Genomic DNA, 144,179 nt, shown 5'->3' on the forward strand with positions numbered 1-144,179 from the left:
TTCTACCTCATAACCCTCCTGCAGGGAAACAGTAGTTATAGTCGTTTTAACTCATAACCCTCCTGCAGGTAACAGTGGTTATAGTTGTTTTACCTCATAGCCCTCCTGCAGGTAACAGTAGTTATAATCATTTTATCTCAATCCTACTGCAGGGAACAGGAGTCACAGTCATTTTACCTCATAACCTCCTGCAGGGAACAGTATTTATAGTCATTTAACCTCATAACCCTCCTGCAGGGAAACAATAGTTACAGTCGTTTTACCTCATAACCCTCCTGCAGGTAACAGTGGTTATAGTTGTTTTACCTCATAGCCCTCCTGCAGGGAAACAGTAGTTATTGTTGTTCTACCTCATAACCCTCCTGCAGGGAAACAGTAGTTATTGTCGTTTTACCTCAATATCCTCCTGCAGGGAACAGTCATTATAGTCATTTTACCTCATAACCCTCCTGCAGGTAACAGTGGTTAAAGTCATTTTACCTCATAGCCCTCCTGCAGGAAACAGTAGTCACAGTCGTTTTACCTCATAACCTCCTGCAGGGAACAGTAGTCACAGTCGTTTTACCTCATAACCTCCTGCGGGGAACAGTCGTTATAGTTGTTTTACCTCATAACCCTCCTGAAGGGAACAGTAGGTATAGTCGTTTTACCTCATAACCCTCCTGAAGGGAACAGTAGGTATAGTCATAATGTTACGTTCCATTTTAGTCAGTTAACTTCGACCCAACGTTCTATGGGATAATATAATCATGCCCCAAGTCGACCCCAACGGATACTAAATGAAATGGCAGACCACCCAGACCCCTTCAGGTACAGCAGACCACCCAGACCCCTTCAGGTACAGCAGACCACCCAGACCCCTTCAGGTACAGCAGACCACCCAGACCCCTCCAGGTACAGCAGACCACCCAGACCCCTCCAGGTACAGCAGACCACCCAGACCCCTCCAGGTACAGCAGACCACCCAGACCCCTCCAGGTACAGCAGACCACCCAGACCCCTTCAGGTACAGCAGACCACCCAGACCCCTCCAGGTACAGCAGACCACCCAGACCCCTCCAGGTACAGCAGACCACCCAGACCCCTCCAGGTACAGCAGAACACCCAGACCCCTCCAGGTACAGCAGACCACCCAGACCCCTTCAGGTACAGCAGACCACCCAGACCCCTCCAGGTACAGCAGACCACCCAGACACCTTTAGGTACAGCAGACCACCCAGACCCCTCCAGGTACAGCAGACCACCCAGAACCCTCCAGGTACAGCAGACCACCCAGACCCCTTCAGGTACAGCAGACCACCCAGACCCCTCCAGGTACAGCAGACCACCCAGACCCCTCCACGTACAGCAGACCACCCAGACGTGACTTGGCCAGATGCAGCAGTTCCCCTGTCCCATCAGTAAGCACCCTGTGGGCCATACTGGGAGCATTGAGATCCAAGAGATAAAAGAGAAGGTGTGTGGTGATACCCAACTCTTTGCACCACAAATATCTCCTATAGTCAACCCTTTAAACAACGCCCAAGACGCTGCCAGACCCCTGGTGGAGTGGGCGCATACACCACTAGCTAACCCTGGCCTCTTTCTCCTATATCCCAGGGATCCAGTGCTTAGAGAGATACCCTGCCGTAAACTGGATTAGTAAAACAGACAAAAAGTTGGTCAAAATACATTCAGAGGTAAACCTCTAGCCATCAGATTGGCCCTCTTAGGGGCCAGACCCAAAGGAACCAAATCTCTGACCTTGTTTGCCAAACCTGCCCGTGTGCCTGGGACAATAGGTTGCTGTGCAACGGGAGTTTCCAATGGTCCCCGCCAACGGTCCGCTAACCAAGGCTGCCTGGGCCAACGGTGAGCCACAAGAATCAATGGTAAAACAGCCCGTGCGCCTGGGACAACAAGCCCTCCTGGTGCACCCTCTCTAACGGGGGCTAAATCAGTACCGCTGGCGGAGACACGTAAAGGAGGTTCTGAGGTCACTGGTGCGTGAGAGCTTCCGTTCCCAACGGGTCACTCGGGTCCCTCATCGAGAAAAAAAGTCAACACTGCGCTTCTCGCGATGGGTAAAGATTTACTTTGGCACGGCCAAAAGTGTCCCATACCTAAAAGATCGGCCTTCACTCCTGAGAGAGAGAGTCCCACCTGGTTAAAAGATCAGCCTTCACTCCAGAGAGACAGAGTCCCACCTGGTTAAAAGATCAGCCTTCACTCCAGAGAGAGAGAATCCCACCTGGTTAAAAGATCAGCCTTCACTCCAGAGAGACAGAGTCCCACCTGGTTATAAGATCAGCCTTCACTCCAGAGAGACAGTCTCCCCCCATCTGTTGACGCATGCCACCTCTGACATATTGTTGATTCTAACCTGCACAAGCCGGTTCAACAAAAACAGGGGGTAGCGCCTGAGCGCCAGATACTCTGGGTAATTGATATATAGTGCAATCCACACCAGTGTCCGTACCCCTTCAGGGGGATATGCCTGTCGGGATCACCTTGCAGGATACAACTCAGCCCATACGGAAGCCCCCTGACAATAGCAGAAGGTTCCACCACTGGGACATGGCCCGTAGGCCTTGCAGAGACACCCGAAGCATGGCCCGTAGGCCTCACAGAGCCACCCGAAGCATGGCCCGTAGGCCTCACAGAGCCACCCGAAGCATGGCCCGTAGGCCTCACAGAGCCACCCGAAGCATGGCCCGTAGGCCTCACAGAGCCACCCGAAGCATGGCCCGTAGGCCTCACAGAGCCACCCGAAGCATGGCCCGTAGGCCTCACAGAGCCACCCGAAGCATGGCCCATAGGCCTCACAGATTCACCCAAAGCATGGCCCGTAGGCCTCACAGAGCCACCCGAAGCAACCGGCTTAGTCTGAGAGATGTGTCCAGGCGCATGCAGCGCTTAAAGGACCGTATCAACAGTAGCCCCTAGGGGAACAGCTTCATCCCAGAGTCCATCATCCCCAGTAGGCGTAGCCACTGGTGAAAACACACAATGAAATGTGGCTAAGCGGAGCCAGGAAACCCAGACACGCTCCATGGTGATAGAAAAGCATGATAATGCAGTGAGTCTAGCTTGAGCATCCCGAAATGTAATGCGTTGAGATGGAGTCTGACAGTTATTGTTCTGGTTTCCTAGAGACTGAATACAGGACGGTAGCGTATGGATGGATGTAACTCTGCTTGCCCGCCTTTCGCTCCTCCGCCACCAGCTAATTGCTTTAACAGCCAGTGGCTTTGTGAGCATTCTGAGTTTGTAGACTCTGAGGTGATTGTTGAGGGGTACGTAGGTCTAGAAAAGGACGCCAAGTACACCGTCCTTTTTCGTAACCAGGAATACCGTCTGTACCAGCAGTCCCAGATCTTCAACATAGGAACCGCTCGGATCGCCTGCTTCTGGAGACGCGAGGATCTATGTCCTCCCTCAAAATGGGCAGTGAGGCCTCGGGAACAGTCGACGTGATGACGCTGCAGAAGCATGGGGGGGAACACACACATCAAATTGTAGCCTGTACCCTAACGTCACGGTTCGCATGATCCAGGGTGACACTGCGCGCCATTGGTCGGAGCTGACAGTGAGAAGGGAACTATTGGTCGGAGCTGACAGTGAGAAGGGAGCCATTGATCGGCGCTGACAGTGAGAAGGGAGCCATTGGTCAGAGCTGGCAGTGAGAAGGGAGCCATTGATCGGCGCTGACAGTGAGAAGGGAGCCATTGGTCAGAGCTGACAGTGAGAAGGGAGCCATTGGTCGGAGCTGACAGTGAGAAGGGAGCCATTGGTCAGAGCTGACAGTGAGAAGGGAGCCATTGGTCAGAGCTGACAGTGAGAAGGGAGCCATTGGTCAGAGCTGACAGTGAGAAGGGAGCCATTGGTCAGAGCTGACAGTGAGAAGGGAGCCATTGGTCAGAGCTGACAGTGAGAAGGGAGCCATTGGTCAGAGCTGACAGTGAGAAGGGAGCCATTGGTCAGAGCTGACAGTGAGAAGGGAGCCATTGGTCAGAGATTGGTTCCTCTTCTTGACAACCGTGTGTCTGAACATGGAGAAAGAACACTTGTCACTGAACTCGCATACGAGAGACAACATTTTAAGACGCGTGAATACTGTTGAAAAAAAAATTGTTTACGGGTCACTATGGGTCACTATCAGTCACTCTGGGTCACTATGGGTCACTATGGGTCACTCTGGGTCACTATGGGTCACTATGGGTCACTCTGGGTCACTATGGGTCACTCTGGGTCACTATGGGTCACTATGGGTCACTCTGGGTCACTATGGGTCACTCTGGGTCACTATGGGTCACTATGGGTCACTATGGGTCACTATGGGTCACTCTGGGTCACTATGGGTCACTCTGGGTCACTATGGGTCACTATGGGTCACTCTGGGTCACTATGGGTCACTCTGGGTCACTATGGGTCACTCTGGGTCACTATGGGTCACTATGGGTCACTCTGGGTCACTATGGGTCACTATGGGTCACTTTGGGTCACTATGGGTCACTCTGGGTCACAAGGGGCCTCACTCGGCTTAGGCGGTAAGGTGAGGTCCGGCAGCCAATGCTGGATCGCGCACGCATTAAAAGTAGACGTTACCCTACCGACCAGTCATGTCAGGTACTGGAGACAATGCGCCTTGTAACCTAGCTGGGAAAGGGACAGACACCTTCTGTTGCAACTTTCGTACTTTAATTTAATTCCCAGGAATGAAAAGCTTTGAACTGGAGACACAGCTCATTTGGGGGCCCATATGAACCACAGAGACTGCGTGTGGGATAATAGCGTGGCCGTGTCCAACCCTACTAGTTCACTCGACTCCGCTACCAAAAACAAATCACTGATGGAGCCCAGAACCTGTATCACTAGACGCCTCATAGGGACTAGTGAGCTACAGGCAGGAATCAGCAATGAATCGCAGTAATGAGACACCTATGGGTGAGGGGCTCCCCCTTGTGGACAGTGAACCAACATGTCACTCTCACCCTGGGGAGATTGATATACCCCTTGATCCCTGTGAACACCATGGATTGTGGGGTAACAAAGAGGGCAGCATTAAATCGTTCCTGTTCACACCGAGTGTGAAGAGCGGAATAATTGAAAGAATGAATCCTGAGGTACAGATTTCATTGGCATTGTCAGGAGAGATTGTAGATCCTTCAACCGAGGTCGCGAGAATGTGACTCCCCGTAGTATGTTATACCAAAGTTGACTGACAGGAAGGGAACTTGAATCACATGCCCTAAAGCTGAAATGGCATCTTGATTCACATGCCCTAAAGCTGAAATGGCATCTTGATTCACATGCCCTAAAGCTGAAATGGCATCTTGTTTCACATGCCCTAAAGCTGAAATGGCATCTTGTTTCACATGCCCTAAAGCTGAAATGGCATCTTGATTCACATGCCCTAAAGCTGAAATGGCATCTTGATTCACATGCCCTAAAGCTGAAATGGCATCTTGATTCACATGCCCTAAAGCTGAAATGGCATCTTGATTCACATGCCCTAAAGCTGAAATGGCATCTTGATTCACATGCATCAAAGCTGAAATGGCATCTTGTTTCACATGCCCTAAAGCTGAAATAGCATCTTGATTCACATGCCCTAAAGCTGAAATGGCATCTTGATTCACATGCCCTAAAGCTGAAATGGCATCTTGATTCACATGCATCAAAGCTGAAATGGCATCTTGTTTCACATGCCCTAAAGCTGAAATGGCATCTGTAGAGCATCACTGTACTGCTGTAAATATTTCCTATATCACCTCTGTGTGCACATAATCCTCTGATATCACCTCTATTTACACAGGAACCTCTGACATAACACCTGTTTGCACAGGAACCTCTGACATCACCACTGCCCCTGAGGAGCCTCGTATGGATACCAGTCACCAGTCTGTCAATCAAGACTGTCAGCCAAAACGTCACATGCACACTATGATTGGTGTGGGGTTGGATGGGGAGTCGTTGGAGCACGGAGACACAACTATCATACCTATCACAGCTATTAGAGCAGTGGACTCAGGTGATGTTGCTGTTCAGCTGGACTCACACCCTGTGGTGGAAAGCACTCAGATTACAGGGTGTGCTGAGTTTGGAGCACCCACTGTTCAAATACTCCCCTCAGTACAGGGCCATGCAACAGAGGAGGACTTCTACTTACCCCAAAAATATCTGAATAACCACCACCCACAGTGTGAGGCTTCACACAGAGAATTCTCCCTGGAGGAGGAGGAGGAGGAGGAGGAGAAGGAGGAGAGAGAGAAAGTGGAGAAGATAGGGAAAGAGGATGTCAGAAAGAAAGATGGAGAGAGAGAGAAAGAGAAGGAGTTAGGTAAAGAGAAAGGGATAGATGAAGAGATAAAAAAAGACAGAGAAGAGAAAGAGAAAGAGACCGAGAAGGAGAGAGAGACAGAGACAGAGAAGGAGAGAGAGACCGAGAAGGACAGAGAGACAGGAAAGGTGAGAGAGACAGAGACAGAGAAGGAGAGAGAGACAGAGAAGGAGAGAGAGAAGGAGAGAGACACCGAGAAGGAGAGAGAGACAGAGACAGAGAAGGAGAGAGAGATCGAGAAGGAGAGAGAGACAGGAAAGGTGAGAGAGACAGAGAAGGAGAGAGAGACAGAGACAGAGAAGGAGAGAGAGACAGAGAAGGAGAGAGAGAAGGAGAGAGAGACCGAGAAGGAGAGAGAGACAGAGACAGAGAAGGAGAGAGAGACCGAGAAGGTGAGAGAGACAGGAAAGGTGAGAGAGACAGAGAAGGAGAGAGAGACAGAGACAGAGAAGGAGAGAGAGACTGAGAAGGAGAGAGAGACAGAGACAGAGAAGGAGAGAGAGACAGAGAGACACAGAGAGCACATGCAGACCCAGGTTAGTCTGGAGGTGGTTCAGTACCAGTCTGTAGCCACCAGTCCCATGACCCCACCCCAGGGGGCTGGCGCTGACGCCTTCCCCTTCCCAGCATCCTCTAGGAGTCTAAAGGTGGTTCTGTGCCAGTCTGTAGCCACCAGTCCCATGACCCCACCCCAGGGGGCTGGCGCTGACGCCTTCCCCTTCCCAGCATCCTCTAGGAGTCTAAAGGTGGTTCAGTGCCAGTGTGTAGCCACCAGTCCCATGCCCCCACCTCAGGGGGCTGGCGCCGACGCCTTCCCCTTCCCAGCATCCTCTAGGAGTCTAAAGGTGGATCAGCAGCACTCTGTAGCCACCAGTCCCATGACCCCACCTCAGGGGGCTGGCGCCGACGCCTTCCCCTTCCCAGCATCCTCTAGGAGTCTAAAGGTGGTTCAGCAGCACTCTGTAGCCACCAGTCCCATGACCCCACCCCAGGGGCTGGCGCCGACGCCTTCCCCTTCCCAGCATCCTCTAGGAGTCTAAAGGTGGTTCAGCAGCACTCTGTAGCCACCAGTCCCATGACCCCACCCCAGGGGGCTGGCGCCGACGCCTTCCCCTTCCCAGCATCCTCTAGGAGTCTAAAGGTGGTTCAGCAGCACTCTGTAGCCACCAGTCCCATGACCCCACCCCAGGGGGCTGGCGCCGACGCCTTCCCCTTCCCAGCAGCCTCTAGGAGTCTAAAGGTGGTACAACACCACTCTGTAGCCACCAGTCCCATGACCCCACCCCAGGGGGCTGGCGCCGACGCCTTCCCCTTCCCAGCAGCCTCTAGGCCGGGTGCGGAGACTAAGGACGCAGAGCTGCAGGTGGTGCACCAGGTGGAGTTCCGTTCTGTCGCCACTGCACCCATGACTCCAAAAAACAACAACAGCCCCAACATCCCCTCTGCCTTCCCAGAGCTCAGCAGGAGAGAAGGGGAGGAGAGGACGGAGGAGAGGAGAGAGAAAGAGGGGAGGGACGAGAGGGAAACGACATCGGACCCTGTTGTAGTTACTCCTCGTCTGATGTTAGCTCCGGTACTGAAATGTAGCGCTCCGAAAGAGGAGGTGGCTGAAGAGACAAAGTCTCAGTCCAACATCCCTCCAGATAGCTCGGTTTACTCAGATCCTCAGACTGATGGACTCTGTCACAACTACGCTGGTGATCCAGAACCAGTGGAGGTTAAAAGGAGAGGGCGACATGGGGCGACTGGGGACACTGTCGATCAAGAGATTACCATTCTGGTCACCCAGCATGACAGCATCGGAGTTGTGGAACAAGAGGAGGAGGAACAAGAGGAGGAGGAAGAAGAGGAGGAGGAGAGAAGGGAGGAGATGATGTCATTTATTCACTCCACTGAGCCTGAGGCGTCTGTGGAGGTAGACAACATTGAGGGGGTGAAGGTCGTTCCTCCGGTGCCCCAAAACAGCCTGGACGATGGGAGAAGTGACGACGTAGCTCAACCAGAAAGCGCAGAGACGGTCATGAACCCCCACTCACCCGGAAACAGACAGGAAGATTCTCTCCCTCCTTCCGGTGAAGACATCCAAACAGAAATGAAGCAGATGACATCACCACAATCTCTGACTAAAAACAAGCACCCTGAACAAATAGGAGAGGAATCGAAGCTCCGCTTTAGTGAGGAGCAACCCAACCAGACAGAACAGCACAGCCTAGTGGACAGGAGTGGAACTGCCCAACCCATCCAGACAGAACAGCACAGCCTAGTGGACAGGAGTGTAACTGCCCAACCCATCCAGACAGAACAACACAGCCTAGTGGACAGAAGTGGAACTGCCCAACCCATCCAGACAGAACAGCACAGCCTAGTGGACAGGAGTGTAACTGCCCAACCCATCCAGACAGAACAACACAGCCTAGTGGACAGGAGTGGAACTGCCCAACCCATCCAGACAGAACAGCACAGCCTAGTGGACAGGAGTGGAACTGCCCAACCCATCCAGACAGAACAGCACAGCCTAGTGGACAGGAGTGGAACTGCCCAGCGCAACCAGACAGAACAGCACAGCCTAGTGGACAGGAGTGGAACTGCCCAACCCAACCAGACAGAACAGCACCACTCTGTAGCCTCCAGCCCCATCACCCCAACCCAGGGGGTCGGCATCAACGCCTTCCCCTTCCCAGCATCCTCTAGGTGTCTGGAGGTGGTTCAGTACCAGTCTGTAGCCACCAGTCCCATGACCCCACCCCAGGGGGCTGGCGCCGACGCCTTCCTCTTCCCAGCATCCTCTAGGAGGACGGGTGCGGAGACTAAGGACGCTGAGCTGCAGGTGGGCCAGCAGGTGGAGTTCCGTTCTGTATCCACGGCACCCATGACACCAAAAACGGCCCCCGCCACCCCCACAGCCTTCGCAGAGCTCAGCGAGAGAGAGGGGGAGGAGAAGAAAGAGAAACGAGAGAGGGGGGAGAGTACAAAAGAGACGAAGGAGGACAGAAGGGAAGAGAAATCTGAAGTGAAAGTAAAAGAGGGTGAGGAGCAGACAAAGCAAGAGGAGAGGTCAGACGAGCCGGTGCAGGAGGTGAGGTGGGACGAGAGGGGGATGACGTGGGAGGTGTATGGAGCGGTGGTAGAGGTAGCCGTCCTGGGCTCAGCCATACAGAAACACCTGGAGAAGCAGGTTGAGAAGCTCAGAAAGCATCCCTCCCCTGCCCTGCCTCCTCCTCTCAACCCAGCCGCCATGCCCCTGCCCAGTACACCTCCTCCCCTAAACCCAGCCGCCATGCCCCTGCCCTCCACCCCTCCTCCCCTCAACCCAGCCGCCTTGCCCCTGCCCTCCACCCCTCCTCCCCTAAACCCAGCCGCCATGACCCTGCCCTGTACCCCTCCTCCCCTCAACCCAGCCACCATGCCCATGCCCCTAACCACCACCCCTCCTCCCCTAAACCCAGCCACCATGTCCCTGCCTTCCAACCCTCCACCAGCCTCTGGGACCACCCAGGGGTTGTTGGGTAAGGGCTTGGCCTGGAAGAGAGGGGAGCGGGAGGGGAAGAGAAGCAGGCGCCGGAGGAACCCTTTCCGTTTGCTGTTGAAGAACATGCAGCAGCCCAACTGTTGCTCCCGAGCTCATTCTACTGAGTGACACTGCAGGAGCATCATCCATTCCCTCCTTCCTCGCCCATTGGACTAAAGGCTAACTACATTACCACCCGTTCCCTCCTTCCTCTGCCATTGGACTAAAGGATAACTACATTACCACCCGTTCCCTCCTTCCTCTGCCATTGGACTAAAGGCTAACTACATTACCACCCGTTCCCTCCTTCCTCTGCCATTGGACTAAAGGCTAACTACATTACCACCCGTTCCCTCCTTCCTCTGCCATTGGACTAAAGGCTAACTACATTACCATTCATTCCCTCCTTCCTCGCCCATTGGACTAAAGGATAACTACATTACCACCCATTCCCTCCTTGCTAGTTCGTATCCCCTAGCTGACAAGGTGAAAATATCTGTCATTTATCCCTTTAGCAAGGCAGTTAACCCCCCACAATGCAGTTAAACCCCCACAAGGAGGTTAATCCCCCACAAGGTAGTTAAACCCCCACAAGGCAGTTAACCCCTCCCCCTAAACCCAGCCGCCATCCCCCACAAGACAGTTACACCCCCACAAGACAGTTACCCCCCCCACAAGGCAGTTAATCCCCCACAAGGCAGTTAATCCCCCACAAGGCAGTTAAACCCCCACAAGGCAGTTAATCCCCCACAAGGCAGTTAATCCCCCACAAGACAGTTACCCCCACAAGGCAGTTAAACCCCCACAAGGCAGTTAACCCCTCCACAAGACAGTTACCCCCCACACACAAGACAGTTAAACTTCCAACAAGGCAGTTAAACCCCCACAAGGCAGTTAATCCCCCACAAGGCAGTAAAACCCCCACAGGGCAGTTAACCTCCCACAAGACAGTTACCCCCCTCCACAAGACAGTTAACCCCCACAAGGCAGTTAACCCCCAGAAGGCAGCTAAACCCCCACAAGTCAGTTAAACCCCCACAGGGCAGTTAAACCCCAACAAGGCAGTTAAACCCCAACAAGGCAGTTAACCCACCCACTACACAGTTAAACCCCCACAAGGCAGTTAATCCCCCACAAGGCAGTTAAACCCCCACAAGGCAGTTAACCCCCCACAAGGCAGTTAACCCCTCCTCCCCTAAACCCAGCTGCCATCCCCACAAGACAGTTAATCCCCCACAAGACAGTTACCCCCAACAAGGCAGTTAATCCCTCACAAGACAGTTACCCCACCACAAGACTGTTACAGCCCCACAAGACAGTTACCCCCACAAGGCAGTTAAACCCCCACAGGGCAGTTAACCTCCCACAAGTCAGTTAAACCCCCACAAGGCAGTTAAACCCCCACAAGGCAGTTAATCTCCCACAATGCAGTTAACCCCACACAAGGCAGTTAACCCCCACAAGGCAGTTAAACCCCCACAAGACAGTTACCCCCCACACAAGACAGTTAAACTTTCAACAAAGCAGTTAAACCCCCACAAGGCAGTTAATCCCCACAAGGCAGTTAAACCCCCACAGGGCGGTTAAACCCCAACAAGGCAGTTAAACCCCAACAGGGCAGTTAACCCACCCACTAGACAGTTAACCCCCCCCACACAAGACAGTTAAACCCCAACAAGGCAGTTAACCCCCAACAAGGCAGTTGCGGGGGTTTAACTGTCTTGTTAACACCCCACAAGACAGTTAACCCCCCACAAGACAGTTAAACCCCCACAACAAGACAGTTAACCCCCCACAAGGCAGTTAATCTTCTAACTACATCCCAGCTAACACATAACGTTCTCAGAACCATATGTTTCTTAGAGCTTGGTGAGAACGTGGTTGTCCTATGGTTATTTTGCATACAACATTCCCACAACTTTCTGGGAATGTTGCAGGATAGTTGGTTGGTTTTGGAACATTCTCAGCACATTTAAAGAACTTGACCAAAAAAAACGTTATATTCTTGTTATTTCATTAGTTTAACAGAACCTTTCCTAAAAGTTCAAACATGGTTACATTTAATTTAAATTTTGGTAATGTTCTAGGAACGTCCTCAAACTGGTTTGACCTTGGCAATAGTTCAGAGAACGTTAAGGAACAACGTTCTTCTGTGGGAATATCAGTACTTCAGCGTAACGTTTCCTACAGATTTTCCTCGTGGTTTTATTTAAAATCATGTTCTCAAATTGTTCAGAGAACATTAAGAAAACGTTCTATAAAAAAAAAACACAAGCAAATATTAGTAACATTCAGAGAACATTCTAAGAATGTTATTTAAAAACATACCTTCCAAACTCAGGACGTTAAAGGCAAACTTCAAAATTGTTCAAATTCATATTCCTCATATCCAGCACCACCCCAACATCAACATACAGTATGTGAAAATGGTGGGTTTCTATGTTTTGTAGTAAAACAGATAGAGGACGATATGTGTTTCCAGTGACGTCTAACTACCTTATCTTGTCTACCACACGACTACTGCATGGCTAATTCTCTCAGTCAGTGGGCAACAGGATACCTACATTACCACAGTGACATAAGGACTGTAGGTTAACTAAAGTATCTCTAATCCTATGATTGATTGACTACATTACTTTGGTCATCTCTTAGTTCAACCCTCCATATAACAGTTACTATAAGCCAAATAACATCTTTGTAACGCGTTGTGTTTTGGTTATCCAACACATCGCTCGCCCCTTTCTTTTTCACTGTTTGTGAGATCCTGCAAGAGGAACTAAGTCATGAATGCCAGGGAGGCTTGTGTCAACAGATTATAATCTACATTGCATTCAAGAACGAAACATTACAACATGTCACTAACTTTTCAAGACTTTAAAAACTTTCTTCTTCGTTTTTTTTTTTTTTTTGTAAAATAAATAAATATTTACTTTTTTCTTTTTTTAAATGTGGTCTTTAATTTGTTTTCTTTATTTTTCCTAAATGATGGTTGTCATGTTGTGATTGTATCTTTGGTACAAAGTGCTAATTTAAAGTTATTGTGTTAATTGCATTATCTCTTCGTGTTATCGTGAAAATGTTACTTAAATTTTTTTTTTAAAATATGTTCAATCAGAGTCATTTTTAAAAGTAATAATTCCTACGGCTAAATGTATGCATTATCAGCTTCAGTGATAATCACATTTTGTGATAGTTATCTTGTTGATTGTGACGTGATACTATGTACATTTCCATGTGTTTAAGTTAACCCTCTAGATTGTTTTGTTATGTTTATTAGATTAGATAACAAACACAGGATTTTAAATACTTACTGCTTTTTAATTTCATAATAACGGAAAAACAGAATGAAATGAATATATAAACATACCATCACAAAGCAAAATGTTTTAAATATCAGATCTTTACATATTTAGAGAAATAATAAAGTGATTCACAATGAAAATTGTTTATTTTTTTTGCTTTTCATCCAAAAAGGTTAATGATTTCGATATCCTTTTTTTAGGTGTGATGTTGTTCAACTAATAACAAAACAATGGATTAATGAAGACATTTGGGAATCTTGTCAAAAGAAAACTTCTGGCTAACCGACTGATCTAAGATCACCGTATTATTGGTTGTTGTGAGAAATGGTTACATGGAAATATTCCCTCGATTAAAAAAAAACAAAAAGCATGCAAATGAGTGAATCAACACAACAACAACAACAACAACAATAAATATTTGATTGATTTCATCTCAAAAGACAGATTGTCTTTCTATCACAGAGTTTGACCAATCCTTTTCCAAGAGCGGAGGGAAGTCCATTTTATGACCCCGCAGTCGGTCTGAGATCCCAAGATGGCCGTCACAGCTTAGTGGTACTGCCCCCAAAAAGGTCAGTAACACTGCCCCAAAATGCCTGTCATGGGTCAGTGATATCCCCCCAAAAAAAAAAAACAGTTACATACTGTTGTTGTCTCTCTTCCTGCCACGCTGGGCCAAGGCTTCACCTAGAGGCTCGACGTAGGGGTTATCTGCTCTCCCCTCCTCTTCCTGGATCATCCACACAGGGAGACAGCAGGCATGACCATCCAGAATGATGATAATAACTTCGTAGTAAGAATAATAACTATAATGAACGAAAAACGTTACCATCGTATTCTTGTCAGACATGACCATGTCCAAGGAATCGAGGCTTGAATTTCAAAATTAATTCACTAAATTAAAATCATACAAGGGAGGCCATAATGATGACGTCTTAATTAACGTCACCACAAATATCTCCATCATGAAACAAAATGAAGGACATTATCCCAGAACATTATCCCAGAACATTATCCCAGAACATTATCCCAGAACATTATCCCAGAACATTATCCCAGAACATTATCCCAGAACATTATCCCAGAATATTAGCCCAGAACATTAGCCCAGAACATTATCCCAGGACATTATCCCAGAACATTATCCCAGGACATTATCCCAGAACATTATCCCAGGACATTATCCCAGAACATTATCCCAGAACATTACCAGTACAGACGTTTTGTAACACTGCTTCTGTTTGCATGATTGGAAAATCAGAGTACATGCTTTAACGGCGATGCGTAAATACACATGTTCACGTCAGATGTTACGGCCGTTGGCATTACTACCAGTCCACGGGGTCCGCATGTTGGTAACTTAATAAAATCATCGACGGGTGGTTTCCGCCCTGACTCTGTCAGCGTCAGATCCTTCCTCGTCGAAGCCCAGGTCTGCGGCTGTGTCGATGTTCAGGTTGAGCACAGGGTTAGACCTAAAACACAGATACAGGGACAGAGACAACACAGCTAGGCTGCCCTACTTCCCTACTTCCCTACTTCCCTTAGCAGATTTTAACATGTGAAAATACTTGATAACCTGTTTCCAACACATTTGAAATGTGCTAAAAAACATAACATGCACTAAAAAAGGCACGCCAAACTAGCTCTTTTCGGGTTTTTGTGAAAGCATAGATAGGATGGAATGCTTGTAAAACATTTGTATGTGTTACTATTACATTTGTGATACACCCAGTCAAAACTAGTGCACTACGGAAGGAATAGGGGGCCCTATGAGATGCCCCCTATGAGTGGAGGGACTCACCCCATCACGGATGCTGGTTCCAGACATGACAGGTCTTTCTGATCTCCACACGGTCATCACCATGACTTTAACTGCCTTCAGCTTCGTTCTGTAGCTGTGGAAATATTTACCGTCCATAAGTTAGTTACCCATACGAACTAACTCATGCTAGTTACCCATACGAACTAACTCATACTAGTTACCCATACGAACTAACTCATACTAGTTACCCATACCAGATAACCCCTTACTAACTAACCCATACTAGTTACCCATACCAGATAACGCCTACTAACTAACCCATACTAGTTACCCATACCAGATAATCCCTACTAATTAACCCATACTAGTTACCCATACTAACTAACTCATACTAGTTACCCATACAAACTAACTCATACTAGTTACCCATACGAACTAACTCAAACTAGTTACCCATACCAGATAACCCCTTACTAACTAACCCATACTAGTTACCCATACCAGATAATGCCTACTAACTAACCCATACTAGTTACCCATACCAGATAACCCCTACTAACTAACCCATACTAGTTACCCATACGAACTAACTCATACTAGTTACCCATACGAACTAACTCATACTAGTTACCCATACCAGATATCGCCTACTAACTAACCCCTACTAGTTACCCATACATGATAACCCCTACTAACTAACCCATACTAGTTACCCATACAAACTAACTCATACTAGTTACCCATACAAACTAACTCAAACTAGTTACCCATACCAGATAACCCCTTACTAACTAACCCATACTAGTTACCCATACCAGATAGCGCCTACTAACTAACCCATACTAGTTACCCATACAAGATAACCCCTACTAACTAACCCATACTAGTTACCCATACAAACTAACTCATACTGGTTACCCATACGAACTAACTCATACTAGTTACCCATACCAGATAACCCCTTACTAACTAACCCATACTAGTTACCCATACCAGATAACGCCTACTAACTAACCCATACTAGTTACCCATACAAGATAACCCCTACTAACTAACCCATACTAGTTACCCATACAAACTAACTCATACTGGTTACCCATACGAACTAACTCATACTAGTTACCCATACCAGATAACCCCTTACTAACTAACCCATACTAGTTACCCATACCAGATAACGTCTACTAACTAACCCGTACTAGTTACCCATACCAGATAATCCCTACTAACTAACCCATACTAGTTACCCATATGAACTAACTCATACTAGTTACCCATACAAACTAACTCATACTAGTTACCCATATGAACTAACTCATACTAGTTACCCATACCAGATAACCCCTTACTAACTAACCCATACTAGTTACCCATACCAGCTAACCCCTTACTAACTAACCCATACTAGTTACCCATACCAGATAACGCCTACTAACTAACCCATACTAGTTACCCATACCAGATAACCCCTACTAACTAACTAACCCATACTAGTTACCCATATGAACTAACTCATACTAGTTACCCATACGAACTAACTCATACTAGTTACCCATATGAACTAACTCATACTAGTTACCCATACCAGATAACCCCTTACTAACTAACTAACCCATACTAGTTACCCATACCAGATAACCCCTTACTAACTAACCCATACTAGTTACCCATACCAGATAACGCCTACTAACAAACCCATACTAGTTACCCATACCATATAACCCTTACTAACTAACTAACCCATACTAGTTACCCATACAAACTAACTCATACTAGTTACCCATACGAACTAACTCATACTAGTTACCCATACCAGATAACCCATTACTAACTAACCCATACTAGTTACACATACCAGATAACGCCTACTAACTAACCCATACTAGTTACCCATACCAGATAACCCCTACTAACTAACCCATACTAGTTACCCAAATGAACTAACTCATACTAGTTACCCATACCAGATAACCCCTTACTAACTAACCCATACTAGTTACCCATACCAGATAACGCCTACTAACTAACCCATACTAGTTACCCATACCAGATAATCCCTACTAACTAACCCATACTAGTTACCCATATGAACTAACTCATACTAGTTACCCATACAAACTAACTCATACTAGTTACCCATATGAACTAACTCATACTAGTTACCCATACCAGATAACCCCTTACTAACTAACCCATACTAGTTACCCATACCAGCTAACCCCTTACTAACTAACCCATACTAGTTACCCATACCAGATAACGCCTACTAACTAACCCATACTAGTTACCCATACCAGATAACCCCTACTAACTAACTAACCCATACTAGTTACCCATACGAACTAACTCATACTAGTTACCCATATGAACTAACTCATACTAGTTACCCATACCAGATAACCCCTTACTAACTAACCCATACTAGTTACCCATACCAGATAACCCCTTACTAACTAACCCATACTAGTTACCCATACCAGATAACGCCTACTAACTAACCCATACTAGTTACCCATACCAGATAACGCCTACTAACAAACCCATACTAGTTACCCATATGAACTAACTCATACTAGTTACCCATACGAACTAACTCATACTAGTTACCCATACAAACTAACTCATACTGGTTACCCATACCAGATAACCCCTACTAACTAACCCATACTAGTTACCCATACCAGATAACCCCTACTAACTAACCCACACTAGTTACCCATATCAGATAACCCCTTACTAACTAACCCATACTAGTTACAAATACTAGTTACCCATTTTAACTAACATATACTAGTTACACATACAAACCCATACAAATTAACACATACTAACTAACCCTTACCAGTTACCCATACTAACGAACACATACAGACTATCTCATACTAACTAAGCCATACTAGTTACCCATACTAATTAGCCACACTAAGAACCCATACTAACTGACCCATACTAGTTAACCATACTAACTAACCCCTACTAACTAACCCATACAAACTGACCCATCATCTCATATGTATACGTATATACTGTACTCTATATCATCTACTGCATCTTTATGTAATACATGTATCACTAGCCACTTTAACTATGCCACTTTGTTTACATACTCATCTCATATGTATATACTGTACTCGATACCATCTACTGTATCTTGCCTATGCCGCTCTGTACCATCACTCATTCATATATCTTTATGTACATATTCTTTATCCCCTTACACTTGTGTCTATAAGGTAGTAGTTTTGGAATTGTTAGCTAGATTACTTGTTGGTTATTACTGCATTGTCGGAACTAGAAGCACAAGCATTTCGCTACACTCGCATTAACATCTGCTAACCATGTGTATGTGACAAATAAAATTTGATTTGATTTGATTTACTAACTAACCCATGCTAGTTCCCCATACAAGTGATCCATACTTTCTAACCCCTACTAACTAACCCCTACTAACTAACCCATATTTGTTTCCTGCTATCCTTTACTCATTAAACACTTCGAAAGCATCATACCGTTGTGTGGATTTATACTTTCCTGACCACAGTTGCGTTCTGTTCACATTTTAGTAGCACAGCTATAGCTATTATAAACTGGGTGGTTCCAGCCCTGATTGCTGATTGGCTGACAGCTGTGGAAAATCAGACCATATACCACGGGTATGACAAAACTCAGATTTTTACTGCTCTAATTACTTTGGTAACCAGTTTATAATAGCAATAAGGCACCTTGGGGTTTGAGGTATATGGCCAATATACCACGGCTAAGAGCTGTGTCCAGGCACTCCACGTTGCGTCGTGCTTAAGAACAGCCCTTAGCCGTGGTATATTGGCCATATACCACACCCCCTCGGGCCGTATTGCTTAAATATACATTAAGTATATCAAACAAAAGGGACATCTTGCTAATATTGAGTTGTACCCCTTTTTGCCCTCAAAATAGCTTAAATTCTTCGGGGCATCGACTCTACAATGTGTCAAAAGTGTTCCACAGGGATGCTGGCCCGTGTTGACTCCAGTGCTTCCCACAGTTGTGTGAAGTTTGCAGGTCGTCCTTTGGGTGGTGGACCATTCTTGATACACACAGGAAACTGTTAAGCGTGAAAAAACCAGCAGCGTTGCAGTTCTTGACACAAACCGGTGTTTGGCACTTAAATATTTTGTTTTGCCCATTCGCCCTCTGAATGACACACAGACACAATCCATGTCTCAATTGTCTCAAGGCTTAATAATCCTTATTTAACCCTTATTTAACCTTATTTAACCCTTATTTAACCTTTTTTAACCCTTATTTAACCTTATTTAGCCCTTATTTGCCCCTTATTTAACCCTTATTTAACCCTTATTTAATCTTATTTAACCCTTATTTAACCCTTATTTGACCCTTATTTAACCCTTATTTAACCTTATTTAGCCCTTATTTGCCCCTTATTTAACCCTTATTTAACCCTTATTTAACCCTTATTTGACCCTTATTTGACCTTTATTTAACCCTTATTTAATCTTATTTAACCCTTATTTAACCTTATTTAACCCTTATTTAACCTTATTTAGCCCTTATTTAACCTTATTTGCCCCTTCTTTAACCATTTTTTGACCCTTATTTAACCCTTATTTAACCCTTATTTAACCTTATTTAGCCCTTATTTGCCCCTTATTTAACCCTTATTTAACCTTATTTAACCCTTATTTAACCCTTATTTAACCTTATTTAACCCTTATTTAACCTTATTTAACCCTTATTTAACCATTTTTTGACCCTTATTTAACCCTTATTTAACCCTTATTTAACCCTTATTTGACCATTATTTAACCCTTATTTAACCCTTATTTAATTTTATTTAACCCTTATTTAACCCTTATTTGACCCTTATTTGACCTTTATTTAACCCATATTTAACCTTATTTAACGCTTATTTGCCCCTTATTTAACACTTATTTGACCCTTATTTAACCTTATTTAACCCTTATTTGACCCTTGTTTAACCCTTATTTAACCCTTATTTGACCCTTATTTAACCTTATTTAACCCTTATTTATCATCTACACTGATCGAAGTGGACATCAATAAGGAACCATAGCATTGCCCTGGATTCACCTGATCAGTCTATCATGGAAAGAGCAGATTTTATTCATGTTTTGTACACTCAGTGTACAATGATATTATACTGAACAAAAATATAAACGCAACATGTAAAGTGTTGGTCCCATGTTTCATGAGCTGAAATAAAAGATCCCAGAAATGTTCCACGCACGAAAAGCTTATTTCTCTAATTCTGTGCACACATTTGTTTACATCCCTGTTAGTGAGCCTTTCTCCTTTGCCAAGATAATCCATCCACCTGACAGGTGTGGTATATCAAGAAGATGATTAAACAGAATGTTCATTCTAAAATGTGCAGTTTTGTCACACAACACAACCGATCTGGTTTCCAGACTGCCTGGATCAGTCCTAATCTACCTGGTTTCCAGACTGCCTGGATCAACCCTAATCTACCTGGTTTGCAGACTGCCTGGATCAGCCCTAATCTATCTGGTTTCCAGACTGCCTGGATCAGCCCTAATCTACCTGGTTTCCAGACTGCCTGGATCAGCCCTAATCTACCTGGTTTCCAGACTGCCTGGATCAGCCCTAATCTACCTGGTTTCCAGACTGCCTGGATCAGCCCTAACCTCCCTGGTTTCCAGACTGCCTGGATCAGCCCTAACCCACCTGGTTTCCAGACTGCCTGAATCAGCCCTAACCTCCCTGGTTTCCAGACTGCCTGGATCAGCCCTAACCTCCCTGGTTTCCAGACTGCCTGGATCAGCCCTAACCCACCTGGTTTCCAGACTGCCTGAATCAGCCCTAACCCACCTGGTTTCCAGACTGCCTGAATCAGCCCTAACCTCCCTGGTTTCCAGACTGCCTGGATCAGCCCTAACCTCACTGGCTTCCAGACTGCCTGGATCAGCCCTAACCCACCTGGTTTCCAGACTGCCTGAATCAGCCCTAACCTCCCTGGTTTCCAGACTGCCTGGATCAGCCCTAACCTCCCTGGTTTCCAGACTGCCTGAATCAGCCCTAACCTCCCTGGTTTCCAGACTGCCTGGATCAGCCCTAACCCACCTGGTTTCCAGACTGCCTGAATCAGCCCTAACCTCCCTGGTTTCCAGACTGCCTGGATCAGCCCTAACCCACCTGGTTTCCAGACTGCCTGGATCAGCCCTAACCTCCCTGGTTTCCAGACTGCCTGGATCAGCCCTAACCTCCCTGGTTTTCCAGACTGCCTGGATCAGCCCTAACCCACCTGGTTTCCAGACTGCCTGGATCAGCCCTAACCTCCCTGGTTTCCAGACTGCCTGGATCAGCCCTGGTTTCCAGAACCCAGCCCTGGAACCCTAACCTGGTTTCCAGACTGCCTGAATCAGCCCTAACCCCCTGGTTTCCAGACTGCCTGAATCAGCCCTAACCTCCCTGGTTTCCAGACTGCCTGGATCAGCCCTAACCTCCCTGGTTTCCAGACTGCCTGAATCAGCCCTAACCTCCCTGGTTTCCAGACTGCCTGGATCAGCCCTAACCCACCTGGTTTCCAGACTGCCTGGATCAGCCCTAACCTCCCTGGTTTCCAGACTGCCTGGATCAGCCCTAACCCACCTGGTTTCCAGACTGCCTGGATCAGCCCTAACCTCCCTGGTTTCCAGACTGCCTGGATCAGCCCTAACCTCCCTGGTTTCCAGACTGCCTGGATCAGCCCACCCTCCCTGGTTTCCAGACTGCCTGGATCAGCCCTAACCTCCCTGGTTTCCAGACTGCCTGGATCAGCCCTAACCTCCCTGGTTTCCAGACTGCCTGGATCAGCCCTACCCTCCCTGGTTTCCAGACTGCCTGGATCAGCCCTAACCTCCCTGGTCAGCCCTAACCTCCCTGGTTTCCAAACTGCCTGGATCAGCCCTACCCCACCTGGTTTCCAGACTGCCTGGATCAGCCCTAACCTCCCTGGTTTCCAGACTGCCTGGATCAGCCCTAACCCACCTGGTTTCCAGACTGCCTGAATCGGCCCTAACCTCCCTGGTTTCCAGACTGCCTGGATCAGCCCTAACCTCCCTGGTTTCCAGACTGCCTGGATCAGCCCTAACCCACCTGGTTTCCAGACTGCCTGAATCAGCCCTAACCCACCTGGTTTCCAGACTGCCTGGATCAGCCCTAACCTCCCTGGTTTCCAGACTGCCTGGATCAGCCCTAACCTCCCTGGTTTCCAGACTGCCTGGATCAGCCCTAACCCACCTGGTTTCCAGACTGCCTGGATCAGCCCTAACCTCCCTGGTTTCCAGACTGCCTGGATCAGCCCTAACCTCCCTGGTTTCCAGACTGCCTGGATCAGCCCTAACCCACCTGGTTTCCAGACTGCCTGAATCAGCCCTAACCCACCTGGTTTCCAGTTTCCAGACTGCCTGGATCAGCCCTAACCTCCCTGGTTTCCAGACTGCCTGAATCAGCCCTAACCTCCCTGGTTTCCAGACTGCCTGGATCAGCCCTAACCTCCCTGGTTTCCAGACTGCCTGGATCAGCCCTAACCTCCCTGGTTTCCAGACTGCCTGGATCAGCCCTAACCCACCTGGTTTCCAGACTGCCTGGATCAGCCCTAACCTCCCTGGTTTCCAGACTGCCTGGATCAGCCCTAACCCACCTGGTTTCCAGACTGCCTGGATCAGCCCTAACCTCCCTGGTTTCCAGACTGCCTGGATCAGCCCTAACCTCCCTGGTTTCCAGACTGCCTGGATCAGCCCTGGATCAGCCCTAACCTCCCTGGTTTCCAGACTGCCTGGATCAGCCCTAACCTCCCTGGTTTCCAGACTGCCTGGATCAGCCCTAACCTCCCTGGTTTCCAGACTGCCTGGATCAGCCCTAACCTCCCTGGTTTCCAGACTGCCTGGATCAGCCCTAACCTCCCTGGTTTCCAGACTGCCTGGATCAGCCCTAACCCACCTGGTTTCCAGACTGCCTGGATCAGCCCTAACCTCCCTGGTTTCCAGACTGCCTGGATCAGCCCTAACCTCCCTGGTTTCCAGACTGCCTGGATCAGCCCACCCTCCCTGGTTTCCAGACTGCCTGGATCAGCCCTAACCTCCCTGGTTTCCAGACTGCCTGGATCAGCCCTAACCTCCCTGGTTTCCAGACTGCCTGGATCAGCCCTAACCCTCCCTGGTTTCCAGACTGCCTGGATCAGCCCTAACCTCCCTGGTTTCCAGACTGCCTGGATCAGCCCTACCCCCCTGGTTTCCAGACTGCCTGGATCAGCCCTAACCTCCCTGGTTTCCAGACTGCCTGGATCAGCCCTAACCTCCCTGGTTTCCAGACTGCCTGGATCAGCCCTAACCCACCTGGTTTCCAGACTGCCTGGATCAGACCTGGTTTCCAGACTGCCTTGATCAGCCCTAACCCACCTGGTTTCCAGACTGCCTGGATCAGCCCTAACCTCCTCCCTGGTTTCCAGACTGCCTGGATCAGCCCTAACCCACCTGGTTTCCAGACTGCCTGGATCAGCCCTAACCTCCCTGGTTTCCAGACTGCCTGGATCAGCCCTAACCTCCCTGGTTTCCAGACTGCCTGGATAATCCCTACCCTCCCTGGTTTCCAGACTGCCTGGATCAGCCCTAACCTCCCTGGTTTCCAGACTGCCTGGATCAGCCCTAACCTCCCTGGTTTCCAGACTGCCTGGATCAGCCCTAACCTCCCTGGTTTCCAGACTGCCTGCATCAGCCCTACCCTCCCTGGTTTCCAGACTGCCTGGATCAGCCCTAACCTCCCTGGTTTCCAGACTGCCTGGATCAGCCCTAACCCCACCTGGTTTCCAGACTGCCTGGATCAGCCCTAACCTACCTGGTTTCCAGACTGCCTGGATCAGCCCTAACCTCCCTGGTTTCCAGACTGCCTGGATCAGCCCTAACCTCCCTGGTTTCCAGACTGCCTGGATCAGCCCTACCCTCCCTGGTTTCCAGACTGCCTGGATCAGCCCTAACCTCCCTGGTTTCCAGACTGCCTGGATCAGCCCTAACCTCCCTGGTTTCCAGACTGCCTGAATCAGCCCTAACCTCCCTGGTTTCCAGACTGCCTGGATCACCCCTAACCTCCCTGGTTTCCAGACTGCCTGGATCAGCCCTAACCTCCCTGGTTTCCAGACTGCCTGGATCAGCCCTAACCTCCCTGGTTTCCAGACTGCCTGGATCAGCCCTACCCTCCCTGGTTTCCAGACTGCCTGGATCAGCCCTAACCTCCCTGGTTTCCAAACTGCCTGGATCAGCCCTACCCCACCTGGTTTCCAGACTGCCTGTATCAGCCCTAACCCACCTGGTTTCCAGACTGCCTGGATCAGCCCTACCCTCCCTGGTTTCCAGACTGCCTGGATCAGCCCTAACCTCCCTGGTTTCCAGACTGCCTGGATCAGCCCTAACCTCCCTGGTTTCCAGACTTCCTGGATCAGCCCTAACCCACCTGGTTACCAGACTGCCTGGATTAGCCCTACCCTCCCTGGTTTCCAGACTGCCTGGATCAGCCCTACCCTCCCTGGTTTCCAGACTGCCTGGATCAGCCCTAACCTCCCTGGTTTCCAGACTGACTGGAACAGCCCTAATCTACCTGGTTTCCAGACTGACTGGAACAGCCTTAATCTACCTGGTTTCCAGACTTCCTGGATCAGCCCTACCCTTTCTATAGGGAATTCCACATGAATGGTTAAACATATAAATTAATAAACATAAATAAATAAATGTCGGTAGTTTATTATGCTACTACATTTTTATGCTACATTTGTAATATAGTGAATATACAGTACCAGTCAAAAGTTTGGACACACCTACTCATTCAAGGGTTTTTCTTTATTTGTACTATTTTCTACATTGTAGAATAATAGTGAAGACATCAAAACAATGAAGTAACACATATGGAATCATGTAGTAACCAAAAAAGTGTTTAACAAATAAAAAATACATTTTATCATTGAGATTCTTCAAAATAGCCACCCTTTGCCTTGATGACAACTTTGCACACTCTTGGCATTCTCTCAACCAGCTTCATGAGTTGGTCACCTGGAATGCATTTCAATTAACAGGTTTTCCTTGTTTGAATTTGTATTTGTATTTATTATGGATCCCCATGAACTCTTCCTGGGGTCCAGAAAAATTAGCTTAAAAGTTCATTTGTGGAATTTCTTTCCTTCTTAATGCATTTGAGCCAATCAGTTGTGCCGTGACAAGGTAGTGGAGGTATACAGAAGATGGCCCTATTTGGTAAAAGACCAAGTCCATATTATGGCAAGAACAGCTCAAATAAGCAAAGAAAAATGACAGTCCATCATTACTTTAAGACATGAAGGTCAGTCAATGCGGAACATTTCAAGAAATTTGAAATTTTCTTCAAGTGCAGTAGCAAAAACCAAGTGTTAGGATGAAACTGGCTCTCATGAGGACCGCCATAGGAAAGGAAGACCCACAGTTACCTCTGCTGCAGAGGTTAAAGTTCATTAGAGTTACCAGCCTCAGAAATAACAGCCCAAATAACTGCTTCACGGAGTTCAAGTAACAGACACAAATCAACTGTTCAGAGGAGACAGGACTTCATGGTCGAATTACTGCAAAGAAACCACTACTAAAGGACACCAATAATAAGAAGAGACTTGTTTGGGCCAAGAAACACGAGCAATGGACATTAGACCAGTGGAAAACCGTCCTTTGGTCTGAGTCCAAATTTTAGATTTTTGATTTGAACCGTCGTGTGTTTGTGAGACGCAGAGACGGTGAGCGGATGATGATGTGTGATTCCCACAGTGAAGCATGGAGGAGGAGGTGTGACGGTGCTTTGCTGGTGACACTGACAGTGATTTCAAATCAAATCCAAACAAATGTTATTTGTCACATACACATGGTTAGCAGATGTTAATGGTCACATACACATGGTTAGCAGATGTTAATGCGAGTGTAGCGAAATGCTTGTGCTTCTAGTTCCAACTATGCAATAATATCTAACAAGTGATCTAACAAATTCACAACAACTACACACACAAATGTAAAGGGATGAATAAGAATATGTACATATCAATATATGGATGAGCGATGGCTGTGCGGCATAGGCAAGAGGCAGTAGATGGTATAGAGTACAGTATATACATATGAGATGAGTAATGTAGGGTATATAAAGGAGTAATGTAAACATTATTAAAGTGGTGTTATTTAAAGTGACTAGTGAAACCTTTCTTAAGTCCATTTATTATGTGGCCAGAGATTTGAGTCTGTATGTTGACAGCAGCCACTCAATGTTAGTGGTGGCTGTTTAACAGTCTGATGGCCTTGAGATAGAAGCTGTTTTTCAGTCTCTCGGTCCCTTGCTTTGATGCACCTGTACTGATCTCGCCTTCTGGATGATAACGGGGTGAACAGGCAGTGGCTCGGGTGGTTGTTGTCCTTGATGATCTTTTCGGCCTTCCTGTGGGTGCTCGGGTGCTGTCCTGAAGGGCAGGTAGTTTGCCCACGGTGATGCGTTGTGCAGACCTCACTACCCTCTGGAGAGCCCTGCAGTTGAGGGTGGTGCAGTTGCCGTACCAGGCGGTGATACAGCCTGACAGGATGCTCTCGATTGTGTAAAGGTTTGTGAGGGTTTTAGATGACGGGCCAAATGTCTTCAGCCTCCTGAGGTTGAAGAGTCGCTGATGCGCCTTTTTCACCCCGCTGTCTGTGTGGGTGGATCATTTCAGTTTGTCCGTGATGTGTACTCCGAGGAACTGAAAACTTTCCACCTTCTCCACTCCTGTCCCGTGGATGTGGATAGGGGGGTGCTCCCTCTGCTGTTTCCTGAAGTCCACGATCATCTCCTTTGTTTTGTTGACGTTGAGTGAGAGGTTATTTTCCTGACACCACACTCTGAGGAGAGGGTTTAGGGTATCGGGTAGGGTGGAGGTGATGTGATCTTTGACTGGTGAGTGCTACGGGGAGATAGTCATTTAGTTCAGTTATCTTTTCCTTCTTTGATATAGGAACAATGGTGGACATCTTGAAGCATGTGGGGACAACAGACAGGATAAGGATGGGTTGAATATGTCCGTAAGGCATACTTAACCAGCATGGCTACCAGCAGCGATCCCATCTGGTTTTTGCTTAGTGGGACTATTATTTACAAGTACTCAGCATATGTGGGAACTCCTTCAAGACTGTTGGAAAAGCATTCCAGGTGAAGCTGGTTGAGAGAATGCCACGAGTGTGAAAAACTGTCATCAAGGCAAAGGTTGGCTACTTTGAAGATTCTAAAATATCACATATTGTATATTTTGATTTGTTTAATTATTTTTTGGTTATTTCATAATTTTGATGTCTTCACTATTATTCTACCATTTTTATTAAAAAAAATATTTTACCTTTATTTAACTAGGCAAGTCAGTTAAGAACAAATTCTTATTTTCAATGACGGCCTAGGAACAGTGGGTAGCCTTGAACTGCCTTGTTCAAGGGCAGAATGACAGATTTTTACCTTGTCAGCTCGGGGGATTCAATCTTGCAACCTTTTGGTTTACGAGTCCAACACTCTAACCACTAGGCTACCGGCCGCCCCAAATTTTCTACAATGTAGAAAATAGAGAAAATATGTAGAAAATAGTAAAATAAGTGCAGTTGAAGTCGGAAATGTACATTCACTTAGGTTGGGGTCATTAAAACTAGTTTTTCAACCACTCCATAAATTTCTTGTTAAAAAACGATAGTTTTGGCAAGTCGGTTAGGACATCTACTTTGTGCATGACACAAGTAATTTTTTCCAACAATTATTTACAGACAGATTATTTCACTTTTAATTCACTGTATCACAATTCCAGACACAGACAGAGAGAGAGAGAGAGAGAGAGAGAGAGAGAGAGAGAGAGAGAGAGAGAGAGAAATTATGATATGACATCAGTGATGAGCTCTAAGGAATGTGTCTCACAAGGTGGGATCTTAGATGGGCGCAGGCCACTTCTATAGTTAGCTGCTGTACATGATAAGATCCACGGTCCAATCAGTTTGTTTAATAAGAGTCCAGCTTGGTGATGTTACAGGTCGACTGAACTAGACAGTCATCCTATCGAGCTGACTTTAAACATTTCCATGGAATAACATCTGTTGTCGCGGTTTCAATATCATCAGTACACTGTGTTAGTATTTACCTAAAGACCAAATACATCTAAAAATGTAACCAATCACTTGGGGTTGTAAAAAAAACATTGTTGACCTACCTATTCATGTATTCATTCTATATAGAGCCTACAGTTATAACTATGTAATATAAGGCTTTATAAAGGCCTAGCTATTGATGTGATCTATAGCCTACAGTTATAACTATGTAATATAAGGCTGTATAAAGGCCTAGCTATTCATTCAGTTATAACTATGTAATATAAGGCTTTATAAAGGCCTAGTTCATTCTATATAGAGTAATATAAGGCTGTATAAAGGCCTAGCTATTCATGTGCTCTATAGCCTACAGTTATAACTATGGAATATAAGGCTGTATAAAGGCCTAGCTATTCATTCTATATAGAGCCTACAGTTATAACTATGTAATATAAGGCTTTATAAAGGCCTAGCTATTGATGTGATCTATAGCCTACAGTTATAACTATGTAATATAAGGCTGTATAAAGGCCTAGCTATTCATGTGATCTATAGCCTACAGTTATAACTATGGAATATAAGGCTGTATAAAGGCCTATCTATTCATGTGCTCTATAGCCTACAGTTATAACTATGTAATATAAGGCTTTATAAAGGCCTAGCTATTCATGTGCTCTATAGCCTACAGTTATAACTATGGAATATAAGGCTGTATAAAGGCCTATCTATTCATGTGACCTACAGCGTACAGTTATAACTATGGAATATAAGGCTGTATAAAGGCCTATCTATTCCTGTGACCTACAGCGTACAGTTATAACTATGGAATATAAGGCTGTATAAAGGCCTACCTATTCATGATCATGGGCCCTCTAGTCTTGACCAAATCCTATTGTAAAACATGTATTGTGACCTCAATGGGACTTCCTGGATAATAAGACCTATTTCAACTCATCTCACACACTCCCACATTGAGATGAGCGGATGAAAGACAAAGTTATTACCTACTTGTCCACTAGAGGGAGGTAGAGGTCAAAAACACACACTGTGTTACAAACCAGGGATGAACCATGAATCTCCTGTGTGCCCCCGCCCTCTGTGTATGCCCAATGAGCCAAAGCCAAAGCATTATGGGAATTCAAAGATAAATCTCAAACAAGACAGATCCTAATCCCAACTACCTCCATTGTGTGTGGTGTAGTACTATAGGGATGTGTGTAGTGTGGTGTAGTACTATAGGGATGTGTGTAGTGTAGTGTAGTACTATAGGGATGTGTGTAGTGTAGTACTGTAGGGATGTGTGTAGTGTAGTACTATAGGGATGCGTGTAGTGTAGTGCTATAGGGATGTGTGTAGTGTAGTACTATAGGGGTGTGTGTAGTGTAGTACTATAGGGATGTGTGTAGTGTAGTGTAGTACCATAGGGATGTGTGTAGTGTAGTACTATAGGGATGTGTGTAGTGTAGTGTAGTGTAGTACTATAGGGATGTGTGTAGTGTAGTACCATAGGGATGTGTGTAGTGTAGTGTAGTGTAGTACTATAGGGATGTGTGTAGTGTAGTACTATAGGGATGTGTATAGTGTAGTACTATAGGGATGTGTATAGTGTAGTACTATAGGGATGTGTGTAGTGTAGTGTAGTACTATAGGGATGTGTGTAGTGTAGTGTAGTACTATAGGGATGTGTGTAGTGTAGTACTATAGGGATGTGTGTAGTGTAGTGTAGTAACATAGGGATTGTGTAGTGTAGTGCTATAGGGCTGTGTGTATTGTATTGTAGTACTATAGGGATGTGTGTAGTGTAGTACTATAGAATCAAATGTATTTATTTTTATTTATATAGCCCTTCGTACATCAGCTGATATCTCAAAGTGCTGTACAGAAACCCAGCCTAAAACCCCAAACAGCAAGCAATGCAGGTGTAGAAGCACGGTGGCTAGGAAAAACTCCCTAGAAAGGCCAAAACCTAGGAAGAAACCTAGAGAGGAACCAGGCTATGTGGGGTGGCCAGTCCTCTTCTGGCTGTGCCGGGTGGAGATTATAACAGAACATGGCCAAGATGTTCAAATGTTCATAAATGACCAGCATGGTCGAATAATAATAAGGCAGAACAGCTGAAACTGGAGCAGCAGCATGGCCAGGTGGACTGGGGACAGCAAGGTGTCATCATGTCAGGTAGTCCTGGGGCATGGTCCTAGGGCTCAGGTCAGTTGAAACTGGAGCAGCAGCATGGCCAGGTGGACTGGGGACAGCAAGGAGTCATCATGTCAGGTAGTCCTGGGGCATGGTCCTAGGGCTCAGGTCCTCTGAGAGAGAGAAAGAAAGAGAGAAGGAGAGAATTAGAGAATGTTCACTTAGATTCACACAGGACCCCGAATAGGACAGGAGAAGTACTCCAGATATAACAAACTGACCCTAGCCCCCCGACACAAACTACTGCAGCATAAATACTGGAGGCTGAGACAGGAGGGGTCAGGAGACACTGTGGCCCCATCCGAGGACACCCCCGGACAGGGCCAAACAGGAAGGATATAACCCCACCCACTTTGCCAAAGCACAGCCCCCACACCACTAAAGGGATATCTTCAACCACTAACTTACCATCCTGAGACAAGGCTGAGTATAGCCCACAAAGATCTCCGCCACGGCACAACCCAAGGGGGGGGCGCCAACCCAGACAGGATGACCACAACAGTGAATCAACCCACTCAGGTGACGCACCCCTTCCAGGGACGGCATGAGAGAGCCCCAGTAAGCCAGTGACTCAGCCCCTGTAATAGGGTTAGAGACAGAGAATCCCAGTGGAAAGAGGGGAACCGGCCAGGCAGAGACAGCAAGGGCAGTTCGTTGCTTCAGAGCCTTTCCGTTCACCTTCCCACTCCTGGGCCAGACTACACTCAATCATATGACCCACTGAAGAGATGAGTCTTCAATAAAGACTTAAAGGATGAGACTGAGTTTGCGTCTCTGACATGGGTAGGCAGACCGTTCCATAAAAATGGAGCTCTATAGGAGAAAGCCCTGCCTCCAGCTGTTTGCTTAGAAATTCTAGGGACAATTTGGAGGCCTGCGTCTTGTGACCGTAGCATACGTGTAGGTATGTACGGCAGGACCAAATCAGAGAGATAGGTAGGAGCAAGCCCATGTAATGCTTTGTAGGTTAGCAGTAAAACCTTGAAATCAGCCCTTGCTTTGACAGGAAGCCAGTGTAGAGAGGCTAGCACTGGAGTAATATGATCAAATTTTTTGGTTCTAGTCAGGATTCTAGCAGCTGTATTTAGCACTAACTGAAGTTTATTTAGTGCTTTATCCGGGTAGCCAGAAAGTAGAGCATTGCAGTAGTCTAACCTAGAAGTGACAAAAGCATGGATTCATTTTTCTGCATCATTTTTGGACAGAAAGTTTCTGATTTTTGCAATGTTACGTAGATGGAAAAATGCTGTCCTTGAAATGGTCTTGATATGTTCTTCAAAAGAGAGATCAGGGTCCAGAGTAACGCCGAGGTCCTTCACAGTTTTATTTGAGACGACTGTACAACCATTAAGATTAATTGTCAGATTCAACAGAAGATCTCTTTGTTTCTTGGGACCTAGAACAAGCATCTCTGTTTTGTCTGAGTTTAATAGTAGAAAGTTTGCAGCCATCCACTTCCTTATGTCTGAAACACATGCTTCTAGCGAGGGCAATTTTGGGGCTTCACCATGTTTCATTGAAATATACAGCTGTGTGTCATCCGCATAGCAGTGAAAGTTAACATTATGTTTTCGAATAACATCCCCAAGAGGTAAAATATATAGTGAAAACAACAGTGGTCCTAAAACGGAACCTTGAGGAACACCGAAATTTACAGTTGATTTGTCAGAGGACAAACCATTCACAAAGACAAACTGATATCTTTCCGACAGATAAGATCTAAACCAGGCCAGAACTTGACTATAGGGAAGTGTGTAGTGTAGTGCTATAGGGATGTATGTAGTGTAGTACTATAGGGATGTGTGTAGTGTAGTGTAGTGTAGTACTATAGGGATGTGTGTAGTGTAGTGTAGTACTATAGGGATGTGTGTAGTGTAGTACTATAGGGATGTGTGTAGTGTAGTACTATAGGGATGTGTGTAGTGTAGTGTAGTGTAGTACTATAGGGATGTGTGTAGTGTAGTGTAGTACTATAGGGATGTGTGTAGTGTAGTACTATAGGGATGTGTGTAGTGTAGTACTATAGGGATGTGTGTAGTGTAGTGTAGTACTATAGGGATGTGTGTAGTGTAGTACTATAGGTATGTGTGTAGTGTAGTACTATAGGGATGTGTGTAGTGTAGTACTATAGGGATGTGTGTAGTGTAGTGTAGTACTATAGGGATGTGTGTAGTGTAGTACTATAGGGATGTGTGTAGTGTAGTGTAGTACTATAGGGATGTGTGTGTGTAGTGTAGTACTATAGGGATGTGTGTAGTGTAGTACTATAGGGATGTGTGTAGTGTAGTACTATAGGGATGTGTGTAGTGTGGTGTAGTACTATAGGGATGTGTGTAGTGTGGTGTAGTACTATAGGGATGTGTATAGTGTAGTACTATAGGGATGTATGTAGTGTAGTACTATAGGGATGTGTGTAGTGTAGTACTATAGGGATGTGTGTAGTGTAGTACTATAGGGATGTGTATAGTGTAGTACTTTTGGGGTGTGTGTTGTGTAGTTTAATACTATAGGGTTGTTCTACCACAGTCTTGGAAGGATACTAATGACCATCGTGTGCATGATAGTGATGTTGAATTGATACAAACTAAAACAAATGGGAATATAAAGTAAAAATCCCTTCGATTTTAGAGGCCAATGACCTACTTATATACAAGTGATCTTGACCGCCGACACATGACATTGGGGATGTTTTTTCTCGGTCACACTCATACTGTCATTACGGTAAAGCTGACAGGATGGAGTGCGCTCTCTCAAATGCGCCCAAATGGGGGTAAAACGTTTACTGCCAAACCCAAAACAAGTGTCGGGGTTTTCTACCGGCCATGTACAATCAACTGGAGTATATTGTGATTACAATTTAGCGGCGTCTAGTCAGAAATCCCGTGTAGGATGTTGGTTTCAGGGGTTTTGGAATACAAGGTATAATGTTTGTACCTTTCTTTATAATAGTGGTGAAATCCACGGAATATTCCACATTGGAACAGCTGACGATAATGCCGCACCGAAAATATGAACGAGATATGAAGAATTACAAGGAGAAATATAATTAAATCAAATGCTTGCTAATTGACAAATCAGGTAACGATGTTGGACTATATTTATCAAGTTGTCACTACAGTTTGCATAGGTGTTCTGTTTCTGTTTGCGTGCTAGCTGGCTTTGCAGTTATTCCAGGGGCTGCGTTGGGCTTCGCTGTTTGTCTTTCCCCTAGACTGCCTTGAGCCCCTCCTTGTTTTGTATCTCGCTAGGGGAGAGAGAGAGAGTCATGTTTACATTCTGCACAGGGTCTATAGCGCAAGGATAGAGACCGTTTCCTATCTCCCATTTTACGAACAGGTGTTATGTCTATTTAAAGATGATTAGAACATCCCAATAAGAATGCATTGGTCTCCTTCCTCTTTTTATAGTGATATTTCCGTCTGCAACATTGCAGTGTTTTTCTCTGCAGTGAAGCAATCGGACAGCCAGGGCTGACGTGCAGATAAGATGCTCAGACATAATACATGATGTAATGTTTCTAGGCAAAATATGTATGCTGGATCAATAGACTTCTGAAGACACCATTTCTTTCTTTGGTCTAAGGCAATTCGCACTGTCTGTCTCCCGTTACAGGCCCACTTCATTTTATTCCACAGATAACGATCCTGTGCAAGGACTTCTATCGTGAGTACCTTTACATGCATAGTAATACATCGATAGTGATTATGGCAGTAGGGAGATTATAAAATAGTAATGGAAACACCATACTATGTTTATCTTAATCCGCATAAGAGCAAAATCGAAGTTAGCATACCCCGATTAAAACACCAGATTTTCTAAATCTTTCGAATTATAAAGACACGTAAACACCCTAAACTGTGATCAAGCGGTGTGTTTGATCTGCGCATGTGCTAGAACCGAGCAAGCCTTTCAAGAGCAAGTGTTCCCAAACTTTTTCACTTGACCCTATTTCTATGGGCACAAGCACTGTTCATGACACAAACTGTTCACATCCATCTTGTTGGGGGGAATTTAGCAGGTTTAAAGGGTATTTCTTGGAATTCGACACATTTTTGTTCATGGGGTGCAAAGAACATTTTTGCAGTTTTAAAGCAAAATGAATGGTGGATAAACGATTGGAACTATTTCCCTGTTTGACCGCTAGGGTTTATGGGTATCATGACACCTCCACTATGGGGCTTTCTTTTTTTTCTTTTTTTCCACCTTTATTTAACCAGGTAGGCCAGTTGAGAACACCTTTATTTAACCAGGTAGGCTAGTAGAGAACACCTTTATTTAACCAGGTAGGCTAGTTGAGAACTCCTTTATTTAACCAGGTAGGCTAGTTGAGAACTCCTTTATTTAACCAGGTAGGCTAGTTGAGAACACCTTTATTTAACCAGGTAGGCTAGTTGAGAACACCTTTATTTAACCAGGTAGGCTAGTTGAGAACTCCTTTATTTAACCAGGTAGGCTAGTTGAGAACTCCTTTATTTAACCAGGTAGGCTAGTTGAGAACACCTTTATTTAACCAGGTAGGCTAGTTGAGAACACCTTTATTTAACCAGGTAGGCTAGTTGAGAACACCTTTATTTAACCAGGGAGGCTAGTTGAGATCACCTTTATTTAACCAGGTACACTAGTTGAGAACACCTTTATTTAACCAGGTAGGCTAGTAGAGAACACCTTTATTTAACCAGGTAGGCTAGTTGAGAACCTTTATTTAACCGGGTAGGCTAGTTGAGAACACCTTTATTTAACCAGGTAGGCTAGTAGAGAACACCTTTATTTAACCAGGTAGGCCGGTTGAGAACACCTTTATTTAACCAGGTAGGCCAGTTGAGAACACCTTTATTTAACCAGGTAGACCAGTTGAGAACACCTTTATTTAACCAGGTAGGCTAGTTGAGAACACCTTTATTTAACCAGGTAGGCTAGTTGAGAACACCTTTATTTAACCAGGTAGGCTAGTTGAGAACACCTTTATTTAACCAGGTAGGCTAGTTGAGAACACCTTTATTTAACCAGGTAGGCTAGTTGAGAACACCTTTATTTAACCAGGTAGGCTAGTTGAGAACACCTTTATTTAACCAGGTAGGCCAGTTGAGAACACCTTTATTTAACCAGGTAGGCTAGTAGAGAACACCTTTATTTAACCAGGTAGGCTAGTTGAGAACACCTTTATTTAACCAGGTAGGCTAGTTGAGAACACCTTTATTTAACCTGGTAGGCTAGTTGAGAACACCTTTATTTAACTAGTTTAACCAGGTAGGCTAGTTGAGAACACCTTTATTTAACCTGGTAGGCTAGTTGAGAACACCTTTATTTAACCTGGTAGGTAGAGCTTTATTTAACCTGGTAGAGAACACCTTTATTTAACCAGGTAGGCTAGTTGAGAACACCTTTATTTAACCAGGTAGGCTAGTTGAGAACACCTTTATTTAACCTGGTAGGCTAGTTGAGAACACCTTTATTTAACCAGGTAGGCTAGTTGAGAACACCTTTATTTAACCTGGTAGGCTAGTTGAGAACACCTTTATTTAACCAGGTAGGCTAGTTGAGAACACCTTTATTTAACCTGTTAGGCCAGTTGAGAACAAGTTCTCATTTGCAACTGCGACCTGGCCAAGATAAAGCATAGCAGTGTGAACAGACAACACAGAGTTACACATGGAGTAAACAATATTTTTAAAAAAATTAACAAGTCAATAACACAGTAGAAAACAAGAGCAATGGCACCGTGATAAACTGCATCCAGTTTGCTGAGTAGAGTGTTGGAAGCCATTTTGTAGATGACATCGCCGAAGTCGAGGATCGGAAGGATAGTCAGTTTTACTAGGGCAAGTTTGGCGGCGTGAGTGAAGGAGGCTTTGTTGCGGAATAGAAAGCCGACTCTAGATTTGATTTTAGATTGGAGATGTTTGATATGAGTCTGGAAGGAGAGTTTACAGTCTAGCCAGACACCTAGGTACTTATAGATGTCCACATATTCTAGGTCGGAAACATCCAGGGTGGTGATGCTAGTCGGGCGTGCGGGTGCAGGCAGCGAACGGTTGAAAAGCATGCATTTGAGAGCAGTTGGAGGCCACGGAAGAAGTGTTGTATGGCATTGAAGCTCGTTTGGAGGTTAGATAGCACAGTGTCCAAGGACGGGCCGGAAGTATATAGAATGGTGTCGTCTGCATAGAGGTGGATCAGAGACTCACCGGCAGCAAGAGCAACATCATTGATGTATACAGAGAAAAGAGTCGGTCCGAGAATTGAACCCTGTGGCACCCCCATAGAGACTGCCAGAGGACCGGACAGCATGCCCTCCGATTTGACACACTGAACTCTGTCTGCAAAGTAGTTGGTGAACCAGGCAAGGCAGTCATCAGAAAAACCAAGGCTACTGAGTCTGCCAATAAGAATATGGTGATTGACAGAGTCGAAAGCCTTGGCAAGGTCGATGAAGACGGCTGAGATGGTCGAGATGGTCAGTGACCTGTTTGTTGACTTGGCTTTCGAAGACCTTAGATAGGCAGGGCAGGATGGATATAGGTCTGTAACAGTTTGCGTCCAGGGTGTCTCCCCCTTTGAAGAGGGGGATGACTGCGGCAGCTTTCCAATCCTTGGGGATCTCAGACGATATGAGAGGTTGAACAGGCTGGTAATAGGGGTTGCGACAATGGCGGCGGATAGTTTCAGAAATAGAGGGTCCAGGTTGTCAAGCCCAGCTGATTTGTACGGGTCCAGGTTTTGCAGCTCTTTCAAAACATCTGCTATCTGGATTTGGGTGAAGGAGAACCTGGAGAGGCTTGGGCGAGTAGCTGCGGGAGCTGTTGGCCGAGGTTGGCGTAGCCAGGAGGAAGGCATGGCCAGCTGTTGAGAAATGCTTGTTGAAGTTTTCGATAATCATGGATATATCGGTGGTGACTGTGTTACCTAGCCTCAGTGCAGTGGGCAGCTGGGAGGAGGTGCTCTTGTTCTCCATGGACTTCACAGTGTCCCAGAACTTTTTGGAGTTAGAGCTACAGGATGCAAATTTCTGCCTGAAGAAGCTGGCCTTTCTTTCCTGACTGACTGCGTGTATTGGTTCCTGACTTCCCTGAACAGTTGCATATCGCGGGGACTATTCGATGCTATTGCAGTCCGCCACAGGATGTTTTTGTGCTGGTCGAGGGCAGTCCGGTCTGGAGTGAACCAAGGGCTATATCTGTTCTTAGTTCTGCATTTTTTGAACGGAACATGCGTATCTAAAATGGTGCGAGTGTCGTGATTTCGGAAAAACTGAATGTATAGAGCTAGTTTTCCACATACCAACTTAATATGTCCGAACTCAGAATCAAATATGGTTCACAAAATAACATGGTCGCTGTGGTAGAATGTTTATTTTGATTGGTGATTTTCTGCATTTATCAGAGTGCCATCAGGTAGCCTGATCTCAGATGTCTCCATGTAAACATCATTATTAGGGAAATCGCAAAGCGATTATTATATCAATCTGACTTTCTACAAATATATCATTATTGTGTGCATGTAACCATACTCAAGACTTTGAAACACTTTTTACATACCCACAGCAAGTCGTGTTATAACAAATCAAGGCCCCGTTCCTGACAATTAAGCCCTAATTTGGCCTTCCAGAGTTGCATGTGTTACCTAATTGGCTAAGAGGCCAGAGTCCTCTGTGGGGCCAGAGTCCTCTGTGGGGCCAGAGTCCTCTGTGGGGCCAGAGTCCTCTGTGGGGCCAGAGTCCTCTGTGGGGCCAGAGTCTTCTGTGGGGCCAGAGTCCTCTGTGGGGCCAGAGTCCTCTGTGGGGTCACATAGAATACTGTATGCTATCACTTGTGAGGAAACTACAGACTAGGCTACACATGGCCTACAGTGCTATCTGTTGGATAGGATAAACAGAGTTTAGTGTTGTCTCAGACTGGTCTCATGATAGACGTAACATAGTTCATTTAAATCCGGGACTCTCAAATTAGTATGATATGTTACGTTTTGGTATGATTACATAAGATATAAGGGAAACGTAAAAGAAGGCTGAATGGGCGGGCGTGTAACGCAAACGTTGAGCAACCCGAAGGTTGCATGTTGGAATCTCATCACGGATCATTTTTAGCTAATTAGCAACTACTTACTACTTTTTTTAAATTTTCTTGCAACTTTGCAAGTACTTATGTTAGTTAACTGTTCCCCTAACCTTAACCCTTTTAGTTACCCCTTGACTAACCCTAATCTTAACCATAATCTTAACTCCTAACCCCTAGTGCTAGCTAACGTTAGCCACCTAGCAAACATTAGCCACCTAGCAAACGTTAGCCACATATTATATGTTTTTGCAAATTCGTTCCTGTATATAAAAATATATACTTTTTACTAGGCCTAGGCTACATGTCAAGTCATTTTGGTTACGAGTCATAAACCAGCATACTGTCTCAGTTGTGCTGCATGCATGCACAAGTATATGTTGGAGAGAAAAAAAAAATACACATTGTGTATCAATGTTACTGTATGTGACTTCTTGTAGTCAGTGTTACGGGACAAGTACAAATCAAAATCAAATGTTATTTGTCACATGCTTTTATAAACAACAGGTGTTGACTAACAGTGAAATACTTCCTGATGGGTCCTTCCCAAACAGAGAGGAAAAGAGAAATAACACCAGGAATAAATGCACGAGTAGCAATAACATTGGCTAAATGAACGGGGTACCAGCACCGAGTCGACGTGCAGGGGTTAAGAGGTCATTGGAGGTAGATAAAGTGACTAGGTAACAGGACAGATTAATGAACCGTAACAGCTGCGGTATGTGACGAGTCAAAAGAGTGTAGAAAGGATCAATGCAGATAGTCCGGGTAGCTATTGGTTAACTATTTTAACTATTTAGCAATCTTAAGGCTTGGCGGTAGAAGCTGTTTTTAGGTTCCTGTTGGTTCCAGACTTGGTCCATCGGTACAGCTTGGCGTGCGGTAGCAGAGAGAACAGTCTATGACTTGGGTGGCTGGAGTCTTTGACCATTTTTAGGGCCTCTTCTGACAGTTTCTCTACTGTTCATGAAGGGAAATGACAGACTGGTTCCCTAAGGCTGTCTGGTTTAGAGGGAGAGAATGTAACTGGCTGAGATCCCATAGAGAGAGTTACTAGTAGAAAGTACATAGAATGACAGAGGGGCAATCTGAATTTAACTACTCTCATATAACTAGACAGAGCTATAGAGCCAAGCACTGGACATCCATATCACACATTTTAAAGTAAAAAAAAAAATCATAATAATGTATTAATCCTGGATTGCCCCTTTAACAAAATGTAGTGAACGTTGTCATCTGTCAGTAGAATTGTTGTCTGAAGCAGAATGTATGTGTACTCTCTCCCCCCCCTCCCATATGGTTTAGGTTCCATCTGCCTTGTTGTGACTAGTTTACACGTGAGACTATAAAATGTGGGACATGAAACAACAGGCAGAGTAGCCAGCAGTTGGCGGCAATTGCCAGTGTTTTATATATTTTTTAAATCTTTGTTTGCCTTCTGTCTGGGCAAAGGTGATAGACTTATAGTGATATTGCTCTAAGCTGTCTAAGCTACAGAGTGTTACACCAGATCATGGGATTTAACCAAATATTATTTTGGTATCCATTACTGGGAGTAACAGGATAGGTACTGTTTGGTGTAAAATGTTTGACCAACCTTAGCTTGGCTTCAGCGACACTACCGTCGTCCTCGATTCGTGGAAACAGGAGTCTCATAACATGTCTGTATCCAAGTACAGGGGGGTTTTAAAAAAAAAATGCTGTTAAAATAAATATTATTTTTTTGCTCCATGAAGTAATCCAACAACGTGTACGCCACCATCTTGTCTATTTCAAGTCTTCTGTCAAGTCTAGATCTATCTGTGATTGATTAGTTATGTGCAGCATCATAGCCTGATGTTAACTAGCAGGCTGTGCTAACATGAATAACCTACTAGCAGGCTGTGCTAACATGACTAACCCTAGCAGGCTGTGCTAACATGACTAACCCTAGCAGGCTGTGCCAACATGACTAACCTAGCAGGCTGTGCCAACATGACTAACCTAGCAGGCTGTGCCAACATGACTAACCTAGCAGGCTGTGCCAACATGACTAACCTAGCAGGCTGTGCCAACATGACTAACCTAGCAGGCTGTGCCAACATGACTAACCTAGCAGGCTGTGCCAACATGACTAACCTACTAGCAGGCTGTGCCAACATGAATAACCTACTAGCAGGCTGTGCCAACATGAATAACCTACTAGCAGGCTGTGCCAACATGAATAACCTACTAGCAGGCTGTGCTAACATGAATAACCTACTAGCAGGCTGTGCCAACATGAATAACCTACTAGCAGGCTGTGCTAACATGAATAACCTACTAGCAGGCTGTGCCATGAATAACCTACTAGCAGGCTGTGCCAACATGAATAAAGCAGGCTGTGCTAACATGACTAACCTAGCAGGCTGTGCCAACATGAATAACCTAGCAGGCTGTGCTAACATGAATAACCCTAGCAGGCTGTGCTAACATGACTAGCAGGCTGTGCCAACATGACTAACCTAGCAGGCTGTGCCAACATGACTAACCTAGCAGGCTGTGCCAACATGACTAACCTACTAGCAGGCTGTGCTAACATGACTAACCTAGCAGGCTGTGCTAACATGACTAACCCTAGCAGGCTGTGCTAACATGAATAACCTACTAGCAGGCTGTGCTAACATGAATAACCTACTAGCAGGCTGTGCCAACATGAATAACCTACTAGCAGGCTGTGCCAACATGAATAACCTACTAGCAGGCTGTGCCAACATGAATAACCTACTAGCAGGCTGTGCTAACATGAATAACCTACTAGCAGGCTGTGCTAACATGACTAACCTAGCAGGCTGTGCTAACATGACTAACCTAGCAGGCTGTGCTAACATGAATAACCTATTAGCAGGCTGTGCTAACATGAATAACCTACTAGCAGGCTGTGCTAACATGAATAAACCTAGCAGGCTGTGCCAACATAAATATCCTACTAGCAGGCTGTGATAACATGAATAACCTACTAGCAGGCTGTGATAACATGATAACCTACTAGCAGGCTGTGATAACATGAATAACCTACTAGCAGGCTGTGATAACATGAATAACCTACTAGCAGGCTGTGCCAACATGAATAACCTACTAGCAGGCTGTGCCAACATGAATAACCTACTAGCAGGCTGTGCCAACATGAATAACCTACTAGCAGGCTGTGCCAACATGAATAACCTACTAGCAGGCTGTGCCAACATGAATAACCTACTAGCAGGCTGTGCCAACATGAATAACCTACTAGCAGGCTGTGCCAACATGAATAACCTACTAGCAGGCTGTGCTAACATGACTAACCTAGCAGGCTGTGCTAACATGAATAACCTACTAGCAGGCTGTGCTAACATGAATAACCTACTAGCAGGCTGTGCTAACATGAATAACCTATTAGCAGGCTGTGCTAACATGACTAACCTAGCAGGCTGTGCCAACATGACTAACCTAGCAGGCTGTGCCAACATGACTAACCTACTAGCAGGCTGTGCTAACATGACTAACCCTAGCAGGCTGTGCTAACATGACTAACCCTAGCAGGCTGTGCTAACATGACTAACCCTAGCAGGCTGTGCTAACATGAATAACCCTAGCAGGCTGTGCCTAACATGAATAACCTACTAGCAGGCTGTGCCAACATGAATAACCTACTAGCAGGCTGTGCCAACATGAATAACCTACTAGCAGGCTGTGCCAACATGAATAACCTACTAGCAGGCAACATGAATAACCTACTAGCAGGCTGTGCCAACATGAATAACCTACTAGCAGGCTGTGCTAACATGACTAACCTAGCAGGCTGTGCTAACATGAATAACCCTAGCAGGCTGTGCTAACATGAATAACCTACTAGCAGGCTGTGCTAACATGAATAACCTACTAGCAGGCTGTGCCAACATGAATAACCTACTAGCAGGCTGTGCCAACATGTGAATAACCTACTAGCAGGCTGTGCCAACATGAATAACCTACTAGCAGGCTGTGCCAACATGAATAACCTACTAGCAGGCTGTGCTAACATGAATAACCATGAATAACTAGCAGGCTGTGCCAACATGAATAACCTACTAGCAGGCTGTGCCAACATGAATAACCTACTAGCAGGCTGTGCCAACATGAATAACCTACTAGCAGGCTGTGCTAACATGACTAACCTAGCAGGCTGTGCTAACATGAATAACCTACTAGCAGGCTGTGCTAACATGAATAACCTACTAGCAGGCTGTGCTGAATAACCTACTAGCAGGCTGTGCTAACATGAATAACCTACTAGCAGGCTGCTAGCAGGCTGTGCCAACATGAATAACCCAAGCATGAATAACCTACTAGCAGGCTGTGCCAACATGACTAACCTACTAGCAGGCTGTGCTAACATGACTAACCTAGCAGGCTGTGCTAACATGAATAACCTACTAGCAGGCTGTGCTAACATGAATAACCTACTAGCAGGCTGTGCTAACATGAATAACCTACTAGCAGGCTGTGCTAACATGAATAACCTACTAGCAGGCTGTGCTAACATGAATAACCTACTAGCAGGCTGTGATAACATGAATAACCTACTAGCAGGCTGTGCTAACATGAATAACCCTAGCAGGCTGTGCTAACATGAATAACCTACTAGCAGGCTGTGCTAACATGAATAACCTACTAGCAGGCTGTGCTAACATGTAGCAGGCTGTGCTAACATGTCTAACCTAGCAGGCTGTGCTAACATGAATAACCTACTAGCAGGCTGTGATAACATGAATAACCTACTAGCAGGCTGTGATAACCTAACCTACTAGCAGGCTGTGCTAACATGACTAACCCTAGCAGGCTGTGCTAACATGAATAACCTACTAGCAGGCTGATAACATGAATAACCTAACATGAATAACCTACTAGCAGGCTGTGCTAACATGAATAACCTACTAGCAGGCTGTGCTAACATGACTAACCTAGCAGGCTGTGCTAACATGACTAACCTAGCAGGCTGTGCTAACATGACTAACCTAGCAGGCTGTGCTAACATGACTAACCTAGCAGGCTGTGCTAACATGACTAACCTACAGGCAGGCTGTGCTAACATGACTAACCTAGCAGGCTGTGCTAACATGACTAACCCTAGCAGGCTGTGCTAACATGAATAACCTACTAGCAGGCTGTGCCAACATGAATAACCTACTAGCAGGCTGTGCCAACATGAATAACCTACTAGCAGGCTGTGCCAACATGAATAACCTACTAGCAGGCTGTGCCAACATGAATAACCTACTAGCAGGCTGTGCCAACATGAATAACCTACTAGCAGGCTGTGCCAACATGAATAACCTACTAGCAGGCTGTGCCAACATGAATAACCTACTAGCAGGCTGTGCCAACATGAATAACCTACTAGCAGGCTGTGCCAACATGAATAACCTACTAGCAGGCTGTGCCAACATGACTAACTAACTACCATGGGAAGGCAGGGGGGAGGCTATATTGGTCTGATTACTAAATACCCACTGCACTACTTTAAAAAAAAAAAAAGTGTTTATATTTAGGTTTTTCAAACTTCCTGTGGCTATAGTTACATGCTACCTCAAGACTATTGAGTGGTATTCATTAGGAACCAAACGGACACCTGACAGGTGTGGCATATCAAGAATCAGATTAAACAGTATGATCATTACACAGGTGCACCTTGTGCTGGGACAAAAGGCCACTAAAATGTGCAGTTTTGTCACACAACACAATGCCACAGATCAAATGTATTTATATAGCCCTTCGTACATCAGCTGATATCTTAAAGTGCTGTACAGAAACCCAGCCTAAAACCCCAAACGGCAAGCAATGCAGGTGTTGAAGCAAGTTGGCTAGGAAAAACTCCCTAGAAAGGCCAAAACCTAGGAAGAAACGTAGAGAGGAACCAGGCTATGAGGGGTGGCCAGTCCTCTTCTGGCTGTGCCGGGTGGAGATTATAACAGAACATGGCCAAGATGTTCAAATGTTCATAAATGACCAGCATGGTCAAATAGGTCTGGGACAGGTAGCACGTGAACAGGTCAGGATTCCATAGCCGTAGGCAGAACAGTTGAAACAAGGAGTCATCATGCCAAGTAGTCCTGAGGCATGGTCCTAGGACTCAGGTCCTCCAAGAGAGAGAAAAAAAGAGAGAATTAGAGAAAGCATACCTAATAAGGACACAGGACACCGGATAAGACAGGAGAAGAACTCCAGATGTAACAAACTGACCCTAGCCCCCCAACACAAACTACTGCAGCATAAATACTGGAGGCTGAGACAGGAGGGGTCAGGAGACACTGTGGCCCCATCCGATGATTCCCCCGGACAGGGCCAAACAGGAAGGATATAACCCCACCCACTTTGCCAAAGCACAGCCCCCACACCACTAGAGGGATATCTTCAACCACCAACTTACCATCCTGAGACAAGGCTGAGTATAGCCCACAAAGATCTCCGCCACGGCACAACCCAAGGGGGGGCGCCAACCCAGACAGGAAGATCACATCAGTGACTCAACCCACTCAAGTGATGCACCCCTCCTAGGGACCGCATGAAAGAGCACCAGTAAGCCAGTGACTCAGCCCCTGTAATAGGGTTAGAGGCAGAGAATCCCAGTGGAGAGAGGGGAACCATCCAGGTAGAGACAGCAAGGGCGGTTCGTTGCTCCAGAGTCTTTCCGTTCACCTTCCCACTCCTGGGCCAGACTACACTCAATCATATGACCCACTGAAGAGATGAGTCTTCAGTAAAGACTTAAAGGTTGAGACCGAGTTTGTGTCTCTCACATGGGTAGGCAGACCATTCCATAAAAACGGAGCTCTATAGGAGAAAGCCCTGCCTCCAGCTGTTTACTTAGAAATTCTAAGGACAATTAGGAGGCCTGTGTCTTGTGACCGTAGCGTACGTGTAGGTATGTACGGCAGGACCAAATCAGAGAGATGGGTAGGAGCAAGCCCATGTAATGCTTTGTAGGTTAGCAGTAAAACCTTGAAATCAGCCCTTGCCTTGACAGGAAGCCAGTGTAGGGAGGCTAGCACTGGAGAAATATGATCAAATCTTTTGGTTCTAGTCAGGATTCTAGTAGCCGTATTTAGCACTAACTGAAGTTTATTTAGTGCTTTATCCAGGTAGCCGGAAAGTAGAGCATTGCAGTAGTCTAACCTAGAAGTAACAAAAGCATGGATACATTTTTCTGTATCATTTTTGGACAGAATGTTTCTGATTTTTCAGATGTTTTGAGCGCGAGTGAAATTGGCATGCTGACTGCAGGAATGTCCACCAGAACTTTTGCCAGATAATTTAATTAATTTCTCTACCATAAGCCGCCTTCATCATTTTAGAGAACTTGGCAGTATGTCCAACCTGCTTCACAACCGCAGATCATGTGTATGGCGTCATGTGGGCGAGCGGTTTGCTGATGTCAATGTTGTGAACAGAATGCCCCATGGTGGCGGTGTGGTTATGTAATTGGCGGGCGGCAGGCATAAGCTACGGACAACGATCACTTGCATTTCATTGATGGCAATTTGAGTGCACAAAAATACCGTGACTCAATCCTGAGGCCCATTTTTTTTTAAGGTACCTGTGACCAACATATGCATATTTGTATTCCCAGTCATGTTAAATCCAAAGATTATGGTCTCGTGAATTTATTTCAATTGACTTATTTCCTCATATGAATTGTAACTCAGTCAAATAAATGAAATTGTTTCCTATTGCGTTTATATATTTGTTCAGTATATTTTAGATCTGTTTTTTTGGGGGGGGGGGACCAATCACTATACTTTCAAATCACTAAAACCAGATAGAAACGGTGGAGAAGTGAGAATCAACCTACATTTAGTGTTTCTTGTCCGGACCGAGTGGCGCTGTGCTACAGGCATCACTTACAGACTCGGGTTCGATCCCGGGCTGTATCACAACCAGCCGTGATCGGGAGTCCCATAGGGCGGTGCACAATTGGCCCAGAGTCGTCCGGGTTAGGGGAGGGTTCGGCCGTCATTGTAAATAAGAATTTGGTCTTCACTGACTTGCCTGGTTAAATAAATAACAATAATCACCTAAATGGAAGCTAGACAGTCAGGGAGCATGGTAAATTTCCAAAACAATGGATAGAGGACATTCAGTGCAGTCCTCCAGACCTCTAGAAGACCAAATGCACCACAGGGGCAAAATTAGTTTGACAACGCTGGTTCTAGTCCTTTTTACAAGCTGTGCTTGGTTGAGTTGCTTAATTTAATCTGTTCAGCATCAAAGCTGTATCTGTGTCGGGTCTGTATGGTTTCTTGAATTTATTGTATTTGTGATCACGGATTCACATCCTCACAGGATGTATGTAGATATAAATAATAATTGGTTTCAGGCACGTCTGTTGTTTGTGATTTGGTGTTTTTAACACTAGCGCAGGAGAGAGGTGTGGCTTCATCAACAACAACTAACTACAACCTTTTCTTATTGAATGTTACCAATACATTTATCGGAAATTAATCATTCTAAACTAAGTAGTTTTATTCTTGTTTATATGTATAAATAAAAAATGTTTTATTATTAAATGTTATATATATAACATTTGCTATTTTATATATATATAAACATTATTTTATATATTTTATTTCTTTAGAATGATGGATGGACTATGAAAATAGCCTATATCTACTAGCATAACAACACAGCCAACGTTAACCAGGAGGCAGCTCGCTAAGCTAAAGAGGTCTATCTGCCCTTTTGTCGTCGCAGCTGAAACGTCAGACACCAAGGGCACCTGTCAAACTTGAAAACGACTCTGCATTTGCACTCCCCATCTCATAGCTAACATAACCTCAGGTCGTGCATCCCTCGTCTTTCGATTTGAGACTAAAGCAAGTAAGCTAAAGATGTCTAGCTAGTTCTGCATGCTCAGTTAGCTAAAAGGAAAACATGATTAGCTAACCTGGCTACAGTTACCTAGCTCGCTAATCATGTGTTCCTTTTATGCATTTAGCTATTGATGATAGCTAGGATATTTTTGAAATATGAATTGAAAAGCTTGATATTATTTTGTGCATGTGTTGCACACTGTAAAACTGTGGCTGACGGTGGATGGCTACCTCCTTGGCTTATAACGGCTAGCTAGCTCCTGTGTCCATTGCAAGCCATGCCTTTTGTGCTTTTTGAGGCTAAATGCGTTAGCATCACGGAATATCAGCAATGCAACTTGAAACTAAAATAGAAGTGTAACGTTAGATGCTTTATCGATGCATGCCTGTCTTATTGAAGTGTGAAACAAATCTATTATTGCTACTTATTTAGCAAGCTAACTCCTCGTCCTTTGTTGTTGCTTTGTTTCTCTCTGAGCACATGGCTTTTCTTGTTTTTGTTTCAGTTAGATACAGCGCCCCCTATTTACAAGCTGATGATGTCAAATAGTCCCAACATTTCTTTGGCTGCGTTTTATACCGACAGTCCAATTTACTTTTTTTGTTACTAATTGGTCTTTTGACTAATCGTATCAGCTCTGAAAAAGATCTGGTGTGAAAAAATCGGTCTTGGCCAAAGGACCATTCAGTGGAAGAAATATCAGAATGGGCTGCCTGTGTCCATTAACATTTTTGGAAAAATTTTTTTACCTTTTATTTAACTAGGCAATTCAGTTAAGAACAAATTCTTATTTACCATGACGATAAATGCATTGCAACTTGCACATCTCGCTAGATAGCTATACGTTTGTATATAGCAGATGCTTTTATCCAGAGCGATTTAAGTTAGTACAGAATTATTTTTCAGTCGGATAGAAAGTTAATTACATCTTAAATTAAAGGCCTAGTGCAGTCAAAATCCATTTTTCCTCCGTGTTTTATCTCATATTGTACAACAGATGATGAAACTTAACACTGTAAAAGTGTGACAAGTGTTATATATCCAGATAGTTGCAGGTTTGGATGCGCGTGAGTTTCTGCTTTCCATGGTGACATCACCATGCGGTAAATGAGTTAATAGACCAATAACAAAGAGTTCCAAACCTCTCTGCCAATAACAGCTAGTGTTCAGTTTTACCCCTCCCCACTCAGACCACTCCCAGACAGTCCTAGCAAAAATCTTGTTGAGAAATAGTTGTTTGCTTAAACTATTTTTGCCCGTTTTTTAAAAATGGAAATGTATTACAGTAAGGTACTAAATTGTTACCCAGAAACGAGTTGATATAATGCAGTAAGATATGCAGTCGGTATAGAAAGTCACCACCCTCTTTCAATATGTTCACTTTCTGTTGCTTTACAGCCTGAAAGGATAACGCATACCATCTCACTTTTTTACAGCTTTATTTACACACAGTGACCCACAATATCCCAAGTGGGATTTTTAAAAAATCATTTTTTAATTTATTTTTTACTCTGAAAACTAAAAGCGAACACAAAGAATGCCACCCCTGCAGCGAAGGGCGCCACCCCTGAGCGCCACGCTTGCAGCGAAGGGCGCCACGCCTGAGCGCCACGCCTGCAGCGAAGGGCGCCACGCCTGAGCGCCACGCCTGCAGCGAAGGGCGCCACGCCTGAGCGCCACGCCTGCAGCGAAGGGCGCCACGCCTGTAGCGAAGGGTGCCACCCCTGAGCGCCACGCCTGCAGCGAAGGGCGCCACCCCTGTAGCGAAGGGCGCCACCCCTGTAGCGAAGGGCGCCACGCCTGCAGTAAAGCACGGCGGGGGCAGCATCCTGTTGTGAGGGTGTTTCTCTTCAACAGGGACTGGAACGCTTGTCAGGATATAAGGGAAAATGGACAGTTGAGAGAAAAAAAACAGATTCTTGAGGAGAACCTGCAGCCCTCGGCCAGGAAGTTGAAGATGGTTCACGTCTCAACATGACAATGACCTAAAGCATATACCTATAACATATTGAAAGGGGGGTGGTGACTTTCTATATCCACTGTTTATATTACAGTAAGGTACTTAATTGTTACCCAGAAATCATTTGATACAGTGGGGCAAAAAAGTATTTAGTCAGCCACCAATTGTGCAAGTTCTCCCACTTAAAAAAGATGAGAGGCCTGTAATTTTCATCATAGGTACACTTCAACTATGACAGACAAAATGAGGAAAAAAAATCCAGAAAATCACATTGTAGGATTTTTATGAATTTATTTGCAAATTATGGTGGAAAATAAGTATTTGTCATATATACGCTACATGACCAAAAGTATGTGGACACTTGCTCGTCGAACATCTCATTCTAAAATCATAGGCATTAATATAGATTTGGGCAACCCCCTTTTGTTGCGATAACAGCCTCCACTCTTCTGGGAAGGCTTTCCACTAGATGTTGGAATATTGCTGCTATAACAGCCTCCACTCTTCTGGGAAGGCTTTCCACTAGATGTTGGAACATTGCTGCTATAACAGCCTCTACTCTTCTGGGAAGGCTTTCCACTAGATGTTGGAACATTGCTGCTATAACAGCCTCCACTCTTCTGGGAAGGCTTTCCACTAGATGTTGGAACATTGCTGCTATAACAGCCTCCACTCTTCTGGGAAGGCTTTCCACTAGATGTTGGAACATTGCTGTGGGGACTTCCATTCAGCCACAAACATTAGTGAGGTCGACCACTGATGTTGGGCGATTAAGGCCTGGCTCGCAGTCAGCATTCCAATTAATCTCAAAGGTGTTCAGGGATCTGTGCAGTCCAGTCATGGTCTTCCACACTGATTTTGACAAACCATTTCTGTATGGACTTCGCTTTGTGCACGGAGGCATTGTTATGCTGAAACAGGAAAGGGCTTTCCCCAGACTGTTGCCACAAATTTGGAAGCACAGAATAATCTAGAATGTCATTGTATGCTGTAGCGTTAGGATTTCCTTTCACTGTAACTAAGGGGCCTAGCTCAAACCATGAAAAACAGCTCCAGACCGTTATCCCTCCACCAAACCTTACAGTTAGCACTACGCCAAACCCAGATTTGTCCGTCGGACTGCCAGATGGTGAAGCGTGATTCATCACTCCAGAGAAGGCGATTCCACTGTTCCAATGGTGGCGAGCTTTACACCACTCCAGCCGACGCTTGGCATTGCACATGGTGATCATAGGCTTGTGTGCGACCTGCTCAGCCATGGAAACCCATTTAAGGAAGCTCCCGACAAACAGTTATTGTGCTGACATTGCTTCCAGAGGCATTTTGGAGCTCGGTAGTGAGTGTTGCAACTGAGGATAGATGATTATTTGTGCTTCAGCACTCGGCGGTACTGTTCTGTTAGCTTGTGTGGCCTGCCACTTTGCCACAGAGCCGTTGTTGCTCCTATACGTTTCCACTTCACAACAACAGCACTTACAGTTGACCGGGCCGGTCTAGCAGGGGAGAAATTTGACGAACTGACTGTTGAATAGGTGGCAACCCATGACGGTGCCACGTTGAAAGTCACTGAGCTCTTCAGTAAGGCCATTCTACTGCCAATGTTTGTCTATGGAGATTGCGTGGTTGTGTGCTCAATTTTTATACACCTGTCAGCAATGGCTGATATAGCCAAATCCACTAATCCACTATTTTGAAGGTGTCCACATACTTTGGTGTATATCTTTTTATTTTATTTGACCTTTTTATTTAACTAGGCAAGTCAGTTAAGAACAAATTCTTATTTACAATGACGGCCTAGGAACAGTGGGTTAACTGCCTGTTCAGGGGCAGAACGACCAATTTTTACCTTGTCAGCTCGGGGATTCGATCTAGCAACCTTTCGGTTACTGGCCCAACTCTCTAACCACTCGGCTACCCGTATTCAGACCCCTTCCCTTTTTCCACATTTCGTTACATTACAGCTCTATTCTATAATGGATGAAATCAAAATTCCTTAGTCTACACACCCATTATGACAAAGTGAAAACAGGTTTTTAGATTTTTGTTGTTGTTGCAATTGTATTAAAAAAGAAACAGATTACTTATGTAAACAAGGTTTCAGACTCTTTGCTATGCGACTCAAAATGGTTCTCAGGTGCATCCTGTTTCCATTGATCATTCTTGATGTTTCTACAACTTGGAGTCAACCTGTGCTAAATTCAATTGATTGGTCATGACTTGGAAAGGCACACACCTGTCTTTATTAGTTCCCAAAGTCGTCAGAGCAAAAACCTAGCCGTGAAGTCGAAGGATTGTCCGTAGCGTTTCTTAGACAGGATTGTGTCGAGGCACAGATCTGGGGAAGGGTACCAAAACATTTCAGCATTGAAGGTCCCTAAGAACACAGTGGCCTCCATCATTCGTAAATGGAAGAAGTTTGGAACCACCAAGACTCTTCCTAGAGCTGGTCACCCGGCCAAAGCAATCGGGGGAGAAGGGCCTTGGTCAGGGAGGTGACTAAGAACCAAATGGTCACTCTGACAGAGCTCCAGAGTTCCTCTGTGGAGACGGTTGTCCTTCTGGAAGGTTCTCCCATCTCTTTAGCACTCCACCAATCAGTCCTTTTATGGTCGAGTGGCCAGACAGAAGCCACTCATCAGTAAAAGGCACATGACAGCCCGCTTGGAGTTTGCCAAAAGGCACCTAAAGGACTCTGACCATAAGAAACAAGATTCTCTGGTCTGATGAAACCAAGATTGAACTCTTTAGCCTGAATGCCAAGCGTCACGTCTGGAGGAAACCTGGCACCATCCCTACGGTGTAGAATGGTGGTAGCAGCATCATGCTGTGTGGATGTTTTTCAGCGGCAGGGACTGGGAGACCATTCATGGGAAAGATGACCAGAGCAAAGAACATCTCTGGAGAGACCTGAAAATAGCTGTGCAGCGACGCTCCCCATACATCCTGACTGCACTTGAGAGGATCTGTAGAGAAGAATGGGAGAAACTCCCCAAATACAGGTGTGCCAAGCTTGTGGCATCATACCCAAGAAGACTGGAGGCTGTTATCGCTGCCAAAGGTGCTTCAACAAAGTACTGAGTAAAGGGTCTGAATACTTATTTAAATGTGATATTTCAGTATATATATATATTTTTAATATACATTTGCAACAATGTTTGCTTTGTCATCATGGTGTATTTTGTGTATGAATAAATAAATTCAATCAATTTTAGAATAAGGCTGTAATGTAACAAAGTGTGAATAGTTTTCGAATGCACCGTATAGTGTAATACGTTAATACATTTCAAATCAACCTCAGTTTTGAATATCCAGGCTAGAATTTGTATTTATCATGGATCCTCATTAGTTCCTGACAAAGCAGCAGCTACTCTTCCTGAGGTTTATTATGGATCCCCATTAGTTCCTGCCAAGGCAGCAGCTACTCTTCCCGGGGTCCAGCAAAATTAAGGTAGTTTATACAATTTTAAAACATTTGTGTGCCCTCAGGCCCCTACTTCACCACTACCACATATCTACAGTACTAAATCCATGTGTATGTATAATGCGTGTGTTATCGTATGTTTGTGTGTGTGTGTACGCATGTGTCTGCCAATGTTTGTGTTGCTTCACAGTTCCTGCTGTTTCATAAGGTGTGTTTTTATCTGTTTTTTCAAATCTAATTTTACTGCTTGCATCAGTTACTTGATGTGGAATAGAGTTCCATGTAGTCATGGCTCTATATAGTACTGTGTGCCTCCACATAGTCTGTTCTGGACTTGGGGACTGTGAAGAGACCTCTGGTGGCATGTCTTGTGGGGTATGCATGGGTGTCCGAGCTGTGTGCCAGTAGTTTAAACAGACAGCTCGGTGCATTCATGTCAATACTTCTCACAAATACAAGTAGTGATGAAGTCAATCTCTCCTCCACGTTCAGCCAGGACAGATTGACATATGCATATTATGCATGCATATTATTAATATTAGCTCTCTGTGCAGATCCAGGGGCCAGCCGTGCTTTCCTGTTCTGAGCCAATTGCAATTTTCCTAAGTCCTCTTTTGTGGCACCTGACCACACGACTGAACAGTAGTCAAGGTGCAACAAAACTAGGGCCTGTAGGACCTGCCTTGTTGACAGTGTGTTAAGAGCATCTCTTTATTATAGACAGACTGCTCCCTATCTTAGGTACTACTGCATCAAAATGTTTTGACCATGACCGTTTACAATCCAGGGTTACTCCAAGCAGTTTAATCACCTCAACTTGCTCAATTTCCACATTATTTATTACAATATTTAGTTGAGGTTTAGTGAGTGTTTTGTTCCAAATACAATGCATTTAGTTTTAGAAATATTTAGGGCTAACTAATTCCTTGCCACCCACTCTGAAACTAACTGCAGCTCTTTGTTGAGTGTTGCAGTCATTTCAGTCGCTGTAGTAGCTGACGTGTATAGTGTTGAGTCATCCGCATACATAGACACACTGGCTTTACTTAGTCAGTGGCATGTCATGAGTAAAAAAAAAGAAGAAAAAAAAAGGAAGGGGCCTAAACAGCTACCCTGGGGAATTCCTGATTATAACTGGATTATAATTGATATGATTTAGCTAAAGAACACCCTCTGAGCTCTGTTACAGGTAACTCTTTATCCACATTATAGCAGGGGGTATAAAGCCATAAAACACAAGTTTTTCCAGCAGCAGACTATGATCAATAATATCAAAAGCTGCACTGAAGTCTTACAAAATATCCCCCACAATCATTTTATCATCAATTTCTCTCAGCCAATCATCAGTCATTTGTGTAAGTGCTGTGCTTGTTTCATGTCCTTCCCTATCAGCGTGCTGAAATTCTATTGTCAATTTGTTTACTGTGAAATAGCATTGTATCTGGTCAAACAATTTTTTCCCAGAGGTTTACTAAGGGTTGGTAACAGGCTGATTGGTCGGCTATTTGAGCCTGTAAAGAGGGCTTTACTATTCTTAGGTAGCAGAATGACTTTAGCTTCCCTCCAGGCCTGAGGGCACACACTTTCTAGTAGGCTTAAATGTAAGATGTGGCAAATAGGAGTGGGAATATTGTCACACACTTTCTAGTAAATAGGAGTGGCGATATCGTCTGCTATTATCCTCAGTAATATTCTAGATTGTCAGACCCGCCTGGCTTGTCATTGTTGATAGACAACAATAACTTTTGACCAGGGCCTGTAGGGTAGTGTACTATATAGGGAGAATGGTGCTAGTGAAGTGTGGTTAAGTTAGTTTTAATGATGTTTCATTTTCAGGGTAAAGACAGAGGTTAGACGCCACAAGTGCCTCCAGCACCCCTGCTCTCCTTTTCGTCGGTCCCCACGACGTCACCAATGCGACCATGGGAAATAGCAGTGACTAGGCGGCCACCGACAGCCCCCTTGAACCAGAGGAGGTTCCTAGGAGAGCCCTGCAACACCCCAGTGCACCTCAGGAGAAGGTGAATAGTACTCCCTTCAGTACTTGGATGTGTTCCAAATGGCACCCTATATAGTACACTACCCTATAGGCCCTGGTCAAAAGTAGTGCACTATAAAGGGAATAGGTTGCCATTTTGGGAAGCGGAGCCCTTTTTTTGTTTAATCAGCTGTCATCATGCGACGACGGGCCATCTATCCTGAGGTTTCCTGTATAGTGTGTTCTGGTCTACTACATACGGTTTTGGAATCATTTGTGCTGTATTCAAGAACCAAATGCCCAAACAGCACTTATTTGAATGTATTTGATTTTTTACATGAACTGAAGAATAGCAGAATTAATTTTTTAAGTATTTGTATCAAAAAAATAAAAATAAAAAATAATGACAATTGTCTTAAGTACAGTTGAAGTCAGAAGTTTACAGACACTTAGGTTGGAGTCATTAAAACAAGTTTTTCAACCACTCCACAAATTTCTTGTTAATCTTGATGCTACCCATCCCGGATCCGGGATCGTGACTACGGCTCAAGCTCATTAGCATAACGCAAAATGTGAAAAAATATTCTTAGACATATTTAACCTCCACACCTACACAAGTCCAATAGCTCAAATGAAAGATAAACACCTTGTTCATCTACCCAGCAAGTCAGATTTCTAAAATGTTTTACGGCGAAAACATAGCACACATTTATATTAGACCACCACCGAAACAAAATGCAAGCGGCGGCCATTTTGTCCCAGAAAATATAAAATTTAAAAGTAGGATTATTCACTAACCTTTTGAAAATCTTCATCAGATGACAGTAATATTACATGTTACACAGTACATTTTTTTTTTTCAATAATATGCCATTAATATCCATAAATCTCTGTTTACAATGACGACATTTCAAAAAATGCTACTCAAAATGTCCGGAGAAATTATGATAGCTCGGACAGATAACGTCAGATAACAAGCAATAAACATGACTAAATATACATGTTCTACATATAGTTACAAAGATACACTTCTTCTTAATACAACCGCTGTGTTACATTTATTTTTAACGTTACAGAATTTGTTCACTAGTCTATGCTATGAGTCGGCGCTCAGATATTAGCAGTGTCTCCTCTACGTTTGGAGTCCACAGAAACCCAAAATAACCACATAAATATTCCCTTACCTTTGATGTTCTTCGATCAGAAGACGTAGAAGGAGTCATACTTACCCAATACATCGTTTGGTTTCAAGTTGTGCGTCTTTGTATTAGCATATGCTAACAGCTTCAGCTGAAATGCACCCAAAATAACTTCTGCTCCTTCTGGTCCCGCACTCTTGCGCAATCAAACTTCAAAATTACATATTATATGTTGACTAAACTGGTCAAACTAAGTGCAGAATCGAGCAAAATGATGTTTTTATCATGTAAAACAATGATCATCGCGAACAAACGAACCGGCTTCAACTGGTGTCTATTGGAAAAGAACGTTCCCCAAATCGGCCGCGCGCAATAGAGTGCATGTATGTGAGAGTGAACCGGGCATTTTCGCCCGCCAAAGGATGAGGGAGCGCGAAATTCAAACAATGAACGTGCCAATTGAAAGCAGACATCGCGCTGAACAAATACATACTGTTCCCAGATCGGTAGCTGCCTGGGAAGGGTCAAAGTTGACCCAACTTTTCTCTTGACAAGAGAGAGTTTGGGAGAAAGGCTGCCCTGAGAGTTCTGCTTTACATACAGACATAATTTAAACGGTTTTAGAAACTTTAGAGTGTTTTCTATTCAATAATTATTATTATATGCATATATTAGCAATTTTGGAAAAAAATATTTTCAGTTTACTATGGGCACGCACTTCCTCCAACGGGGCAGTATTGAGCCATAAGCTCAAGAGGTTAACAAACTATAGTTTTGGCAAGTCGGTTAGGACATCTACTTTGTGCATGACACAAGTAATTTTTCCAACAATTGTTTACAGGCAGATTATTTAATTTATAATATCACAATTCCAGTGGGTCAAAGGTTTACATGCACTAAGTTGACTGTGCCTTTAAAGAGCTTGGAAAATTCCAGAAAATTATGTCATTGCTTTAGAAGCTTCTGATAGGCTCATTGACATCATTTGAGTCAATTGGAGGTGTACCTATGGATGTATTTCAAAGCCTACCTTCAAACTCAGTGCCTCTTTGCTTGACATCATGGGAAAATCAAAAGAAATCAACCAAGACCTCAGATAAACTGTAGACCTCCACAAGTCTGGTTCATCCTTGGAAGAAATTTCCAAACGCCTGAAGGTACCACGTTCATCTGTACAAACAATAGTATGCAAGTATAAACACCATGGGACCACGCAGCCGTCATACCGCTCAGGAAGGAAATGTGTTCTGTCTCCTAGAGATGAACGTACTTTGGTGCGGAAAGTGCAAATCAATCCCAGAACAACAGCAAAGGACCTTGTGAAGATGCTGGAAGAACCCGGTACAAAAGTATCTATATCCACAGTAAAAATGAGTCCTATATCGACATAACCTGAAAGGTCACTCAGCAAGGAAGAAGCCACTGCTCCAAAACCACCATTAAAAAGCCAGACTACGGTTTGCAACTGCACATGGGGACAAAGATCGTACTTTTTGGAGAAATGTCCTCTGGTCTGATGAAACAAAAATATAATTGTTTGGCCATAATGGCCATCGTTATGTTTGGAGGAAAAAGGGGGAGGCTTGCAGGCCGAGAACACCATCCCAACCGTGAAGCACGGGGGTGGAAGCATCATGTTGTGGGGGTGCTTTGCTGCAGGAGGGACCGGTGCAATTCACAAAATAGATGGCATCATGAGGCAGGAAAATTATGTGGATATATTGAAGCAACATCTCAAGACATCAGTCACAAAGTTAAAGCTTGGTCGCAAATGGGTCTTCCAAATGGACAATGGCCCCAAGCTTACTTTCAAAGTAGTAGCAAAATGCCTTAAGGACAACAAAGTCAAGGTATTGGAGTGGCCATCACAAAGCCCTGACCTCAATCTTATGGAAAATTTGAGGGCAGAACTGAAAAAGCATGTGCGAGCAAGGAGGCCTACAAACCTGACTCAGTTACACCAGCTGTGGGCCAAAATTCACCCAACTTATTGTGGGAAGTTTGTGGAAGGCTACCCAAAACGTTTTACCCGAGTCAAACAATTTAAAAAGGCAATGCTACCAAATACTAATTGAGTGTATGTAAACTTCTGACCCACTGGGAATGTGATGAAAGAAATAAAAGCTGAAATAAATCATTCTCTCTACTATTATTCTGACATTTCACATTCTTAAAATAAAGTGGTGATCCTAACTGACCTAAGACAGGGAATTGTTTCTTGGATGAATTGTGAAAAAAACCCTGATTTTTAAATATATTTGGCTCAGGTGTATGTAAAGTTCCAACTTCAACTGTACATCCTAAATGGATCGTGTTAATTGTCCACGCACGGTCTTCTTGATGTGTCATGCTTACTTGTGGTTCCGGAAACAAAGAAATACGAAAAGGAGACCACTATGTCCTTCGGATTCTAGCTGTTGTTTCGGAACCTGGTATGCCTGGTGTATCATGGATGTGCTCACTTGATGTTCCTGCAGCCCATCAGTGACACGACAGTGGGGGATTCGAGACCGACCGGTCGTACTGCACGACTCCTCGCTCCAGGATGAGAACTTCCACCACCCTCTCTTCTCCCAGCAACATCAGCAGGTTCTTTTAGATGAGGCCAGACAGTACAGCCACGCCAGTACCCCGCCCCGCATGCTCCACCCTGCCGCACACCCACCTCGGCATCAACAGACCCCCATCATGGTGGAGCTACACGACCAGGTGCGTAGGTACACACCACTGTAGTAGTGGGGGACTGAAGATTAAAAAGGTGATGTCCGGGATGGGCCTCAGGCGCCTTTTTCATTACTATCAAATCAAAATCAAATCAAATTTATTTATATAGCCCTTCGTACATCAGCTGATATCTCAAAGTGCTGTACAGAAACCCAGCCTAAAACCCCAAACAGCAAGCAATGCAGGTGTAGAAGCACGGTGGCTAGGAAAAACTCCCTAGTGTCTATTGTAGTCTAGCTAATTTGAAATTCACGCTGGGTTAAGATCAGGGCCGGTTGTGGGGGTATTTATGCCGTCCATTAGGTTTTATGGTACCGTGAGCTTTTTGGAGAAAGAACCGATGTGATACGCAGAACAGTCTTCACAATTAGACTTTAAAAAAAAAATGGTCTGAATTACTGTTTTCTCTCTTGTACCAAGATGCACCAGGAATCCGTTCCGATCTCTTACACTGTTACCACGGTGACGACGCACGGTTTCCCCATCCACACCGGGCAACCTCTCCCAGGGTGCAACAGTCAGCAGCTCCCAGCATGCTCGGTAATGTTCAGCGGACAGCTCTCTCTGCTCTGCTGCCTTCCTCCTCCTGTGAGTTTGAAAAGGAAGAGCTGGAATGTCAGTGACGTCCATGTCAGCAACGCACCATACCCACTGTTAACACACCACTTCCTACTGTTAACACACCATACCCACTGTTAACACACCACTTCCCACTGTTAACACACCACTTCCTACTGTTAACACACCTCTTCCTCCTACCCACTGTTAACACACCACTTCCTATGCACCATACCCACTGTTAACACACCTCTTCCTATGCACCATACCCACTGTTAACACACCTCTTCCTATGCACCTACCCACTGTTAACACACCACTTCCTACTGTTAACACACCTCTTCCTATGCACCATACCCACTGTTAACACACCTCTTCCTACTGTTAACACACTCTTCCTATGCACCATACCCACTGTTAACACACCATACCCACTGTTAACACACCTCTTCCTACGCACCATACCCACTGTTAACACACCTCTTCCACACCATACCCACTGTTAACACACCTCTTCCTACGCACCATACCCACTGTTAACACACCACTTTACGCACCTACCCACTGTTAACACACCATTCCCACTGTTAACACACCACTTCCTACTGTTAACACACCACTTCCTACTGTTAACACACCTCTTCCTATGCACCATACCCACTGTTAACACACCACTTCCTATGCACCATACCCACTGTTAACACACCTTCCTATGCACCATACCCACTGTTAACACACCTCTTCCTACGCACCATACCCACTGTTAACACACCATACCCACTGTTAACACACCACTTCCTATGCACCATACCCACTGTTAACACACCTCTTCCTACGCACCATACCCACTGTTAACACACCATACCCACTGTTAACACACCTCTTCCTATGCACCATACCCACTGTTAACACACCACTTCCTATGCACCATACCCACTGTTAACACACCTCTTCCTACGCACCATACCCACCCACCTCTTCCTATGCACCATACCCACTGTTAACACCTCTTCCTACGCACCATACCCACTGTTAACACACCCTTCCTATGCACCATACCCACTGTTAACACACCACTTCCTACGCACCTACCCACTGTTGAACACCTCTTCCTACGCACCATACCCACTGTTAACACACCTCTTCCTATGCACCATACCCACTGTTGATACACCTCTTCCTACGCACCATACCCACTGTTAACACACCTCTGTTAATACACCATACCCACTGTTAACACACCTCTTCCTACACACCATACCCACTGTTAACACACCACTTCCTACACACCATACCCACTGTTAACACACCACTTCCTACACACCATACCCACTGTTAACACACCTCTTCCTATGCACCATACCCACTGTTAACACACCTCTTCCTACGCACCATACCCACTGTTAACACACCATACCCACTGTTAACACACCTCTTCCTCCATACCCACTGCACCATACCCACTGTTAACACACCTCTTCCTATGCACCATACCCACTGTTAACGCACCATACCCACTGTTGACACACCTCTTCCTACGCACCATACCCACTGTTGATACACCACTTCCTACACACCATACCCACTGTTGATACACCACTTCCTACGCACCATACCCACTGTTGATACACCACTTCCTACACACCATACCCACTGTTGATACACCATACCCACCATACCCACTGTTGATACACCACTTCCTACGCACCATACCCACTGTTGATACACCTCTTCCTACGCACCATACCCACTGTTGACACACCTCTTCCTACGCACCATACCCACTGTTGATACACCACTTCCTACACACCATACCCACTGTTGATACACCACTTCCTACGCACCATACCCACTGTTGATACACCACTTCCTACACACCATACCCACTGTTGATACACCATACCACTTCAGTCGTGCTCACTGTCGATGTAGCACTCCTACCAACACTGCTTCTTTCTCATGCTGTTTAGCAGCACATCATTGCATCTGTGCTGTGGACATATTCACTCCTGCTCAGGTGTTTGTGTAGAGTAAGGATTGGCCATATTTGGCTGGTAATACTCATAGAACCGACAAGGTAAACATCTGTCGTTCTGCACCCTAAACTGACTTGCCTAGTTAAATAAAGGTTAAATAAGATAAAATAATAATAAAAAATATATTTTTTAAATTATATACAGGCGGGTAACCCACTGTTCTCCGGGAGGCCGTCATTGTAAATAAGAATTTGTTCTTAAACTGACTTGCCTAGTTAAATAAAGGTAAAATAAAATAAACAAATGTAATAAAAAATTCATAGATTGCTTATAATCCATAGATGATTATTTTCTTATTGGTTTGACTTATGTAGAATTGGTTTCTTGAATTGCCAGTCTTGTTCTGTTAAACACTTTTTTACTACCATTTTGTTTTTAACAGTGTGTTCTGTCTGTTTTTTCTCTCTCTCTATTTTTCTAGCTCATCCAAGCCTGTACAATGCAGCATTTGCCAGTGTCTTACCAAGCTTTCCCACCCCTGATCTCCAGCGAACATTTTATATTGCACCCCAACCCCCCGGGGCCCCCACCCCACCAGCCTCCTCACCTTACTCCTCTCAGCCAGTTCCTCCCTCTCCAGAGGCAGCACCCACGCATGGTGAGTACCCCTCCGTTTGAGTCCCAAATGGCTCCCTCCACCCTATTTAGTGCACTACTTTAGACCAGGACCCTATTCCCTATATAGTGCACTACTTTAGACCAGGACCCTATTCCCTATATAGTGCACTACTTTAGACCAGGGCCCTATTCCCTATATAGTGCACTACTTTAGACCAGGGCCCTATTCCCTATATAGTGCACTACTTTAGACCAGGGCCCTATTCCCTATATAGTGGACTACTTTAGACCAGGGCCCTATTCCCTATATAGTGCACTACTTTAGACCAGGACCCTATTCCCTATATAGTGCACTACTTTAGACCAGGACCCTATTCCCTATATAGTGCACTACTTTAGACCAGGGCCCTATTCCCTATATAGTGCACTACTTTAGACCAGGGCCCTATTCCCTATATAGTGCACTACTTTAGACCAGGGCCCTATTCCCTATATAGTGCACTACTTTAGACCAGGGCCCTATTCCCTATATAGTGCACTACTTTAGACCAGGACCCTATTCCCTATATAGTGCACTACTTTAGACCAGGGCCCTATTCCCTATATAGTGCACTACTTTAGACCAGGGACCTATTCCCTATATAGTGCACTACTTTAGACCAGGGCCCTATTCCCTATATAGTGGACTACTTTAGACCAGGGCCCTATTCCCTATATAGTGCACTACTTTAGACCAGGGCCCTATTCCCTATATAGTGCACTACTTTAGACCAGGGCCCTATTCCCTATATAGTGGACTACTTTAGACCAGGGCCCTATTCCCTATATAGTGGACTACTTTAGACCAGGGCCCTATTCCCTATATAGTGCACTACTTTAGACCAGGGCCCTATTCCCTATATAGTGCACTACTTTAGACCAGGGCCCTATTCCCTATATAGTGCACTACTTTAGACCAGGGCCCTATTCCCTATATAGTGCACTACTTTAGACCAGAGCCCTATTCCCTATATAGTGCACTACTGTAGACCAGGGCCCTATTCCCTATATAGTGCACTACTTTAGACCAGAGCCCTATTCCCTATATAGTGCACTACTTTAGACCAGGACCCTATTCCCTATATAGTGCACTACTTTAGACCAGGGCCCTATTCCCTATATAGTGCACTACTTTAGACCAGGACCCTATTCCCTATATAGTGCACTACTTTAGACCAGGGCCCTATATAGTGCACTACTTTAGACCAGGGACCTATTCCCTATATAGTGCACTACTTTAGACCAGGGCCCTATTCCCTATATAGTGGACTACTTTAGACCAGGGCCCTATTCCCTATATAGTGCACTACTTTAGACCAGGGCCCTATTCCCTATATAGTGCACTACTATAGACCAGGGCCCTATTCCCTATATAGTGCACTACTTTAGACCAGGGCCCTATTCCCTATATAGTGCACTACTTTAGACCAGGGCCCTATTCCCTATATAGTGCACTACTTTAGACCAGGGCCCTATTCCCTATATAGTGCACTACTTTAGACCAGGACCCTATTCCCTATATAGTGCACTACTTTAGACCAGGGCCCTATTCCCTATATAGTGCACTACTTTAGACCAGGGCCCTATTCCCTATATAGTGCACTACTTTAGACCAGGGCCCTATTCCCTATATAGTGCACTACTTTAGACCAGGGCCCTATTCCCTATATAGTGCACTACTTTAGACCAGGGCCCTATTCCCTATATAGTGCACTACTTTAGACCAGGGCCCTATTCCCTATATAGTGCACTACTTTAGACCAGGGCCCTATTCCCTATATAGTGCACTACTTTAGACCAGGGCCCTATGGGGCTCTGGTCAAAAGTAATAATCAATTATTACACTTTATTTTTTATAGCGCTATTCATTACATAAAAAAATCTCAAAGCGCTTTAAAGTAACAACACAATATATGTTATTTAGAAAACCCAACATGATGGACAGTCCATTAGAAAGATCATGGCTTGAGTGGTCGTCTGAGGGAGGTGGTGTCGTGGAAATTTCCTCTATTTACCAAATCATGAGAGCAAACCACAACACAAGTCAGAGTTAGTTATCAAAGTCCATCTTTAATTATATGAGCTCTATCACAACCCTGTGACTCTCAGATCAATTCAGTGTATATCAATGAATTCTCTGAGAGTCCCTTCCACATTGCAACTGAGATCCTTTAATAGCAAAAGACACACATAGCCAGACAGCATAGGCATAATTTATCGTTCAGCTTTGTCTCTTAAACTATACTCTTTTCTCAAACTCAGAACCATAAACCAATCCTCCATATCAACAGGCATATATCAAATCCATCCTATCTTGACAAGATCACAGAGACACACTGACTGGCACACAGACATTGTGGAGCCAAGAGATACACGCTTGACCTCTCCCCTCTCTCCGGCCCAAGCAACTTAGTCTTGACATAGAACAGATACTGCAACCCGGCCACAGTATTATACAAAAATAACATTCTGATGAGAAGTAACTTACAAACATATGATGAATATAAAACATCTTACCAACTAACTGCAGTTGAAACCAGGATTAATCCTTGAGGCGCTCACTTCTCCAGCGTGCCAGTGGCCATCGAAGGTGATAATTTTACCCACCGAAGTGGGTTACAACGTCGAACTGTAGTAAGGTCATGACCCTGGTGAGGACGACGAACACACAGATGAGCATCCCTGACACGGTTTCTGACAGTTATTGAAGAAATTCTTTCAGTTTTGCAAACCCACAGTTTCATCAGCTGTCCGGATGGCTCGTCTCAGACGATCCCGCAGGTGAAGAAGCCGGATGTGGAGGTCCTGGTGTAGCGTGGTTACACGTGGTCTGTGGCTGTGAGGCCAGTTGGATGTACCGCTAACTTCTCTAAAATGATGTTGGATGCGGCTTATGGTAGAGAAATTCACTTTAAATTCTCTGGCAACAGCTCTGGTGGACATTCCTTCAGTCAGCATGCCAATTGCACGCTCCCTCAACTTGAGACATCTGTGGCATTGTGTTGTGACAAAACTGCACATTTAAGTGGCCCCAACACAAGATGCATCTGTGTAATGATCATGCTGTTTAATCAGCTTCTTGATATGCCACACCTGTCAGGTGGATGGATTATCTTGACAAAGGAGAAAAGCTCACTAACAGGGATGTAAACAAATTTGTGCACAAAATGTGAGTGAATTAAGCTTTGTGTGTATGGAGCATTTCTGGGATTTAAAAAATTTAATCTCATGAAACATGAGACTAACACTTGTGTTGACATTAATGGAGGGTTGATGTATAAAAAAAAACAGATCAGGATTGACTGGGGGGTGACCTTTTAGGTTTGTTTGTCACCATTGGCCTCGTGGTGAAATTCCTGAGCGGTTTCCTTCCTCTCCGGCAACTGAGTTGGGGGGACGCCTGTATCTTTGTAGTGGCTTGGTGTATTGATACACCATCCAATGTGTAATATCTTCACCATGCTCAAAGGGATATTCAATGTCTGCTTTAAAAACATTTACATTTATTTATGCATATACCAATAAGTGCCACTCTTTACAAGGCATTGGTAAACCTCCCTGGTCTTTGTGGTTGAATCTGTGTTGGATATTCACTACATGATTGAAGGACCTTACAATTATCTCTATGTGTGTGGGGTACAGAGATAAGGTAGTCATTCAAAAAATATTAAACACTGTTATTGCACATAGTGAGTCCATGCAACTTATTTTGTGACTCGTTAAGCACATTTTTACTCCTGAACGTATTAAGGCTTGCTACAGCAAAGGGGTTGAATAATTATTGACTCAAGACATTTCATTTTATTTGTAATTAAGTTTCTAAAAGCACAATTCCACTTTGACATTGTGGGATATTAACGTAGGCCAGTGATACAACATCTCATTTTAATACATGTTAAATTGAGGCTACAGCACAACATTTGTTAAAGTCAAGGGGTGTGAATACTTTCCTGAAGGCACTGTGTAAATAAAATCTATTACAATTTCTACATACTTTCTATCAAGTTGGAGACGTTCAAGACCGTGGTTGTGTGTGGTTGTGTGTGTGTGTGTGTGTGTGTCCGCAGGCTGTAGTTTTGCCTGATGTAAGGAATAGGCTTTGTGACGGAACCCCTGTCCGTTACAAATAACATTTAGAAGTACGCCTCACGTCATCTAGTACACGTACACAGTAGTTGATTGGGGACAGCAAGGAAACCAGGTAGTCATGAGGCATGGTGCTAGGGCTGAGTGAGTGAGAGTTAAAAGAAATACTCCAGATATAACAGACTGACCCTAGCCCCCCGACGCATAAATACTGGAGGCTGAGGCAGGAGGGGTCGGGAGACACTGTGGCCCCGTCCGACGATACCCCCAGGCAGGGCCAACCAGGCAGGATATAACCCCACCCACTTTGCCAAAGCACAGCCCCCACACCACTAGAGGGATATCTTCAGCCACCAATTTACCATCCTGAGACAAGGCTGAGTATAGCCCACAAAGATCTCCGCCACGGCACAACCCAAGGGGGGGCGCCAACCCGGACAGGAAGATCATGTCAGTGACTCAAGTGACACACCCCTCCTAGGGACGGCATGGAAGAGCACCAGTAAGCCAGTGACTCAGCCCCTGTAATAGGGTTAGAGGCAGAGAATCCCAGTGGAGAGAGGGGAACCGGCCAGACAGAGACAGCAAGGGCGGTTCGTTGCTCCAGAGTCTTTCCGTTCACCTTCCCACTCCTGGGCCAGACTACACTCAATCATATGACCCACTGAAGAGATGAGTCTTCAGTAAAGACTTAAAGGTTGAGACCGAGTTTACGTCTCTGACATGGGTAGGCAGACCGTTCCATAAAAATGGAGCTCTATAGGAGAAAGCCCTGCCTCCAGCTGTTTGCTTAGAAATTCTAGGGACAATTAGGAGGCCTGCGTCTTGTGACCGTAGCGTACGTGTAGGTATGTACGGCAGGACCAAATCGGAAAGATAGGTAGGAGCAAGCCCATGTAATGCTTAGGATTCATTTAGAATGTATGATCCAAATACTTCTATTGCTTTCAGTGGTACTTTCTGAATGCACATTGATCCTCATTAAAAAGGAACGAGTTAGAATGTATGAAATGTATGAAACCTGACTGTTTTAGTTCCCTCACACTCATTCCCTCTCCCCTCAGCCTCTCCATAGGGTAGAGAATGAAGTGGATCTCAGGGGGGACCAGCATCCATTAGGAACGTTCTCTTACCCTGCCTCGAGTCACCACCACCCATCAGCGCTGCCTCCCTCTGTCCCCCTCCAGTACCTCCCTCAGGAGCCTCTGCACCAGGAGATGCCCTCCTTCTCAGTGGTAAGACTTTACCTCCCACCTGCCCTTCCCAGTGGTAAGACTTCACATCATATAGAGCTCGCTAGCTGAACCAGTATCTGATTGAAACACACCGGCAACTGTCGTCATTTCTCATGTTATGTTCTATCAGAGTAAATAACTCACGGACACTAGAGAAGCTTAACCAAGTAGACTTCTTCCCAAAGGGTCGTTACAGATTATTAATTATTATTATTAATTCAGAACAAAAACATGGCTTCCCCCTGTGGTGGTATTCATACCCCACTTTGGGTGGAGTCTCCTCCTTATCGCTAAACATGACATCATTCTTGCTAAGCAGGGAACTGAGTGATACGAGCCTTTTACCAGTTTCTCCCCTTATCAGTAGTGTCACATCAGCTGTTTCCCCTGCACTTAGCACCTCCTTGTCTCTTATGTAAACTAATGTTCCTATACTTCTGAGTGTAACAATGTTCGAAGTTTAACCCTGAATCCAACACTCCTGTTACGGTCAGTATGTGCTTCCAAATAAAAGGTACATGCAACCAAAAATAGATTAAAAAAAATGTTTTACCTTTTATTTAACTAGGCAAGTCAGTTAAGAACAAATTCTTATTTACAATGAACCCACTGTTCCTAGGCCGTCATTGAAAATAAGAATTTGTTCTTAACTGACTTGCCTAGTTAAATAAAAGGTTAAAAAAAATTTAACTGCCATGTTTAGGGGCAGAACGACAGATTTTTACCTTGTTAGGGAGGGGATTCGATCTTGCAACCTTTCGGTTACAAGTCCAACGCTCTAACCACTAGGCTACGCTGCCACCCCAACTGAAAAAAAAATGCCTCTTCATTCAGCACCTCCAATGTATTGTGCTGTTGTAGACTTCCGACCTGTGCATAGCAGTAAGGTTAGTGCTATCCGGGATCCTTGGGACGTGAGTGATTTTATACTGAACAAAACATATAAACGCAACATGTAAAGTGTTTGGTTTCATGAGCTGAAATCAAAGATCCTCAGAAATGTTCCATACGCACAAAAAGCGTATCTCAAATTCTGTGCACAAATTTGTTTACATCCCCTTTTTCTAGTGAGCATTTCTCCAATGCCGAGATAATCCATCCACCTAACCAGGTGTGGCATATCAAGAAGCTGATTAAACAGCATGACCATTACACAGGTGCACCTTGTGCTGGGGACAATAAAGGGCCACTCTAAAATGTGCAGGGGAGGGGGTGCTCAGGAGTATTTGTGTCTGTAATAAAGCCATTTTGTGGGGAAAAACTCATTCTGTTTGGCTTCCCACTACATTGGAGTTGCCAAACAGGCATTTTTTTAGTTTCTTGGACTTTTTTGAAAGTACATACAGGTCGTGACTGCAGTTAATTACGATAGTTGCTAATCGAAACTCTGTATTTGAGTTACAAATGTATTTTTACATTATTAAAGGGATATTTAGGGATTTTGGCAATGAGGCCTTTTTATCTATGAGGTGACAGGTATCCTAGTGGTTAGAGCGTTGGGACAGTAACCGAAAGGTTGTTAGATCGAATTCCCGAGCTGACGAGGTAAAAAAAAAGAAAATGTTTAAATAATGTTTAGCAGCACATCATTGCATCTGTGCTGTGGACATATTCACTCCTGCTCAGGTGTTTGTGTAGAGTAAGGATTGGCCATATTTGGCTGGTAATACTCATCTGTCGTAAACATCTGTCGTTCTGCACCCTAAACTGACTTGCCTAGTTAAATAAAGGTTAAATAAGATAAAATAATAATAAAAAATATATTTTTTAAATTATATATATATATATACTTCCCCAGAGTCAGATGAACTTTTGAATACTATTGTCACGTCTTTGTGTCCAGTATGAAGGAAGATAAAGGTAGATATTAGTACTGAGCGATTAACGACATTCTGTTTTTTGGCGGGGTTTATTAAACAACTAATTGACCCGAATTCCATTTAGTTTGTTTTTGTTTATGAGCCAAACACTCCGTTTCTCTAGAGAGAAATCAAGTCGAACTATGTGGGAAGCTAGGCTATAAGGAGTTTTCATTAAACAAATATTCAACCTAAACGCAGAAATGTGATAATTAACTACAATGACTATAATCAGTGCCCCAGTTTTTTTTTTTTAAAAATTTTTTTAATTTTTTTAACACAACTCAGAGACGGATCAGAGAGGAAGAGGCGAAGCAAGAGGTTTCACTCTGCCCAAAATCGATCCAAAAATAAGCCCGCCTATGGAACAACAACTCCCATTGTTAGGGCATAAGACATAAGCATCTTCTCATTGTGTTCAGATTTAGGACGGATACACTTTTACCCAACTTTAGGTCCGATACACACGGACCGCATGAGAAAGGAATGTACTCAAACACAATGACGAGGAGGACAGACACAGTTCGTGAAACTTTATCTACTTTGAAGAACTAGTAAAAATGATTTTAGGTCAGACATTTGTGCAGCATAATTAGGCAGGCTAGCTAAATAGGATGAATTAAGACAGTATGGGGAGAACGTAAGGTTCCGTGGTCTGGCTGACGGCTACTTGCCTGAGCAGAGATGAGATGTTGACTATTTTCTTTTTCATTCCTTATAGTCATCAAATTAAAAACGGAAGTAATAAACACAACTTAAATATGTTATTATTTCATAGTAATTTCCTATGTTTCTATTGGTGTCTTCCCAATATGGACCTGACCGAGACAATGGAATATTTTCAATGTTTTTGCAATTGAATATTCACTATTTTTGGAATTTTCATTAAAAAGCTCAGTCGTTGTAATACCATTTATTTTTTTATTTTAAATTTGAATCGAAATCCAAAACCGAACCAACTTCAAAAAGCACTGATCACTTATCATCAGCAGATTTATACCCCTTATCTTTCATCAGCGATAAATAATCATTCAAATAAAGCAGTTTTGCACAGATCCATGTGCCTCCAGTCGAAGAACCTGCTCTTCCTCACCAGTTAGCTTTCACACAGGTGTTGGGAGCACGCTAGATGGCTAATTAGCACAGGTGTTGGCAGCACGCTAGATGGCTAATTAGCACAGGTGTTGGGAGCACGCTAGATGGCTAATTAGCACAGGTGTTGGGAGCACGCTAGATGGCTAATTAGCACAGGTGTTGGGAGCACGCTAGATGGCTAATTAGCACAGGTGTTGGGAGCACGCTAGATGGCTAATTAGCACAGGTGTTGGGAGCACGCTAGATGGCTAATTAGCACAGGTGTTGGGAGCACGCTAGATGGCTAATTAGCACAGGTGTTGGGAGCACGCTAGATGGCTAATTAGCACAGGTGTTGGCAGCACGCTAGATGGCTAATTAGCACAGGTGTTGGGAGCACGCTAGATGGCTAATTAGCACAGGTGTTGGGAGCACGCTAGATGGCTAATTAGCACAGGTGTTGGCAGCACGCTAGATGGCTAATAAGCACAGGTGTTGGCAGCACGCTAGATGGCTAATTAGCACAGGTGTTGGGAGCACGCTAGATGGCTAATTAGCACAGGTGTTGGGAGCACGCTAGATGGCTAATTAGCACAGGTGTTGGCAGCACGCTAGATGGCTAATTAGCACAGGTGTTGACAGCACGCTAGATGGCTAATTAGCACAGGTGTTGGCAGCACGCTAGATGGCTAATTAGCACAGGTGTTGGGAGCACGCTAGATGGCTAATTAGCACAGGTGTTGGCAGCATGCTAGATGGCTAATTAGCACAGGTGTTGGGAGCACGCTAGATGGCTAATTAGCACAGGTGTTGGGAGCACGCTAGATGGCTAATTAGCACAGGTGTTGGGAGCACGCTAGATGGCTAATTAGCACAGGTGTTGGAGCACGCTAGATGGCTAATTAGCACAGGTGTTGGGAGCACGCTAGATGGCTAATTAGCACAGGTGTTGGCAGCACGCTAGATGGCTAATTAGCACAGGTGTTGGCAGCACGCTAGATGGCTAATTAGCACAGGTGTTGGGAGCACGCTAGATGGCTAATTAGCACAGGTGTTGGCAGCACGCTAGATGGCTAATTAGCACAGGTGTTGGCAGCACGCTAGATGGCTAATTAGCACAGGTGTTGGGAGCACGCTAGATGGCTAATTAGCACAGGTGTTGGCAGCATGCTAGATGGCTAATTAGCACAGGTGTTGGGAGCACGCTAGATGGCTAATTAGCACAGGTGTTGGGAGCACGCTAGATGGCTAATTAGCACAGGTGTTGGCAGCACGCTAGATGGCTAATTAGCACAGGTGTTGGCAGCACGCTAGATGGCTAATTAGCACAGGTGTTGGGAGCACGCTAGATGGCTAATTAGCACAGGTGTTGGCAGCACGCTAGATGGCTAATTAGCACAGGTGTTCAGCACGCTAGATGGCTAATTAGCACAGGTGTTGGGAGCAGCTAGATGGCTAATAAGCACAGGTGTTGGCAGCATGCTAGATGGCTAATTAGCACAGGTGTTGGGAGCATAGTGGCTTTAGCACATTGGGAGCACGCTAGATGGCTAATAAGCACAGGTGTTGGCAGCACGCTAGATGGCTAATAAGCCAGGTGTTGGGAGCACGCTAGATGGCTAATAAGCACAGGTGTTGGGAGCACGCTAGATGGCTAATAAGCACAGGTGTTGGCAGCACGCTAGATGGCTAATTAGCACAGGTGTTGACAGCACGCTAGATGGCTAATTAGCACAGGTGTTGGCAGCACGCTAGATGGCTAATAAGCACAGGTGTTGGGAGCACGCTAGATGGCTAATCAGCACAGGTGTTGACAGCATGCTAGATGGCTATAGCCCAGGTGGTAGGACTAAATGGCTAATTAGCACAGGTGTTCAGCTAGATGGCTAATTCCCAGGTGTTGGCAGACTAGATGGCTAATTAGCACAGGTCAGCACTAGTTGGCTAATCCCAGGTGTTGGGACGCTAGATGGCTAATTAGCACAGGTGTTGGGAGCACGCTAGATGGCTAATTCCCAGGTGTGGCACGCTAGATGGCTAATAAGCACAGGTGTTGGGAGCACGCTAGATGGCTAATTCCCACAGGTGTTGACAGCACGCTAGATGGCTAATTAGCACAGGTGTTGGCAGCACGCTAGATGGCTAATTAGCACAGGTGTTGGCAGCACGCTAGATGGCTAATTAGCACAGGTGTTGGCAGCACGCTAGATGGCTAATTAGCACAGGTGTTGGGAGCGCGCTAGATGGCTAATTAGCACAGGTGTTGGCAGCACGCTAGATGGTTAATTAGCACAGGTGGCCGCCTCTTGTCTTCCGTAAACAAGCACTGTAACCTGGTGATATGGCTGTGTGTATTGTTTTGAATGTTTTTAACATTCAAAATGAGCGTAGTTAGCATCTATAAATGTGTTAACCCTTCACAGTGGTAAGACCTCATGTCTTCACCATTGCACAGTTAGCAAAACATTGAGCTATCTATCCCTAATTTATCCCAATGGTAGGATTTAAGCTAGCTCAGCCTAACCTATCCCAGTGGTAGGACTAAAGCTAGCTCAGCCTAACCTATCCCAGTGGTAGGACTAAAGCTAGCTCAGCCTAACCTATCCCAGTGGTAGGACTAAAGCTAGCTCAGCCTAACCTATCCCAGTGGTAGGACTAAAGCTAGCTCAGCCTAACCTATCCCAGTGGTAGGACTAAAGCTAGCTCAGCCTAACCTATCCCAGTGGTAGGACTAAAGCTAGCTCAGCCTAACCTATCCCAGTGGTAGGACTAAAGCTAGCTCAGCCTAACCTATCCCAGTGGTAGGACTAAAGCTAGCTCAGCCTAACCTATCCCAGTGGTAGGACTAAAGCTAGCTCAGCCTAACCTATCCCAGTGGTAGGACTAAAGCTAGCTCAGCCTAACCTATCCCAGTGGTAGGACTTAAGCATCACTTCACACAGAAGGCATGGCATGGAGGTAGCTAACCTTTCCCAGTGGTAAGGCTTCAGATTGTAGAGCTAGCTAAAGCTACAGAGCTTGCGAAACATACCTTTTTAAATAACCAACCACTTCCATAGGATAGTTCACCACCACCATGTTAACAGCTACATGTCTGTCTGTCTCCTGGTCAGCCATACCCCCACATGCTGCCGCGACGTGTCAGTGGTCACAGGTACCGGTTACAGCAGCCCCTGCCCCCACCGCCGCCACCCTACTACCCAGGCTTCCTGCCCTACTTCCTGTGAGTATGACATTTAATACAGAACTAAATGATACACGTACTTCAGTGCTTTTCATCCCAAAGTCATTCAGGACCTAGAATTGTACATTATTTTTTTAAGTGAGGTGCTAATGTAACTGCCTGCTGTATACCACCCTGCATACCACTGCTGGTTTGCTTCTAGTTTGCTTCTGAAGATAAGCAGGGTTGGTCCTGGTCAGTCCCTGGATGGGAGGACCAGATGCTGCTGGAAGTGGTGTTGGAGGGCCAGTAGGAGGCACTCTTTCCTCTGGTCTAAAAAAATATCCCAATGCCCCAGGGCAGTGATTGGGGACACTGCCCTGTGTAAGGTGCCGTCTTTCGGATGGGACGTTAAACGGGTGTCAGTTTATAGTTTATAATTGGCTCATTCATCCTCCTCCTCTCCCCTGTAACTATTCCCCAGGTCGTTGCTGCAAATGAGAACGTGTTCTCAGTCAACTTACCTGGTAAAATAACGAACGAAAAACATAATATTTATTGCCACCACCAATACATTGCCCCTTTTTCCCCCACTTTCTTATTTGATCTGGGTGATTATGTGACTGTTCTGTCTCTGTGCAGGTCGATGCTTCCTGTGCCTCCCACAGCAGTGGGACCAGCCATCAGTCTGGACCTGGATGGAGATGACGTGGAGATGGAGAACTACGAGGTGAGAGGACCAATCAATACACTTAGAAACGATGTGTGTGTGTGTGTGTGTGTTTGTGTGTGTGTGTCTGCGTCTGCACATATATTATATTTGGGGCCAGTTGTTTTGAATAATTTTTTAAAATGTATTTTTTGTACCTGTATTCACAGAATTATCCACTAGGTTTTCTGCAGGTCGAAAATTCTAGGAAATTGTCTTCAGCTAGTCCAATCACTTTCAGTTTGTGTTCAAGTGTTTTTTTTTTGGGGGGGGGTGTTGCCTAAGCCAGGGGAGGCGTATCTCCATGAATGTTAATGGAAAAAAGCCTATTATTTGGCAGGGAATATTATTTGTAGATCAGTGATTCTACACATCACGTTGATCAAGCTGATCCTCTCCAGCGGACTCAGAAGTTACACATGGGTAAAATAGGGGGCAGTTTAGGTGGACCCCCCCCTAACACTCACAACCATTGATTGATTGATTGATTGGAGTCAATTAAATACCATTTCCTTGAATTTTGTACCTGCAGCAAACCTAGTGGATAATGCTGGAATTACCGGTCAATAAAAATGTAAATAAACCACAACAACTGGCCTTAAATATGTCTCTCACACCCTCAGGCATTACTGAACCTGGCTGAAAGGCTGGGAGAGGCTAAACCACGAGGAATCACCAAGGCAGACATCGAGCAGCTCCCATCCTACAGGTTCAACCTCGACAACCATCAATCTGAACAAACGCTGTGAGATAATCTGCTACGGCCTTTTCTTGTGTTGTACTATCCACCTGTCCATTTGACTGGCTGGCCAAGTAGGGCTGGGCGGTATACAGTATTTTACTATATTCTGGTATTGATGCCTCAGACCGGTTTGGGTTTTTAATTTAATTTCTGTAACGGTATTTCATTATTTGGTTTGTTAAATGTGATAGCCAACGCCGGCACGTGTAATGTCTGTTTTTACTCCGTTTGCTACTTGAGTTGTCTTTCTCCCTTTCCTCCTGCTGCATGCCGTCTCTCACACCCTGCCCTCTCGCCTCACCAAGCCCCGACCCCCTCTCGCCTCACACCAAGCCCCGACCCCCCCTCTCGCCTCACACCAAGCCCCGACCCCCCTCTCGCCTCACACCAAGCCCCGACACCCCCTCTCGCCTCACACCAAGCCCCGACACCCCCCGCCTCACACCAAGCCCCGACCCCCTCTCTCCTCACACCAAGCCCCGCCCCCCCCCCTCTCGCCTCACACCAAGCCCCGACCCCTCTCCCCTCTCGCCTCACACCAAGCCCCGACCCCTCTCTCATCACACCAAGCCCCGACCCCCTCTCGCCTCACACCAAGCCCCGACCCCCTCTCGCCTCACACCAAGCCCCGACCCCCTCTCGCCTCACACCAAGCCCCGACCCCCTCTCGCCTCACCAAGCCCCACCCCCTCCTGCCTCACACCAAGCCCCGACCCCCTCTCGCCTCACACCAAGCCCCGACCCCCTCTCGCCTCACACCAAGCCCCGACCCCCCCCTCACCAAGCCCCGACCCCTCTCCCCACACCAAGCCCCGACCCCCTCCCTCACACCAAGCCCCGCCCCCCTCTCGCCTCACACCAAGCCCCGACCCCCCCCCCTCTCGCCTCACACCAAGCCCCGACCCCTCTCCCATCACACCCCCGACCCCCTCTCGCCTCACACCAAGCCCCGCCCCCCTCTCGCCTCACACCAAGCCCCGACCCCCCTCTCGCCTCACACCAAGCCCCGACCCCCTCTCGCCTCACACCAAGCCCCGACCCCCTCTCGCCTCACACCAAGCCCCGACCCCCTCTCGCCTCACACCAAGCCCCCCCCTCTCGCCTCACACCAAGCCCCGACCCCCTCTCGCCTCACACCAAGCCCCCTCTCGCCTCACACCAAGCCCCGACCCCCCCGCCTCACACCAAGCCCCGACCCCCTCTCGCCTCACACCAAGACCCGCCCCCTCTCGCCTCACACCAAGACCCGCCCCCTCTCGCCTCACACCAAGACCCGCCCCCTCTCGCCTCACACCAAGACCCGCCCCCTCTCGCCTCACACCAAGACCCGCCCCTCTCGCCTCACACCAAGACCCGCCCCCGCCTCACACCAAGACCCGCCCCCTCTCGCCTCACACCAAGACCCGCCCCCTCTCGCCTCACACCAAGACCCGCCCCCTCTCGCCTCACACCAAGACCCGCCCCCCCGCCTCACACCAAGACCCCCTCACATCACACCCCACCCCCTGTCACTCAAGGAGAGCGCAGTTGCTCAACCATGGAGTCAGGAACACTTTCTTGCCGTTCACTCTGCAGTCTGCATAGTCAGATGTTGGTGACAACTAGTGATGCACCGATATCTGATATTTTCTTTGCCAACAAAAAACAATACCGATATTAAACATTTTAGTGGCCTTTGAAATAGTTAACACACACACACACATATGGGCGCAGCTGTCTAAGGCACTGCAAGAGTCGTCACTACAGTCCCTGGTTCGAATCCAGGCTGTATCACATCCGGCCATGATTGGGTGTCCCATAGGGCGGCGCACAATTGGCCCAGCGTTACACACACACACACACACTGACCAAAAAGTTATTTTGTTGGTATTTACATATGTCCCCATTACCAGTAAAACATCAAAACGTATTTCTTTCACGTACTTGCTGTGCTGTTTCGTTGTTCCTTAAGTCCGTTTCATTGTCGTTTCAACCAGGATTTCTATGGAACACAATTTTGGTCTTTGCTGTTCGGGTCTTTGCGTGTTGACCAATCAGGACCTGAATATGACTGCATGTCACATAATAATTTAACTCGTTCATACATTTTCTTTTACGTAGTTATTACACATTGATTACACTGTCACTCGTATTTCATATGTCACAACGATTCATCGATACGTATGCTATGATGCTGTATGCTATGGTAAAGTTGTCTCGCGCACCTTCAGTTCTGGTCATAAAAAAAAGATTGCTAGCTCATGGAGGCAAACAAAGTTCTTCCCCAAAAACATAGCAAAACGACAATCTGTTTCAGTAGCTATAGTTAGCTAGCTTACATCTAAAATAACCTTAATTTATAAGACAGTTCTTATTTTATTAATGGTGGTCAGACCCATCTATGTGAAGCTAGCCACAATAGTGGACCTTGAGGTTAGCCTTCAAAATAAAAGTATGGCATAATTTTACTATTTGTATTCATTTGCATCACTGTCAATGAAGGCAAACCGCAAATTCCACTATTGTGCCTAATCCTTATTGTGTCTCGCTTCACAACCCGGTCGAGCCTCACTAGCCAGACGAAGCTAGCTGGCTGCTTACAACGTTAGCTTTGGGCAACAGGGTTAAGTAGCTGGCTAGCTATTTATTTTCATGACCTGAAGTTCAATTTCAATTTGAACAGGCGAACAACAAGTGGCAACCTAGCTAATACTTAAATCAAATTTTATTGATCACATACAAGGTTAACAGATGTTAATGCGAGTGTAGTGAAATGCTTGTGCTTCTAGTTCCGACAGTACAGTAATATCTAACAAGTAATCTTACAAATTCAAACAGACTACCTTATACACACAAATGTAAAAGGATGAATAAGAATATGTACATATAAATATATGGATGAGCGATGGCCGAACGGCATAGGCAAGAGGCAGTAGATGGTATAGAGTACAGTGTATGTATGTATGTATGTATGTATGTATGTATGTATGTATGTATGTATGTATGTATGTATGTATGTATGTATGTATGTATGTATGTATGTATGTATGTATGTATGTATGTATGTATGTATGTATGTATGTATGTATGTAACAGTAGATACAGTGGGGGGAACAAGTGTTTGATACACTGCCAATTTTGCAGGTTTTCCTACTTACAAAGCTTGTAGAGGTCTGTCATTTTTATCATAGGTACACTTCAACTGTGAGAGACGAAATCTAAAACAAAAATCCAGAAAATCACATTGTATGATTTTTAGGTCATTAATTTGCATTTTATTGCATAACATAAGTATTTGATCACCTACCAACCAGTAAGAATTCCTGAATAGCTGCAGTGTTTGTATTCGGTCATGTTTTCAGTCGCCTTGCAATGATTAAAAGCAGTGGTTCGCCCTTTCAGTTTTGCGCGAATGTTGCCATCAATCCACAGTTTCTGGTTGGGGAAGATTTTAATAGTCACAGTGGGTACAACATCACCGATGTACTTGCTAATAAACTGGGTATACATGGCTGTGACTATAATCGTAGATAGATAATGAGGTCGGCATTTGATTGTAAGGAATTCTAGATCAGGTGAACAAAAGGAGTTGAGTTCCTGTATGTTGTTGTGATTACACCATGAGATGTTAATCATAAGGCATACACCCCTCCACCTTATCAGAGAGATGTTACATACACCCCCGCCCTTCACCTTATCAGAGAGATGTTACATACATACATACATACATACACCCCCACCCTTCTTTTTACCAGAGGGATGTTTCTGTCAGCGCAATATGTGAAGAAACCGGGTGGCTGTACTGACTCTGACAACATATCCCGAGTGAGCCATGTTTCCGTGAAACAGAGAATGTTACAATCTCTGGAAGGCAACTCGTGCCCTATTTTCTGTTGTACACGTCGATCCAGAGCATCCCAAACATGCTCAACGGGTGACATATCTGGAGAGTGTGCAGGCCATGGAAGAGCTGGGACATTTTCAGCTTCCAGGAATTCTGTACCTATCATTGCGACATGGGGCCGTGCATTATCATGCTGAAACATGAGTTAATGGCGGTGGAGGAATGGCACTAAAATAGGCCTCAGCATCTCGTCACGGTATCTCTGTGCATTCAAATTGCCATCGATAAAATGCAGTTGTGTTCGTTGTTCGTAGCTTATGCCTGCCCATACCATAACTCCACTGTCACCATGGGGCACTCTTCACAACGTTGACATCAGCAAACCGCTCGCCCACGCGATGTCATACACGCTGGCGGCCATCTGCCAGGTACAGTTGAAACCGGGATTCGTCTGTGAGAACAGCACACTTCTCCAGCGTGCCACTGGCCATCGAAGGTGAGCATTTGCCCACTGAAGTCTGTTTATGATGCCGAACTGCAGTCAGGTCATGACCCTGGTGAAGACGACGAGCATGGAGATGAGCTTCCCTGATACAGTTTTTGCAGAAATTCTTTGGTTGTGAAAACCCACAGTTTCATCAGCTGTCCGGGTGGCTGGTCTCAGACAATCCTGCAGGTGAAGAAGCCGGATGTGGAGGTCCTGGGCTGGCATGGTTACACGTGGTCTGTGGTTGTGAGGCCGGTTGGACATGCTGCCAAATTCTCTAAAACGACGTTGGATGCGGCTTATGGTAGAGAAATTAACATTAAATGATCTGGCAACAGCTATGGTGGACATTCATGTAGTCAGCATGCCAATTTCACACTCATCAACACTTTAGACATTTTAGAGTTGGCTTTTATTGTTCCCAGCACAAGGTGCACCTGTGTAATGATCATGCTGTTTAAACAGCTTATTGATATGCCATACCTGTCAGGTAGATGGATTATCTTGGCAAAGGAGAAATGCTCACTAAAATGGATGGAAGCAAATGTAGGCACAAAATTTCAGAGAAATTAGCGTTTTGTGCGTGTGGAACATTTCTGGGATCTTTTATTTCAACTCAAGGAAACCTGGGACCAACACGACATTGTTGTATTTTATTCAGTATACTAAGAGTCTGTAGGGACGATAAACAGTCAGCCTGCTGCACAGACTCAATGGACTCTTGATTTAAAAAGTTTAGTTAATTGTGTCAAACTCTCTCCATGGTTAAAGTAGGAAAGAAAAGAGAAAAATAAGTACATTTACCATCATAGACTACATGACCAGAAGTATATGGACACCTGGTTGTTGAACATCTTTATCCCACAATCATGGGCATTACTATGAAGGGTTTCCACTAGATGTAGGAATATTGCTGCTATAACAGCCTCCATAGACGTTGGAACATTGCTGCTATAACAGCCTCCACTCTTCTGGGAAGGCTTTCCACAATGGAACATTGCTGGCTGGGAAGGGTTTACTCGGAACATGAAGCCTCCCCTCTTCTGGGAAGGTTTCCACTAGATGTAGGAATATTGCTGCGGGGACTTGCTTCCATTCAGCCATTAGTGAGGTCGGATCACAGTCAGCGTTCCAATTCATCCCAAAGGTGTTTGACGGGAATCTGTTAAGGCCAGTCAAGTTTTTCCACACCAATTTCGACAAACCATTTCTGTATGGATCTCGCTTTGTGCACGGGGACATACTGAAACAGGAAAATGTTGCCACAAAGTTGGAAGCACAGAATCGTCTAGAATGTCATGTAAGATTCCCCTTCACTGGAACCTAGGGGCCTGAATCATGAAAAACAGCCCTAGACCATTACTCCTCCACCAAACTTTACAGTTGGCACTATGGCAGGTAGTGTTCTCCTGGCATCCGTCGGATTGCCAGATGGTGAAGCTCTGACAAAGCTCCAGTTCCTCTGTGGAGATGGAACTTTCCAGAAGGACAACCACCTCTGCAGCACTCCACCAATAAGGCCTTTATGGTAGAGGGGCCACTCCTCAGTAAAAGGCCCATGACAGCCCACTTGGAGTTTTCCAAAAGGCACCTAAAGGACTCTCAGACCATGAGAAACACGATTCTCTGGTCTGATGACACCAAGATTGAACTCTTTGGCCTGAACGCCAAGCGTCACATCAGGAAGACATCCGGCACCATCCCTACTGTGAAGCATGGCGATGGCAGCATCATGCGGTGGGGATGTTTTTCAGCGGCAGGGACTGGGAGACTAGTCAGGATCGAGGGAAAGATGAACGGAGCAAAGTACAGAGAGATCCTTGATGAAAACCTGCTCCAGAGCACTCAAGACCTCAGCCAAGACAACGCAGGAGTGGCTTCGGGACAAGTCTCTGAATGTCCTTGAGTGGCCCAGCCAGAGCCCGGACTTCAACCCGATCAAACATCTCAGAGGATACCTGAAAATAGCTGCGCAGCGACACTCCCCATCCAACGTGACAGAGCTTGAGAGGATCTGCAGAGAATAATGGGAGAAACTCTCCAAATACAGGTGTAAATTGTAATTATTTCACCTCTATGGCCCATTTATTGCCTGACCTCCCTACTCTTCTACACACACTGTACATAATGTTTCTATTGTTATTGACTGTTTGTTTGTGTGTAACTCTGTTTGTTGCACTGCGTTGCTTTATCTTGGCCAGGTTGCAGTTGTAAATGAGAACTTGTTCTCAACTAGCCTACCTGGTTAAATAAAGGTGAAATAAAATAATTAATAAGAGGATCTGCAAAGAAGAATGTGACAAACTCCCCAAATACAGATGTGCCAAGCTTGTAGCATCATACCCAAGAAGACTCGAGGCTGTAATCACTGCCAAAGGTGCTTCAACAAAGTACTGAGTAAAGGGTCTGAATACTTATGTAAATATGATATTTTTTTTTTATACAATTTGCTAAAATGTCTTAACCTGCTTTTGTTTTCTTCTTTGTGTCATTATGAGTTATTGTGTGTAAATTTGTATGGGGGGGGGGGCAATTTAATCCATTTTAGAATTAGAATTTCCATTTTGAATTAATGTAACAAAATATGGAAAAAGTCTTGGCCTGAATACTTCCTGAAGGCATATTGTACTGTACATATTCTCATCTATAGTATTATACCCAAGTTCGTTGTGGTTTGTGTTTTAGAAGAGTGCAAATGGCGGATGTAGCTGCATTTCCATACAATTATTGAGGTGAATGATTAATCTCTGATCTATTGATTACAGTAGAACAAATTTTCAATTTCAGTCTGTAGTGACCACTTGGTAAATGTTGACGCTTGACCATTTAAGGTACTTATTTAGCAAAATACAAGTAATAAACTCAGCAAAAAAAAACGTCCCTTTTTTAGGACCCTGTCTTTCAAAGATAATTCGTAAAAATAGATAGGAATGTCAGTGTTCTGCCACAGCTAGCGAAGAGCCCGGATCTCAATCACATTGAGCACGTCTGGGACCTGTTGGATCGGAGGGTGAGGACTAGGGCCGTTCCCCCCCAGAAATGTCAGGGAACTTGCAGGTGCCTTGGTGGAAGAGTGAGGTAACATCTCACAGCAAGAACTGGCAAATCTGGTGCAGTCCATGAGGAGGAGATGCACTGCAGTGCTTAATGCAGCTGGTGGCCACACCAGATACTGACTGTTACTTTTGATTTTGACCCCCCCTTTGTTCAGGGACACATTATTCCATTTCTGTTAGTCACAGGTCTGTGGAACTTGTTCAGTTTATGTCTGTTGTTGAATCTTGTTATGTTCATACAAATATTTACACATGTTAAGTTTGCTGAAATAAATGCAGTTGACAGTGAGAGGACATTTATTTTTTTGCTGAGTTTGTTTGTGTGCGTGGTGTGTGTATAGGGACTCATTTTTATGTATTGGCCTTCAAAATATCGTGACTTATTTTAGCATGATTTATTGATTTTGATATTAGTGAAAATGAGTTTGTCCTGGCTAGTCAGAGCAAACGTAGCTAGCCAGTACAGCCTGATACCAGTGAGTTTGTCCTGGCTAGTCAGAGCAAACGTAGCTGGCCAGTACAGCCTGCGTAGTGCTGGTGGTGTAGGCCTAGTTAAGCATGTTAGTGCAACGGTATCTTCTAAATCAGAGGGGAGTAGGTGAAGCATGAATGTTAGCTAGCTACATGAAGTAAGAAAACATGTAATGTAACATCTAATATTGGGTCCCCTGGAAACACTGACCAACACTTTGGTTCCCACCCTGTTAATAATTCCTCTCTGGCTTAATCATTCGTTGTCATGTCAAACAACAACAACGCATTCAAGATGCTGCCCACTATATTCCAACTATAGAATTAGAATCAGCATATTTCCATGATTCCACCAGTTAACTAGGCCTAGAGATTTTGCCATCATGCACAGTGTGGAAATGAAAATGATAAAAGTGCAGGAAATGTAGACATTTATGAAAATGCTCAAGTTGTATTGAACAGTAGGAAACATTCAAATCCCATTATTTTTTTAAATCACTATAATATATGTTGCCACGTTAGTGTCATGAAATACACAAATAACATAAAATACGACAAAATATGAAAAATATGGTGATCATATCGCCCGGCCCTACCTACCATCCACCCAGCCATCCATCCACCCATCCATCCAATCCATCCATCATTCCACCCATCCCATCCATCCACCCCATCCATCCACACATCCACCCCATCCATCCATCATCCCATCCACCCACCCACCCAGCCCATCATCCCATCCACCCATCCCATCCACCCCATCCACCCATCCCATCCACCCACCCCATCCATCCAATCACCCACCCCATCCATCCAATCACCCACCCATCCCATCCACCCACCCATCCATCCACCCATCCATCCATCCCATCCACCCATCCAATCCATCCCATCCATCCATCCATCCATCCCATCCCATCCATCCACCCATCCATCCCATCCCCATCCCATCCACCCACCCACCCACCCATCCATCCATCCATCCACCCATCCATCCCATCCATCCATCCAATCCATCCATCCATCCAACCACCCATCCCATCCCATCCATCCATCCATCCCATCCATCCATCCATCCATCCAACCAACCACCCACCCACCCATCCATCCATCCCCATCCATCCATCCACCCATCCATCCATCCATCCATCCATCCAATCCATCCACCCATCCATCCATCCATCCATCCCATCCACCCACCCACCCACCCATCCACCCATCCACCCACCCATCCATCCACCCATCCCATCCATCCACCCACCCATCCACCCATCCATCCATCCATCCATCCATCCACCCATCCATCCATCCATCCATCCATTGTAACAGTAACTGTCTTGTCCTTTCTAAACATGCAGTATTCCAGAACCTGATGATGCTCTGTGTGATACTCTCTCTTCCAGGTGTGTTGTGTGCTTTAGTGACTTCGAGTGTCGGCAGCTGCTGAGGGTATTACCCTGCAACCACGAGTTCCACGCCAAGTGTGTCGACAAATGGTTAAAGGTAAGGCCATCGTTAACTCTACGGTCTCAAATGGTTAAAGGTAAGGCCATCGTTAACTCTACGGTGACGTCTCAAATGGTTAAAGGTAAGGCCATCGTTAACTCTACGGTCACAAATGGTTAAAGGTAAGGGCATCGTTAACTCTACGGTCTCAAATGGCACCCTATTCCCTGTATAGTGCACTACGTTTGACCAGGGTGGCACCCTATTCCCTATATATAGTGTGTGTGTGTGTGTGTAGGGCTCCGGTCAAAAGCAGTGTACTAACACCTCCTTTTTGTTCCCTTTATCTTCCTTCCAGACTAATCGCACTTGTCCAATTTGCCGGGCGGACGCATCAGAGGTGCACCGCGAGGTGGAGTGACTGATACCCAGGCTTTGAGATCTTTGATTGGAAAGCAGCACAAAACTAAACCCACCGGAGCCTGTCTGTCTTAGCGCCTGCCTCGGCCTCAACCTGCCCGGGGCCTTCTGCCACCTACCCTGCCTGCTTCCTGCGGCCTCCTGCCTGCTTCCTGCGGCCTCCTGCCAACACTCCTGCGGCCTCCTGCCTGCTTCCTGCGGCCCCCACCACTACCTACCCTGCCTGCTTCCTGCGGCCTCCTGCCTGCTTCCTGCGGCCCCCACCACTACCTACCCCTGCCTGCTTCCTGCGGCCTCCTGCCTGCGTCCCCCCACCACTACCTACCCTGCCTGCGGCCTCCTGCCTGCTTCCTGCGGCCCCCCCACCACTACCTACCCTGCCTGCTTCCTGCGGCCTCCTGCCTGCTTTCTGCGGCCTCCTGCCAGCTTCCTGCGGCCCCCACCACCACCTACCCTGCCTGCGGCCTCCTGCCACCACTCCTGCCTGCGTCCCCCCACCACCACCACCACCAACCCTGCCTGCGTCCCCCACCACCACCTACCCTGCCTGCGTCCCCCCCCTACCACCACTCCTGCCCCACTTCAACAACAATAAGCAATCTAAGATTGTATGTTTGGAGCTCCTTCCCCCCGGTCGTTCCTCTGCTGTGTCTGATGAAAAGCTCCTGCCTACCATAGCCTCATAGCCACAGAGTTGTCCAGTCAGTCTGCCTGCCTGGGATAGCCATTGAACCACCACCGCGATCTGCTCCTCTGCCTGCCCCAGTGTTGCAGATTCCAAAGATGTGACCTACTATATGTTGTTATCGTCGTCGGGCTTTTACATTTACAAGGTTTTTCCTTTTTCGTTACCTTGTGGTTTTTGGTTAGTTCTTTGTGACAGATGGGCGTTGGAGCTGCCTGCATGGGAGATGGTGATGACAAGAGGTGTGGGGTGAGGGCCTGGTGGAGCGGAGAGGAGTCACACATCGTTCGATCAGCAGACCAGTAATGGGAATGCCTCAACACGGTTAAAACTGTAGACCATTCCACTGGTTGACTGACTGTCATAGTACTGTAGGAGACTAGACCATTCCACTGGCTGACTGACTGTCATAGTACTGTAGGAGACGAGACCATTCTACTGGCTGACTGACCGTCATAGTACTGTAGGAGACGAGACCATTCCACTGGTTGACTGACTGTCATAGTACTGTAGGAGACGAGACCATTCCACTGGTTGACTGACTGTCATAGTACTGTAGGAGACGAGACCATTCTACTGGCTGACTGACCGTCATAGTACTGTAGGAGACTAGACCATTCTACTGGCTGACTGACTGTCATAGTACTGTAGGAGACGAGACCATTCTACTGGCTGACTGACTGTCATAGTACTGTAGGAGACGAGACCATTCCACTGGTTGACTGACTGTCATAGTACTGTAGGAGACTAGACCATTCTACTGGCTGACTGACCGTCATAGTACTGTAGGAGACAAGACCATTCCACTGGCTGACTGACCGTCATAGTACTGTAGGAGACAAGACCGTTCCACTGGCTGACTGACCGTCATAGTACTGTAGGAGACAAGACCGTTCCACTGGCTGACTGACCGTCATAGTACTGTAGGAGACAAGACCGTTCCACTGGCTGACTGACCGTTATAGTACTGCAGGAGACGAGACCATTCCACTGGCTGACTGACCGTCACAGTACTGTAGGAGACAAGACCATTCCACTGGCTGACTGACCGTCATAGTACTGTAGGAGACAAGACCGTTCCACTGGCTGACTGACCGTTATAGTACTGCAGGAGACGAGACCATTCCACTGGCTGACTGACCGTCACAGTACTGTAGGAGACAAGACCATTCCACTGGCTGACTGACCGTCATAGTACTGTAGGAGACAAGACCGTTCCACTGGCTGACTGACCGTCATAGTACTGTAGGAGACAAGACCGTTCCACTGGCTGACTTACCGTCATAGTACTGCAGGAGACGAGACCATTCCACTGGCTTGGAGGAGACAAGACCATTCCACTGGCTGACTGACCGTTATAGTACTGTAGGAGACGAGACCATTCCACTGGCTTGGAGGAGACGCCTGGCTGACTGACCGTTATAGTACTGTAGGAGACGAGACCATTCCACTGGCTTGGAGGAGACGCCTGGCTGACTGACCGTCATAGATGCATGTTTGTGTAGGTGACTGATGGGCAAAGTGACCTGTTAATAATATATGTTCTGCAATAATGTATTGATGATTTCAATAGTTTGTTCCCTTTTGTTTGTGTTCTTTATCAATCTGCTAATGCTATTGTGAAAGTGTGACTTGCTGTGGTTAAAATTAGCCTCATCTGGCACTGAGAATGATTGTCTACCACTGACTTGTTGGGGATATATCCATTCCCCCCCCACTGTGATACTCAACTGACTGGACGGAGGGAGGAGGAGTTTATGCTGTGGATTTTCCCTTTTAGTTCTGGTGAAGGTCCTCAGATCGGCCCCCCAGAGAGAGGAGAGGAGGGGACACTGCCTGTCTGTGAAGTCATATGCCCTTTCTGCAAATTAACCACATCCATCCTCCTCTCCGGCCTTGGCCCTGTGCGAGTTGCCCGGCTGGATCTCAGGCAGCGCTGAGGGGTTTGCATAGACTGTTGATTCAGACTAGCAATATTTTAATCCAACGTCGCCATTTTAAAAGGAAAACAACAACAAGCAAACATAAACAAGGAATTCTGGCTCACCCAAGAGAGGGGGACCCCGGGAGAGGGGGCTTCACTACCCCAGTATCACCCACGCTGACTGACTGCTGCTGGGGAGCTTGATGCATTAAACAGTATGAGTGATGGGTTTTAATGTGGACATTTCTTCCTTCCTGTTTTTGGAAGATCCAGGCATTTGTTTGTGAGCCAAATATTCAATATAATATATATATAAATATATATACTCTTTCAAGATTTCAGATCTGCCTTCAATACCTTGACAAGCACAAACTCTATTTACTTTATTAATCTTAAAAAAAAAAAAAAAAATTCCTTTGTCATTTCCACTTGTTTTTAAGAGTATAATTTTTAAATAGTATTATTTATTGGTTTTTAGCTATCTTAGAGACAACGTGTTAAAGGACAAGGTCAGAGCACTAACGTGGGAGTGTGTGGTTAAATGGTGTGTGTTCTAATCTCAAGGCAACTTAACTTGGGTCAGGTCTTGTTGTTAGGCCGTGCTAACTAATGGTGTTGTAAAAGATTCATGTTGTATGCTGCATAGCGTCAGTGTGAAAGCTTCTCGATAATCGTCTTGTTTTGAAGACAAAATAATGTTATAACTCCCTGTTGTAAAACATCTCTAGTGACCTGACAAGACAGACGCTCTGGCTTTGTCCCAGCTGAGCTGACTGCACTATTTACAGTGATGATCAGGACAGGAAGGGGTTGGAGACAAAGATGGAGGGAGGAGTGGTGTTTGGTAGAGTGATACACTGTTAAAACATCCCAAATGGTACCCTAAGTAGTGCACTACTTTTGACCAGGGCCCATAGGGGCTAGTGCACTATATTGGGTCTCTGTGCTCATCTTTGACTTCCAAAACAGAATGTTGTTGAGGTGTTAAAAAAAAAAAAAAAAAACAGTTAGTCCGGGTGTCTTTTGTAAGTGTTGTGTGTGAATAGGGGGACTCCTTTCTATTCCCAACTACCCCAATAAGCACTGCGAGGCGGATGTACCTTTTCGGATGGACATTTTGCTGTCTTGTGTAAAAGGACCTTGCCATGTTTTCTATAGCGAATGTGAGTCTCTTTGTGACATGTGTTACCTACCACCTTTTAAAAGAAGAGAAGAGAAAAAAAAAGCCATCTTGATGAGTTTAAAGTAAAAACCCACAGCTTTGAGAGTTAATCTGTGTACATATCTGTCCACTAGCATATAAATATTGTGAGTTTGAAACAAACAAAAAAAAAACAATCACTCAGGGCCTCTCAGTATATAAGGAAAACAGTCTGTTCTAATTTGACAGATGCCATGAAAAGGTTGGTGGTGGATATGAATTTTCTTGGTTGTTTTCCTCAGGCCTCGCATATTTTTAATGTAATCAATTATAATAATAATAATGTTGTTTTTTTTTGCCAGAGTAGTGGATATTACATCATATAAATGACAAATTTAGTTTGTGTTCTTGAACAACCACACGACATGCATATTTACATAACGGTTGTGATCCCATTTTAAAACGTGCCATTGATGCACACTATCCTACCTAAAACTACAAAGGTGTTTGCATGATTTTAAAAAAAATACAAATAATACTAAAAAATAAAAACCAATTGTGTATTTCCAGTGAAAGATATCTAGCCATGGGGGACGGCGGACTATTTAACGGTGCACAACATGCATGTCCTACCAAGTCCCAACTGGTTTTTAGCTCTAGTCGGCTTCGGGTTCGTTCTTCAGATGGCGTTCCGTCACTGCTCAGCTGATAACTGCCATGCGTTGTACTGCACACGTTTGTAACCCAACTGAATGACTACAAGATTTTATTGCGCTTTATAAAATACATTTTAAAAAGTTGCCTGGACTTGGAACTGGGGAGAAATCCAGGATTTTAAAAGTTATAATATGTATGTATTATAATATGTATGCTATGTTGTTATTGCCTCAGATAATAAAACATGTCTAGAAACTAGTTGAAAGCCATAGTGAACAACCAATAGATCTGCTTTAGGTATGATGCTGTTTTGACATGACGATCTGATCGGATGGATTCTTAAAGCAATGTTGCTAATATGCCAATAGCCTTTAAAATAGTGACGTTACATTTTAAAGAAGACTTTGTTAGTCAAACTAATAACCTAACTCTCAATGTAGATTTGACATCCGAGACACCAGCGGGAGAGAACTAGCTCGTAATTATGTCTGGAACGGAATCGATCACATGGTTACGTTGTCTGATTCCGCTCCAGCCATTACAACAAGCCCGTCCTCCCTAATTAAGGTGCCACCAACCTCCTGTGCTAGATACCTTTTATTCACTTATTGAAACAGTAGCACCATGGTGGGGGGTGTGTGGTGGGGGGCAGGTTTAAATGACTATATTGTGTTTTCATTTTTTTTCTTCCGTCCCAAATACCAGAAAACCTCATGTCAAGTAACTTCAAAACATACAATTTTAAATAGAATCTTGTAGTCTTTCTGTGATCCAATTGATGAATCATCTCACAGTGCGTGTGGTGCAAAAAAAAAAAAAAGGAAATATAAAAATGTTTTGAATAAAATGCTGTTCCAATAATAAAAACAGCTAAAATAATTTATTTAGGATTTGATTTATTTTATTTGCGTCGTAGATTCACTGTTTTCCAATGATGTGTTGCTGGTGGTGGGAATAGTGGTCTGTTTATTGATTCCTCCAGCTTCTAGGGGGGCTCCCACCCAACAGGCCAGGGGCATTTGAAATAGATGTTCGCTTTGGTACTTGCACATTTTACAGTTACCTCATGTTTGGATTTAAAAAAATAAATAAAATGCTTATATATATATATATAAATATATAGGGAAAATGTTCTGAATGCTATAATTTTTTCATTCCATTGGAATCATTGTTTGTAGGACTTAACTAGTTATAGTCTATATATACACACACACACCTGTATACTGATTGACATTTTTCAGATTTGTACTTTTTTAAAATGAAAAAGTTGCTAGTTCTGCTTTACCGAGTCGTGCGATCATATTTTTTTTTTAATAGTTGTGGCTGATTTTTGAGAGTAGTTCACTAATAAATGTATACCAATATTACAACTGTGTCCTTGCCTGTTTTCACCGTTCTGGGAAGGCTTTCCACTAGATGTTGGAACATTGCTGTGGGGACTTTCTTCCATTCAGCCACAAGCATTAGTGATGTTGGGCGATTAGGCCTGGCTCTCAGTCGGCGTTCCAATTCATCCCAAAGGTGTTCAGGCCAGTCAAGTTATTCCACACACCGATCTCGACTAACCATTTCTGTATGGACCTTGCTTTGTGCACGGGGGCATTGTCATGCTGAAACAGGAAAGGGCCTTCCCCAAACTGTTGCCACAAAGTTGGAAGCACAGAATTGTCTAGAATGTCATTTTATTCTATAGCATTAAGACTTCCCTTCACTGGAACTAAGGGGCCCGAACCATGAAAAACAGCCCCAGACCATTATTCCTCCACCACCAAACTTTACAGTTGTCACTTTGCATTGGGGCAGGTAGAGTTCTGGCATCCGCCAAACCCAGATTCGTCCGTTGGACTGCAGGATGGTGAAGCGTGGAGATTGCGTGACTGTGTGTGTTTGATTTTATACACCTGTCAGTCAACAACAGGTGTGGTTGAAATAGCTGAATTTGAAAGGACATACCACATACTTTTGGCCACGTGTATTTATGCATTTATTTGGGACGGCAGGGTAGCCTAGTGGTTAGAGTGTAGAGGAGGCAGGTAGCCTAGTGGTTAGAGTGTACAGGTGGCAGGTAGCCTAGTGGTTAGAGTGTAGAGGAGGCAGGTAGCCTAGTGGTTAGAGTGTACAGGTGGCAGGTAGCCTAGTGGTTAGAGTGTAAAGGAGGCAGGTAGCCTAGTGGTTAGAGTGTAGAGGAGGCAGGTAGCCTAGTGGTTAGAGTGTAGAGGAGGCAGGTAGCCTAGTGGTTAGAGTGTAGAGGGGGCAGGTAGAGTGGAGGCAGGTAGCCTAGTGGTTAGAGTGGTTAGAGTGGTTGTAGAGGAGGCAGGTAGCCTAGTGGTTAGAGTGTAGAGGAGGCAGGTAGCCTAGTGGTTAGAGGGTAGAGGAGGCAGGTAGCCTAGTGGTTAGAGTGTAGAGGAGGCAGGTAGCCTAGTGGTTAGAGTGTAGAGGAGGCAGGTAGCCTAGTGGTTAGAGTAGTAGAGGTGGCAGGTAGCCTAGTGGTTAGAGTGTAGAGGAGGCAGGTAGCCTAGTGGTTAGAGTGTGGAGGCAGGTAGCCAGGTGGCCTAGTGGTTAGAGTGTAGAGGAGGCAGGTAGACTAGTGGTTAGAGTGTAGAGGAGGCAGGTAGCCTAGTGGTGGTTAGCCTAGTGGTTAGAGGAGGCAGGTAGCCTAGTGGTGGTTAGAGGTAGCCTAGAGGAGGCAGGTAGCCTAGTGGTTGGTTAGAGTGGTTAGAGTGGAGGCAGGTAGCCTAGTGGTGGTTAGAGTGGTTAGAGGAGGCAGGTAGCCTAGTGGTGGTAGAGGAGGCAGGTAGAGTGGTTAGAGGAGGCAGGTAGCCTAGTGGTTGGTTAGAGTGGTTAGAGTGTAGAGGAGGCAGGTAGCCTAGTGGTTAGAGTGTAGAGGAGGCAGGTAGCCTAGTGGTTGGTGTAGAGGCGGCAGAGTGGTTAGAGGAGGCAGGTAGCCTAGTGGTTAGAGTGTACAGGTGGCAGGTAGCCTAGTGGTTAGAGTGTAGAGAGGTGGCAGGTAGCCTAGTGGTTAGAGTGTAGAGGTGGCAGGTAGCCTAGTGGTTAGAGTGTAGAGGAGGCAGGTAGCCTAGTGGTTAGTGTAGAGGAGGCAGGTAGCCTAGTGGTTAGAGTGTAGAGGAGGCAGGTAGCCTAGTGGTTAGAGTGTAAAGGAGGCAGGTAGCCTAGTGGTTAGAGTGTAAAGGAGGCAGGTAGCCTAGTGGTTAGAGTGTAGAGGAGGCAGGTAGTCTAGTGGTTAGAGTGTTGGACTAGTAACCGGAAGGTAGCAAGTTCGAACACCTGAGCTGACAAGGTACAAATCTGTCGTTCTGCCCCTGAACAAGGCAGTTAACCCACTGTTCCTAGGCAGTCATTGTAAATAAGAATTTGTTCTTAACGGACTTGCCTGGTAAAATAAAAATAAATAAAATTATTCAGTTTGGCATAATACACTTGTTCCTCCACATACCTACAAAAATGTTAATGCTTCAAGGTCAGCAGAGATTCTGGGAGGAAGTCTGAGATTTATCAGACCAAGAGAGCTGGGGATGGGAAAAGAGCACTGACAGCCAGGAATATTATCAAAACCATCACAACATTTTAAAAATGTTTAATTTATAGTAGTTGGAAAATGACATCTGAAACATGACCAGCCCATTCCGATGTTACAGGAGAAATAGGCATCTATGAGTCACCACAGGCAGACTGTTATACTAGAGATAAGAGGTCAAAGCTGTGGCCCTCTTCTTGTTGAACTGGGTTGTCGTTCTAAACTGCAGACAGTACGGAAACTCAACCCCCTCGCTTGTTTGGTCGCCTCAAGACAATTACATTATAGAGTCAACTTTGATTGAATAATAATAATAATAATAATAATAATAAAAAATAAGCGGTGCTTTTTTTCAGCCTTGTTCTTTAAATGTCTGACGTATGTACAGGGAGTCTCTCCTTTTAAAAACAACAGTATCAGGGCTGACGGCTTAAATTATTTTTGGGTTAGAGTTTGTTTCATTATTTCAGACGGTGACCCCTAGTGCACAACGGCCATTTAAAAAAAAATAAAAAAAAATGGGGGAAGAAACGGAACATTTCCTCACGTTGGAGGAGAGAGGGTTAGCTAGGTGTCAATCGTCCGTGAGGTCCTGAACAAAGAGGACCTCAGAACGGCTGAGGCCGGCCTCTTTGAGGCTGGGGGGGTTGGGCTGCTCCTCCGTGGGAAGGCAGGGCAGGACCCGGCGGGGGAAGTTGGTAACTATCTGGAATTTCTCCGGGGTCTCCTTCAGCGAGAACAGGAAGTCGTATATTACCTGGAGAAACAGAGGGAGAGATGGGTGCTTTTTGTTGTTGTCAAGACCATAAGTTCCATTGGTATTTGCCAGGGGAGTTTAAATCAGACTGTTACAATGACACTACACATGGAAGAGTGACTAGGAGTTTGCTGTGTAGAACTGTGAGTCAACAGTTTAAAAGAGCAGAGCCGTGTTCGTACGTCTTACCGAGCAGAGCCGTGTCTTACCGAGCAGAGCCGTGTCTTACCGGGCAGAGCCGTGTCTTACCGGGCAGAGCCGTGTCTTACCGGGCAGAGCCGTGTCTTACCGGGCAGAGCCGTGTCTTACCGGGCAGAGCCGTGTCTTACCGGGCAGAGCCGTGTCTTACCGGGCAGAGCCGTGTCTTACCGGGCAGAGCCGTGTCTTACCGGGCAGAGCCGTGTCTTACCGGGCAGAGCCGTGTCTTACCGGGCAGAGCCGTGTCTTACCGGGCAGAGCCGTGTCTTACCGGGCAGAGCCGTGTCTTACCGGGCAGAGCCGTGTCTTACCGGGCAGAGCCGTGTCTTACCGGGCAGAGCCGTGTCTTACCGGGCAGAGCCGTGTCTTACCGAGCAGAGCCGTGTCTTACCGAGCAGAGCCGTGTCTTACCGAGCAGAGCCGTGTCTTACCGAGCAGAGCCGTGTCTTACCGAGCAGAGCCGTGTCTTACCGAGCAGAGCCGTGTCTTACCGAGCAGAGCCGTGTCTTACCGAGCAGAGCCGTGTCTTACCGAGCAGAGCCGTGTCTTACCGAGCAGAGCCGTGTCTTACCGAGCAGAGCCGTGTCTTACCGAGCAGAGCCGTGTCTTACCGGGCAGAGCCGTGTCTTACCGGGCAGAGCCGTGTCTTACCGAGCAGAGCCGTGTCTTACCGGGCAGAGCCGTGTCTTACCGGGCAGAGCCGTGTCTTACCGAGCAGAGCCGTGTCTTACCGTCAGAGACTGCTGGAAGAGGAACCGCCTCTCTACTCTGGTGTCGTTAGGCAGTTTGAAAACTATCTTGACGCTGTCGGGGTCGTCTGCTGGGGGCTCGGGGGGAAGACATTCTGACTTGCGCTCCTTCTCTTCGTCCAGCGTCTTAAAAAAAAATATATAAAAAGAACAGAATTAGTTAGCCACAGTCAAACTGGCAACAACAAAGACCAAGATAAGAAACGGTTTTAAATGTAGTCAGAGAGAGAAGTCAGAGAGAACAGACAGCGCGAGCAGACTGAGTGAGGAGACAAAAAGACAAGACAGAGAAAGAGGAAACAGACAGTATCAAGGTGTCCTCACCCTCTTCCTCCTCTCCTCGGCCAGGACGGTCTGTCGGACCTTCTCCTCTTCCGCCTGGACCTTCTCCTGCTCCTCCTTCTTCCTCCGGTCCTTCTCCTGATCGGCTCTCAGCGACTCCAGGTAGGCCTCGTCCTGCTGCGCCCGCAACACCTGCGTCTGGTTCCTCTCCTCCCTGGAACACACACAGACACGTTCAATTAACCTCCATCTCCAGGACCAGAGACAGACGTATGGGAGATCTCCAGGACCAGAGACAGACGTATGGGAGACTTCACCACACCACATCTCCAGGACCAGAGACCATCTCCACATTATTTTTCATATAAGTAAAATAAGCAATCAAACCCGAGTTTCAAATACGTACCAAAAACCGATTTACGTACTTTTTGACTCTGTCTGAAGGGCTATTGGAAACCACAGCCCTGCAATCAGTCCCTTACCGTTCCAGGCGTTCAGACATCAGGTAGGTCTGGTTGGCCTCCATGATGAAGGTGAGCTGGTTGAGGAGGTCCTCTGATTGGATGAGCCCCTCCAGACGTCCCACCACCGTCATCTTACGGTCCTTCAGCATGATAATGGCCAGGAACGGGTAGGTGTTCTCACGCAACGCCTGAGACACTGAGGTACAGACACACAGGGAAAAAACAGACACACACCAAACACAGATTAAAACAACATGGAAATAAAAGAGATTCCTCCTCATATCCTAGAGGACTGACGAAAATCATAAATTCCCAGCACGGATGATTGACTTTTAACCAGATCAGACTGACTGAGAACACAGCCTCATTTACAGCAACGAGTGAAGGACGAGGCCAGTTCCTCTTTGTCAAATGCATCTCCAGCTCTAGGAGATCTAGGTAGTGAAGACACAATCCAAGAGTAGACGGATGTGTACCTCTGTATCCCTCAGGCCTGCTGGTGGAACAGGCCCAGAACAGCATCCTGGTGTTGAGGAAGGTCAGGACCTCTTCTGTACATAACGTGGAGCTGGAAGAAGATGGAAACAGAAGCATCATTAATATAGATAGCCACAAATATAGAAATGAGCGAGGAAAACCTCCATCCAATCAACTGAATAAATATTCAAACCAACAGAAGCGGAATTATAACAAGATAAATTTAATTTGATTTGATTTATAAAACAAACTGATTATTGACAGAAAAAGGGGTTTTGTTTCTGCTTGTGTGGATATTGGCCTCATGTAAATGATCATATGTTGTGTTATGGTACCTACCGACAGAACTGGTCTGTATCCTGGTTCTCCTCTCCATGGAGGTAAACTAACAAGTAGCGAAGCTCACGTTTGGCATCGTTCAATGCCTACAGGGGGGAAACAAACATAAATATATACATATATATATACATATAAACACGACCAGCTAAAGTTACACAGACAGTTGGAGTCAGAAGTTTACATACACTTAGGTTGGAGTCATTAAAACTCGTTTTTTTCAACCACTCCACAGATGTCTTGTTAACAAACTATAGTTTTGGCAAGTCGGTTAGGACATCTACTTTGTGCATGACACAAGTCATTTTACCAACAATTGTTTACAGACAGACTATTTCACTTATAATTCACTGTATCACAATTCCAGTGGATCAGAGGTTTACATACACTAAGTTGACTGTGCCTTTAAACTGCTTGGAAAATTTCTGAAAATGATGTCATGGCTTTAGAAGCTTCTGATAGACTAATTGACATAATGTGAGTCAATTGGAGGTATACCTGTGGATGTATTTCAAGGCCTACCTTCAAACTCAGTGCCTCTTTGCTTGACATCATGGGAAAATCAAAAGAAATCAGCCAAGACCTCAGATAACAAACTTTAGACCTCCACAAGTCTGGTTCATCCTTGGGAGAAATTTCCAAACGCCTGAAGATACCACGTTCATCTGTACAAACAATAGTATGCAAGTATAAACACCATGGGACCACGCAGCCATCATACGGCTCAGGAAGGAGACTCGTTCTGTCTCCTAGAGATGAACGTACTTTGGTGCGAAAAGTGCAAATCAATCCCAGAACAACAGCAAAGGACCTTGTGAAGATGCTGGAGGAAACAGGTGCAAAAGTATCTATATCCACAGTAAAACGAGTCCTATATCGACATAACCTGAAAGGCTGCTCAGCAAGGAAGAAGCCACTGCTCCAAAACCACCATAAAAAAGCCAGAGTACGATTTGCAACTGCACATGGGGACAAAGATCGTACTTTTTGGAAAAATGTCCTCTGGTCTGATGAACAGAGTCAAGGTATTGGAGTGGCCATCACAAAGAACTGAGCTCATTGCTGTAGAAAATTTGTGGCCAGAACTGAAAAAGCGTGTGCGAGCAAGGAGGCTTACAAACCTGACTCAGTTACACCAGCTCTGTCAGGAGGAATGGGCCAAAATTCACCCAACCTACTGTGGGAAGCTTGTGGAAGGCTACCAAAAATATTTGACCCAAGTTCAACAATTTAAAAGGCAATGCTACCAAATACCAATTGAGAGTATGAAAACTTCTGACCCACTGGGAATGTGATGAAAGAAATAAAAGCTGAATAAATCATTCTCTACTATTATTCCCGAAATTTCACATTCTTAAAATAAAGTGGTGATCCTAACTGACCTAAGACGGGGAATTTTTACTAGCATTAAATGTCAGGAATTGTTAAAAATTGAGTTTAAATATATTTGGCTAAGGTGTATGTAAACTTCTGACTTCAACTGTACACCATATACCCTTTCAAATGAGTGGATTTGGCTATTTAAGCCACACATATTGCTGACAGGTGTATAAAAATCATTGGCCCAGAGACCATCTCCACATTATTTCCTGTTTCAGCATGACAATGTCCTGTGCAAAAAGCGAGTTCCACACAGAAATGGTTTATAGAGATCAGTGTGGAAGAGCTTGACTGGCCTGCACAGAGCCCTGACCTCAACCCCATCTAACACCTTTGGAATGAATTGGAACGCTGACTGTAAGCCAGGACTAATCGCCCAAAATCAGTGCCCGACCTCACTAATGTGGCTGAATGGAAGCAAGTCCCTGCAGCATTGTTCCAACATCTAGTGGAAAGCCTTCCCAGAAGAGTAGAGGCTGTTATAGCAGCAATGTTCCAACATCTAGTGGAAAGCCTTCCCAGAAGAGTGGAGGCTGTTATAGCAGCAATGTTCCAACATCTAGAGGAAAGCCTTCCCAGAAGAGTGGAGGCTGTTATAGCAGCAATGTTCCAACATCTAGAGGAAAGCCTTCCCAGAAGAGTGGAGGCTGTTATAGCAGCAATGTTCCAACATCTAGAGGAAAGCCTTCCCAGAAGAGTGGAGGCTGTTATAGCAGCAATGTTCCAACATCTAGTGGAAAACCTTCCCAGAAGAGTGGAGGCTGTTATAGCAGCAATGTTCCAACATCTAGTGGAAAACCTTCCCAGAAGAGTGGAGGCTGTTCTAGCAGCAAAGGGGGGACAAACTCCATATTATCGTTCATGATTTCTGAACGAGATGTTGGACAAGCAGGTGTCCACATACCTTTTGTTCTGAATGGATTGACCCTGTATGGATTCTGGAACATCCGCTGCATTCCAATATACTTGTTGTGGATGGTCAAGGTACTATTACTAGTATCCCAAATTGAGATAGAAACTGGACTGGGGAACCTGAGTAACACACCTGGCTATATGTCCCCTGGTAAAACACTGGATGCGATCGACCGTACTTCTCTTCAAAACTATGGATGAAGGAGACCACGTCACCCACAGGGTCTGTGACGCGTCCACGAGGGTCTGGCCTGACCCACCGCAGGGCAAACCTGGTTAGGAAGGAGGAGGAGGAACCAATCAGTCACCTTTATACAGAAACGTCAGGGGAACTGATGGCCAAATACAGTTTCTTTGTATTACCTGAATATGTCCAGAAGTGTGTAATATGTCAATCTGAAAGGTAACATTATCATGTAGTAACTCCATCCTATTAATCCCTGGAGAAAAACATAATAAAAAGACCAGATGAGACATGACGATCAGAACAGTGGAGAAGATTCAATGAGAAAACTACAGCTGGCAGCTGGATGATTTCAGTTACGGACATAATTTCTGTAAGCAAAAGGCCACTGTGTATGTGAATGTGTGAATGGGGCGGCAGGGTAGCCTAGTGGTTAGAGCGTTGGACTAGTAACCGGAAGGTTGCAAGTTCAAATCCCCGAGCTGACAAGGTACGAATCTGTCGTTCTGCCCCTGAACAAGGCAGTTAACCCACTGTTCAGTCATGCAATAAACATCATATTGCAGAGTCTACCTTTAAATTTAAATACAAGAACAATTTACCAGTGACACACGAAAGAGAGAGAGTGGGTGTGTACGTACTCTGGGTTGTGGCCTGGAGACAATATAACTATACACTCTGTGGTCTGCTGTGTTGACCTGTAAGGGTCTGGAGGGCGGAGGGTTAAACACACTAGGTACTCCTTCCTGCTCGTTCAGTCTGTCCTGCACCGCAGCCTGGGAACAAACACACACACTATCCATTTGATCTCAACCTGGACAGCACAGGAAGACTAAAACCATTTTTTTTTAAAGCGCAGAGATCTTGATGAATTTAAGGCAACATTTGTCACATGATATATATTACTGCACTACCTGTATGTCATTCATTCATAACAGTGTTATTGTGCATGATGTCCTGTGTATTTTGTGGGTCTTCAAGGCCAACATCAACAACAAACAACAAAAAGATGCCTGTATTTTTGGGGTTGACAGTTCTTACCTCGATGTTCCAATTGTGTTGTTCTAATGTACGACGGCATTGGTCCGTAGACTCCAAACCTGTCAAGTCCTGAAATCAAATCCAAAAATCTGAAATCACACTAGTGTACACGATACCGGATCAATCTCCAATCGATAGGTGAGAATGTAAAAGATGTTAGGTTCAACAAATGTATTTTCAATCATTCCTACAGGACATTTCCATATATTGGGTCTGGATGAAACAACAGAGGGGGGCCTAACCAGTCATGTGCCATAATAATTGTGTCTGATGATCCCTCTCTCAAAAACCATCTTTCAGCGAAACAGTTTAATAACTAAAGTAACGTTAGCATTGTTGACCTAGTTAACTAACTGTCGTTAGCCTAGCTAGCTAGTTGTAAGTAGCTAAGACAAGTCCTTGTAAGATAACTTCAATCAGTGTATGGTGAATTAGAAACAACATTTTGAACTTTTAGTTTTCTGATGTTTCTTTTATGGGGGGGGGCAATTGTCGGGAACGGAGACAATTCAAGACAATAGTTTTGTAGAGGAGAAATAATTGGTGTGTTGTTAGATAACGTTAACGGTAACTGGCTAGTTAAGTTAGTTAGTTAACCGTGGCGCTAGGGAGGGGGGGTCAAAAAGCAGTTTCACAACCATAAACGTGATTTAATTTTTAAACCATTATCATCCTATATCTAAACATACATTAATACGGAGTTATAAATACGACTGTAAGCTGAAGAAAGGTTGAGTACCTGAAATTGAAGGAGTTTTTCGGTCTGCGCCTGAGATAATTCCTGCTCCTCTGGCGCCGCCATCTTGCCTCGCCAATAGTTCCTTGCACTTTGCGAACGAGTCGTTCTTCTTCTATGATATAACTGCGGTCCGCAAACCAACGTTACAGCTGCGTGGCGCCACCTACTGTGCTGGATGGAGTGTGTGTGTGTGTGGTCAATCTCGGTTTACAACATTTCTAAATCCACCTACTTTAACTCAGTACGGTCTGAGAACAAAAAATAATAATAAAAAAAGAGCCCTACTAACTTCTAATAGACCCTTCCCCATCCCCTAAATCCCTTCCAAACCCCGCCAACCACATCCAACCCCAATGACCCTACACTTCAATCTGTCCCTCTCTTCAACATACTTACAACAATATAACAACACAAGCTCCACCGTTTCATCGACCGTACACTCCAAACATAAACCATTGCCAACCAGATGTAAGGACGAGTTCAATGTACAATGTCCTAAGCGCAATCGAGCAAACACCACTTTGTCCTTTCTAATCTGACCTTTGAATTTTAGTCCAGCGACCTTTCTTTGGAGGGCATATACATGCCGGCCCTTGGGCTCAGAGTCCCATCCCTTCTGCAACTCATCTATCAAAATGGCTCTGATCTTACATTTGGCCTTACCTCTACCCCGTGCAACCATAGAAATGAAACAATGTCTTGCTTCAAAGCTCTTTTGGCTAACTGGTCTACAATTTCACACCTGAATGTGCTGGGACCCAGCAGAATTTCACTACTACACCCATTCTCTCCATTCTCCATAGTAACATTAATACCTCCAATAGTAGGTCACTCCTATTAGATACACACTACACCTGTTGTATTCGGTGCATGTGACTAATACAATTTGATTTGATTTAGTAGGTCACTCCTATCAGATTTACCAGATGATAAACTATTCAATACAGACAGAGAATCTGAGCATCCTATAATTCTAACAGGTTGTACGTCCTCCACCCACTGGAGGGCAACTATTATCACCAACAGTTCAACTGAGTGTACTTTCCTTTTCTCCGCCAAGATTAGATCAACAACAGGATCTGGGAGTAACCATGGAGGAACATCCCCTATTACCAAAGAAGGGCCAACCTCCAACTCCCTCAAACCACTCTCATCAGCAAGCTAAAGGACACCAATAATAAGAAGAGACTTGCTTGGGCCAAGAAACACGAGCAATGGACAATAGACCAGTGGAAATATGTCCTTTGGTCTGATGAGTCCAAATTTTTTATTTTTGGTTCCAACCGCAGTGTCTTTGTGAGACGCAGAGTAGGTGAACGGATGATCTCCGCATGTGTGGTTTCCACCGTGAAGCATGGAGGAGGAGGTGTGATGGAGTGGAGGTGCTTTGCTGGTGACACTGTCAATGATTTACTTAGAATTCAAGGCACACTTAACCAACATGGCTACCATATCATTCTGCAGCGATACGCCATCCCATCTGGTTTGCGCTTAGTGGGACTATCATTTGTTTTTTAACAGGACAATGACCCAACACACCTCCAGGCTGTGTAAGGGCTATTTGACCAAGGGGGAGAGTGATGGAGTGCTTCATCAGATGACCTAGCCTCCACAATCACCCGACCCAATTGAGATGGTTTGGGATGAGTTGGACCGCAGAGTGAAGGAAAAGCAGCCAACAAGTGCTCAGCATATGTGGGAACTCCTTCAAGACTGTTGGAAAAGCATTCCAGGTGTGAAAAGCTGTCATCAAGGCAAAGGGTAGTTACTTTGAATCTCAAATATAAAATGTATTTTGATTTGCTTAACACATTTTTGGTTATTACATGATTCCGTATGTGTTATTTTATAGTTTTGATGTCTTCACTACTATTATACAATGTAGAAAATTGTACAAATAAATACACTTTTGACTGGTACTGTATTTTTTTTTTTTTTACCTTTATTTTACTAGGCAAGTCAGTTAAGAACAAATTCTTATTTACAATGACGGCCTAAGAACAGTGGGTTAACGACAGATTTGTACCTTGTCAGCTCGGGGATTTGAACTTGCAACCTTCCGGTTACTATATATATATATATATATATATATATATATATATATAAAAATATATTCATATACATATATATATATCCAACAGATAAACTCTTACTAAGGTAAACTCTGGTAACTAAGGTAAACTCTGGTAACTAAGGTAAACTCTGGTAACTAAGTGTGGTGAAGTTTTCTTTAGTTGATGTGTTATTCTGTTATCTGAAAAACGGACACGGCAGGCCTTGTCATAACCTATGATTGATAAAATCATGTTTTTCTATTTTACGATACTTTCAAGCATCAAACACTTTTCTTTTGCGTGATACGTGTGGTCAAAGGTGACCCGGATGGAATCCTTTTGCGTGATAGCGTGCGATTATTTACGGACGCTCTCGAATGAGGTCATCGCTCACATGTTCAACATCTTTGTTCGGAACCATTCATCCGCTCCCAGTGTAGCTGGTATTCGTAACTTCGAGAACAGACACTCTGCAAACATGGCTTCTGCCACTACCCCGGTTGTCTCTGAACAGTCAGCGAGAACCACACATTTACCAATGCTCGACATATCCAAGCCCCCCGTTATAGAAGGATTTACACCTCTATCTCGACCCAGAGAAGAGACGTTTCAGGAGAAGTTTATGAGGAAGTCGAAGGAGAACCCGTTCGTCCCTATAGGTCAGTTACATAAGCGGTACTGTAAGTCTATTAAATGGTCCAATGTCCACAGCTGTATCTATTCGGCTTCAATACATACTATTACTAAATTAGATGATTCAGGCATTGAATAGACTGTCATTTGGTCAATCACTTACCAAAGAGACAACACTGTTGTAGCTAGTTAGCTAACTATGTTAACTCGTTTGCTAGCTAGCAGGGGAACAGCATACAATCAATTTAACCGCTAATTTGGTAACATTACAGCCAGCTACAGTTTTAATAAGATGTGTCATGCACAGTGTCCTTGTGGACCCCATAAGGTACAGTAAAAGGCGTCAACATTGATGATTTAATTGGAACAAATCCGAGTGTTCCGAGCCCCATTATGAAACATTACAGGGGCCATAATGTCCTTGTCAAGGAGTTTTCACTAAAAAACAAATCATGTATTATAATGGTAAACTAGTGTAATCAATGGGTCATACACTGGGTGCTAGACTACACAGGTCAGTAACTGTCAGTATAACATAGTTTAGTTATTGGACATTTATGTGAATATAACACCGAACACTACAACACGTTGGGCGTGCTCTCTGTCGCTCTTCTTTCCCCTGTGGTTACAGGGTGGATTGCATACACAATCGGGCCTAAAATATCTTAAGATTTACACCAGCCGCAGGGTGCTTGTTCTTTACAGTACAATGGATTGTACACCTTCAGACCCCCTTCAGTCTTCCAAAACAAAACAGAGAAGCATTGAGACCACTTTGAAACAAAATGGAAGTTACTGAATGCACCTCCTTTCACATCAGCTATTTTCAGACTGTTTATGGAAAACCTAATTGTTTTCTCCTCTCAGGTTGTCTCGGTACAGCTGGAGCGTTGATGTACGGTCTCCGAGCCTTCAAACAAGGCAAGACCCGGCAGTCCCAGCTCCTGATGAGAGGACGTATCTTCGCACAAGGCTTCACTGTAGTCGCTATCATCTTTGGCGTGTTCACCACGGCACTGAAGAAAGACTGAGCAGCATCAGGGTTGTATTCATTACTGCAAAAACATATATATTTTTTTGCAACGGGGAAAAAAACTAAAACAAGGGGTTTCTTATTAGACAAGTTCAGGTAGTCCCTCCTTGTTTCAGACTGTTTTCTAGCGTTCGGCGACTAGTGAATACGACCCAGGCCTTTTGGAACCTCCCGCCTGTCTATCCTCTCCCTTGAGCCTTGGAGAAAAGCATGGTGGGAATGACATGTTTGAATACGTAGACTAACATAACAGATGTTTCAAAAGGGCCAATCAACTGTTTTTTTCCCTCTCTTCTCTCTCTCTCTCTCCTTTTTCTGGACTTCCTTAAACTGCTTTGGGCTGATCCAGTCAAATGAAATGTACACCCTGTTCTGCAGATGGCAAAGCAAGCAGGGCACAGACTGCCTTGTGTTTAAAACCTAATTGTGTAACTATATCAAATGCAATGCAGCCATCCACATATGTAGACACACAGCCGACCCACTACCACTTGCTATCGGTTAGAGATCCACCTCTGTAATACAGAGAATTATAACAAGACTCAGAACCACATTTTTTAGCACCATGTATTGTCAGTTCCACTAGCCATGTAGTAGCCATATCAAGTAAAACAGAGTCCTGTCCCTTTAATAAAAATGTAAAAAATTCAGTTTGTCTGCTGTAATACTTGAGAGAAAGATGGCTCTTAGGACCAATATAGTGACTAAGGAGTGTTGTTGGGGACCGGTGAAGATAATCGGTCACTGTGGGGCTCTGGTAAGGGAGCCAGAGGTACAACCCAGGGCTTTCCTAGTGCATTTTTACCAGTAAGCCTATGGTCTCCAGTCTTCCCAAAACAGCCCCTGTTTTTAGTACAGTCTTATTTAAATCCTCACACACACAACCCTTTGTTTGATGATGAGTTTTCCAGTTCCCATATAACATTCTCATCTGTGTGAGGCTGGATGAGGCCATCCTAATAGATAAGTTGATCACAGATTCACAGGAAACGCAGCTGAAAATGAAAAGGGTGGGGGGTTGGAAATATGACTCAACATTAGACTAGTGTCCATGTCATTTAATATGGCCATGATTAGGTCTCTGAACAGAGTGGCTGCGGATCACTGGACCTTTCTTCCCTGGGGGCTCAACGTCCTCGAAGATTCTGCACGTGTGGGGGCTTCTCTATGGCCAGTCTCAACAGGCTACTCTGGTGAATGCTGCTGATTTAATAACATAATATCAAATCTATCTATCTGGGGAGGGAGGGTGGGGGGTTACTGTTAGGAAATTCTGATTAATATGACTGAACAAATCATTTTAAATGGAACTGTAAGTAAACTTATACTCTGTTTTATATCTGATTAACAATATGAGTTCATAAGAAGGGATTGTGTGACACGGACAAGGAGTAATAAAAAGTTAATGAACCCCATTCCAACTCGGCAGAAACAAATGGGTTGGGGACTGAGTAAACACATAAGGTCGTTAGCCTATGGTTGACCCTACTGAAACTTAGCTCTGGGGTTTTTAGATAAGGCAGTGAGTGCATTCCTAGGGTTTCTGTTAATCGATCATGTTGAGGGGTCAAAAGTTATCTGGGAGTGTGTTAGTAAGTTAGTAAGGTGAAAATTTCATTCTTTGTCCCGGTCGAGAGGGGATTCTGTTAAAGCAGTGAAATGACATCATGATCTGTATATAAACTGCTGCATGTGTTTAAGTGGTAGCGCGCTCCGAGAATAAATTCTATTACCTATTATTTAAAGACTGGTCTGCATCTATTTTATGCAAACAAGAAATCTTACAAATTCTCATAAAATAGATTAAGGGCTTTCAATTGATGAAAGCACATTGGCATAATTCAATTATACTAACAGTTACCCAAGGAGCCACAGCCTAAAAACCATGACATAACAAGCCCCCTATTATGTGAACTCTTGTGGTGCCGAGGATCAACCTCAGAATGATAGGAAGACACTACTTTTTGGTTGGAATAGACTACGTTAGCTAGCCTGATCCCAGATCTGTTTTAATGCTGTCAACTTCTATGGCAATCGTCTAGACCGTATGTAGAAAGGATCATTGTCACGTTTTGGCAAGACCGCACACAAAACAGATCAGTAAACAAGGCTATGAAATAGTCAAGCTTTGGAAGGAAAACAATTAATATTAGCCAAAAGTACAAACAGTGACAGGAGTAAAAAGTCCTGCAACAAGCTCATAGCATCTAAAATGTCAGGATAAATCACTAGGTACTGTTAAATAATCCATTAGGAATATTATACTACAGTAAATTAATAGGTCTGTGAATCAATTCTTAACTCAAAAATATATAAAATAAAAAACTGGCATATGTGGTTTAGAACCTATTCCTATATGTAGTACCTGAACAGGACTGGCTACATTACAACCGACACATTAAATCAAATACAAATTACAGTGGAGATGAACCTAATCTGTTATTTGATAAAAGAACACTTCACACCCTAAATATTGGGGAGAGGAATCACGCTTAAAGGATAAGAGGTTTGACCCAATGCCCCTCCCCTCCCTTTTATGAGAGGGAAGAAGTTTAATAAAGAATTTACAGTAACCATATTTTCAGTTAAGAGGTCAAATAGAAGCATTGTTGATGGGAAGTTTAAAAGACAAGAGAGCAGTCAGTCGGTCCATGTTAAGGTTGTGAGGTATATCACATACACTGGGTGCATTACATCAGAATAAGGAAAGATGGCGGGAGGGACAATACCTTTCCTCTCCACATGTTACAGACATGACAGAAAACAGGAGGGTCTGAACATATAAAGAACCCTGAACCAAGAGTAGATATGAAAAGAGCCTAGAACATTCTGCCTTAATGCAAACCAAGGTTCATAACTCAAGAGTAGGCGTTTAAAAAAAAAAAATTAAAAAGGAGGGAAATATCACCACCCTTCTGTTCTATTGGACGTACTAGCGCACCAGAGGTGTCTGTTTGAGGGCTATGAGGACCGAGCGCATCCGGGACACGTCCTTGGCCGTCCTGGTGGTCTTGGGGTTGAAGTCACAGAGACAGGCCACTCTCTCCCACTCCGTCCCTGGGCTGTCGCCGTCAGACAGGAAGGCCTCTTTAGATGCCCTGGAGGGGAGGAAGGGAGATATGGATGAGGTGTTGGACAAGGTGTTTGAGGGGACGGTTTCCCCAGACACAGATTAAGCCTGGTTCTGGACTAATAAGCATCTCCTTTGAAATAACATTTTATTAAATCAGTGTCAGGAAAACCGTCCCATAGAGATTAGTACCACTGACATGCCATGCTGCCAAAACACTCAATCACTTCCACGTCACAGACTCACAGCCCCTCAAATCACTTCCACGTCACAGACTCACAGCCCCTCACGTCACAGACTCACAGCCCCTCAAATCACTTCCACATCACAGACTCACAGCCCCTCAAATCACTTCCACATCACAGACTCACAGTGGGTGTACATTTGACTAAAACTTACACACAGTATTGAAAATAGGCTACATGCATTTCTGGCAAATGTTCACAACTGAAATGATGAAAGACAATGAACACTGTTGTCGTCATTTATGGACACAGTCAAATACAGTCCCTCCAGGACCCAAAATGGAGCCTAACTAATGTGTTTGTTTCACAGTTGGGACATGCAAACACCTTTAACTACAGGTAACACACTTTAAAAAAAGAGACAAGACTAAACCAAAAACAGAAGAGTTCCAAAACCTACACAAAGTTTATCACTTGAGAGTTGGGCTGATGGTAGTAAGTCTCATCACCAAGCCTAGGTGTACAGAGCAAACAGACAGAAGGAGTGAAGAGACAGATGAGTCAGTGTCATACAACATGCAGAGTTAAGGTGTGGTACGACAGGAAGCCATAGTGACAGAAGAACTAACAAGATTCAGGAGGGTGAACACTACCATTGTAGACTGACCAGGTGAATTCAGGTGAAAGCTATGATCACTTATTGATGCCACTTGTTTAATCCACTTCAAATCAGTGTAGATGAAAGGTGAGGAGACGGGTTAGTGAATTATTTTTTAAAAAGGCTTTGAGACATGAATTGTGTGCCATTCAGACGGTGAACGGGCAAGACAAAATATTTAAGTGCCTTTGAACAGGGTATGGTCGTAGGTGACAGGCGCATCGTTTTGAGTCAAAAACTACAACGCTGCTGGGTTCCCCCCCCCCCCAACACGCTCAACCAGTTTCCTGTGTGTATCAACAATGGTCCGACATCCAAGCCAACGGCAGGCCAGTGGTTGAAAACGGGTCATTGATGAAAGAGGACAAAGGGAGCCTGTCACAAGTTATGCAGAGCAACAGACAGACCACAGACAGTCAACCTGACAGACACATAAAACTAATGTAAGAACTCGTTGTACTCTGAAACTAAAAACGGAGGTTCGGCTGCCGACGACCTTAGAGTCCCACGTCTTTCAGAACCCCCCACACCAAAAAAAAAACAAAACAAGACACAGCAGTGGGAACAAAAACACTTGAAAATTGGAAGAAAATTGCCTGGTCTGAGGAATCCTGGTTCCTGCTGTTTCACGCCGATTGGAAGACTAGAGTATGGAGGAAACCACGAGTACATGAATCCATCATGCCTCATGTCACCGTTACAGGCAGGCGGAGTGCTGGTGTGTTTTCATGACACACATTGGGCCCCTTTATAAAAGTGGAGCAACGTTTTTAAATACCACAGGATATCTGAACATCATTGCCAATCAGGTTCATCCTTCCATGTCAGCAGTGTATTTCTTCAGCAGGATAACACCCTATGTCAAAAGGATTGTCCAGGAATGGTTCCACAAACACGAGTGACTCCAGCTTATTGCAGTGGCCTGCCCAGTCCCCAATCCAATCGAGTATCTGTGGGATGAGATGGAACAAGCTATTCAAAGTAGAGATTAGAGGTCGACCGATTCATCGGAATGGCTGATTAATTAGGGCCGATTTCAAGTTTTCATAATCGGAAATCTGTATTTTTGGACACCGATTTGGCCGATTAAAAAAAATATATATATATTTTTTTACACCTTAATTTAACTAGGCAAGTCAGTTTAGAACACATTCTTATTTTCAATGACTGACTAGGAACAGTGGGTTAACTCCCTGTTCAGGGGCAGAACGACAGATTTTTACCCTGTCAGCTCGGGGGATTCAATCTTGCAACCTTACAGTTAACTAGTCCAACGCTCTAACCACCTGATTACATTGCACTCCAGAGGAGCCTGCCTGTTACGCGAATGCAGTACGAAGCCAAGGTAAGTTGCTAGCTAGCATTAAAAGTATCTTATAAAAAACAATCAATCATAATCACTAGTTAACTACACATGGTTGATGTTACTAGTTTATCTAGCGTGTCCTGTGTTGCATATAATCGATGAGGTGCGCATTCGCGAAAAAGAACTGTCGTTGCTCCAACCTTTACCTAACTATAAACATCAATGCCTTTCTTAAAATCAATACACAAGTATATATTTTTAAACCTGCATATTTAGTTAATATTGCCTGCTAACATTAATTTATTTTAACTAGGTAAATTGTGTCACTTCTCTTGCAACAGAGTCAGGGTATATGCAGCAGTTTGGGTCGCCTGGCTCGTTGCGAACTGTGTGGAGACTATTTCTTCCTAACAAAGACAGCCAACTTCGCCAAACGGGGGATGATTTAGCAAAAGCGTATTCCCGAAAAAAGCTCAATCGTTGCACGACTGTACCTAACCATAAACATCAATGCCTTTCTTAAAATCAATACACAGAAGTATACATTTTTAAACCTGCTTATTTAGCTAAAAGAAATCCAGGTTAGCAGGCAATATTAACCAGGTGAAATGTCACTTCTCTTGCGTTAATTGCACGCAGAGTCAGTGTATATGCAACAGTTTGGGCCGCCTGGCTCGTTGCGAACTAATTTGCCAGAATTTTACGTAATTATAACATAACATTGAAGGTTGTGCAATGTAACAGGAATATTTAGACTGATTGATGTCACCCGTTAGATAAAATACGGAACGGTTCTGTATTTCACTGACAGAATAAATGTCTTGTTTTCGAGATTATAGTTTCCGGATTCGGCCATATTAATGACCTAAGGCTCGTATATCTGTGTGTTATCATGTTATAGCTAGGTCTATGATTTGATAGAGCAGTCTGACTGAGCGGTGGTAGGCAGCAGCAGGCTCGTAAGCATTCATTCAAACAGCACTTTTGTGCATTTTGCCAGCAGCTCTTTTATGACTTCAAGCCTATCAACTCCTGAGATTAGGCTGGTGTAACCGATGTGAAATGGCTAGCTAGTTAGTGGGGTGCGCGCTAATAGCGTTTCAAACGTCGCTTGCTCTAAGACTTGGAGAGGTTGTTCCCCTTGCTCTGCATGGGTAACGCTGCTTCGAGGGTGGCTGTTGTCGATGTGTTCCTGTTTCGAGCCCAGGGAGGAGCGAGGAGAGGGACGGAAGCTATACTGTTACACTGGCAATACTAAAGTGCCTATAAGAACATCCAATAGTCAAAGGTTAATGAAATACAAATGGTATAGAGGGAAATGGTCCTATAATAACTACAACCTAAAACTTCTTACCTGGGAATATTGAAGACTCATGTTAAAAGGAACCACCAGCTTTCATATGTTCTCATGTTCTGAGCAAGGAACTGAAACGTTAGCTTTCTTACATGGCACATATTGCACTTTTACTTTCTTCTCCAACACTTTGTTTTTGCATTATTTAAACCAAATTGAACACGTTTCATTATTTATTTGAGGCTAAATGGATTTAATTGATGAATTATATTAAGTTAAAATAATTGTTCATTCAGTAATGTTGTAATTGTCATTATTACAAATATTTTTTAAATATATATATATATATTTTTTAAATCGGCCGATTAAATCGGTATTGGCCTTTTTCGGGCCTCCAATAATCGGTATCGGCGTTGAAAAATCATAATCGGTCGCCCTCTAGAAGAGATCCACCACCAGCCAACTTGACACAACTGTAGGAAGCATTGGAGTTAACATGGGCCAGCATCCCTATGGAACACTTGACACCTTGTAGGGTTCATGCCCCGGCTGTTAATACCCCGACAAATTGAGGCAGTTCAACACAATATTAAGAAGGTGTTCCTAATGTTTTGTGTACAGTCAGTGTATAGGACAAACCAATTGCATTGTTATGATAAAGGCATTCTATTATGCTTGTGGTAACAAGCATTCATTGTCTCAACCATCATAGTCCACAGTAGTCAGCAGTTTAGACGAGACAATGGCCAGATATACTGCAACCTGACATTTATAGGTCAATGGACTTTTCTAGCCTCAGGGTATATCCCAAAACCCCCCCCCGTGCCCTATTTAGTGCACTACTTTTGAACAGAGCCCTATAGGCCTGGGAATGGTACAAAATATAGAGAACTAGGTGCTATTTGGGATGCAGAAGGTTTGGTTTTTAGGCTGTTGGCCTGGACACAGTGCAGTGCTAGCCTCTCTCTCATCTTAGAAGATACAGTCACAGGAGCATGACAGCAAGAACTGGAGCTATAGTTACAAGCTGCTACTTTGACAACGTCTGCTGGGAAGCATGAGAGAAGGTTGGTTTTAGTACAGAAAAGCAAAGAGTCCCCCAGAGAATAAAATATCGGGAGAGGAATACTATGATAGTAATTGAAGTGTAGGATTAAAGAGGGCATTAAAATAGGTCATTAATAGTTACACATCAGTTAATAGTCAAACGCAATGAGAAGTTACATGTTATTTTGTAACTTCCTTAGGTTTTTCGACAGTTCAGACGTTTTACGACAGTTCAGACGTTTTACGACAAGTCAGCTTGGTGACATAGAAATAGACACAAACGACTGATCCTTCAAGCATACAAACTGATCTCTGAATTTCTTACCAATCCTGAATAACGAGGCATTATCTATCTGCTCCAAAAAGCAGGTCAACAAAACATTGGAACCCTGGGGGCAGAGGTCAGCTCAGCTGTCACAGTTTCCACTCCGTTTAAGCTATTTACCAGGAAATCCTGTCCATGTTATTATTAGAATAAATATTTTAGGTACATGAATAAAGTCAACTTTCCGTGACAGTCTATCGAAAAGTCTTTAAGCCTAAACTATAACGCATCTTATTTCCCGATCTGATCTCACGGAATAACCACAGAAACACACATTCTGATCATATCAACGCTCTTAATTCTCATAGTTAACTACTACAGATACAATTTACATTTCATATTTTGTCTGATATATGTTGTATATTGTCTGAACTCGTATTTCCTGTTATGTTAGTTTCAAGGATGCAAACGGGTGATGGCCCAACAAGGTGACACTGAAACAATAAATTCCTGCTATGGGGGGGGGAATACAGGTTTTAACTAACTAAACAACAAAGAATATCATCTATATGATCAGTCTCTGTGTGTAAAATAAAAACTGGTTAATGTGAACCTGACTCACAGATAAAAAAATGTAAAGAAAGTAATCCAATGTTTGTTGCCTAGTCTTAAGAACAAAACAACACACTAATATTACATTTACCATGACAGCCTTTATAACAGAACGCTTGTTACCATGACAGCCTTTATAACGGAACGCTTGTTACCACGACAGCCTTTATAACAGAACCCTTGTTACCACGACAGCCTTTATAACAGAACCCTTGTTACCACGACAGCCTTTATAACAGAACCCTTGTTACCACGACAGCCTTTTCACACCATAAACTCTATTATTTAATAAGTTGGCTAATGTTGCACAACATTTCTCTGGCTAGTTAACGGAGAATTCGATCCCGCTAGCAAGATACTTCACAATGCTACCAATACTAGTTCCACCACACTGTCTCCCTCACCTCAAACTTTCCAAATGCCAGGTGTTTTTTCCGGTTACAGGTCATAAAGTACTGCTCCATCACCTTCTCACCCCCCGTCTCCATGGTCAGGCTTCTCATCCCTGTAGTTTTGAGGGAACCATGGTGGAACTAAACAGAGCTAGCTAGGAACTAACCTGTTGTTGGACTTTTTCTTCTCCATCTGTTCAATCTGATGCACATGCCAGTCCTCCAGCTCTTTCTTGGCCTTCTCTTTCCACTCAGCCTCCGCTGCCTTGGACGCAGAGTCTTCAGGGTTCACATATACACAGGGAACGATGAGGATGATCAATACACAATCAACAGAACGTGCACAATACCAGGGTCCTATTCAGTAGGAACGAAGCCGAAGCAAACAGCAGGAAATGGGGAGGACTACTTGAATATATCCAATAATAATAGTGAAACGTTTTGCTACGGTGTGCACGAATGAACACTACCCAGGATGAAACGTTTTGCTACGGTGTGCACGAATGAACACTACCCAGAATGAAACGTTTTGCTACGGTGTGCACGAATGAACACTACCCAGGATGAAACGTTTTGCTACGGTGTGCACGAATGAACACTACCCAGGATGAAACGTTTTGCTACGGTGTGCACGAATGAACACTACCCAGGATGAAACGTTTTGCTACGGTGTGCACGAATGAACACTACCCAGGGTGAAACGTTTTAGTCCGAAATGCATTTGTATGAGCTACAGAAGATGGTGCTCTTTTCTCAGGAGATTCAATACAGCAAGAACAAGCCCAACTCCAGCATACCATACAGGACATGACACTGAGTGGAACCCGAATGAAGGGTGGTTCACACACACACAAATAGACAGACTAATCAACTTCACTGTTTTTCCCCCAGGTCTTTTGTGTAGCTTTTAAGCTGGTAGAGGGAAAATGTGACATTTAGGTGTCACACTTTGTCAATGTGGACAAAATACTGCATGTATCGTAGCGGTAGAGACTGCATGTATCGTAGCGGTAGAGACTGCATGTATCGTAGCGGTAGAGACTGCATGTATCGTAGCGGTAGAGACTGCATGTATCGTAGCGGTAGAGACTGCATGTATCGTAGCGGTAGAGACTGCATGTATCGTAGCGGTAGAGACTGCATGTATCGGTAGAGACTGCAGCGGTAGAGACTGCATGTATCGTAGCGGTAGAGACTGCATGTATCGTAGAGACTGCGGTAGAGACTGCATGTATCGTAGAGAGCATGGTAGAGACTGCATGACTGCATCGTAGCGGTAGAGACTGCATGTATCGTAGCGGTAGAGACTGCATGTATCGTAGCGGTAGAGACTGCATGTATCGTAGCGGTAGAGACTGCAGACTAGAGACTGCATGTATCGTAGCGGTAGAGACTGCATGTATGTATCGGTAGAGTTATAGGTAAGACTCTGAAGTAGCTCTCTGTAGAGACTGCAAACTGACTGCATGTATCGTAGCGGTAGAGACTGCATTCGTAGCTAGAGACATAGTGCGGTAGAGACTACTTTTAATCAGACTACATAGTGCACCCAGACCCCTATGGACCCTGGTTGAAAGTAGTGCACTATATAGGGACTAAGGTGCCATTTGGGCCACACTATAGTCTCTGCTGTTTACTTACCTAGTTGCTCCAGCCGTGCCTTCTGCTCCTCCCTCCACTTACGCAGGCTCTCAGGCTCTGCTCTCAGAGAGTCCACCTGGGCGATGGCGGCATAGCTGTCCGATGGACCGTTGGACTCCTGGGGGGGGGGACCAGGACCAGGCATGAGACATAAGAACCACCAGTCATAGGCTGCGTTTACACAAGCAGCCCAATTCTGATCTTTTGACAATTATAGTGTCCAACAGGCTGATATTCTACATAGTTTAGCGCAGAAAACATGGTAATTAACTACAATGACCACAATCCATTGTGCGCCCGCTTAAACTTGTCCGGTCTGTGCGGAGCTGACATGGAGAAAGAAACACTAATTGCTCAGCACTAATAAGGCAATGAGTCCCACCAGGTGATTCAGTAGTAACAGCTGGACAATGAGGAGCAAATGCAGAAATACTGTTGAACTTCCTGATTTGGACTCATTTAGATTTGGCTCATTATGAAATACCAGCAGCCATGACTATTCAAAAGTGAGTTGGTTTTGGGTGTCTCATGTGTGTTCGCAGGTGAGAAGAGTTAGCCAAATTCTTTCACCAATTAGCTTCAGCCAGCTGGTAAAATAGTTTAAACTTTGGATAGCCTATCTCCGGGGCTAGTTAGAGACCATCCATAAATGTGTAAATGAGACAATATGTTCATGTTGCATACCTTTTTATTTCTCATGAAATGCATTCCATATCTGTATATTAATTTCTACAATGTATAGTTGGTTTGAGTCATTGAAATGTGGAGGAATTGGAATTTTAACCTCTAAATTACAAGACCGGTGTCCCCTTCCTCCAGCCAGTTGAACTAACGTAGGCTAATGTGATTAGCACGATGTTGTAAGAAACAAAAATAAAACTATTCCCAGGACATAGAAATATCGGATATGGGCAGATTTACTTGTTAACAAATCACTTACCATTGAGAAAGAGGTACCTATTCCAGGCGTGTTGTCATCTGCTATAGATACTGCCTCACTTACAAAACTAACCTATAAACATTTAGTCTTATAAATGTGAATTCTCATTAGAAGTGTTTTATTCTCTTACCAGCTCAAACATGTCTCCGTTTACCGTGGCTGTTGATGCCTCTGCAAACCCTGCATCTGGCAGACGAAACAAAGAAAAGGGCTTTAAACAAACATATGACATGCTTTTACATTATTCTAACCTAGCTAGTCATCATTTGCTTTCTAGGGGTGGAGAGATTAAGTGAATGCAGAAACACCTGCATGGGCAGTAACCTAAACTAGCCTCAATTTAGCCTGAGGATAACTTCAATACATTTACACAATCACATCCAAACAATTATATCGGACAAACCGGAGTTTATAATTCAACTCAAGGAGTGTGATGTGCTGCGGCTCCAACTAACATGACTGTTTTACATGGAAAGCTGTCAATCAACTAACAAGCTAACGTTAGCCACTTTGCTAACTAAAAAGCCAGGCTAAAACTTATCCAAAACAAACTAACTTAACAAGTTGTCTGGTATGAATTAACTACCTAAGTTATGGTACTAATAAAAGTTATTTTTTTTTATTTTTCTCGTCTTCATTTATGTACTTAGGAGTTAGGAGTTAGTTTTAGTTAACATGCTAACTTAGCATGGTTAGCAATTTACCATATTGTACAGGTGAATCGGCCCCCGGCTGCTGCTCAGCGGACCCCTGCAAAGCCCCGACTCCGGACTCGTTATTCTCTATCACCGCTATTTCGCTTTCTTGCTGAGCTAAGAAAGCTGCAGCTGGGTCCACCTCGACAGGCAGCACTCCGTTGTCAGATGCAAACCCGAAATCTGCATCAGCCATCTTTCAACAAATGTGAAATGTATCTAACGTTATAATTATTGATTGTTATCTTGCTGGCTTATCAATTAATTCAGCTGAGAGAGGCGTTATGATGACGGATACATCTGAATCATGCAGAACTTTTTCATGAACGGTTGTCAGCTAATAGACGAATGAATAAGGACTAACGTTTAAGCAAGCTTCTTTCTGTCTGTGATGATTCATGATTGCTCACTTTCAATTTGCCTAGCCTGCCACACGTACTTCCAACCTTTTGGTTTATTAGGATGTGTCTCTATCTGCTGGAGAAACCTAGAAATGCACTTCTATTACCCAACTGGTATCTGAAGCAGTGTTGCCATCTCCTCAGTAAGGAAAGTAGTTATTGGCTGTCCTAGAAGTCACTAAATGACTTCATCACATAATTTGTATAATTGGCCATGTGCATGTAATTGTAATGGACGCTGTGGGAGAGAGGAATAACGTCATGGGAGAGACAAAAAGTGAGTCAAAAAAACTACAAATGAACTTTCTTCTGTCGATTCTTGTTTTTTTTAATGACACAATTCCAACCATCCTCTTTTATCTGGGCTTGGGACTGGAAAAAGTGACCCAAAAGAGACAGGGTTACTTATTTATTTATTTTATTATTATTTTTTTTTAGTTTAGTTTTCTTAATTTGGTTTGATTTTTAACCTTATGATTCACGTAGGAGCCTACAACAAGTCACAGTAAAACATGAACATTTTTAACCATAATGTTTTTTTGTATACAATCTACATTAACAATCTAAATGGACCAAAAAGAGACAATAGAAAAAAACTGTCAATGGCAATGTGAGAAAATTATGGTAACTAGTCTGGCCCTAATTCAGGTTAATTGTGTTTTTCCCCCCCAGACCCCCCTCCACACACACACACACACACAGGCTGTGCTGGCTCACACAAAGAAAATAAATAATAAATGTAAATGAGTAAGCAGCTGATGTGCCAAAAAGCTGCAAAACATTATCAGGCAGCTGGTGCTCATAGCAAGCCTCACCAGACAGCTTCTGTCCATATCGAATGTACAGGATGGAGTTAAGCGTCTGCAAGGACATCCCATTTCTAAGTTTGCTTTTTACCACACTCATCTGACTGAATACTCTCTCGACATCAGCATTCGAGTGTGGCAAGGACAACACAGACACAGCAGCCATGGCAAGTACTTGAAACGGGTTGATATCAGCTGCATCCCTGAACTTCCAAATCTCACTCCAGAAGCCCAGTGTGTTTGTCTCATTCCATTTACTAAGATGGATGGCATGCCATTGCTGGACCATCTTGTCTATCTCTGCAGGGGAGTAGCCAAGGAGCTTGGCTATTTTTTCTATTTCTCCAGGGCTCTTATTGTGCTTTAGAGTTTCCTCCACATTGAAAACTGACATGTACTGCAATGCTTCGATGTCGTCCGGCAGTCTCACTCTCAACTCATTAGTGAGGGAGATGGTGAAGGGTCAAACACACCGTTTTCAGACATTGTTTTCATCCTCCGGCGCAAGGTGGAGCTCAGCTGCCTTTGACTCAAAGGTAACCAAGGTACGGTTTGGGACTGATGTAATCCATCTATTGGCCCTTTGAGTACATCAACAGTTGCCAGTGGATTCAGCACCCTGCTGCTTACAGACTTGATCAGGCTAACCAAGCTGTCAAGTAGCTTAATAAGAGGATCTACTTGCTCTCCCTCAAAAGCTTTGATGGCCAACTGTACCTCACCCAGCACTACTGTACCTCACCCAGCACTACTGTACCTCACCCAGCACTGACTTCAAAAGAGTCAGATCCAATATGTTTTGAGGATCCCTGGACTTGGAGTATAAACCCTCAGCAGTGTTCACTGGACTTGGTGACTGCGAAATGCAGCCTAAGCTCTTCCCACTGGTCCAGAATGCGTGAAACCGCAGGTTCAATGGAGAGCCAACGTGTGGCACAGTGCTCAAAGTGACCAGTGTTCCAAAAATGAGCTCCGACTGGGGAAAATGAGTTTAGAACGGTCCGGCCTGAAGATCACTGACGTTATGATTCGACCTCGTTTTCTTCCGAGTTCCCAGAAAGCAACATATTACCACACAAAGGATTGAAATGACGGGCTACTTTGACACTGTCAATCTGAGATCAATAATAACGACCTTGTCTTGAATCCATCAGTAGCCTAGGCCAAGGTGTGTGAAGACACATATTGTAGGCTACAATATGAGGAGGATATTATAGTCATAATAATGCTTTCCAGTTTCACTGACTCACCCAACGATGCACAGCTCACTCACTGGTGATGGCCAATGCACTTGTGCCAAAAGCCTCTCTCTCTCTCGTTTCACTTTGTAAAACAATAGGCCTATTTGGAAGTTTATCAAATATTTTGGTAGCGTATGTAACAGTATAACTTTAAACCGTCCCCTCGCGCGAACCAGGGACCCTCTGCACACATCAACAACCGTTACTCATTGCTCCACAAAAGCCGCAGCCCTTGCAGAGCAAAGGGGAACTACTACTTCAAGGTCTCAGAGCAAGTGACGTCACCAATTGAAACGCTATTTAGCGCGCACCACCGCTAACTAAGCTAGCTGTTTCACATCCGTTACACGTACGCCAAACTTTAAGAAGGAGCCATTTGTTTTCCAAGCTGTGCTTTCCAAGCTGTGCTTTCCAGAGATTGTATTTGTATTCCTAGGCAGCTGATGGCAGTGATACAATTTTAAAAACACTACAATACATTCATAACAGATTTCACAACACACTGTGTGTCCTCAGGCCCCTACTCCACCATCACATATCTACAACACACTGTGTGCCCTCAGGCCCCTACTCCACCATCACATATCTACAACACACTGTGTGTGTGTCCTCAGGCCCCTACTCCACCATCACATATCTACAACACACTGTGTGCCCTCAGGCCCCTACTCCACCATCACATATCTACAACACACTGTGTGTGTGTCCTCAGGCCCCTACTCCACCATCACATATCTACAACCCACTGTGTGTGTGTCCTCAGGCCCCTACTCCACCATCACATATCTACAACCCACTGTGTGTGTGTCCTCAGGCCCCTACTCCACCATCACATATCTACAACCCACTGTGTGTGTGTCCTCAGGCCCCTACTCCACCATCACATATCTACAACACACTGTGTGTCCTCAGGCCCCTACTCCACTACCACATATCTACAACACACTGTGTGTCCTCAGGCCCCTATCCACAGCTCACCACATATCTACAACACACTGTGTTCCCCTCAGGCCCCTACTCCACTACCACATATCTACAACACACTGTGTGTGTGTCCTCAGGCCCCTACTCCACCATCACATATCTACAACACACTGTGTGTGTGTCCTCAGGCCCCTACTCCACCATCACATATCTACAACACACTGTGTGTGTGTCCTCAGGCCCCTCTCCACTACCACATATCTACAACACACTGTGTCATTGTCCTCAGGCCCCTACTCCACCATCACATATCTACAACACACTGTGTGTCCTCAGGCCCAACTCCACCATCACATATCTACAACACACTGTGTGTGTGTCCTCAGGCCCTACTCCACTACCACATATCTACAACACACTGTGTGTGTGTCCTCAGGCCCCTACTCCACCATCACATATCTACAACCCACGGTGTGTGTGTCCTCAGGCCCCTACTCCACCATCACATATCTACAACATTTGTGTGTCCTCAGGCCCCTACTCCACTACCCCATATCTACAACACACTGTGTGTCCTCAGGCCATTCACCGCTACCACATATCACAACACACTGTGTTCCCCTCAGGCCCCTACTCCACTACCACATATCTACAACACACTGTGTGTGTGTCCTCAGGCCCCTACTCCACCATCACATATCTACAACACACTGTGTGTGTGTCCTCAGGCCCCCTCCACCATCCACCATCACATATCTACAACACACTGTGTGTGTGTCCTCAGGCCCCTACTCCACCATCACATATCTACAACACACTGTGTGTCCTCAGGCCCCTACTCCACCATCACATATCTACAACACACTGTGTGTGTGTCCTCAGGCCCCTACTCCACCATCACATATCTACAACACACTGTGTGCCCTCAGGCCCCTACTCCACCATCACATATCTACAACACACTGTGTGTCCTCAGGCCCCTACTCCACCATCACATATCTACAACACACTGTGTGTCCTCAGGCCCCTACTCCACCATCACATATCTACAACACACTGTGTGTCCTCAGGCCCCTACTCCACCATCACATATCTACAACACACTGTGTGCCCTCAGGCCCCTACTCCACCATCACATATCTACAACACACTGTGTGCCCTCAGGCCCCTACTCCACCATCACATATCTACAACACTAAATCCATGTGTGTGTATAGTGCGGATGTTATCATGTGTTTGTGCCAATTGTTGTGTCTCTTCACAGTCCCCACTTATGGAACATAAGGTGTATTTTTATCTGTTTTTAGATCTGATTCTACTGCTGCATTGATCTGATGTGGAATAGAGTTCCATGTAGTTATGGCTCTATGTAGTACCTTGTGCCTCCCATAGTCTGTTCTGGACTTGGGGACTGTGAAGAGACCTTTGGTGGCATGTCTTGTAGGGTATGTATGGGTGTCTAAGCTGTGTGCTAGTAGTTTAAACAACCAGCTCAGGGTTTTCAACATGTCCAATACCTCTCACAAATAACAAGTAGTGATGAAGTCAACATCTCCTCCACTTTAAGCCAGGAGAGATTGGCATCCATATTCATGTTAGATTTCTGTGTACATCCAAGGGCCAGCCGTGCTGTTCTGAGCCAATTGCAGTTTCCCTAAGTCCCTCTTTGTAGTACATGACTGAACAGTAGTCCAGGTGGGACAACTAGGCCCTGTAGGACCTGCCTTGTTGATAGTGTTGTTAACCAGGGAAAATGCAGAGCGCCAAATTCAAATAAATTACTATAAAAATCTAACTTTCATTAAATCACACATGCAAGATAGCAAATTAAAGCTACACTTGTTGTGTATCCAGCCAACATGTCAGATTTCAAATAGGCTTTTCGGCGAAAGCTAACGAAGCTATTATCAGAGGATAGCACCTCCGTAAACAAAGAAAGAGAAGCATATTTCGACTCTGCAGGCGCGACACAATACGCAGAAATAAAAATATAATTCATGCCTTTGACGAGCTTCTTTTGTTGGCACTCCAATATGTCCCATAAACGTCACAAATGGTCCTTTTGTTCGATTAATTCCGTCTATATATCCAAAATGGCCATTTATTTGGCGCGTTTGATCCAGAAAAACACCAGTTCCAACTCACGCAACATGACTACAAAATATCTCAAAAGTTACCTGTAAACTTTGCCAAAACATTTCAAACTACTTTTGTAATGCAACTTTAGGTATTTGTTTAGCGTAAATAATCGATAAAATTGAAGAAGGGATGATCTGTGTTCAATACCGGAGGAAAACAAACTGTAGCTAGCTTTCTGGTCACGTGCCTCTATCTAACAGTACACTACAAGTGACCCTCGTTCTGAACAGGGCTACTTCATTACAGAAAGGGAAAAACCTCAACCAATTTCTAAAGACTGGTGACATCCAGTGGAAGCGGTAGGAACTGCATGAAGGTCCCTTATGCCATCGAAAACCCATTTAAAAGTGACCTAAAAAAAAGAAATCGGAATGGTTTGTCCTCTGGGTTTCGCCTGCTAAATAAGTTCTGTTATACTCAGACATGATTCAAACAGTTTTAGAAACTTCAGTGTGTTTTCTATCCAAATCTACTAATATGTATATCTTGTCTTCTGGGGATGAGTAGCAGACGACAGTTGAATTTGGGCATGCATTTCATCCGGACGTGAAAATACTGCCCCCTGTCACCAAGAAGTTAAGAAGCTTTATTATGGACAGACTTCTCCCCATCTTAGCTACTGTTGTATCAACATGTTTTGACCATGACAGTTTACAATCCAGGGTTACTCCAAGCCGTTTAGTCACCTCAACTTGCTCAATTTCCACATGATTTATTTCAAGATTTAGTCGAGGTTTAGTGAAGTATTCGTCCAAAATGCAATGCTTTTAGATTTTGAAATATTTAGGGCTAACTTATTCCTTGGCCCCTATTTTGACACTAACTGCAGCTCTTTTGTTAAGTGTTGCAGTAATATCACTCGCTGTCATCCGCTAAGATCGACACATTGGCTCGTGGCATGTCGTTAGTAAAGATTGAAAAAAGTTAGGGGCCTAGACAGCTACCCTGGGGAATTCCTGATTCTAGCTGGATTATGTTGTAGAGGCTTCCATTAAAGAACACCCTCTGTGTTCTGTTACAGGTAATTCTTTATCCACATTGTAGCAGGGGGTGTTAAGCCATAACCCAAGTTTTTCCGGCAGCAGACTATGATCTATAATGTCAAAAGCTGCAATGAATTCTAACAATACAGCCCCCACAATCATGTTATCATCAATTTCTCTCAAACAATCATCAGTCATTTGTGTAAGTACTGGACTTGTTGAATGTCCTTCCCTATAAGAATGCTGAAAGTCTGTCAATTTGTTTACTGTAAAATACCATTATATCTGGTAAAACACAACTTTACTAAGGGTTAGTAACAGGCTGATTGGTTGGCTATTTGAGCCAGTAAAGGGGGCTTTACTATTCTTGGGGAGCGGATTGGCTTTAGCTTCCCTCCAGGCCTGAGGGCACACACTTTCTACTAGGCTTAAATGTAAGATGTGGCAAATAGGAGTGGGAATATTATCCTCAGTAATTTTCCATCCAAGTTGTCAGACCCCGGTGGCTTGTCATTGTTGACAGCGATCATTTCTCACCTCTTCCACACTCACTTTATGGAATTTAAAATTATTGTCTAACCCTTCCTGGTCACCTGTGGTGCTCACCCTTCCGGGTCACCTGTGGTGCCAACCCTTCCTGGTCACCTGTGGTGCCAACCCTTCCTGGTCACCTGTGGTGCTCACCCTTCCTGGTCACCTGTGGTGCCCAAACCCTTCCTGGTCACCTGTGGTGTTCAACCCTTCCTGGTCACCTGTGGTGTTCCACCCTTCCTGGTCACCTGTGGTGAGCAGCATTCCACCCTTCCTGGTCACCTGTGGTGTTCAACCCTTCCTGGTCACCTGTTTAAAGTGGTTCAAGTGATATATTTACATCATTTCCCCCTTCCTGGTCACCTGTGGTGTTCAACCCTTCCTGGTCACCTGTGGTGTGCAACCCTTCCTGGTCACCTGTGGTGTTCAACCCTTCCTGGTCACCTGTGATCTTTATGGCCTTCCTGGTCACGGGTGGTGTCAACCCTTCCTGGTCACCTGTGGTGTTCAACCCTTCCTGGTCACCTCTGGTGTTCAACCCTTCCTGGTCACCTGTACCAGGGTGTTACAGCCTTCCTGGTCACCTGTGGTGCATCAACCCTTCCTGGTCACCTGTGGTGTTCAACCCTTCCTTCAGCCTCCTGGTCACCTGTGGTGTTCAACCCTTCCTGGTCACCTGTGGTGTCAGGAACTTCCTGGTCACCTGTGGTGCCACCCTTCCTGGTCACCTGTGGTGCCAACCCTTCCTGGTCACCTGTGGTGCTCTCCCTTCCTGGTCACCTGTGGTGCTCTCCCTTCCTGGTCACCTGTGGTGCTCACCCTTCCTGGTCACCTGTGGTGCTCACCCTTCCTGGTCACCTGTGGTGCTCACCCTTCCTGGTCACCTGTGGTGCTCACCCTTCCTGGTCACCTGTGGTGCTCACCCTTCCTGGTCACCTGTGCTACCTATATACACAGGTGACCAGTGACCCCAACATATAGTGCCCTCTAGTGTACAATACAAACTTGACAGACAACACATAAACAAGCCAAAATGGCTCCTACACACTGGCCCTGTAATTGTTCTCTGGCTTAGAAAAGAAACAATTATACAAATGCAAAAAAAGGAGCCAACAATGTGTGTATGTGTCTTCATGGAGGGATGATTGGCAGGACCAGAGGTTGCTAGCACTTAGCCCCAGCTCAGCCGATAACAAAACCAATTCTGTAGTAGCTTAGCCCCAGATCAGCCTATAACAAGGTCAGCTCTGTAGTAGCTTAGCCCCAGCTCAGCCGATAACAAGGTCAGCTCTGTAGTAGCTTAGCCCCAGATCAGCCAATAACAAGGTCAGCTCTGTAGTAGCTTAGCCCCAGCTCAGCCGATAACAAGGTCAGTTCTGTAGTAGCTTAGCCCCAGCTCAGCCTATAACAAAACCAATTCTGTAGTAGCTTAGCCCCAGCTCAGCCAATAACAAGGTCAGCTCTGTAGTAGCTTAGCCCCAGATCAGCCGATAACAAGGTCAGCTCTGTAGTAGCTTAGCCCCAGCTCAGCCGATAACAAGGTCAGCTCTGTAGTAGCTTAGCCCCAGATCAGCCGATAACAAGGTCAGCTCTGTAGCAGCTTAGCCCCAGCTCAGCCTTTAACAAGGTCAGCTCTGTAGTAGGTTTACGGGTCATACAAGGCAGCATCCTGTACCACCCAGTGTGTCATTTCTGCATGTTCTCATATGTAGATTAGGTGGGCAGTAACAGCAGGGCAGCCAATCTTTCCCGGGGTTGTCAACACCTTCCCCTACGAGACCGCCAGAGACCGCCAGAGACCCACACCAATTGGGTCCCAGCGGTGTGGGAGTTCATCTCCAACACTGTCGTCGTCAGCAGGGTCCATGGCCTGTGGAGCATCGCTGCCAATCAGCAGCACCACGCCGGCCCTAATATGACTTGGTATGAAAGCTTAACATGAAGAAGCCTTATTCTTTAGACTGCACCTTCTTGCAGCAGACAGATCTGGGAGATATTGGTCTTTCTATAATGTTGGTTCTTGTCTTCAGGTGTACTACACCCTTGGAATCAGGCTTGGTCTCAACAACCTTTCCGAGTATCCTGGCACTACGTGGTGCCGTGGGGTTCATGACCAGAACAACATCTCCTTCACGGAAACTGCGTTTCACTCTACTCCACTTTTGTATTTCATGCCAGAACGGCAGGTACTCCTGTGTCCCTCTCTTCCAAAACAAGTCGTCCATGTACTGGACTAGCTCCGAATGTCGTCTGATGTACATGTCGTTTTTTTTTTTTTTTTAAAGGTTCAAGGGGGAAGGACAGGCTTAGAATTTTAACAGGCTTCTAGATCCAAGGGGTCGTTGGTTACCATGGTGATTTAGAATGGCCTCTACTTCACACAGCACGGTGTGCCATCCCTCCTCATCTAGGATCTGTTGTTTCAGGACAGAATGGAGCACCTCAGGGAATCATCCCAATGAGCCTTTCCCTGACTCCTCCTCCATAGTGGAGAAGCCTTGGTTTAAATCAAGTAGAGCATCTTGTATAAAGCCTTGGTTTAAATCAAGTAGAGCATCTTGTAGCATGCCTTGGTTTAAATCAAATAGAGCTTCTCTATCAGAACCAACGAAGTTAGTCCAATTTTCCAGTCTTACGTGATGCACTTGTCCTCTTCTGCACATAAATCTTCTTATGACGTTGATACACAAGTCCGTGTCAACAGAGAGTAAGCAATGCCAATGTGTATGTCTCTACTGGACATACATGTAGATAGGGTGATATCTTTTAACATTTTGTCTTTTCTGATTTGTACAGGACCAAAGTAATCCACACCTACATCGGTAAATGGTGAGATGTCTGGAATGATCCTTTTCAAGTGGCAAGTCTACCATCTTCTGCGAACCAATCTGGGTGATCCAATACCATTGACGGAGAAGTGAGAGCACGTGAATCCTTTCGCCCATGTCCTGTTTGTTAATGTATGTAAGCGGAGGATAGGTGTAGATATGTGAAGGTCATTGGAGAGAATGACCGGGTACTTGACTTCTTCAAGGCATAGCTGCCTTTCACACAGCTGTCCTCCCGACACTGAGAACTCCATCCAAAACTGGATCCAATTTAGGAAGTGCCACTTCCTTTCTGTAGAAAGGACTGTAGATGGAGTCATTGTCAAAGTCAAGCTCTCCACTGGGAATCTTTGTCTTTGGGTGAAGCGAATGATCGCCTCTTCTGCATTCAACAGTTCGTCCAGACTTACAGTTTGACCGTTGCATGTTGTCTTGTAGGTTTGAATCTTGTCTTTCACCATCTGATTCTCTGTCTGTGTGTGTGTGTGTGTGTGTGTGTGTGTGTGTATATATGCTGGTGAGATTGAGATTTTACTGTATTTCTTCCCTGTACAAGAGACAGGAAAACGTTCTTCACTTCGCTGCAGCTTGTTGGTGGGCTTTTCAATGTCATTGACGGTAGCATTGCACGCGACAATAGTATTTTTGACCTCCAGGGTCATCAAATGTGAGCGAAACTAAATGCATGTGTTCCAGTGGCCACTTCTGGTTTCCATAGAAACATCTGATCCATGGATCCATTTTTTCCACTCAGTCCTCTTGAGGCATCATCAGCAGGATTCTGCCTAGTTTCCACATACCTCCACTGTGATACGGATGTGTTCTCTCCGATAACAGAGATCCTATTGGCCACAAATGTTTGAAACCTCGTACGCTCATTGGCTATATACTTAATAAGCACTGACTGACTGTCTGTCCAGAACACTGAGTCGTCCAGCTTCAGCTGTAACTCTCAGCTGTCCACATTTACACTCGGTACTGCAGTAGCTAGCTGCATGTGAGGGAGGGTCTGTACTGCAGCAACCAGATCTGTGTGAGGGATGGTCAGTTCTGTAGTAGCTAGCTCTGTGTGAGGGATGGTCAGTACTGCAGCAACCAGTTCCATGTGAGGGATGGTCAGTACTCACTGCAGCAACCAGCTCTGTGTGAGGGATGGTCAGTACTGCAGCAACCAGCTCCATGTGAGGGATGGTCAGTACTGCAGTAGCTAGCTCCATGTGAGGGATGGTCAGTACTGCAGTAGCCAGCTCCATGTGAGGGATGGTCAGTACTGCAGCAACCAGCTCTGTGTGAGGGATGGTCAGTACTGCAGCAACCAGCTCCGTGTGAGGGATGGTCAGTACTGCATCAACCAGCTCCAGCAACCAGTGTGAGGGATGGTCTGTACTACCAGCGTGTGAGGGAGCAACCAGCAGCAGCCAGCTCGTGTGAGGGATGGATGGTACTGCAGCAGGGACCAGCTCCAGCTCTGTGTGAGGGATGGTCAGTACTGCTCTGTGTGAGGGATGGTCAGTACTGCCAGCTCTGTGTGAGGGATGGTCAGTACTGCAGCAACCAGCTCTGTGTGAGGGATGGTCAGTACTGCAGTAGCTAGCTCTGTGTGAGGGATGGTCAGTACTGCAGTAGCTAGCTCTGTGTGAGGGATGGTCAGTACTGCAGTAGCTAGCTCTGTGTGAGGGATGGTCAGTACTGCAGTAGCTAGCTCTGTGTGAGGGATGGTCAGTACTGCCTGTGTGAGGGAGCTCTGTGTGAGGGATGGTCAGTACTGCAGTAGCTAGCTCCATGTGAGGGATGGTCAGTACTGCAGTAGCTAGCTCTGTGTGAGGGATGGTCAGTACTGCAGTAGCCAGCTCCATGTGAGGGATGGTCAGTACTGCAGTAGCTAGCTGTGTGAGGGATGGTCAGTACTGCAGTAGCTAGCTCTGTGTGAGGGATGGTCAGTACTGCAGTAGCTAGCTCTGTGTGAGGGATGGTCAGTACTGCAGTAGCTAGCTCATGTGAGGGATGGTCAGTACTGCAGTAGCTAGCTCTGTGTGAGGGATGGTCAGTACTGCAGTGAGGGAGCTAGCTCTGTGTGAGGGATGGTCAGTACTGCAGTAGCTAGCTCTGTGTGAGGGATGGTCAGTACTGCAGCAACTAGCTCTGTGTGAGGGATGGTCAGTACTGCAGTAGCTAGCTCCATGTGAGGGATGGTCAGTACTGCAGTAGCTAGCTCTGCAGTAGCCAGCTCCATGTGAGGGATGGTCAGTACTGCAGTAGCTAGCTCTGTGTGAGGGATGGTCAGTACTGCAGTAGCCAGCTGTGTGAGGGATGGTCAGTACTGCAGCAACCAGCTCTGTGTGAGGGATGGTCAGTACTGCAGTAGCTAGCTCTGTGTGAGGGGTCAGTACTGCTAACCAGCTCTGTGTGAGGGATGGTGTGAGGGATGGTCAGTACTGCAGTAGCTAGCTCTGTGTGAGGGATGGTCAGTACTGCAGCAACCAGCTCTGTGTGAGGGATGGTCAGTACTGCAGCAACCAGCTCTGTGTGAGGGATGGTCAGCAGCTCTGTGTGAGGGATGGTCAGTACTGCAGCAACCAGCTCTGCAGTAGCTAGCTCTGTGTGAGGGATGGTCAGTTCTGCAGTAGCTAGCTCTGTGTGAGGGATGGTCAGTTCTGCAGTAGCTAGCTGTGTGAGGGAGCTCTGTGTGAGGGATGGTCAGTACTGCAGCAACCAGCTCTGTGTGAGGGATGGTCAGTACTGCAGTAGCTAGCTCCATGTGAGGGATGGTCAGTACTGCAGTAGCTAGCTCTGTGTGAGGGATGGTCAGTACTGCAGTAGCTAGCTCTGTGTGAGGGATGGTCAGTACTGCAGTAGCTAGCTCTGTGTGAGGGATGGTCAGTACTGCAGCAACCAGCTCTGTGTGAGGGATGGTCAGTACTGCAGTAGCTAGCTCCATGTGAGGGATGGTCAGTACTGCAGTAGCTAGCTCCATGTGAGGGATGGTCAGTACTGCAGCAACCAGCTCCATGTGAGGGATGGTCAGTACTGCAGTAGCTAGCTCCATGTGAGGGATGGTCAGTACTGCAGCAACCAGCTCTGTGTGAGGGATGGTCAGTACTGCAGTAGCTAGCTCTGTGTGAGGGATGGTCAGTTCTGCAGTAGCTAGCTCTGTGTGAGGGATGGTCAGTACTGCAGTAGCTAGCTCTGTGTGAGGGATGGTCAGTACTGCAGTAGCTAGCTCTGTGTGAGGGATGGTCAGACTGCAGCAACCAGCTCTGTGTGAGGGATGGTCAGTACTGCAGTAGCTAGCTCCATGTGAGGGATGGTCAGTACTGCAGCAACCAGCTCCATGTGAGGGATGGTCTGTACTGCAGTAGCTAGCTCCATGTGAGGGATGGTCAGTACTGCAGCAACCAGCTCTGTGTGAGGGATGGTCAGTACTGCAGTAGCTAGCTCTGTGTGAGGGATGGTCAGTTCTGCAGTAGCTAGCTCTGTGTGAGGGATGGTCAGTTCTGCAGTAGCTAGCTCTGTGTGAGGGATGGTCAGTACTGCAGCAACCAGCTCTGTGTGAGGGATGGTCAGTACTGCAGCAACCAGCTCTGTGTGAGGGATGGTCAGTACTGCAGTAGCTAGCTCTGTGTGAGGGATGGTCAGTTCTGCAGTAGCTAGCTCTGTGTGAGGGATGGTCAGTTCTGCAGTAGCTAGCTCTGTGTGAGGGATGGTCAGTTCTGCAGTAGCTAGCTCTGTGTGAGGGATGGTCAGTTCTGCAGTAGCTAGCTCTGTGTGAGGGATGGTCAGTTCTGCAGTAGCTAGCTCTGTGTGAGGGATGGTCAGTACTGCAGCAACCAGCTCCATGTGAGGGATGGTCAGTACTGCAGTAGCTAGCTCCATGTGAGGGATGGTCAGTACTGCAGCAACCAGCTCCATGTGAGGGATGGTCTGTACTGCAGTAGCTAGCTGCATGTGAGGGAGGGTCTGTACTGCAGCAACCAGATCTGTGTGAGGGATGGTCAGTTCTGTAGTAGCTAGCTCTGTGTGAGGGATGGTCAGTACTGCAGCAACCAGTTCCATGTGAGGGATGGTCAGTACTGCAGTAGCTAGCTCTGTGTGAGGGATGGTCAGTACTGCAGTAGCTAGCTCCATGTGAGGGATGGTCAGTACTGCAGTAGCTAGCTCTGTGTGAGGGATGGTCAGTACTGCAGTAGCTAGCTCTGTGTGAGGGATGGTCAGTACTGCAGTAGCTAGCTCTGTGTGAGGGATGGTCAGTACTGCAGTAGCTAGCTCTGTGTGAGGGATGGTAAGTTCTGCAGTAGCTAGCTCTGTGTGAGGGATGGTCAGTACTGCAGTAGCTAGCTCCATGTGAGGGATGGTCAGTACTGCAGTAGCTAGCTCTGTGTGAGGGATGGTCAGTACTGCAGCAACCAGCTCTGTGTGAGGGATGGTCAGTACTGCAGTAGCTAGCTCCGTGTGAGGGATGGTCAGTACTGCAGTAGCTAGCTCCATGTGAGGGATGGTCAGTACTGCAGCAACCAGCTCCATGTGAGGGATGGTCTGTACTGCAGTAGCTAGCTCCATGTGAGGGATGGTCAGTACTGCAGCAACCAGCTCTGTGTGAGGGATGGTCAGTACTGCAGTAGCTAGCTCTGTGTGAGGGATGGTCAGTTCTGCAGTAGCTAGCTCTGTGTGAGGGATGGTCAGTTCTGCAGTAGCTAGCTCTGTGTGAGGGATGGTCAGTACTGCAGCAACCAGCTCTGTGTGAGGGATGGTCAGTACTGCAGTAGCTAGCTCCATGTGAGGGATGGTCAGTACTGCAGCAACCAGCTCTGTGTGAGGGATGGTCAGTACTGCAGCAACCAGCTCTGTGTGAGGGATGGTCAGTACTGCAGTAGCTAGCTCTGTGTGAGGGATGGTCAGTTCTGCAGTAGCTAGCTCTGTGTGAGGGATGGTCAGTTCTGCAGTAGCTAGCTCTGTGTGAGGGATGGTCAGTACTGCAGCAACCAGCTCTGTGTGAGGGATGGTCAGTACTGCAGTAGCTAGCTCCATGTGAGGGATGGTCAGTACTGCATAGCTAGTTCCATGTGAGGGATGGTCAGTACTGCAGCAACCAGCTCCATGTGAGGGATGGTCAGTACTGCAGTAGCTAGCTCCATGTGAGGGATGGTCAGTACTGCAGCAACCAGCTCCATGTGAGGGATGGTCAGTACTGCAGCAACCAGCTCCATGTGAGGGATGGTCTGTACTGCAGTAGCTAGCTCCATGTGAGGGATGGTCAGTACTGCAGCAACCAGCTCTGTGTGAGGGATGGTCAGTACTGCAGTAGCTAGCTCTGTGTGAGGGATGGTCAGTACTGCAGCAACCAGCTCTGTGTGAGGGATGGTCAGTACTGCAGTAGCTAGCTCTGTGTGAGGGATGGTCAGTTCTGCAGTAGCTAGCTCTGTGTGAGGGATGGTCAGTTCTGCAGTAGCTAGCTCTGTGTGAGGGATGGTCAGTACTGCAGCAACCAGCTCCATGTGAGGGATGGTCAGTACTGCAGTAGCTAGCTCCATGTGAGGGATGGTCAGTACTGCAGTAGCTAGTTCCATGTGAGGGATGGTCAGTACTGCAGCAACCAGCTCCATGTGAGGGATGGTCAGTACTGCAGTAGCTAGCTCCATGTGAGGGATGGTCAGTACTGCAGCAACCAGCTCCATGTGAGGGATGGTCAGTACTGCAGCAACCAGCTCCATGTGAGGGATGGTCTGTACTGCAGTAGCTAGCTCCATGTGAGGGATGGTCAGTACTGCAGCAACCAGCTCTGTGTGAGGGATGGTCAGTACTGCAGTAGCTAGCTCTGTGAGGGATGGTCAGTACTGCAGTAGCTAGCTCTGTGTGAGGGATGGTCAGTTCTGCAGTAGCTAGCTCTGTGTGAGGGATGGTCAGTTCTGCAGTAGCTAGCTCTGTGTGAGTGATGGTCAGTACTGCAGCAACCAGCTCTGTGTGAGGGATGGTCAGTACTGCAGTAGCTAGCTCCATGTGAGGGATGGTCAGTACTGCAGTAGCTAGCTCCATGTGAGGGATGGTCAGTACTGCAGCAACCAGCTCTGTGTGAGGGATGGTCAGTACTGCAGTAGCTAGCTCTGTGTGAGGGATGGTCAGTTCTGCAGTAGCTAGCTCTGTGTGAGGGATGGTCAGTTCTGCAGTAGCTAGCTCTGTGTGAGGGATGGTCAGTACTGCAGCAACCAGCTCTGTGTGAGGGATGGTCAGTACTGCAGTAGCTAGCTCCATGTGAGGGATGGTCAGTACTGCAGCAACCAGCTCTGTGTGAGGGATGGTCAGTACTGCAGCAACCAGCTCTGTGTGAGGGATGGTCAGTACTGCAGTAGCTAGCTCTGTGTGAGGGATGGTCAGTTCTGCAGTAGCTAGCTCTGTGTGAGGGATGGTCAGTTCTGCAGTAGCTAGCTCTGTGTGAGGGATGGTCAGTTCTGCAGTAGCTAGCTCTGTGTGAGGGATGGTCAGTACTGCAGCAACCAGCTCTGTGTGAGGGATGGTCAGTACTGCAGTAGCTAGCTCCATGTGAGGGATGGTCAGTACTGCAGTAGCTAGTTCCATGTGAGGGATGGTCAGTACTGCAGCAACCAGCTCCATGTGAGGGATGGTCAGTACTGCAGTAGCTAGCTCCATGTGAGGGATGGTCAGTACTGCAGCAACCAGCTCTGTGTGAGGGATGGTCAGTACTGCAGTAGCTAGCTCCATGTGAGGGATGGTCAGTACTGCAGTAGCTAGCTCTGTGTGAGGGATGGTCAGTACTGCAGCAACCAGCTCTGTGTGAGGGATGGTCAGTACTGCAGTAGCTAGCTCCATGTGAGGGATGGTCAGTACTGCAGTAGCTAGCTCCATGTGAGGGATGGTCAGTACTGCAGCAACCAGCTCTGTGTGAGGGATGGTCAGTACTGCAGCAACCAGCTCCGTGTGAGGGATGGTCTGTACTGCAGCAACCAGCTCCGTGTGAGGGATGGTCACTACTGCATCAACCAGCTCCGTGTGAGGGATGGTCAGTACTGCAGCAACCAGCTCTGTGTGAGGGATGGTCAGTACTGCAGTAGCTAGCTCCATGTGAGGGATGGTCAGTACTGCAGTAGCTAGCTCTGTGTGAGGGATGGTCAGTACTGCAGCAACCAGCTCCATGTGGGGATGGTCAGTACTGCAGCAACCAGCTCTGTGTGAGGGATGGTCACTACTGCAGTAGCTAGCTCCATGTGAGGGATGGTCAGTACTGCAGTAGCTAGCTCTGTGTGAGGGATGGTCAGTACTGCAGTAGCTAGCTCTGTGTAAGGGATGGTCAGTTCTGCAGTAGCTAGCTCTGTGTGAGGGATGGTCAGTACTGCAGTAGCTAGCTCCATGTGAGGGATGGTCAGTACTGCAGTAGCTAGCTCTGTGTGAGGGATGGTCAGTACTGCAGTAGCTAGCTCTGTGTGAGGGATGGTCAGTACTGCAGTAGCTAGCTCTGTGTGAGGGATGGTCAGTTCTGCAGTAGCTAGCTCTGTGTGAGGGATGGTCAGTACTGCAGTAGCTAGCTCCGTGTGAGGGATGGTCAGTACTGCAGTAGCTAGCTCTGTGTGAGGGATGGTCAGTACTGCAGCAACCAGCTCTGTGTGAGGGATGGTCAGTACTGCAGTAGCTAGCTCCATGTGAGGATGGTCAGTACTGCAGCAACCAGCTCTGTGTGAGGGATGGTCAGTACTGCAGTAGCTAGCTCTGTGTGAGGGATGGTCAGTTCTGCAGTAGCTAGCTCTGTGTGAGGGATGGTCAGTTCTGCAGTAGCTAGCTCTGTGTGAGGGATGGTCAGTACTGCAGCAACCAGCTCTGTGTGAGGGATGGTCAGTACTGCAGCAACCAGCTCTGTGTGAGGGATGGTCAGTACTGCAGTAGCTAGCTCTGTGTGAGGGATGGTCAGTTCTGCAGTAGCTAGCTCTGTGTGAGGGATGGTCAGTTCTGCAGTAGCTAGCTCTGTGTGAGGGATGGTCAGTTCTGCAGTAGCTAGCTCTGTGTGAGGGATGGTCAGTACTGCAGCAACCAGCTCTGTGTGAGGGATGGTCAGTACTGCAGTAGCTAGCTCCATGTGAGGGATGGTCAGTACTGCAGTAGCTAGCTCCATGTGAGGGATGGTCAGTACTGCAGCAACCAGCTCCATGTGAGGGATGGTCAGTACTGCAGTAGCTAGCTCCATGTGAGGGATGGTCAGTACTGCAGCAACCAGCTCTGTGTGAGGGATGGTCAGTACTGCAGTAGCTAGCTCTGTGTGAGGGATGGTCAGTTCTGCAGTAGCTAGCTCTGTGTGAGGGATGGTCAGTACTGCAGTAGCTAGCTCCGTGTGAGGGATGGTCAGTACTGCAGTAGCTAGCTCTGTGTGAGGGATGGTCAGTACTGCAGCAACCAGCTCTGTGTGAGGGATGGTCAGTACTGCAGTAGCTAGCTCCATGTGAGGGATGGTCAGTACTGCAGCAACCAGCTCCATGTGAGGGATGGTCTGTACTGCAGTAGCTAGCTCCATGTGAGGGATGGTCAGTACTGCAGCAACCAGTTCCATGTGAGGGATGGTCAGTACTGCAGTAGCTAGCTCTGTGTGAGGGATGGTCAGTTCTGCAGTAGCTAGCTCTGTGTGAGGGATGGTCAGTTCTGCAGTAGCTAGCTCTGTGTGAGGGATGGTCAGTACTGCAGCAACCAGCTCTGTGTGAGGGATGGTCAGTACTGCAGCAACCAGCTCTGTGTGAGGGATGGTCAGTACTGCAGTAGCTAGCTCTGTGTGAGGGATGGTCAGTTCTGCAGTAGCTAGCTCTGTGTGAGGGATGGTCAGTTCTGCAGTAGCTAGCTCTGTGTGAGGGATGGTCAGTTCTGCAGTAGCTAGCTCTGTGTGAGGGATGGTCAGTTCTGCAGTAGCTAGCTCTGTGTGAGGGATGGTCAGTACTGCAGCAACCAGCTCTGTGTGAGGGATGGTCAGTACTGCAGTAGCCAGCTCCATGTGAGGGATGGTCAGTACTGCAGTAGCTAGCTCCATGTGAGGGATGGTCAGTACTGCAGCAACCAGCTCCATGTGAGGGATGGTCTGTACTGCAGTAGCTAGCTGCATGTGAGGGAGGGTCTGTACTGCAGCAACCAGATCTGTGTGAGGGATGGTCAGTTCTGTAGTAGCTAGCTCTGTGTGAGGGATGGTCAGTACTGCAGCAACCAGTTCCATGTGAGGGATGGTCAGTACTGCAGTAGCTAGCTCTGTGTGAGGGATGGTCAGTACTGCAGTAGCTAGCTCTGTGTGAGGGATGGTCAGTACTGCAGTAGCTAGCTCTGTGTGAGGGATGGTCAGTACTGCAGTAGCTAGCTCTGTGTGAGGGATGGTCAGTACTGCAGTAGCTAGCTCTGTGTGAGGGATGGTCAGTACTGCAGTAGCTAGCTCTGTGTGAGGGATGGTAAGTTCTGCAGTAGCTAGCTCTGTGTGAGGGATGGTCAGTACTGCAGTAGCTAGCTCCATGTGAGGGATGGTCAGTACTGCAGTAGCTAGCTCTGTGTGAGGGATGGTCAGTACTGCAGCAACCAGCTCTGTGTGAGGGATGGTCAGTACTGCAGTAGCTAGCTCCGTGTGAGGGATGGTCAGTACTGCAGTAGCTAGCTCCATGTGAGGGATGGTCAGTACTGCAGCAACCAGCTCCATGTGAGGGATGGTCTGTACTGCAGTAGCTAGCTCCATGTGAGGGATGGTCAGTACTGCAGCAACCAGCTCTGTGTGAGGGATGGTCAGTACTGCAGTAGCTAGCTCTGTGTGAGGGATGGTCAGTTCTGCAGTAGCTAGCTCTGTGTGAGGGATGGTCAGTTCTGCAGTAGCTAGCTCTGTGTGAGGGATGGTCAGTACTGCAGCAACCAGCTCTGTGTGAGGGATGGTCAGTACTGCAGTAGCTAGCTCCATGTGAGGGATGGTCAGTACTGCAGCAACCAGCTCTGTGTGAGGGATGGTCAGTACTGCAGCAACCAGCTCTGTGTGAGGGATGGTCAGTACTGCAGTAGCTAGCTCTGTGTGAGGGATGGTCAGTTCTGCAGTAGCTAGCTCTGTGTGAGGGATGGTCAGTTCTGCAGTAGCTAGCTCTGTGTGAGGGATGGTCAGTACTGCAGCAACCAGCTCTGTGTGAGGGATGGTCAGTACTGCAGTAGCTAGCTCCATGTGAGGGATGGTCAGTACTGCAGTAGCTAGTTCCATGTGAGGGATGGTCAGTACTGCAGCAACCAGCTCCATGTGAGGGATGGTCAGTACTGCAGTAGCTAGCTCCATGTGAGGGATGGTCAGTACTGCAGCAACCAGCTCCATGTGAGGGATGGTCAGTACTGCAGCAACCAGCTCCATGTGAGGGATGGTCTGTACTGCAGTAGCTAGCTCCATGTGAGGGATGGTCAGTACTGCAGCAACCAGCTCTGTGTGAGGGATGGTCAGTACTGCAGTAGCTAGCTCTGTGTGAGGGATGGTCAGTACTGCAGTAGCTAGCTCTGTGTGAGGGATGGTCAGTTCTGCAGTAGCTAGCTCTGTGTGAGGGATGGTCAGTTCTGCAGTAGCTAGCTCTGTGTGAGTGATGGTCAGTACTGCAGCAACCAGCTCTGTGTGAGGGATGGTCAGTACTGCAGTAGCTAGCTCCATGTGAGGGATGGTCAGTACTGCAGTAGCTAGCTCCATGTGAGGGATGGTCAGTACTGCAGCAACCAGCTCTGTGTGAGGGATGGTCAGTACTGCAGTAGCTAGCTCTGTGTGAGGGATGGTCAGTTCTGCAGTAGCTAGCTCTGTGTGAGGGATGGTCAGTTCTGCAGTAGCTAGCTCTGTGTGAGGGATGGTCAGTACTGCAGCAACCAGCTCTGTGTGAGGGATGGTCAGTACTGCAGTAGCTAGCTCCATGTGAGGGATGGTCAGTACTGCAGCAACCAGCTCTGTGTGAGGGATGGTCAGTACTGCAGCAACCAGCTCTGTGTGAGGGATGGTCAGTACTGCAGTAGCTAGCTCTGTGTGAGGGATGGTCAGTTCTGCAGTAGCTAGCTCTGTGTGAGGGATGGTCAGTTCTGCAGTAGCTAGCTCTGTGTGAGGGATGGTCAGTTCTGCAGTAGCTAGCTCTGTGTGAGGGATGGTCAGTACTGCAGCAACCAGCTCTGTGTGAGGGATGGTCAGTACTGCAGTAGCTAGCTCCATGTGAGGGATGGTCAGTACTGCAGTAGCTAGTTCCATGTGAGGGATGGTCAGTACTGCAGCAACCAGCTCCATGTGAGGGATGGTCAGTACTGCAGTAGCTAGCTCCATGTGAGGGATGGTCAGTACTGCAGCAACCAGCTCTGTGTGAGGGATGGTCAGTACTGCAGTAGCTAGCTCCATGTGAGGGATGGTCAGTACTGCAGCAACCAGCTCCATGTGAGGGATGGTCAGTACTGCAGTAGCTAGCTCCATGTGAGGGATGGTCAGTACTGCAGCAACCAGCTCTGTGTGAGGGATGGTCAGTACTGCAGTAGCTAGCTCTGTGTGAGGGATGGTCAGTTCTGCAGTAGCTAGCTCTGTGTGAGGGATGGTCAGTTCTGCAGTAGCTAGCTCTGTGTGAGGGATGGTCAGTACTGCAGCAACCAGCTCTGTGTGAGGGATGGTCAGTACTGCAGCAACCAGCTCTGTGTGAGGGATGGTCAGTACTGCAGTAGCTAGCTCTGTGTGAGGGATGGTCAGTTCTGCAGTAGCTAGCTCTGTGTGAGGGATGGTCAGTTCTGCAGTAGCTAGCTCTGTGAGGGATGGTCAGTTCTGCAGTAGCTAGCTCTGTGTGAGGGATGGTCAGTACTGCAGCAACCAGCTCTGTGTGAGGGATGGTCAGTACTGCAGTAGCTAGCTCCATGTGAGGGATGGTCAGTACTGCAGTAGCTAGCTCCATGTGAGGGATGGTCAGTACTGCAGTAGCTAGCTCCATGTGAGGGATGGTCAGTACTGCAGCAACCAGCTCTGTGTGAGGGATGGTCAGTACTGCAGTAGCTAGCTCTGTGTGAGGGATGGTCAGTTCTGCAGTAGCTAGCTCTGTGTGAGGGATGGTCAGTACTGCAGTAGCTAGCTCCGTGTGAGGGATGGTCAGTACTGCAGTAGCTAGCTCCGTGTGAGGGATGGTCAGTACTGCAGTAGCTAGCTCTGTGTGAGGGATGGTCAGTACTGCAGCAACCAGCTCTATGTGAGGGATGGTCAGTACTGCAGTAGCTAGCTCCATGTGAGGGATGGTCAGTACTGCAGCAACCAGCTCCATGTGAGGGATGGTCTGTACTGCAGTAGCTAGCTGCATGTGAGGGATGGTCAGTACTGCAGCAACCAGCTCTGTGTGAGGGATGGTCAGTACTGCAGTAGCTAGCTCTGTGTGAGGGATGGTCAGTTCTGCAGTAGCTAGCTCTGTGTGAGGGATGGTCAGTTCTGCAGTAGCTAGCTCTGTGTGAGGGATGGTCAGTACTGCAGCAACCAGCTCTGTGTGAGGGATGGTCAGTACTGCAGCAACCAGCTCTGTGTGAGGGATGGTCAGTACTGCAGTAGCTAGCTCTGTGTGAGGGATGGTCAGTTCTGCAGTAGCTAGCTCTGTGTGAGGGATGGTCAGTTCTGCAGTAGCTAGCTCTGTGTGAGGGATGGTCAGTACTGCAGCAACCAGCTCCATGTGAGGGATGGTCTGTACTGCAGTAGCTAGCTGCATGTGAGGGAGGGTCTGTACTGCAGCAACCAGATCTGTGTGAGGGATGGTCAGTTCTGTAGTAGCTAGCTCTGTGTGAGGGATGGTCAGTACTGCAGCAACCAGTTCCATGTGAGGGATGGTCAGTACTGCAGTAGCTAGCTCTGTGTGAGGGATGGTCAGTACTGCAGTAGCTAGCTCTGTGTGAGGGATGGTCAGTACTGCAGTAGCTAGCTCTGTGTGAGGGATGGTCAGTACTGCAGTAGCTAGCTCTGTGTGAGGGATGGTCAGTACTGCAGTAGCTAGCTCTGTGTGAGGGATGGTCAGTACTGCAGTAGCTAGCTCTGTGTGAGGGATGGTAAGTTCTGCAGTAGCTAGCTCTGTGTGAGGGATGGTCAGTACTGCAGTAGCTAGCTCCATGTGAGGGATGGTCAGTACTGCAGTAGCTAGCTCTGTGTGAGGGATGGTCAGTACTGCAGCAACCAGCTCTGTGTGAGGGATGGTCAGTACTGCAGTAGCTAGCTCCGTGTGAGGGATGGTCAGTACTGCAGTAGCTAGCTCCATGTGAGGGATGGTCAGTACTGCAGCAACCAGCTCCATGTGAGGGATGGTCTGTACTGCAGTAGCTAGCTCCATGTGAGGGATGGTCAGTACTGCAGCAACCAGCTCTGTGTGAGGGATGGTCAGTACTGCAGTAGCTAGCTCTGTGTGAGGGATGGTCAGTTCTGCAGTAGCTAGCTCTGTGTGAGGGATGGTCAGTTCTGCAGTAGCTAGCTCTGTGTGAGGGATGGTCAGTACTGCAGCAACCAGCTCTGTGTGAGGGATGGTCAGTACTGCAGTAGCTAGCTCCATGTGAGGGATGGTCAGTACTGCAGCAACCAGCTCTGTGTGAGGGATGGTCAGTACTGCAGCAACCAGCTCTGTGTGAGGGATGGTCAGTACTGCAGTAGCTAGCTCTGTGTGAGGGATGGTCAGTTCTGCAGTAGCTAGCTCTGTGTGAGGGATGGTCAGTTCTGCAGTAGCTAGCTCTGTGTGAGGGATGGTCAGTACTGCAGCAACCAGCTCTGTGTGAGGGATGGTCAGTACTGCAGTAGCTAGCTCCATGTGAGGGATGGTCAGTACTGCTAGCTAGTTCCATGTGAGGGATGGTCAGTACTGCAGCAACCAGCTCCATGTGAGGGATGGTCAGTACTGCAGTAGCTAGCTCCATGTGAGGGATGGTCAGTACTGCAGCAACCAGCTCCATGTGAGGGATGGTCAGTACTGCAGCAACCAGCTCCATGTGAGGGATGGTCTGTACTGCAGTAGCTAGCTCCATGTGAGGGATGGTCAGTACTGCAGCAACCAGCTCTGTGTGAGGGATGGTCAGTACTGCAGTAGCTAGCTCTGTGTGAGGGATGGTCAGTACTGCAGTAGCTAGCTCTGTGTGAGGGATGGTCAGTTCTGCAGTAGCTAGCTCTGTGTGAGGGATGGTCAGTTCTGCAGTAGCTAGCTCTGTGTGAGGGATGGTCAGTACTGCAGCAACCAGCTCTGTGTGAGGGATGGTCAGTACTGCAGTAGCTAGCTCCATGTGAGGGATGGTCAGTACTGCAGTAGCTAGCTCCATGTGAGGGATGGTCAGTACTGCAGCAACCAGCTCTGTGTGAGGGATGGTCAGTACTGCAGCAACCAGCTCTGTGTGAGGGATGGTCAGTACTGCAGTAGCTAGCTCCGTGTGAGGGATGGTCAGTTCTGCAGTAGCTAGCTCTGTGTGAGGGATGGTCAGTACTGCAGCAACCAGCTCTGTGTGAGGGATGGTCAGTACTGCAGTAGCTAGCTCCATGTGAGGGATGGTCAGTACTGCAGCAACCAGCTCTGTGTGAGGGATGGTCAGTACTGCAGCAACCAGCTCTGTGTGAGGGATGGTCAGTACTGCAGTAGCTAGCTCTGTGTGAGGGATGGTCAGTTCTGCAGTAGCTAGCTCTGTGTGAGGGATGGTCAGTCTGCAGTAGCTAGCTCTGTGTGAGGGATGGTCAGTTCTGCAGTAGCTAGCTCTGTGTGAGGGATGGTCAGTACTGCAGCAACCAGCTCTGTGTGAGGGATGGTCAGTACTGCAGTAGCTAGCTCCATGTGAGGGATGGTCAGTACTGCAGTAGCTAGTTCCATGTGAGGGATGGTCAGTACTGCAGCAACCAGCTCCATGTGAGGGATGGTCAGTACTGCAGTAGCTAGCTCCATGTGAGGGATGGTCAGTACTGCAGCAACCAGCTCTGTGTGAGGGATGGTCAGTACTGCAGTAGCTAGCTCCATGTGAGGGATGGTCAGTACTGCAGCAACCAGCTCCATGTGAGGGATGGTCTGTACTGCAGTAGCTAGCTCCATGTGAGGGATGGTCAGTACTGCAGCAACCAGCTCTGTGTGAGGGATGGTCAGTACTGCAGTAGCTAGCTCTGTGTGAGGGATGGTCAGTACTGCAGTAGCTAGCTCTGTGTGAGGGATGGTCAGTCTGCAGTAGCTAGCTCTGTGTGAGGGATGGTCAGTTCTGCAGTAGCTAGCTCTGTGTGAGTGATGGTCAGTACTGCAGCAACCAGCTCTGTGTGAGGGATGGTCAGTACTGCAGTAGCTAGCTCTATGTGAGGGATGGTCAGTACTGCAGTAGCTAGCTCCATGTGAGGGATGGTCAGTACTGCAGTAGCTAGCTCCATGTGAGGGATGGTCAGTACTGCAGCAACCAGCTCTGTGTGAGGGATGGTCAGTACTGCAGCAACCAGCTCTGTGTGAGGGATGGTCAGTTCTGCAGTAGCTAGCTCTGTGTGAGGGATGGTCAGTACTGCAGCAACCAGCTCTGTGTGAGGGATGGTCAGTACTGCAGTAGCTAGCTCCATGTGAGGGATGGTCAGTACTGCAGTAGCTAGCTCCATGTGAGGGATGGTCAGTACTGCAGCAACCAGCTCCATGTGAGGGATGGTCTGCTCTGCAGTAGCTAGCTGCATGTGAGGGAAGGTCTGTACTGCAGCAGATCTGTGTGAGGGATGGTCAGTTCTGCAGTAGCTAGCTCTGTGTGAGGGATGGTCAGTACTGCAGCAACCAGTTCCATGTGAGGGATGGTCAGTACTGCAGTAGCTAGCTCTGTGTGAGGGATGGTCAGTACTGCAGTAGCTAGCTCTGTGTGAGGGATGGTCAGTACTGCAGTAGCTAGCTCTGTGTGAGGGATGGTCAGTACTGCAGTAGCTAGCTCTGTGTGAGGGATGGTCAGTACTGCAGTAGCTAGCTCTGTGTGAGGGATGGTCAGTCTGCAGTAGCTAGCTCTGTGTGAGGGATGGTCAGTACTGCAGTAGCTAGCTCCATGTGAGGGATGGTCAGTACTGCAGTAGCTAGCTCTGTGTGAGGGATGGTCAGTACTGCAGCAACCAGCTCTGTGTGAGGGATGGTCAGTACTGCAGTAGCTAGCTCTGTGTGAGGGATGGTCAGTACTGCAGTAGCTAGCTCCATGTGAGGGATGGTCAGTACTGCAGCAACCAGCTCCATGTGAGGGATGGTCTGTACTGCAGTAGCTAGCTCCATGTGAGGGATGGTCAGTACTGCAGCAACCAGCTCTGTGTGAGGGATGGTCAGTACTGCAGTAGCTAGCTCCGTGTGAGGGATGGTCAGTTCTGCAGTAGCTAGCTCTGTGTGAGGGATGGTCAGTTCTGCAGTAGCTAGCTCTGTGTGAGGGATGGTCAGTACTGCAGCAACCAGCTCTGTGTGAGGGATGGTCAGTACTGCAGTAGCTAGCTCCATGTGAGGGATGGTCAGTACTGCAGTAGCTAGCTCTGTGTGAGGGATGGTCAGTACTGCAGCAACCAGCTCCATGTGAGGGATGGTCAGTACTGCAGTAGCTAGCTCCATGTGAGGGATGGTCAGTACTGCAGCAACCAGCTCTGTGTGAGGGATGGTCAGTACTGCAGCAACCAGCTCTGTGTGAGGGATGGTCAGTACTGCAGCAACCAGCTCCATGTGAGGGATGGTCAGTACTGCTGCAACCAGCTCCATGTGAGGGATGGTCAGTACTGCAGTAGCTAGCTCCATGTGAGGGATAGTCAGTTCTGCAGCAACCAGCTCTGTGTGAGGGATGGTCAGTACTGCAGTAGCTAGCTCCATGTGAGGGATGGTCAGTACTGCAGTAGCTAGCTCTGTGTGAGGGATGGTCAGTACTGCAGCAACCAGCTCTGTGTGAGGGATGGTCAGTACTGCAGTAGCTAGCTCCATGTGAGGGATGGTCAGTACTGCAGTAGCTAGCTCCATGTGAGGGATGGTCAGTACTGCAGCAACCAGCTCCATGTGAGGGATGGTCTGTACTGCAGTAGCTAGCTCCATGTGAGGGATGGTCAGTACTGCAGCAACCAGCTCTGTGTGAGGGATGGTCAGTACTGCAGCAACCAGCTCCATGTGAGGGATGGTCAGTACTGCAGCAACCAGCTCCATGTGAGGGATGGTCAGTACTGCAGTAGCCAGCTCCATGTGAGGGATGGTCAGTTCTGCAGCAACCAGCTCTGTGTGAGGGATGGTCAGTACTGCAGTAGCTAGCTCCATGTGAGGGATGGTCAGTACTGCAGTAGCTAGCTCCATGTGAGGGATGGTCAGTACTGCAGCAACCAGCTCTGTGTGAGGGATGGTCAGTACTGCAGCAACCAGCTCCGTGTGAGGGATGGTCTGTACTGCAGCAACCAGCTCCGTGTGAGGGATGGTCACTACTGCATCAACCAGCTCCGTGTGAGGGATGGTCAGTACTGCAGCAACCAGCTCTGTGTGAGGGATGGTCAGTACTGCAGTAGCTAGCTCCATGTGAGGGATGGTCAGTACTGCAGTAGCTAGCTCTGTGTGAGGGATGGTCAGTACTGCAGCAACCAGCTCCATGTGAGGGATGGTCAGTACTGCAGCAACCAGCTCTGTGTGAGGGATGGTCACTACTGCAGTAGCTAGCTCCATGTGAGGGATGGTCAGTACTGCAGTAGCTAGCTCTGTGTGAGGGATGGTTATCTGCTTCAGAGGTGCAACTCTTGGCCTTCATCTTACGACAAGAGATGCATGAACATTACCCCTTTGATTCATCAGTCTCACCTAGCTCACTGTTCCGTAACCTAGCTCACTGTCCCGTAACCTAGCTCACTGTCCCGTAACCTAGCTCACTGTCCCGTAACCTAGCTCACTGTCCCGTAACCTAGCTCACTGTCCCGTAACCTAGCTCACTGTTCCGTAACCTAGCTCACTGTTCCGTAACCTAGCTCACTGTTCCGTAACCTAGCTCACTGTCCGTAACCTAGCTCACTGTCCCGTAACCTAGCTCACTGTCCCGTAACCTAGCTCACTGTCTCGTAACCTAGCTCACTGTCCCGTAACCTAGCTCACTGTCCCGTAACCAGCTCACTGTCCCGTAACCTAGCTCACTGTTCCGTAACCCAGCTCACTGTTCCGTAACCCAGCTCACTGTTCCGTAACCTAGCTCACTGTTCCGTAACCTAGCTCACTGTTCCGTAACCTAGCTCACTGTCCCGTAACCTAGCTCACTGCTCATCTGAGAACTGGTGTAGTTGAGCTTGAGTGAGTGGGCCAAAGACAGCTTAATAATGGCTTAATATACCTTTCAATCATAAAGTTTACTTTTTTATTTTGAAGATCCCTAATCCATTTCATCCACTTTTCAGAGAATCAGCTGGAAATATACTTATCCCAGCCACAGATTCTGGTAACGCAGCTCCTGGTAAAGCAGCTCCTGGTAAAGCAGCTCCTGGTAAAGCAGCTCCTGGTAAAGCAGCTCCTGGTAAAGCAGCTCCTGGTAAAGCAGCTCCTGGTAAAGCAGCTCCTGGTAAAGCAGCTCCTGGTAACGCAGCTGTTTGGCAGGCAGGGTAAAGGGAGCGAGGAAGCCCAGGGGATCGTGGGTAGAACTCGCCGTGGGTAGAACTCGCCGTGGGTAGAACTCGCCGTGGGTAGAACTCACCGTGGGTAGAACTCGCCGTGGGTAGAACTCCTCTACCTGTGTGGGGTTGGTCCTATTATGGTGACACTAACGGTAAACAGGTGTCATTATGGTAACATTAACGGTAAACAGGTGTCGCTCTCCACCCACCATTGTAACTCCCAATGCTCTTTCAATGGGAGGTTTGTCTCTGTCCAAATTCAACAGTTTCACCTCTTTAGCTCTGTCAGCTTCTGAGATGGAGGCTAGTACAGTTTGACTATTGCTCCCCCACTTGGAGAGATGAAATCCTCCTTCATGACAAGTAGCTGTGACATCCTTGGTAAGTTGCACGGCTTCCTCTTCAACGTACACTGATTTTTTTT

General features: G+C 45.9%; 4 protein-coding genes across 9 annotated transcripts; 2 read left to right on the forward strand and 2 right to left on the reverse strand.

Moving 5' to 3' along the window:
* Nucleotides 1-32,958: 32,958 nt before the first annotated feature.
* On the forward strand, nt 32,959-89,852 carry LOC121846957 (RING finger protein 44-like). Of its 5 annotated transcripts, none has more exons than XM_042326148.1 (12): nt 32,959-33,274; nt 33,809-33,859; nt 54,312-54,496; nt 58,070-58,301; nt 58,737-58,904; nt 61,332-61,508; nt 66,658-66,828; nt 72,875-72,984; nt 73,567-73,654; nt 74,257-74,378; nt 83,616-83,715; nt 84,017-89,852. In XM_042326148.1, the coding sequence occupies exons 3-12, from the start codon at nt 54,390-54,392 to the stop codon at nt 84,077-84,079; spliced, it is 1,338 nt and encodes a 445-aa protein (XP_042182082.1). In that variant the 5' UTR covers nt 32,959-33,274; nt 33,809-33,859; nt 54,312-54,389; the 3' UTR covers nt 84,080-89,852. The 5 variants fall into 5 exon arrangements, with proteins under 5 accessions (XP_042182082.1, XP_042182085.1, XP_042182084.1 ...); XM_042326151.1 differs by having other exon boundaries at nt 33,832-33,859; XM_042326152.1 differs by having other exon boundaries at nt 32,960-33,274; nt 58,737-58,856.
* Nucleotides 89,853-92,063: 2,211 nt separating this feature from the next.
* On the reverse strand, nt 92,064-99,634 carry LOC112247735 (FAS-associated factor 2). The gene is made up of 11 exons (XM_042326153.1): nt 99,540-99,634; nt 98,801-98,869; nt 98,401-98,535; nt 97,939-98,015; nt 97,709-97,847; nt 95,287-95,372; nt 94,947-95,038; nt 94,489-94,666; nt 94,049-94,220; nt 93,707-93,850; nt 92,064-92,777 (listed from the first exon to the last, which is right to left on the reverse strand). The coding sequence occupies exons 1-11, from the start codon at nt 99,600-99,602 to the stop codon at nt 92,595-92,597; spliced, it is 1,338 nt and encodes a 445-aa protein (XP_042182087.1). The 5' UTR covers nt 99,603-99,634; the 3' UTR covers nt 92,064-92,594.
* Nucleotides 99,635-101,976: 2,342 nt separating this feature from the next.
* LOC121846958 (HIG1 domain family member 2A-like) lies at nt 101,977-103,909 on the forward strand. The gene is made up of 2 exons (XM_042326154.1): nt 101,977-102,252; nt 103,094-103,909. Exons 1-2 carry the CDS (start codon nt 101,988-101,990, stop codon nt 103,255-103,257), a joined length of 429 nt encoding a protein of 142 aa, XP_042182088.1. The 5' UTR covers nt 101,977-101,987; the 3' UTR covers nt 103,258-103,909.
* Nucleotides 103,910-105,766: 1,857 nt separating this feature from the next.
* cltb (clathrin, light chain B) lies at nt 105,767-115,793 on the reverse strand. Of its 2 annotated transcripts, XM_024416558.2 has the most exons (6): nt 115,374-115,793; nt 114,800-114,855; nt 113,730-113,847; nt 112,256-112,367; nt 106,975-107,028; nt 105,767-106,357 (listed from the first exon to the last, which is right to left on the reverse strand). In XM_024416558.2, the coding sequence occupies exons 1-6, from the start codon at nt 115,558-115,560 to the stop codon at nt 106,192-106,194; spliced, it is 693 nt and encodes a 230-aa protein (XP_024272326.1). In that variant the 5' UTR covers nt 115,561-115,793; the 3' UTR covers nt 105,767-106,191. The 2 variants fall into 2 exon arrangements, with proteins under 2 accessions (XP_024272326.1, XP_024272327.1); XM_024416559.2 differs by lacking the exon at nt 106,975-107,028 and having other exon boundaries at nt 115,374-115,791.
* Between the last annotated feature and the right edge of the window lie 28,386 nt (nt 115,794-144,179).

The sequence above is a fragment of the Oncorhynchus tshawytscha genome, linkage group LG08, assembly GCF_018296145.1.
Source record: "Oncorhynchus tshawytscha isolate Ot180627B linkage group LG08, Otsh_v2.0, whole genome shotgun sequence".
NCBI classification, from domain to species: Eukaryota; Metazoa; Chordata; class Actinopteri; order Salmoniformes; family Salmonidae; genus Oncorhynchus; species Oncorhynchus tshawytscha.

Coding starts and splice junctions, on each gene's coding strand:
- LOC121846957 (XM_042326148.1), top strand. CDS start 54,390: ATGCGACCATGGGAAATAGCAGTGACTAGGCGGCCACCGACAGCCCCC. Junction 61,509..66,657: donor AGAGGCAGCACCCACGCATG/GTGAGTACCCCT, acceptor CTCTCCCCTCAG/CCTCTCCATAGGGTAGAGAA. Junction 73,655..74,256: donor TGGAGATGGAGAACTACGAG/GTGAGAGGACCA, acceptor TCACACCCTCAG/GCATTACTGAACCTGGCTGA.
- LOC112247735 (XM_042326153.1), bottom strand. CDS start 99,602: ATGGCGGCGCCAGAGGAGCAGGAATTATCTCAGGCGCAGACCGAAAAA. Junction 95,373..97,708: donor ACCAGGGGACATATAGCCAG/GTGTGTTACTCA, acceptor TCCCCCCTGTAG/GCATTGAACGATGCCAAACG. Junction 93,851..94,048: donor CCGAGGAGAGGAGGAAGAGG/GTGAGGACACCT, acceptor TTTTTTTTTAAG/ACGCTGGACGAAGAGAAGGA.
- LOC121846958 (XM_042326154.1), top strand. CDS start 101,988: ATGTTCAACATCTTTGTTCGGAACCATTCATCCGCTCCCAGTGTAGCT. Junction 102,253..103,093: donor GAACCCGTTCGTCCCTATAG/GTCAGTTACATA, acceptor TTCTCCTCTCAG/GTTGTCTCGGTACAGCTGGA.
- cltb (XM_024416558.2), bottom strand. CDS start 115,560: ATGGCTGATGCAGATTTCGGGTTTGCATCTGACAACGGAGTGCTGCCT. Junction 114,856..115,373: donor CGATTCACCTGTACAATATG/GTAAATTGCTAA, acceptor TTCGTCTGCCAG/ATGCAGGGTTTGCAGAGGCA. Junction 107,029..112,255: donor AAGAAAAAGTCCAACAACAG/GTTAGTTCCTAG, acceptor CTGTACACCTAG/GCTTGGTGATGAGACTTACT.